Source organism: Crocodylus siamensis, chromosome 4 (genome assembly GCF_052110815.1).
Source record: "Crocodylus siamensis isolate JL-2025a chromosome 4, ASM5211081v1, whole genome shotgun sequence".
In the NCBI taxonomy this organism is placed as follows: domain Eukaryota; kingdom Metazoa; phylum Chordata; order Crocodylia; family Crocodylidae; genus Crocodylus; species Crocodylus siamensis.
The window spans coordinates 15,523,126-15,667,304 of record NC_143398.1 but is presented as its reverse complement, the minus strand read 5'-3'; positions in this window follow the sequence as shown (position 1 = coordinate 15,667,304).

Here is a 144,179-nt window from a genome sequence, read left to right as displayed (position 1 = left end):
GAGCAACATAGATGTTAACCCTACAGTGAAAACCAAAACCAGTCAACCAAAAATATTTACAAAATGGACTCGTTCATTCTACAGTTTCAATATTGCCAGCTCCTACCATTTTCTCTTAATTTTTGCAATATTTGATTCTTTTTTTGGAAGCTCCAACTTCTGGTGTTTAATTGCATAATAGAATCACTCTTCTATTTACAAAAAATGAAGATTCTAGTCCTTGTGTTCTTGTCCTCACGGTTCCAAAGGATTGCTTGAAAACGTAAATCATAAAGGCTTAGAAACCAAAAAGCAAATAGAAAGAATCCAAAACCAGCTTTAAATGTGTAATGGTTTTTCAGGTCTCTCACGGTAGTGTGAGGCCTGACATTCTCTGAATGTCAGAGAGGTTTTTAGGGCCCAGCTCAACAAAGCCCTGGCTGGGATCATCTAGTTGGAGATGGTCCTGCTTTGAGCTGAGGGTTAGGCTAGATGACCTCCTGAGATCCTTGCCAACCCTAATTTTCTACAATTCTATGAATCTGAGGATGGCAACAATAAATTTCACATGTGTGACACAGCAAAATTAATTCTACAATAGTGTGATAAATCTGACTATGTTAAGCAAAGCATATATGAAATAGATGCCATTAATATACGTGTGTAGATGTCCTAAGATGTCCTTGAAAGCTAAAGGGTGAAAACTCAGACTACAAACAACTAGAGACGAAGGTATGTTTGGATGTGTCAGCAAGAGATTGACATGGAAGATGTTTTTACAGACAATTTTTGTGCATAATTGGCTTTGGCACCTAACCTGTGTGTGTCTTTCTGATGGGCTCTTAGTTTCTTATTCAAAAACAACACTCAGCTGTTTATTGTTAACTGTCATTTGTACTGTAGGTGCCAGTTTAGTAACTAACCTAACAAATCTAAGGTGGAAAATACAACCTTAATGCAAAAAAACATGGCAATTGAAAGGAGGGTTATTAAAGAAGGCCAACACCAGCCATAGCTGGATTTTGTTAGCACGGTGGGGAAGAAGTCACAATGGTATCAATTTAGATGAATCAGAACTTTAATATAATCTTCTTTGTATTTCCTTTTTTGTAGCTGAATGTGAAGTACCTAGCTACAAATGGGGCGGGAGGGGGAGGTTCAGCTACACATGAAGGACCTGGGCTTACAGTGAACAATAAGATATGAGCCAGCAGTGTGCCATTGTTGCCAAGAAGGCTAACAGCATACTCGGCTGCATGAGTAGGTGTGTTGCCAGTAGGTCAAGGGAAATGGTTATTCCCCTCCATTGAGCACTGGGGGTGGGGGCACATCTGGAGTACTGTATTCAGTTTTGCCACCACCCCCCCGCTACAGAAAGTATGTGGACAAGCTGGAGAGAGTCCAGTGAAAATGGTTTGGGGCTGGGGGACTGATTTGTGAGGAGAGGCCAAGGGAACTGGGCTTATTTACACTGAAGAAGAACAGACTGAGAGGGGGTTTGATAAAAGCCTTTAACTACCTGAAGTGGGGTTACAAAGGAGATGGAGCTGGACTGTTCTCAGTGGTGGCAGATGACAGGAAAAGGAGCAATGGTCTCAAGTTGCAGCAATGGAGGTTTATGTTGGATATTAGAAAAAAAACTCTCACTGGGAGGGTGGTGAAGCATTGGAACAGGATACCCAGAAAGGTTTTTAAGGCTCAGCTTATCAAAGCTTTGGCTGAGATTATCTAGTTGGAGATGGTCCTGCTTTGAGCAGGGGGTTGGACTAGCTGTGACCTCCTGAGGTCCCTTCCAACCCTAATTTTCAATGAGTCTATGATTTCTAATAGCACATGCACACATGCCCAAAATATTATTTTTGTTAGTGCTACCGACATCTCAAATTTGACAATGATTTAGCACTTAACATTTGAGTAGAACGTGTCTGAAATGAATACTAAAAGCAGTTATGGAATCAGTATCCCTTTTCTAACATACCATTTCTAGATGCAGCCTTAATTTTCTGAATTTTATATAGCACATGGCCAAAGAATTTACTAAATGTTCCCTATTTCCTGCCATTTCACCAGCTTCCTAAGAAAGGAACTTAATGTTTAAAAAATGTTTGAGAACAGAAATAAAGGCTTTACAAAATATGAACTCCATAGAAATATATTTGAATACTTCTTTATTCAAAAGCTTTTTATTTTAATTACAACAGGTCTTTTCATTCAATTTGTACTTAACTTGTATGCTCCAATATCAGCAGGCTATTTTATATTCAAAATAAAACTTAGTTTGTTTAACTACAGAGTCAAATCCTCAGCTAGCAAAAACTGGCAACCTTAGCGGAGCTATGTGGATTTATACTGTTTGAACATATATGATCTGTAGAGTAATGGAGACAAATGCTTTAAAAAAAGATAAAAACCAAGCCTCTGTTACAAATGCATTTGATTGCTAAAAATCTACCTTTCCCCGCTAAATCTAGGCCCTGATCTCGCAGTATATACATGAACTGCCTTATCCATACGAAGAGTCCCATTAAGCCACACAAATTTGAAAGATAAGGGGCCCAAATGTATTTTTCTTTCACTTTGAGCATAAGAAGTAAATCCATCCATTTCACTTTCGGGTGATTTCATTTATTTATTTTACAGTGCTCTAGGATGCAAACACAGTGAGACATGCCCCAAGTTTTTTAATATGTCAGTGCCAGTGCTGCCAAAAGCCGTTAAGTGTGCTGAACACTCACTTCTCTAGGACTTTGCACATGCTTAAAATTAAGCCCAGGCATAAGTCTTTGCAGAATTGCAGAGTAATTTAAGGTAAGGTGCAACAAGTAAACAAAGAAAGGTTTGTGTAGGGAGAAGAGAAGACAAGGGTAATGTACTAGTTTCAGTGTGTGAATTGAAAATACTTCAATAAGTTCGTTTTTCAAAAGCTATGATTTTCAGTCTGACCCAGACTTTCAGCTGCAAATATGTATATGCTTTTGAAAGCAACATTTTTACATAAAATACCTTCCGTGTGTAATGAGAAGCAACGAAAAATGAACTGAAGAGCTCAGCAAGAACTGAGTCTCACTGTACAGCTGGATTGAATGAGGGACAAAACATTAACGCACATTTTTACCAGGAAATAGGCTGTGTTTTATTGTTCTTTGTTTTCCAGAAATCACAGCAGGAAAACAAACATCTCTGCCAGTGACTCTTCCAGCAAATGAAAGCAAATTCCTTAGGATCTCTTCCAAAAGCTACTTGGTCATGGAATTCCCACTCCCTATGCTAGATTTTCAAAGGTGATTAATGATTCTGGGTGCACTGGTTTTGGGTGCACATCTCTAAAGGATCTGCTTCTCAGAAGGCAGGTGCTCAGTGCTGTCACAAAGAGAGGTCCCATTAAAGGTGCCCCAAGTTGGTCATGGATCCCTTGAGAACTGCATGGATGTGAAGAATTTAAGGGCTAGAAACACCAGAAAGAAGGCATGTGCTAACCCTTGATCTCTGGCCCCTTGAGCATGTAGTTAATAAAAAAGCCACCCTGCGTGGCCCTACCTTGCTGCTACTGCTACTTCCTTGATTCTCTATAAAGAATCATAGAATCATAGGCAGGGTGGGAAGGGACCTCAGGAGGCCATCTAGTCCAGCCCCCTGTTCAAAGCAGGACCATCCTCAACTAGATCATGCCAGCCAAAGCTTTGTCAAGTCAGGTTTTGAAACCCCCAACAATGAAGATCCCACTACTTCTCTGTGTAACCTGTTCCAGTGTTTTGCTACTCTCCTAGTGAGAAAATTCTTCCTAATATTTAACCTAAACTTCCCTTGCTGCAACTTGAGACCATTGCTCCTTGTTGTGTCATCTGCCACAACTAAGAACAGTTCCTCTTTTGAACCCCCCTTCAGGTAGTTGAAGACTGCTATTAAGTCCCCTCTCAGTCTCCTCTTCTCTAGACTAAATAAGCCCAGTTCACTCACCCTCTCCTCATAAGTCATGTCCCCCAGCCCCCTCACCATTTTTGTCACTTCACTGGACTCTCTCCAATTTGTCCACATCCTTTCTGTAGTGGGGGGCCCAAAACTGAACACAGTACTCCAGATGTGGCCTCACTAGTGCTGATTACAGGGGAATAATTAATTCCATTAACCTACTGGCAACACACCTACCAATGCAGCCTAGTATGCCGTTAGCCTTCTTGGCAACAAGGACACAGAGCTGGCTCATATTCAGTTTATTGTCCTCTGTAACCTCCAGGTCCTTTTCTGCAGAGCTGCTGCCCAGCCAGTCAGCCCCCGGCCTGTACTGGTGCATGGGATTGTTCCATCCTAATTTAAGGACTTTGCACATGTCCTTGTTGAATGTCGTGAGATTTCTTTTGGCCCAATCCTCTGAATTTTCTAGGTCACTTTGAGTCCTAACCTTACCCTCCAGCATATCTACTAGTCCTCTCAGCTTAGTTTCATCTGTAAACTATAGATGAAGTTAAAGAGGAGTGAAAGGAGAACTTAAAACTGACAAGAAAATGGTGTTTAGAATGATAATGCCCTGAAAATGAACATTTACTTCCTTCATGTTGGTTGGGCTGCATCTTTCCCTTCCATTCTCCCATTTCTCCTATTTCAAGGATTTTCACATTCTCTAGACTTTTATGTGCATGTTGAAGGAGGGTCATTAAAGCTTTACCAAGCTTTAAACTTCTTTTACTGCTGAATCAGTGTGTCAGATCCTCCGCAAATGGAAATCACATTCTTCCAACAACCATGTCTTCATACAACAGCTATTATTTCCATCATCCTTTACTGTCATGCAAATGATGTGATTATTTTATATAAAACAAAGGATATTACCCTCATTAGGATGTCTATAAACTAAGCAATACAATTATGTGTAAGGAAAATGCATGTGTGTGTATGCATACACACACATCCACATACACTGACACACATTGTGTATTGAGGTTTATGTTTTCTACTTGAGTAAGGTTCTAGGGTCATGCATAACCCTACTTTCATAGGACTTAAGGAAGCATCCATTCATGGGTGAAGCTCATACTGTATATGGGTATGGGAAAAAGCACTTCATGTAATCATCATAAATCCTGTAGAAATGCAAGTTCTGTTTTATTCAAGATATTTCAGGCAAGAGCAAAACCCAACCCCATGTGTTAATGGAATATTATTACTTGTCGTACTATTGTTACCTCAAAGGGATCTTATAAAAACACACAAGTATGCTGTTGGCCAGTGCATGAATCGTTTATCTCCAGAGGCCCAAATTAAATTCCTGGCTTGAGGCACACCAGAGTTTAGTGACTCCTCTTAGACCCAGATTGTCCATAACATAAAACCATGACATAATGTGAAACCACTCATGCTTTCTGTTCAAGAAGAGGTCAAGGGCTGTGACAGCAGGGATACTACAGATAAGAACTGAGATGTGCTTGAAGTTTTGTACAAGGAGGAATCCTACAGTGCATCTTCCCACCCTATGCCCTGCTTAAGCAAATGCATCTCCATGGGGTAGTGAGGAGAAAGGCTGGAAGAGCACCAGGAGCTATTTACACAACTGGAACCATTCCATCTTCACTCAAGTGAAGCAAATAATTGTAAAAGTGTTCTCTATTCCAGACTTCCAAGAACAACATGATGAAGTGGACATCTTGAGAGGGAAGTTGCCATGGGCATACAAGCCTCTGACTGAGAGAACACACACATGCACTAACCAAACCAAAGGAAGCTCAACTTCAGTTCTTATTAAGGGAAGCAGTGCTGTCACTCAGTATTAAAAGTATCCTAGGAACTTAGGGAAAAATGCATAGATACTGGGTAAGGTCCTCCTCTGAGAGGAGACTGGAAAGCAGCAAATACAGCATCAACAGCAACAAGAGGTTGGATCCTTTATTTTCTCACATCAGGCTCCACAGACCCTGGTTCCACTTGACTAACTCTCCAAGCCTGTGTATCTAGGCCTTCTATACACATGTGCTCCCCAACTTGCATTTCTCAGGGAAGCAGTGGATAAATTCTGGCAGGGCTCATTAACTCTTTTAGGCAATTCTGCTAGAAACCCCAGTAGCTTTTATGACTGACTTTTTAATTACTTTGATTTTCTACTGAACCTATTCACCCAGTAGAGCTCAGTTTAGAACATGGCCAAGTGGTTCCTTCAACAAGGATATTAACTATTGAACCCACTGACTTTAAATTAGGGCATATAGGCCAAATTTTGTCCTGTGCATTTGGTGGGAATCTTTTGCTTTTATAGAGTTTTAAACCTGGGTTAATTGCAAGAGGGCAGTCTCTTTGCAGATTCATATCCACGACTGTCTTCTTTTTAAAAAAGGGACCAGGGATTTGATTTTTCTTTTTTGGATATTGCATAAATATAAATTCCTATAACAACTAAGCCATTCTGTGCCAATATGGCCTTAGCACAACAAAAGCAGTGATTTTTCACAAGTCATAATTTAGCTCTGTGCTCCCCACAAGCATTCTGTTACATCTGCAAAGCCTTTAGCCTTCTTTTTATTCCATAAAAAAGACATTGGATGAGAGAAGCTTGCAAGCTGCTGTCAAAAACGTTCTTCGGGTTCTTTAGGATATACATGGTCTTCAGAAAAACCACAGTTTACCCATGGGTTTTCATCTTAGTGTCCAATGTTCTAACCTAAACAACCTAGACTACATACCATAATTCCCAAAACATTAGTATGGCCTGACCGTGAAAAACCACAAATATTCTCTATTGGTCTTCTGTTCTGCCTCGTCCAATTAGACATCCCAAGTTAGTACTGCCTGTACTTACATTTAGAGTACCTGATTGCTGCAGGATGTTCTTGTTCAGGGGGTGCTAGTCTTCTCTCCAAGTGAGGGCTGATGCTTGACCAAACAGGATGCTACAGGAAGCAATTTGCTGTGGGAGTTGGTGTCCTTCCACTGAAGGAAGCAGAACCAGTGGTAAGAAGAGTATGCAAGGCATATAAGGATAGGGAAATAACTCACAATTCCTTGCCCAGTCATAAATTCACTGGTCAGGTTATGGGACAAGATTTACAAATCTGGTGCCAGAACAACAACTGAAGCTGCAGTTGCCCTTTAACTCAATAGCCCAACCACTTACCCAAGATATGGGAGATCCAGGTTTCTTTCTTACTGCTGCCTGTAGTGTGATGGCCCCACATCTCTCACTCCCCAGAAGAGTGCTCTGCCCAGTCACCTAAACATCCACTGGAGCAGTGATGGGAATACAGTCAGAAGTCCCATCTCTCAAGGGGTGTCGTAACCACCACATTGCAAGATATTCTGAAGTGGGTCTCGCTCACTTGTCCTGTAGGAGCTGAACTGGTTTGTATGAAATGCTCATGGATTCATATAGAGTGTGAAGGAATGAGTCATAGACTACTCATTAAGGCACTCACATGGGCAACGGGACAGATTTATTTATACGAAGTGGAACATCGTCAACACAACACTGGAAGGTCCCTGATCCAGAAGATACTATATGATGGTGGATAAGTTACTGTCCTGAAAAGTGAGAGATGCAGGTTCAAAAGCCCTCAGATAAAGGCAGGAGTTAATCCTGAATCTCCCATATCAGAGGTGACTATTGTAACCATTGCAGGATAAAAGAGAGAGCTCCTATTTCAGAAAGTTTGTGAATATTTCCTTAATTTCTTTTGCTGTTTGTACTGGTGCCTGCAAAAAAAAAAGAAGTTTTGTTCTGGATCAATTGGAGCATATTTTTAGACATGATTTGATTTTTCTTTTTCTTTTTTTTTCTTTTGGCAGGGGAAAATTGATGTCGATTCAAACCAGTTTTTGATGTTTGGTTTGGCTGACTGAAACCACAAAAAATAAAAAGACATTCATAAAGCCAAGTCACAATATATGCTTTCTGTATGGCTCTTACTAAGCACTGGGGAGGCAGCTCCATTGAGCTGACATAAGGAGAGTTTGAGGAACAGTAGTGTGTGGAGTCTGTGCAATAGGTTATAGTGAAGTCCTTCCACCTATGAGGTGTGGTACAGGAGAAACCTCCAGTGTCAGCAAAATTTGGAGTGATGGGTAGTAAAGACAGACAGAGCCAGGAGAGGAGAGGTGAATGCTGATATTCTGACAGTATATAAGAGATAACAAAGGCAGAGCAAGCAGTCTGCATATAGGCCTACGTAGGGGAGGGTTGTCCAGAGGCATCTAAAGCATGCATAACAGAGGCCAAGACTGTTTCCATGATAAAAGGGTACCATTTCCTTGTCCTTTACAGCTAGAAAACACAGCCTTCAGCAATGTATCTAGAGGATTCAAAAAATGATCTTCAAAAAGAATATACTGGTTTGAAATTCTTTGATACACATACGTGTAACTCAAATCCCTTCTCTTTTTTTTTCAAATCTAAAACTTATTTAAGAGCTTTCCACCTTAAAACCCCCAGAATAATTCACACTGAAAAGCCAAGCAACATTTCTCCATTAAGCAGGAATGATATTTTATCAACCATAATCACAGGAATTATGCAATGAAACCAGCAAAAACATCTATTGAAGATCAATCAAAACATTATCTTACCATTAGGGAATGGCATATCCAAAAGAGCAAGAAACTCTAATTAGTCATTAAAATGTCTAATAACGAGAAGGTGTAAGAAATGAAAATGATTTGTATGATATTTCCATTATGTTCATATGCTATGCGTTTTTGCTGTGTTAATAATCCCAAACTAGGATTTTAAGTGAAAAGGCTACAATGGAAAATCAAATAAATCAGAAGTACAAGAAGGATTTGTAAAATAGCAGTTTTCTCCAAATTTTCAATAGCTCTTGAAGGTATCTGGTTGTAGAAAACTAAGTGAGAATCATAAGCATCCAGAATTTGAATGAGACTTATGGCCAAAAATGTCCATTAATATCAGTAAAATCATAGAGTCATAAAAAGTTAGGGTTGGAAGGGACCCCAGGAGGTCACATCTAGTCCAACCCCCTGCTCAAAGCGAGACCATCTCCAGCTAGATCTTCCCTGCCAAAGCTTTGTCTAGCCAGGTTTTGAAAACCTCCAAGGATGGAGAGATCTCACCACCTCTGGGTAACCTTTCCAGTGTTTTAATTCCCTCCTAGTGAGAAAATTCTTCCTAATATCTAACCTAAACTTCCCTTGTTGCAACTTGAGACCATTGCTCCTTCTTCTGTCATCTGCCACCGCTGAGAACAGTGCAGCTCCATCCTCTTTGGAACCACCCTTCAGGTAGTTGAAGGCTGCCCTCTCAGTCTCCCCTTCTCTAGACTAAATTACCCCAGTTCCTCAGCCTGTCCTCCTAAATCATGTCCCTCAGCCCCCTCACCATTTTTGTCACCCTCCACTGGACTCTCTCCAGTTTGTCCACATCCTTTCTGTAGTGGGGGCCCAAAACTGAACACAGTACTCCAGATGTGCCCCTCCCCCAGTGCTGAATAGAGGGGAATAATCACTTCCCTTGACTTGCTGGCAACACTCCTACGAATGCAACCCAGTAGGCCATTAGCCTTCTCGACAACAAGGGCACAGTGCTGGCTCATAGTCAGCTTATTGTCCGTTGTAACCCCCAGGTCCTTTTCTGCAGAGCTGCTGCCCAGCCATTCAGTCCCCAACCTGTCCTGTGCATAGGACTGTTCTGCCCTAAGTGCAGGACTTTGCACTTGTCCTTGTTGAACCTCATGAGATTCCTTTTGTCCCAATCCTCCAATTTGTCTAGGTCACTCTGATTCCTAGCCCTACCCTCCAGAATATCTACTACTCCCCCTAGCTTGGAGTTATATGCAGACTTGTTGAGGGTGCACTCTATACCATCTTCCAGGTCGTTGATGAAGACATTGGACAAAACCAGCCCCAGGACTGACCCCTGGGGCACTCCACTTGTTACTAGATGCCAAATAGACATTGAGCTCTCTAAGTCTGATGCTCCAGCCGGTTTTCTGTCGACCTTACAGTCTCTTCATCCATCCCATACTTCTTTAGCTTGCCTGCGAGAAGGTTGTGGGAGATTGTATTGAAAGCCTAGCTAAAATCATCTTTCTTATTTCAGAAATTATCCAGTTCCTTAAGCCAAGAGGTAGAGGTTGCTACAGGAATATGCTGTAAAGACTGTGATCATCACAGACATCTAAACCAGCTCAGGGGAACTGTTAAAAGCATTGCTGATTCTTCATGCCCAAGTATGTGATCAGAGCCCAAGTACTTGGGTTACATCGTGAAAACAGCCACTTTTCTTCCAGAACAATGTGATAATTGACTTTGAGGGGGAAAAAAGACATTTACTTCGCATGTTTTAAATCGTTTAAAAACTTGCAATAAATATGTTTAAGTAAAATCAACTGTTAATCATAGTTACAATTGTGGTATGTGCTTAAGGAACACAAAAAATAAAGGACTTTGTGTGACATATAACAAACATCTGTAGTATTTAAAAAGTGTTTACACATTTGCAGCTAAATAATCAGTACTGACACCTTGCATGTGTGAGAGAGGTTGGGGAACAAGCTACATATTATTTCTTCATGACAAACATAACTGAAAAAAGCTAAATATATATATATATATTTGGCATATGATTTTTATTCCTTCTTGGGCAAATATCTCAGGATGCTCCCATGTACAACCTTAGAAACCTTAGGAGAAGAAGAAGCAGCTCAATATTTTCAGTCTTTTGTTGGCTCCTTCATCTATATTCATAGGTGGATCCAGGATTTTCAAAAGGGGGTGCCGGAGCCATGACCAGTGCTACAGGATTCCCTGCTCCTAACCTCCCACCCTACCCACTAAGGTAGGTAGATTGTGCTGTGGGAGCAGCCAGTGACTTTTCTGAGTCCCAAAATCAGGTAAGAAATCCCCCCTGCCTTCTCCTCCATGCTCAGTGGCACATTGCTGCTGTCCCTGGCTGACCCAGGCACAGGGAGGGCCCCGCAGCACTTTGTCCTTACTCACACCCCTGCTCTGTCCTGTTGCCACTACTGTCCCAACCACTCCTGTTCCACCCCAGCCAAGGCTGCAGGGAGGCTGTTTGGTTGCCAACAGCAGCAGCAGCAGCAGGTACGTTTCCCCTCCCTATGCTGCCTCCTGGGCTGACTGGGTGGGGAACACCCAGGGCACTGGGCAGGGAGGAGGAAGCCACCCACTGCTGCTGCCCCTGTCCCCAGCTGGAACGGGGTAAGAGTGGCTCTGAAGCCTCCCTACCTGTGGGTCAAGTGTGGCAGGCAGGGGCTGGGGAATATGGGAGGAGAGGAGACATGCCCTGAACACAGAGGAGAAGGGCAGGGGATTGCAATTGTTACTTTATTTGAGACTTATAAAAACCTCCATCTCTGGCTGCTGCTCCTGTTGTGTCATCCAAAGGGGGAATGTGACTGCACTACTGCCCCGGCTCCTTCCCCGAGATCTGCCCCTTCCTATATTATGGTGAAGTTTGGATTCTGAAGTAAATACTCATTTTAGAGGAACCAGCAAGGGATTTATACACAAACTGGAATGAAGGGAGTGTGTTTCAATTTTTTTGGTTCTTTTGGAGCATGAACAATGAGTATTTCAAGAGGTATAGCCACTGGACCTTTGCTTCTACTCCAAGTGGCAAGTTAATAACAATAAGAACAATAACAAACAATAATAATAATAATAATAATAATAATAATAAGTAACTCAATCCAGATTTTCCAGAAGGGTTTACGAATTTCCTCATGCTTTGCTGTTACATGCCATCTCTCATTTATGCTGTCCTTTGTGATATCACTTATGTGTCTATTTTGATTTCTATAGAAAAGAACTGAGAATCTTGAATTGACTCTTATAAATTCAGTGAGATCAGGCAGAAACTTCCCTAGAGGAAGATTATTCTGTAAGTGTCCATTTTAGGGACTTTACACCTTCCTCTGAAGACTCTTGTATTAGTCCCCGTCAGACCAAATTAATTTCTTTGAAGCTTTTGCCCCTCTCTTTTCATGCCTCTACCGGCTGCTCCATCCCCAACTCATCAACCAGAATCCGCTTGTCTTGATTTTCAAAGTCCCTTATAGCTTTACTTTGTCTTTCATCCAAAGGTATATTTCAGTTTCCACTGGGCACTTGCTAAACTTTCAAACAATCCCCTTCTTGTTTTGTCTAAATTTATTTCTCCTCATTGGGAAGCTCTTCCCACAAACATGCACAAAACTACCTCAGTAGTCAGCAGGAGTTACAGAGATAGTGCTGCTGCCTATCGTCCTAACCAATATCGTTTCATTTTTCCTCCTATTGCATAATTGTATCAATATTCTGCTTTTATATTAGGATTATAACCTTTTTAAGACTGGAGCCAGCTTTCTCTTCTGTTTGTAAGCTGCCTCACACAATATGTCCTAGGACAGGACTGAAGCTTTGAGGGCTTATGGTAGTACTGCTATTAATAATAGCTATTGTATGTTTCTAATTTTTCAAGCAAGCTTGGCTTGATTGATAATTGGGCATCAGAACCGTGCAGAACTCAAGTTTCTACTCAATTTTGTTTTGGCATTTCTTCTAAACTAAAACAAAAGGGAAGGTGGGGGTGGGTTGTGTGTGCAGATGCACAGAAACAGTTTGTGAAGCTCCCTGTATTACAGTGCAAAGCACAGAACCATTATTCTTTCCGAAAGGCATCGAAAGCGTGGCTGTCCACACAGCCTCTGTCAAGGAATAATATGTATGATCTCAGAGAAAGAAAAGCAAATCTGGAAACTGCCTGCAGAGATAAGAGGGAGGAGGATTTAAGAGGATTGCATTTCCATAAATCAAGGCAATCAGTGACAGCTTTAAAACAAGGGTCAAGAACATTGCAAGAGGTGTCACTTGGATAAGAAGTTAATCCAAGTTTCCATCTTTGTCTTCAGTGCTTGTTCAAGTGGAAGTTAGCATCCCATGATGTTGTTTCAGACTCATAAGAGACTGGTATCATGCCCAAATTCCCTCTTTCCATATCATCACAGACCTCTGTAGTGATGATACATGCAGATTTATGTGTCCCTCTGTTTATAACCATCACATTTGTTTGCATACCATTCTTGCAAATTCTTCAACTTTTTTGCGTAGCAGCAGAGAATATTCAATCTGCTGAAGAAACCTGGAGATCTTACAGCACGCTGGAATGTGTTTGCACTTAGAAGGTGACAAAAGGGATAGTTTTCCATAGCAAAGGATTTTGAGAAACCGTACAAGACCCAGAGGCTGTAAAATCTTGACTTCAACAGAATGAAAGGGCAGGTTTAGCACGGGCAGATTTAGCGCTAGTTCACTTTGATGCCGTTCATGTATAATTACTCATCACATCATAATAGAATTAATGTTTTTTTTTTTCTTTTGAAAGAAAAATGGCATTAGTAACATTTGGCTAAGAGCATAAAGGGTTTGTGTTTTAAATAGGGATTTTCGATTTAAAAACAAATGCATGTTACACTTCAGGCCCAAGAGCTGAAAAGTCAACATTATGATTAAGGACACACTCTGCAGCCCTTACATTCAGTAGTGTTTGCTCACAGAAATAGTTCCTTTGAAGTCAGTGGGACTGCTTGCATAGAAAGAAAAAAACATCTTTCTGTAGTTTTGGATAATAGAGTATGTCTGGCATGAACAAATATGAGGCAGATGGGACTAAGTGGCCCTCACACTTAAGCTGATCATCCTCTTTATTTTTTGCCCAGAGTAGCCATGTCAGTTCAGTAGCTCTGATACTGAAGGGAAAAAAAAAATCCTTCTGAAACCTGCAACTAATAAACAATCACCAGGTCTGATATGGCCTAACATTTAAAGCCCTGATTCAGCGGGGTTTAGGTCTCACTGCAATGGCTGGGAATGCTTGAGAGTTTTTCTGGAGTGAAGCCGAAATGTTCTACATAAAGACTTAAGACTAACTGAAGTATGTCCATGATTATTTTTTGAAGGTCTGATGGGTGTTTTTATAAAACAATATTCCTTGCAATACACCTAAACCTAGGTCATAAAGCAAGAATGAGAACCTAAAGGGACATTTAACATCCCGACTAGAAACAAAGTAAACCTGATCAGTCAGTTCTTATTCTCCAAGTGAAGGGGGTCGGCGGGGGGGGGAGGGGAGGGCGGTACTTAAATACAAATACATAATGGGCACATCTATACATAGCTGTATGGTGATGTTGCTACAGTGCCATGCTTTAATACTTCTTTTTGGAAGTACAGAAACATGGTGCAGTAACCACCTGTACTGAGCCATGCACATGGCGCGTGGTTAGATTTTGCCACTATGTTGCCATACCAGCGCACTAAAATGGCTTAGTGTGCTGCGATGTTAACATAGCTGCCGATCACGTGTAGACCCACATGATCTCTATGTCGCCGTAGTGCGCCATACAGCAGCATCACTATGTTGCCATAGGGCAACATGTAGATGCACCCTATGTGTATTAATACTTGTAAACAGCAACTTAGTTCAAGCAGATGTTAATAAAGCTCAAAGGAGAGAGTTACAGTCCGATTTTTTCACACTTGTCTTGCCCCATTTTTGCATAACTCCGATCAGATTTCTGGATAGAGCTTGAGGCATGATTCCCAGAACAATGATGAAGTGGAAAGGAGTTTCTCTAGGAGGCTGAGTTCCTGTTTGAATGATTTTTTTTAATGCTGCAGGGATTTTGTTCTACTATTAGTTACATATTCGTGAATCTAGAGCATTATAGAATAGTATTTTAAATTTAAATAATAAAGAACACAAATGCCTTTATGTTGCTTCTGATTTACACCTGATGGGGTGACAGCGGTACCTCAGGGAACAATATTGCAGGATGTCTTTTGGAAGGATCAAAGTGGTCGTCCATTGTGGATACATAGTCTGCAGAGGTTTCAATGGAAAGCACCCTCTGTTTGAACTCTTTAGCACTCCCTCCAGCTGCAACTATAAGGGTTTTTTGCAATATACTTTCAGTTTTAAACTAAAACATATTTGTTAATATTTTTATTGTAATGGCAGGTATTCCTTTAATAGAATTAGAGGAAAAGAGCAAAGAGAAATTATGTAACACTGACAAGCACTCTGGATCAGAAGCTTGAGTAAGACATTACACAATATCAGGGCCTGATTGCATTTATAATTTATCTAGCCATGTACACTACAGAGCGTGTTAAAGCTTCTCAGACTAGGACTGACTCTAAAATGGCACTCTATCAGCATCCTCCAAGCCTGAATGAATAACAGTGTTTTATCAAATGGAAGACAGCTGATTCAAGAAAGAATGGATATCAGCAAAACAAAGGGGTTTTCTCTTACGATAACTACTACTTGAAATCAAGGCATGAACCTAGATGTTTTTGAACAGTCCTACAAAAATTATGGCTGCTAATTTTGAGTTTTAATTTTTGAAGGGAAAAATGACTGCAGGTAAAGATACTACTTTTCCACTTCACTATATGTTTGGAAAGGATTTGGATTTATAGATTCATAGATGGTAAGGGTGAGAAGAGACCTTGCAAGATCATTGGGTCCAGCCCCCCTGCACTAGGCAAGAAAGACAGCTGGGGTCAGATGATCCCAGCAAGGTGACCGTACAGTCTTCTCTTGAAGATTTCCAGGGTAGGTGATTGCACCACTTCTGGAGGGAGCTTATTCCACCATCTGGACACCCTGAGTGGGAAGAAGTTTTCCCTAATGTTGAGCCTGAATCAATCTTCCAGGAGTTTGTGGCCATTACTCCTGGTTTTCCCCAAGGATGCCCTGGTGAACAGTTGCTTGCTGAGCCCTTGATACAGTAAGCTGCTACCAGGTCCCCTAGTACAGCAGTAAGTTGCTACCAGGTCCCCTCTCAGCCTTCTTTTTTTCAGGCTGAAGAGTCCTAGATCCCTCAGCTTTTCCTCATATGGCTTGCCATGCAAGTCTCTGATCATATGGGTGGATCTTCTTTGGACTCTCTAGCTTTTCCACATCCTTGTTAAAGTGTGGTGCCCAGAACTGGATGCAGTACTTCAGCTGCGGTCTCACCAATGTTGAGTAAAGCAGAAAAATCACTTCCTTGGTTTTACTTCAGATACATCAGTTAATGCATGCCAGAGTATTGTTTGCCCTGCTGGCTACAGCATTGCACTGATGGCTTATGTTCATACTATGGTCTATTATTTTCCCCAGGTCCCTTTCAGCTATGGTGCTAGTCAGTTTGGCGCCACCAAGCCTGTAAGTATGTTGGGGGTCGCTCGTCCTCAGATGAAGTTCAACATTGTGAAGTGTAAAATGCTCCATCTGGTTCTGATCCACCCATCTTGCCAGCCTGTCTAGGTCTGCCTGTATCTGTAGCCTATCTTCAAGTGTGACCACACTCCCCCATAACTTGGTGTCATCCGCAAACTTGGCCAGTGAGCTCTTCACCCCCACATCCAAATTATTGATAAAGGTGTTGAAAAGCACTGGACCAAGCACCGACCCCTGAGGGACACCATTGGCCACTTCTCTCCACAATGACACAGATCCATTCAGTAGAGCTCTCTGGGTCCTACCCTGCAGCCAGCTTCCTACCCACCTGACTGTCTGGCAGTTAAGCCCTCAGTCCTCCACTTTCTCATGAGAACATCATGGGATACCAGATCAAAGGCTTTTTGGAAGTTATGGTATATAGTGTCAACCTCCTCTCTCTTATCCAGGTGGCAAGTTACCCGGTCGTAGAAGGAAGTGAGTTTGGTAAAGCAAGACCTGCCTGCAATGAAGCCATGCTGGCTGTCATTCAAAATCCTACCTTCTGCAAGCCTGTTGAACATAGACTGCTTGATGAATTCTTCCAGGATTTTCCCTGGGATAGAAGGTAGGCTAATTGACCTAATTGGGACACCAGATCAAAGGCCTTTTGGAAGTCTAGATATACAATGTTGACCTCTGGATATACTGGTGATAATGGAAAGTTAGTTGAAATTAAGCCCTAATTCATTTATTATTTATTTTTATGATAGATAAGGAGCAATACAGTTTTCCACATTAACTCACCAGAAAAAACATATATAAAAGAACAGTGGAAAATTATTTAAAGGATAAGTAGAGCGGCCCCATATGTTTGAATTCATTTGAAAAGTGAAGGAAAATACATTTGTGAGCCACTGAAAACTTGCAAATCTCTGCAATTAATAGTACTTAGGGGTTCTGAGCTGGGTAGCTTTAATTGTGCCACATGTATATTATGTACACAATGAAACATTTTTTAATTAGATAAATACTGTGGTAGAACATTAAAATAAATAGTCATGGATAGCACAGCTGTACAGAGTAGGCAGCATGGTTCTACAGGGTAGGTCTAATTTCTGGGATTTGTTTAAACTTTTGTTGTATTAGCCATGTGTCCTAGAGAGCCCAGTGCTATTTCATAGATGAATGCAGTGCTTGACATGTACATACCCCGCTAATTCATAACAAACCTGATATTCTAACTAAAACTATCTAACTAGGCCTGAAAGAATTTAAAAATATCAGTAAGACACACTAGAAAGGAAATACACCCCAGCTTTTTATCTAGCTTTTGGCAAAACGTTTTGGGCAAGTATTTTATCGGCCCCAAATTAATCCCGACATTGAAACTAATGTTGACTGATAAAACGCTGAAAAGCATTTGGAAAATCAAAATATGTCATTTTACTTTTCATTTCATTTGCATTTTCTAAGGAATAAAATCTTTGTTCTTGTTTTATAGATGAGGAAACTGAGCTACAGGGAGGCAGAGGGACTTTGACACCAGCCTGCTGGGGGATCTCATGTGAGCCGGGGCTATGATTACACTGGCTCTGTGCCACTCTCGAGGGTGAACAAGAGCCCCCGATTACTTTCTCCTGATCCACACATTCCTGACTTGGGACTGAGGTGATAAGGACACTCTATCACTGCTAACATAGACTTTGGGGTGAAGCTGGGTTCTAGTCATTCAAATAACTATTAATATTTAACTTTGTTATTTCCAAGTTGCCCTGCGTAATTCAATCTTCACAGGATTGGAGATCTGACATTCTCTCTTTCTTTTCCATCACACACAAACAGAGAGCTCAGTCATGACCCTCAGAAAAAGGAAGAGGAAAGAGCATGTCAACTATTTTGCACTGCTAGATCCTGTCCAGTGCTGGTGGACAGGTAGGAAGGGCCAGAGTTGCAACTATCATTACATATTTAACTTAACTGTGGTTCATTGTAGAGACAAGAAGAAGAGCAGCTACGCAACTTGAAAGGTCTACATGATGAAAGGTCATCAAAACAGCTGTTTTGATCTGAATCAAAACCCAGGGTCATATGAGATATGTTGACAGCCAGTCTTGCACATGCCCTGTCATCATGACTGCCCCATATTCATACTTGAAATAGGGTTACAATCCAGCCCAATGGAAATCATCTGAAATAAATTAGCAGAGAGACATAGTTAGCTTTGTTAATCAGGCAAAAACAAATGACCTTATAGACTGAATCAGAGATGCGTCAACCTTTGTGATTAAGAGCTCACATCATCAGATGCTATCATGTGCTGGCATATGACGAAGTAAATTCTTGCTCACAGAAACTTATGCATCTCTGATTTCATTAGTCTATAAGATGTCTCTCTACAATGCCTCCTGCTTTAAAAGAATGCATCATTCCAAGTTCCTCCAAGTTTTGCAGAAGAGTTTTAATAGTGTGGCTGCAGTGTTATAAAGATGATTTTCTGGGTTACTTTTTGAAAGCCTGAACTGGAAAGCCAAGTGCCACAACAATTGAATCAATTCAGGCAAACTCCTGGTAGAACCCAATGCCTCCCAAAGAACAAGCATCATTCAACTGAAATCCAGAGACTTTCAGTACAGTAGGCCACTAAAATCTGTATTGAATAAGCTTAGCAATGGCTCTGCATGCTTCCAAAAATGGACAGACAGACATGAAATCTAGAGAGAATGAAGAGGCACACATATGCGGAATATATACACAGGTAAGCAACAGGGGCCAGGGTAATGCTGAAAGTAGGGGGCCAGTGCACACATCCTCAGGAGGCCTCACATGCCTCTACACAAACGCTCATAGTATGCGAAACAAGCAAGAGAAACCTACCCTCTTGCTAGCTAACACCAACCCAGACCTAGCAGGCTTCATTGAAATGTGGCGGGACCCAACGCATGACTGGGCAGTGAATATCAAGGGCTATAGGCTGTACAGGAGGGATAGGACAGGGAGGAAAGGTTGGGGCATGGCGCTCTACATTAAGGAGAAATACACATCCTCATCAATTAGCAAAGAATCAGAGGAGGGGCACCCTGAAGTACTCTGGGTTAGAATACAAGGCAGTCAAAGGGAAAGAGATTTAATGGTGGGGGTCTACTACAGACCACCCAACCAAGGGGAAGAACTAGACCAGGAATTCTTAAGTCAGCTCATGGAGGTAGTTAGTTCAAAGGAGGTGGTCATCATAGGGGACCTGAACTTTCCAGACATCTGCTGGGAAGAGCAGGCAGCCAGGTCTGACTGCTCACATAGGTTCCTAGCCAGAATGCAGGACCTCCACCTAACCCAGGAGGTGCACAGGGGAGAAGCCTTGTTGGACCTGGTGAAGGGGATGCGGGTGCTCGACCACCTGGGCAACAGCGATCATCGCCTGCTGGAATTCACCATTCAGCATAACGTGGCAAAGGCCTACAGCAAGGCAGCAGCCCTAGATTTCAGGAGGGCAGACTTCACTGAGCTAAGGAGAATAGTCGGGGAAGCACTGAGGTCCCAGAGGGGAGGGGAGCCAGGTGTCCAAGAAGAGTGGTCACTCCTTAAGGAGATGATCCTCCAAGCACAAACAGAGGTAATCCCAACATGGATCAAAGGGGGCAGGAGAGCGCAAAAGCCCTCATGGCTCTCTAAAAGCATCCTGGAATGTCTCCTAGCTAAAAGGGGCATGCACACTCAATGGAAAGGAGGGGCCATCACCAAGGAGGACTGTACTGCGGTTGCTCAGGGATGCAGGGGGGCAGTCAGGAAGGCCAAGGCTGAGATGGAACCTAGGACTAGCTTCCCAGATCAAGGACAACAAGAAGTACTTTTTAAAATACATAGGGGGAAAAAGAAGGTTCCGGGTAACATGGGACCCCTGCAGGACACGATAGGAAATTTGGTTGTCACATCAGATGACAAAGCTAACACGTTTAATGATTTCTTTGCCTCCATTTTCCTGAACAGGGACCAGAACAGCCACCCCCCTCTCTGCCCCCCCCCTTAAGCCCCAGGGGAGGTGCATCTAGGCCGAGGGTTAGTGAGGAACTAGTTAGGGAACTTCTGGAGGGACTGGATGTATTCAAATCAGAAGGTCTGGACGATCTCCACCCTAGAGTACTGAGGAAATTGTTTGAGGTCATTGTGGGACCTCTGACACGGCTTTATGAGCACTCGTGGTGCTCTGGTGTGGTACCAGAGGACTGGAAGAGGGCCAATGTGGTTCCCATCTTCAAAAATGGGAGGATGGAGGACCCGGGGAACTATAGGCCAGTTAGTCTTACCTCAATCCTGGGCAAGCTTTTTGAGACAATTATTCTGGCACATGTCCATGAGGGGCCAGCAGGGGAGATTATGCTTAGGGGCAACCAACATAGGTTCATTAGAGGTAGGTCCTGTGAGACCAACCTGGTGGCCTTCTACCACCAGATCACCAAATCCTTAGATGCAGGAGTAGCAGTGGACATAGTCTTCCTGGACTTTTGGAAGGCCTTTAACACTGTCTCTCACCCCGTTCTCATTAAGAAACTGGGGGACTGTGGTGTCAACACCCACACAGTCAAATGGGTTGCCACCTGGCTGGAGGACCACACCCAGAGAGTAGTGTGGATGGGTCATTTTCAACCTGGAGGGATATGGGCAGTGGGGTCCCCCAGGGCTCGGTCCTCGGGCCCGCACTGTTCAACATCTTCATCGCTGACTTGGACGAGGGGGTAAATAGCACCCTGTTCAAATGTTATGATAATACTAAGATGTGGGGGGATGTGGGCATGCTAGAAGGGAGGAATAGGCTGCATTCAGACCTAGACAGGTTACAGGGGTGGGCGGATGAGAACAGGATGGGATTCAACACCGACAAGTGCAAGGTGATGCACTTGGGGAGGAACAACCAGCACCATACCTACAGGCTGGGGAACTCCCTTCCCGTCAGTACAGAGGCAGCAAAGATCTTGGAGTCATCATTGATGCCAAGATGAACATGGGCCAGCAGTGTGGGGAGGCAGTCGGGAAGGCCAACCGCACCTTGTCATGCATCCACAGATGCATCTTGAGCAGGTCCAAGGAAGTGATCCTTCCCCTCTATGCGGTACTGGTCAGGCCACAGCTGGAGTACTGCGTCCAGTTCTGGGTGCCACACTTAAAGAGGGATGTGGACAACATGGAGAGGGTCCAGAGGAGGCCACTCACATGATCAGGGGGCAGCAGGGCAGGCCCTATGAGGAGAGGCTATGGGCCCTGAACCTGTTCAGCCTCCAAAAAAGAAGGCTGAGGGGGGATCTTGTGGCCTGTTACAAACTAGTCAGGGGGGACCAGCAGGCACTGGGGGAGTCCCTGTTCCCCCGAGCCGGGAGTGACCAGGAATAATGGTCACAAGCTGGCGGAGGGTAGGTTTAGGTTAGATATCAGGAAGCGCTACTTCACGGTCAGGGCGGCTAGGGTCTGGAACCAACTTCCAAGAGAAGTGGTGCAGGCTCCTACCCTGGGGGTCTTTAAGAGCAGTTTAGATGAACACCTTGCTGGGGTCGTTTGACCCCCATACTCTTTCCTGTCATGGCAGGGGGTCAGACTCAATGATCTGCTCAGGTCCCTTCCGACCCTAGAAACTATGAAACTATATGAAGAAAGCACAGGCTCAGAGATTTATCTCTTTACTTATGAGTCCTGTCCTCCACCCCAATATTTATTCTTTGGTTAAAAATGTATTTAATTAGCAAAAAGTTGCTTTCCAAAGTCCACTTTTCCAGATCACAGATGAATTACTACCTTTCATTGAAGTCACATAACACTCACTCACTGAAGCTTAGGCTGACAGAATCTGAGATGCCGGTGGTGGAAGAGGCTCATTAGCTCTCCTTTTGGTTTTCAGTGCAGGATTTTTTCCGACAGACCATTATCTAATATTTTGGGTGGGGAACAGGAATCACTAACAGCTAAGGGAGGTAACTCCCTTTTCTGAGGTCAGGAGGAAAATTTTTCTCACCCATAATACCACCCTACCCTCAGGTTTTTGTATATGTATCTACTTGGATAATTTGTAACTTCCCCACCACACTCCTTTGAAAAAGAAGTTTAATATTGAAAAAAAGGCATTGCTGCAATAGCATAAGAATGCAAAGCAGTCAGCAAAATATATTACAGCCATAAAGGATATACTGGGCTATTTCTGGTCTTCCTCTACTATGTAATGGGTGAAAACTTCAGTCCCACCTATAAGCAAGTTTGTATAACAATTTTCTCCTCAGCTGGAACTTTGTGTAACTTGTACAGAGTCAAGACTTCCCAGCGTAGAGGGTTTGGGGGCTTGCTAAGTCAATTGTTGACTCCGAAGTATGTTGACTACAAACAGAGAGAGGAGACATGAATGTGTTTCTCCAGACAGAAATGCCAACCCTCACTACGCATCCACACACTGAGAAGCACTGTATTACAAAGATCTCTTCCAAACGTACAATACTTATTTTGGCCAAAACTTTATGCAGTATAAATCAGTGTTGCCCTGTCAAGTTCAACAGAGCTAGACTGCTTTACACCAGCTGAAGATGGAGTCTTTGTCCTTTGTTTCTGCAATTAAACATCTAATTATTCCTTCACACTCTTCTATGAGGCAATTTGGGGCTGGGAGGAGTTTAAATGCTCTAAAGGGGGATATAAAATCTAGTGACACTGTGCATAATGTAACAGTATTTTTTTTAAAGTGCTCACCACTGCTGAATGCAAAGAGAAAGGTGCACTTTCCCAGTCTAGAACAAACAAAGGAACAGGTCACTGCAAAAAAAAAAACTACTGCTAGGCAGAAAGCAAAGATGTCCATGTAGACTACATCAAATCTAGTGTTTAACCAGAGGTCCAACAAACAGGGTATTGAGTACAAACACTTGGCCAAATTCAGTCAGTTTTCCCAAAGCTTCTGGGGCCTTATGTGAAAGCTGAGCTCCTTAGGGAAAGGGGGCGGGGGGAAGATTTTTTTTTCCTAAATAAGCATCCAGTCCAGGTGTAAAATCAGATGCTGATAAACAAATCCTGTTCTGTTACAGTTTTGCAGCTCATTTGGCTTTATCAGGTTGCACTGGTGCAACAGAGCAGAATTTGGCTCTGGCGCAAGTGGTTACCTTCCAACTACAAGCTTTCCTTTCCAATGACTCTGCTAGCTTTGTGCTTATAATGTTACCAGTTTTCCTAAATTGAAATACACGTAAAAGGAAAGAAGTTTCATGCAAATGAAACTGAGAACACATGTTCTGTTAGTTCAAAATTTATTCTGAGCAGCTGGTTGCCAAAGGATCTCTCCACACCTGCTGTTAGCTCCACTGAGACAAGGACTTGGTCTTGCACATCAGGTGGCTTGGAGAGATCTCTTTTTGGAACACAACAATGCTGCCTGATAAGCAGTAAGAATTATTACGCAGCCATGTAAGACTTTTCCTGGGACTAAGCGCACTCAGTATTTGGGGCTGCGGAGCTGGAAGCCAAATATAAGAATTAGCTGGTTTCTTGCTTATTATCATAGATTTCATAGATTTCATAGACATTAGGGCTGGAAGGGACTTCGGGAGATCATCGAGTCCAGCCCCCTGCCCAAAGGGCAGGAAGTCAGCTGGGGTCATAGGATTCAGTGCTATAAATTGCTGGTGCCCACAATTAGATTACGCCTACATGCTACTAATTGCTGACTTCTGTATCTTATTTTCTAGTCTGAATTCTTGCTTCTGTGTATACAAATAGGGTCATTTGGAAAGCGCATCTCTCTAGGTCCATTTATGATCAGCAAGAGATCAGCACATGCAAAAGTAAAGACCTCTTATATCACCTATTTCCTCACTTTAAACTATATGGGACAGTTTTGATAAGATGCCTGCTAGCATTCTGCTGAGTTTAAATGTCTCTAGTGCAACTGATGCCTTATTAATTGCTCAGTTGTTTCATTTTCATGATGATACCTTTGTGGTTTCTTTCATGCCAGCCCCGGTGCATATGACAAGCTCCTCATATGTCTCTTTGGAACTCATTCAAGTTTTCAGGCCATAGGAGAGGCTGCAGAAGCAGCCAACGCAGAGACTGCTGCACTGGGGGTGATGGCAAAAAGGGGCCCAGCCATCTGACCTCATGCCCACCACCCTAATGGACCCAGTACTACCCCAGTCTAGGCACTCTAGGATGACTGTTGTCTTATTTTCCCTTCACGCACTCGTTCTCCATTGCGAAAATCTGCAAAGAGAAATAAATGAGAGAGTCCAGCTTATCGAAGCTGCCAGGAGAGCATCTGAAACTGGGAGCCACAGCTATTCAGAGGAATTACAGCTAGGATTGGATTTTCCCTGCATTGCCTGGTCATTTGCCCCAAGCCTCTCCCTGCCTACCTTCACAGTCCCTTCACCTCATTTTCACTCTATACTAGCTCCTCTTCTTTCCTGAGCTGTCCATATTGCTCTTCCCTCTTCTTTCAGTTCAGCTTATCCCTTCCTAATTAAATATCCTCCACTTGCAAAACCAGCATGGAATATGTTTGCTGTTATCACTGCTCATTGATGCTTGTGTTTTTTGCCCATTTCCTCACTCTATGTCTCCTTATCTGTTTAGACTTTAACTTCTTTGGGGGAGGAACTGTCTCTTGCACTGTATTTGTGCAATGCGGGTCAGGTTGAGTTAATCCTTATAAACTTCTGGAATAAGCATGATTCAATCTTATTGTAGACTTCTCCTCTGCCACGAGGCCTACTAATGCTAGTCCTTGTTTGCCTGGGACAGTCCCAAATTTTGAAGGTTGGTCCTGTCTGGTTGGCAAAAATTAAAACGAACACCCCAGAATCGCAGGGGCAAGGGGCACAGTCCACCAGGGAGACAGAGCAGGATAATGCAGAAGGCAGCTCCACCTCCCCACTAGACTGTGCCTGCGCTCTTGCCCACCAGCCTCTGCCACTGCCCGCAGCAGCACCACTGACTTATGGAGTGGGGCAGGGAGATGGCCCCGTTTTCCTTATGGTTGCCCTGACTAAAACCCCTATCAATATACAGGGTAGTTATGTTACTATGACCACTGACTATCACCATGTCAGTAAGCCTGTGCTAACTTCTATTTGTTGGTAGTCCCTCCTGGATTTTAAAGTCTTACGGGCAGGGGCATCTTTTTATTACACACTTGTACAGCACTTAGCAGAATGGGATGGTAATTTAGGCCTCTAACACCAGTAAGATATAAATAGTAAGTAAGGTTCTGTTACTTCCTTTCAGTACATCGATGTAGCTCTTCCTGTTTGCTTATTAAACAGATCTTCTGCTGCTGAGCTAAGCTTTTCCTTTCTTATTTTTTATCAATTTAATGCTACAACTCTGGGTTAGCAGCGGGAGCTAAACCTTGGATCTCTATATCTAAAAATGTGAGCCTATAGCTAAGGCAGTAGGGCACTCAAGTGTGCAGGCCAACAGTAAATAGTTACAGAGGCCTGAAGCCAGGTACTAGAGGCACACAGACAATTGTACAGATTGACCCTAGGTTACGTTAAAGCCTTACATTAATCAAAAAGCAACCCAGGTGCTGGCTGCTGCTCATTGTGAGAAACGATTTCCTATTATCGTTACTATACTCAACCTCTCCTGACTTGTTGTCCATAAAGTAGATCTTATAGTCCGTTTGTAGGCTGTAAAAGACCTTTAGTCTAGAAGGCCTGCTTTTTGACTTTCCCTGATTATGATACCATGTAAATAATGACATGTTTTCCCCTTAAATTGCATGTTGGAGAGCACTTTATACCTCCAACTTGGTTCATTCCTGCTAATTCAACTTCACTCCACTTACCATAAGAGACCATATTGGAACCACCTTCTATGTGGTTTAACAGCAACTGGTTTTATAGCTGTGTTGTAAAAGTAAACATGAAATTATAGATGGGAGGAAATGAAACAAATCTGCCAAAGGTTCACACAGCTCTTTAACTGAAACTGTGTCTGGCATAGCAACCCAGTTAGTGCCAAGTGTCTTACACGCAGTTCTACCTGCTGCAGCTGGTTTGTTGACTTCCAACTTAAGTACTGGGAGAAGTTATTTTATTGTGTATATTTAAGGCTGAGTTGTATGGGCCTGGACTCACATTATATTATAGAGTATGTGAGAAAGGAAAGTTTGAGCCTAACTGAACTGAGTACAAAATTATCCACATTTTGTCCATTAGCATCAGTTGAAATGTGGTCAACTGGAAAAAGGACATGGGCTGTTTAAGGTAAATGAGATTTAGATATTAAATTGGCCAGCTCCACCAGACTTCAGAAGTCCTAGTGAGACAGTCCTGCTTTGGGGAAACAGGATCTAAGTAGAGAGTTGGCTGGCAGACTTCATATTCAGGAATGAGCTATCCTGGCTGACCCAAGGATATACAAATTATTTCCAGTGTTAATAAGCAGGTTGGGGAGGAATGTAACAAAAGTATACTGACACTAATTTTGCCTGCTCCCTTGAGATACTCAGCATTTCTTGTTCCCACTGACTTCATGAGGGGTTGAAAATGTCCTGCAACCTAGTCCTGTTTACAAAAGTTTTATAGATCATCTCCTGTGCAAAGCTGTTCTGGTCAAAGACTGTGCATTGAAAATATCCATGCAATGGAAACTTTTAGTCTAAATAACAAATAGCAATACAGACATACCATACAGCCAGAGGGTACATCTACATGAGATGCTTTATTGCACAGTAGACTAATTTGCTGTGCAATAAAGCATCACCATCTACACATATGCAGCAATTAGAGTGCAGTAGGCAAATTTGTTGTGCTGCTGGATAGTCCCATCAAATACAAATGGTATCTAGCAGCACCCTAAATTTCTGTGCTTAAAAGCATGTGTAGATAGCGATGTTGGAATTAGTTTACTCTGGCTCAAACTGAGCTGGAGTATATTCAGTCACATTAATTGTGCATGTAGGCATGCCCTCTAGTATGTAGTAGTGTTTGCTTTGGCTTTGAAAAAAAAGAAAGAAGAAACAATGGATGTCAATACTAGTAATAAAACCAACAGACAAGTTATCCTGAGTCTGTTTGGCTGCTGTTCACAATTCAGGCTCTCTCAAATATGGTTTAAAGCTATTCACATCTTAATATGTATGTGTATGTTTGTATAATATATCATGGCAAAATTTGGTTGCCTGGATAAATTCATTGCAAGGGTTTGGCAATTCCATGATGGCATGCTTGCTTGCGGTATGGATGGCAGTGAGTCATCTGAACCATTCCCAGTCAGCAATAGAGTCAAGCAGGTCCCAACCCTCCTCAGTATGATGTTCTCTGCCATGTTACAGATGCCTTTTGTGACTGTGACACTGGGATTGACATCAGACACCAGACCGATAGCAAGCTCTCCAATTTGAAGAGACTACTGGTGAAGATGAAGTTACAAGAAGTGTTCAAGATCTTCTGTTTCCCAATGACTCTTCCCTGAGTGCCAAATCTGAGTCTGACATCCAGAGAAATATGGACCATTTTCCTTCAACTTGTGAGAACTTTGGTTTCACAATTAACAGTAATTTACTGGCCATGCCACCAGGATGTCAGATGAGTGACTGCCAAAGAAGATCTTCTACAGAGAGCTAAAAGAGGGAAAGCTCTCTCAGGGAGGCCAGAAGAAACATTTCAAGGGTTCCCTCAAGTCATCCTTGATATATTTCAACATTGACCTGAAGTCTTGCAAAGATCTCACTCATGATTATTCCATCTGAGAAAGGCTCATCCACTGAGGAGCTACAGTCTATGAGCAGAGGAGAACTGCTGAGGTGCAGCAGAAGCACAAACAGTGTAAAACTGGCAAAAGCAGCACATCTGCTGTTCATCAAGCAACCCAAAGCAGCATCTCATGCTCAGTGTGCCACAGACAGCTCAAAGCACAAATTGGCTTGATCAGCCACTTAACATGCTCACCTCACAGAAACCAAACCAACCAGTGGTGTCATAGTCATCTTCAAACTTGAAGGATGAACAACAACACAATACACATACATACTAAGATTGGTATTGTTTGATCATAATGTAGAACATGAAAGCCTCAATCCTGGTGTGGTTCTCACAGGCAGACTCCCGTGTCCATGGGATTCTGCATGAATGCAGGGATCCGTTCACTGAGACCAGATGAAGAATCATAGAAAGTTTGGGTTGGAAGGGACCTCAGGAAGTCATCTAGTCCAACCCCTACTCAAAGCAGGACCACCTCAGCTAGATCATTCCAGCCAGGGCTTTGTTGAGCTGGGCCTTAAAACCCTTCAAGGATGGAGAGTCCACCACTTCTCTAGGTAACCTGTTTCAGTGCTTCACCACCATCCTACTGAAAAAGTTTTTCCTAATATCCAACCTACACTTCCCTTGTTGCAACTTCAGTCCACTGCTCCTTGTTCTGCCTCCAGTCACCACAGAGAACAGTCCAGCTCCATTCTCTTTGTAACCCCCCTTCAGGTAGTTGAAGGCTGCTTTTAAATTCCCTTTAAGTTTTCTCTTCTGCAGACTAGCATCTGTAAGAATACACTTCTTTGTGTTTAAATGCTTTTGCCCTGTGTTTCAGTGGAGTGTGCTATAGGTGAGCCATTTCTTCTTTACTGTACCAGAGGTTTTTTAAAAAAATGGATTTCAATAGTAATGGGTACCAGACTATTAAAAAGTTTCTTAATGGAAACTCATTATCAGGATGTATGGCAGATATACTACTTCTCACTTACCATTAAAAAAATATTACAACTAACCTATTGTGTACAAGCTCCACTGTATAATGTATTCTAATTTGTAGTAAAGAAAAATCATCCTGTTAATGTTAACTGACTCACACATGAATTTAAATGAATGTGACCCTAAGCAGATCTCCTGCTGTGGTTATTAGTCTGGACTTTCTTCACTAACTTATGCAACATTTCATTCTTGCAAGGGAGTATTCAAACTACTGAGTTAACACTGGCAAAATGTAAAAAGGCATTACCATTTTTATTCCAAACATTTAAGTAACCTCAGCAATGGGTCACTTATTAGCTCACTGCTCAGATATCAGATTTTTCTATGCTCCAGTTATAATGAACATATAAAACTTTCTAAGATTTTATTGGGTCTTTGCTACATGCAAATCTTCAGATGGACACAATGTCAGAGACATTCATTTCTTTAACTGTAAACAAATGCTCTCAAAGTATTTGTAGAAGGGATTTTGCCACTTCTACGATTGTTCAACTGGAGGTGGCTAGGGAAGTGGCTTTCTCTTTTATTCTCTCTGCTTAAAATGATTCAGTTTCTTCAGAATATTGAGTTTTATGTTAAAGTTAGAATTTTGCAATCCTGAAGAAATACCAAATTGACAGCCCTGGAAAGCAAAATACTCTGTTTATCCACAGAACACACAGCAGCCCTTCAAGTTCCTCCACCACCGTGTCTCAGTCAGTGGTATACCTACCCCTCAGTGGTATATCTACACCAAAATCCATGCAGCTTCTGTAAACATACCTGAGGCAACATTAAACAAACTAGCTCTGGTATCAATAAAGGTGTAGTTTCAGTGGTGTGGTCTCAAGACACAATGTATTTAGTTGGATCCTGGGTAGGCTTGTCATGGATAAACTGCTACTAGTACCTGAGCAAATTCATTTAAAGCTAGCTTGGGTATGTCTAAATGAACTGCATAAACATAATCTGAAGCAAAAAAAAAAAGGAAGTTAATTCACCCTTTGGGCTACTTTTCTCATAGTCCCAGTAAAATGATGATGAGGTTGACTTGTGGTTGAGTACCTGAGCACAAGGAGTTGACTCACTTCATATACTATAGTTCCCCAAATATCCATCATTTAGTATTAAATTTCAGCCATACTAACCAAAGCTGGATCCAAACTGGCAATCTAGAAAGAACACTTCCCATCTCCTTGTTACCCCGGCTGTCACAAGAATGATAGATTACCAGATTTGTGCAGTGTTTTATAACACAGGATTAAAAGGGACCTCCTAGGTCTTCAGACCAGTCCACAGCAATTGCAGGCAACCCCAGCAAGCAATGCCATTAATAAACTCTTCAAGCTCCATCTTAGGTCGATAGATTCTTGCTAATAAAACTCCTATTGAAAAGCTGTTCCAAAATCTCACTCCTGATACTTAAACACTTTCTATTTCCTGAGACCAGTACCCAAAACTTTCCACTCCTAGAGGAGGGCAATACAACAGATTGTTCATCCCACTTGCTCTCCCTCTTTCCAATTCCCAGAATATGGCAATTCTTTTTGCTCAGTAGTTCACAACAGTGGCTCCTACTCAGATTAGAGAAACATTGTTGTGAATAGGGCACTCTTGTGGGTGGGACTGTAATGGGGTTGGGCCCCATTACTTCAGGGAGAAGCACGTCTGAGCTGCCTCCCACCCGCGTTGGTTCTGACTTCCAACCTGGGGAGAAGCCAGTAGCCTGGGGGCAAGACTCAGGCTGGCTGCTCAGGAAGGCCAGGGTCCAGGTCAGTGGATCCTAACCCAACATGCCCAGTAGCGCCTCTCCAGAGTCATAGTTGCCTGCCTGACTCACAAGGACAATGTGAGTTTGAATCCTCTCGCACAAAGGACTCAGAACTAGTGAACCCAGGTTTCCCAGTTCCTGGATGAGTGCCTTATGTTATTAGCAGCAGCACCATCACTATGACAATGATCCTTGTGCATGGCTTGATCCTGCTAGTGTGTTAGGCTAGCCTTGTGCACCCCTACTGGATTAGTCCCCTTAGGGAACGTATATGCTGTTGCACCGTAGTGGATTCCTGTGGAGTGCAGGCAGGTACTAAGCTGGGGCAGTTCAGGGTATGTGCAGAATGGCACTGCAGGTATCCATGGACCTTTCAGGATGAATAGAGAGGGGCTTAGTGTGGTTTAATACTTACTTGGTGCATCTACACAATACACTATGTCACCACAGTGATGAGCTACAGCAATATAGCTTGTCACTACAATGGCCTAGCATTGGTGGGCACTAACCATGATGCCACCAGTACCACACATTAGCAACGAGCTACTGTGCAGTAGCTTGTTGCTACTGCACAGTAGAATTGAAAGTGACTTGTGTGCCACTGAGGCTATGCAGCACTGGCAGATACTGTTCAATCATCTAGTGCTTGCTAAAGTAAGTACTAAATGACTGTGCAGTACCAAATGGCTACGCAGTACCAACTGTGCAGTGGGGCGCACATATAGACACCCACTGGATAACAAAGCACCCAACTGGGGATTTTTTTGGATGGCAAATTTGGACTAAAGTGCTTAAAGTCTGCCTAAGTTAGTTTTTGGTTCTGTCTCGAAATCCCAGTCTGGTACCCTGAGTTCTCTTTCCGGCTCTGTCAATGACCTGGAGCAAATCTACACATAGGCTTTCTCATTTGAAAAATAGAGAGAGTTAAACTTTCTCACAAGGTGCAGGAAAGAAATAGCAATGTCTATAAATGGCTGTATATGTGTCAAGTAATATTAGTTGGATTTAATGAACTCTGTTCATTACAGTTAAAGCACCTGCTTATTAACACTAAAAGAGTACTTATTTAGTTTACAAAGCTATACAATTCATACACCTGATGTTCTGCTCAAGGCTCTCAAAGCACTTCACACACATCAAGGTCCCCAACTTCATCCTGCTGAAGTCAATATAAGGTTTGCCCTAATTGATAAGCCTTGCAGTGATGTGGAGAAGTTGGCAAATATCATTATTTGATAGAGAGGGAAGGAGGAAGTCATGTCAGATAACAACCCAGTCTTCCAACTAAATGCAAATGTTACTTCAAGCCAAGTACTGAATTGTAAAATAGCTTTGATGTTAGCAGACAGTTGAAGAAGTGACTTGAATCTTTTTATTGCATCTTTTTTATTTTCTAGTTCTGGCATTTACAGAAGGGAATAAAATGTAAGTATTGTTTTCTACTTTGCAGTTGATGCTGTTCATATCGGAGTAGCACTTGGTAAAGAAGGCTTGGAGATTCACCTAGATCTGCTTCTGATTCCCTACAAGGTACAGTTAGAGTATGTTAAGGGACATATATTTCATCCTAAGAAGTTAAATGGCAAACTCCCCATGACTTCAATGGAAGCAGGATCCATCTACAGTTGTACCAGTAATTCATATGACTGGGATTTGCAAGTTTGTAAGCCATATTCTAGTGTTTATTGGTTTAATTTTTTTAATAAACACCAAATATTATATAAAATTTGCATAAGATGTAATAGTCCAGACTTTGCTCTGCTTTACATTAGTGTGAAGTAGAGGCTAGGCGCAAAAATTACATTTATACCAGTATAAGTGCCCCAAAGCTGGTCTACACCTGTACCTGTACAGTAGTTCAGTGCACATAGACCAGTTAAAGACCAGTGCACACAGACCATTAAAAATGGTGGAACCTAGTCTAAGATAGACCTACATGGATGTAGTATCAGAGTTAAGTGATTTAGATTAGACCAGTCTATCGAACTTCTGTACCAGATTCCCTACATACTCAAGTTAGGTCACAGTCTCCCAGCTTCCCAGGAGCCTGGGCAGGGCAGCAGAGAGTGGGGAGTGGAGCACCCTGGCACAGCCCCCGTTCTGGCTCAAGTCTGGGGGACCAGGGCTGGCCTGCATGACAGGTGCCTCTGCTCCCCCATCCCTGCTCCCACTGCCCACCTCAGCTGACAGGTACAGGCAGGATGCATAGCTGAGAGCTGCAGGGCTTTCAGCCAGGCTGGGCAGTTGGTGGTGGGCAGAGGGGAACAGAGACCCCAGCTGTGTTGGCTCAGGTCCAGGGGAGCCAGGGTTGGGCCTGGGTACACGTGGTGGGGGCCTCCACTTCCCCATCCCCCTACTGCCTGGCCTGGGCCTCCCCCAGCTGTACTGGCTCAGGTCTGAGGGGGCCAGGGCTGAGGGGGGGGCAGAGGCATCTGCTCCCCCTACCAACTCTGCTGACAGCTGGCTACTGACGGGTGGGTGAGGCTGGGGAGAGGGGCAATCCTGGCCAATCAGGGGTAGCTCAGCTGCTCGGATGGGCTCAGCATGCTCCTGCAGCCTGCTGGGAGGTGTATAGGAGCAGTCCCAACCTGCTGGCTGTGGCCAGTGCAGGCAGCCCACGTGCCCCCGTCACTGAAGGTCGAACATCTGTTCTGTTCACTCCTGACCTAATCTAGGAGGCTTAGCATAAAGCACCATATTTAGATTTCTTCCTCTTCAGGCTTTTTGAATGTCTGTACCTTGCCAGAGTGTTTTATTCAAGACAATTTATGGCAAGGTAAAGGACAGGGAGTTTGGGATCTAAGGGTACTGCTGTGGCCAAAGATGCATGAAACTGAGCCTCACTTTTTCATCACACTGAAGACTGTCCCTAGTCAACCCCGCTGTAAATGTATACCTGATCAGTTAGGTTGGGAAGTCAAGGGGAATTGAAAAAGTGCTGCCTGTGCCACTCTCTTGTGCACTGTTGGCTACAAAAGCTGGGGTGTCTTCATCAGTCCATGCTGCCCTTTGACCTAATGAAGACTTGAGTTATCCTTCTTTGCATAACAGTACTGTAGACAGAAATGAGACCTTTGAGTATTTCAAAATGTCTTTTATCACTTCACATATGTCAAAAGGATCTTTTATATTAGTTTTATATAATGCTGTAATAGAGCTCTCAAGATGAAGAGGAGCATGTAACTACAGATCTGGACAAAACGCAATGACAGGCAGGGTCCTGGTGTTGATGTCTTTTGTGGGAAATATTTTAATACCTTGGTATTTATGTATGTTTCCATGAATGTGCGGAATTTTGTTTATCCAGTTGTGGGTACTGAAAAAAAAAGCAGAGAATGATCTAAAACCAGTATTCATCCGGGAGTATGTAGCAGCCACCTCTAGCGTACATCCACAAAGGAAAAATAGAGAAATCAACCAAAGACAAGAGCATTGATTGTGTAAAAGAAGTTGAGGAATGTGGGTTACATCCTCAGCTGGTATAAAATGGGGTAGTTCTATTGACGCTAATGAAATTACACCTATTGAAACCTGCATTTATTGGATCAGTCTGGCTGAATTAGTTCCTATTAAAATGAAGAGTCTGAATTATCTGTTTTAAAAAGTAAATAATGTAGTGAAAACTCTTAGACAACATTAATATGTTATGCATTCAAAGGAGTGCTTGATTATTCATGAGTGAGAAGCGGGAACTGATCCTATAACTGTTCCCAGAGTCAGTAAACTTCTCAGAAAGCCAATCAAAATTCAAACCTTGTGATGCTATTCACAAGCTGTGATATCAAATTAAGCAAAATTCTTTAAATTCATTTAATGCTTTAATTTATATTTTTAGAAAACTGATTTTTCTATTGCACATCTCTTATTTCCTGACATAGGATGAATTGATATAGAAAACTGCCAGGCTCATAGAGCATTATTGACATCCAAGGAACCATTAGTGTCAGAATGCTATACTTAGCATACGGACAGAGGTCTATAGGATACGCAAGTAAATCAAGTCAGTCAGTAATGCTGCCTTTTGCAGCAAACCAGTTTGCTTTCTCGTCATTCTCACACTGGAAGATCTAGTTCCTTCAGCTCCAAGTTTAAGTTTTCTTTGCCTCTAGATTTTCCCAGCTGATTTATTAGGCTGCTTTCGGAAGTAATTTTTAATTCCTTTAAAAAGGACTCCTCACTATTATTTCCCTTTGCCTTAAATCTGCTCTCCTAGTGTCAAAGTTGGTGATTTTTCCCGTCATTCTTTAGCAACCTATATTTTAAGAAGGTCTGCAGTTCTGCTGATTCTTAGCGAGTTAAAATTCACTCCTCAATCATGGTTCCCTAGGATTTTGCTGTTTGTGATGACTCTAGCTTATCGTTTTCTTTAACATTTTACTGCTTATATACAATGGGGTGGGCAACGGTTCTGATCTTTGTAGTAAGCTGGTGTACCTGTGTTGACAAAGTTTCCTGATTTATTCATATTTTAGAAATCTGGTAGACCTCCCTGTATCTATTTGACACATACTGTCTTTCACCAACAAGGTCCTTCCTATTGCATTAGGCAGCAAACCATATTTAGATTTCTTCCTGCACAGCTGCACTCATAGTCTACAGCAATGACACTTGCCCCCACACTGATGATTTCACACAGCAGCTAGACATTTCTCAGTTGACGGCTACCTGCTCCTCCTAGATCCTTCCAAGGACACGTCAGCTTCCACAGCCTCCCCCCTACATCCTACCCTCTTTATTCCTTTATCGAAATTTGAGCGACTCCATCTGCTTGTTCAGTGCTTGTCACTGAGCTCCTTCACCCATTTGTCTCCATCCAGTTATGTCTAGGAACAAGGATTCTACATGCAAGAATTTATTTCCTGAACATCTACAAGTCATACTCATTTCCTGAGTGCTCCTCCTTCATAGGACGTTGTCTCCAGCTGTGGGCCCCTATTCAAGAAGGCTCTTAAGCACTTCATCTACATTCTTAAGTCCCATTGATGCCAGTGGGAATTAAGCAAATGCCTAAGCACTGCCTTTAACAGGAATTCTTTTGTGAATGGGGCACAGAAAAAAGAAGCAAACATTCCCCTCCTCCACCTTATGTGGGGTCAATCGTAATAGTGTATAGCAACATGTTGGGTGTTCTGGTTATTTTCTTAGAAGATAAAAGTTATTAGTGGCACAGAGTAAAATTAACTGAAAAGAATGATGATAAAAACCATTGAAGTAAACAATCCTATTTTTGTTGATAGCTAGGGTTGGTTTGTTTTTTCAGTTGTGCCCAATAGCTTGCTAAGAACTTTTTTCCAATGACTAAGTTGGTCTAATAAAAGATATCACGACCACTCAAAGAATCTTGCCTGCCTATTTTTGTTTGAGATGCTCAATATTTTTAAAAATGTCAAACTCCAGAAAGCACCTGCAAGGTAGATAAAGATACGTAGGGAGGGATTTGTTCAGATGTTGCTGAACCAGAGCTGCCTCTGGGGTGGAACTACCCGTTTTAGTAGCACACAGAAGGACTAACTTTTCTCTGCTTGGGAAGACAAATTGCCAGATGCCCAGGCAAAGCTGCGGATTGAGTCTGAGACAGGAAAATATCTTACTTCAGGATGTGGCCACGACATTAAGGGCAAATACTGCTAACAGTCGAAAAAATGATATGAGCTCTTTACTAACCAGCAAAACTTAAACAGTGCCTCGCTGCACAAATGATAGATAGCACCGCCTGCTCTCCTACCACGATGCTGCAATAAGACTGACTCCTGGGAGACTTGCTGATCACTCCCCAAGAGCAATTTGTGCAGTGCCTGGGCTGTAATTTCCTGGGTTTACTTTTGGAGGTCTCCAGCCCAACTAATAATGCAGTTTAGCTGGTGAGAACTGACAGGATGGCACAAGAAGCTTTTATGATTGCAGAGGTATAACATTTTGCCCTGTCACCATTTATGGCATTTCCCACTTCCTATATTTCCTATATAATATTTCCTATATTTGTACTCAGAAAACCTTTCTAGACCAAAAACAAAGAAAAAAGAAAAGTAATTAGTTCTTCTTCAAGCCAGAAGCCAAAATTAATCTGAGATAAATGTCAGAAAAGGAGGTGGTTCTTATTTTATTTCCAAGCTTAGAAAAAACCTGGGTCTTGTTTCAGGGAGAGTTTGTAATTTCTAATGCACTTGGAAAAAACAGACAGTGTGCTTTTCCAGTCATCTTCATAATATTTTCCAGCACTGGAAATTTTTGACTAGCACAGCCTTTGGCCAAAAGCATTCAAAATGCTAAATTTAGACTACAGTCCTGTAGCAAGTGTGTTCAAATAGAGCAATTACTAGATCGGCACCCATTAGAGCAAAATAAATACATCAACTTTAATCATTTTTCGGAAAGTGTTCCCTCTGGAGAAGAGAATGCAAAGCATTAGCCCAAATACTGACTTTTACCTACATGAGAGACTATAAGGATTGGCAGGTCAAATGGGAAGATATTCAGAAAAACAGGAAAAGAATCCAGTGAATTTTACACACTCTGAAATGCCAGCAGCTCTGAAGTATCAAATCTGCATGTGCTGAACTTTCTATTTAAGCCAATGTCCTCTAGGAGCTGTCTCAGTAGAAAAAAGGGTTCATTAGAGAGAGCACTCTCAACCTCTAATGAAGTCAATGTGAACAGGGATGCTTGCTACTTCAAAGAATTGTGTCCTCGGAGGAAAATAAACCCTGTAGAATAGTTGTGATCATTATCCACCTAGTTGTTGATATTAGGATAAATCCTAGATCTGCTCTACGTGGGTTTGGGGGCAAAAATGTAACCTATGTTTTTTTCAGATTAGTGTAAATTATTATTATAGTGTAGAGCCAGGTTTTGGGAAGAAATACTCCTATTTATGCTCACAAGACAATTAAGTTGGTCATCTATTCTAAGTGCCTAACTGGGCTTACAGTTCAGGTTCACAGGCATTTGAGTGACATTAACTGTGCATAAAAAAATGCATTCAAAATGTACTTGCATCAGTAACCTAGACTCAAAAAGTCGTTTGGAGAGCTGAATTGGCTTTACCTGGAGAGCGAGCAAACATTTGCAAAGTTATAACTTGCAGAAACAAGTCTGGAGATGAAAATCTTAAATAATCTGTGCATCCAAAGTACCACTCTTATTGCTGACCTTAATGCAGAGGCAGGCAAAGTCTAGCCCATGGGGTGGATTTGGCCCACAGGGGATTCCATTTCCCAGCAGCCCCTGCCTGTGTCACTGTGGCTGGTTTTCATGGAGACCCCAGCAGCAGTGGTGCCGTGACAGCACAGGAACAGGGTTTCCATGGAGACTGGCCCCAGCAGCGCTGGCAGGGTGCGTGGCAGGATGGGGAGCTGCTCTGGGACTGGGACCTTGCAGCAGCGATAGCGTGGGCAGGGGCATTCTGGCGGTGGCTCACAGCTTTGCCCTGGCTACCACCCTTGCAAGATCCCAGCTCCAGTGCTGGAGTGGCTCCCTACCCTGCCCTGCACGATGCCAGTACTGCTGGGGCTGGTTTCCATGGAAACTCTGGTCCTGCGCTGTCAGGGTGCTGCTGCCGCTGGGGTCTCCATGGAAACCAACTGCAGCAATGCTAGTAGAGGCCTCTGGGAAATGGAGTCTGGCTGCCAGCTAGATCTACCATTTTGCCCTCCCGTGCGTTAATGCCGAGCACTCCTAATTATGACCCCAGACCTCATTGTTCTAAACCCTGCAAAAAACAGAAACAAAAGCATGGTTTTTGCCTGCAAATAGTTTAGAAGCTAAATTAGAGACAAAAGACAAATGGATACAGATGGGGAAATAGAAGGAAATCACAAGGCCATATTATTCAGCATGAGGCAATAGTCTCTGTACTTCAGCACATTAAAATGCATCAAATTTGCGGGGGTGGGGCAAGGAGACGGATGAGATTTATGAAGGTATATAAGAAGGTAGGTTTGTGGAGAAACCTGCCCAAGCACGAGGGGCACCACAGGAGAAAGCATGAAGGTGTTTATTTTAAAGTTGAACAACTGGATTGTATTTATGTTGGGTTGGCTTGAGAGCAGAGTGTGTTTCCGTATTTGTAGGTTCAGGGTTTTGATTCAGTTCCACTAGGCAGAAGTACAAAATGCACACAGCTTTCTGAACTAGACATGTTTCAATCAGGCCTGTTTCATGAAACTGCTGCTATAACAGAGTGGTGATTATACTGGAATTTCAGAGACAATTTGCATGGCTTCCAAAACGCAGGGAGGAGTCCCTCCTAGGGTTGGAATATTAAATTGGCTGGGATGTTAGTTGGCTTCCCGAAACATTTAGGACCATGTTCTGATCGTGGTGTGATTGCCTTGCAGTTTTATAAGACTTACAGAAAAGTTCTACAGGGATACAGCCCTCTAATCAGAAAATTGATATAAAGCAGCTTGTTTAGTGAGACAGGCTCGACACATGTTTGTGGGTGCCAGATTTGTTGCGTGAGCACATGTCTTTCTGTCAGAAAATTTCATTTTTGGGCAAGCACTTCAGCAGTTAATAGGCGTATGAGTCATGGTTTTCTAATGTTGACAAAGCAGCATACGAAATATTGCATAATTATATGCTTCATCATTAGATGTTTATTATTTTCCATATCTGCTTTTCTAAAAAACAGCTTTAGTGCTTTGGATGTCACAGCATTTTACTGAATGTTATTAAAATATTACAAAGCAAAACCAATTCCTGTAAGTCAGCCTAATAAAGCATACTAATGTGTACTCAATGTATGGGGTATTTCTGACTCAGCTGTTATCAAGATCCCTGACCTAAGGTCTTGGTTCTGAATTTTTAGTCCCTGAACTCAATTGTTTTGGGAAAACAGATTGTTCAGTACTTCATCTGTCAGGTGAGTGCCTCTCTGATCATATAAGATCAGGCAGATTTTATCCTTCAATCACAGACATAGTAGAAAAGTGGAAGGGACGTGCAAAGGCTGTCTAGTTCAATCCCCTGCCAGATCCAAGAAAGTGAACTACAGCATTCTTCACTATCAAATGAGACCGCTACTTCTTGCTAGCTGAGGGGGAACCCAGGCTGCCCCTGTACCAGCAAGTTGGGCTGAGGCCAATGATTAGCCAGTTGTCAGCTTTGGCCCTGGCACTCAAATTGGCTCTGGCCCTAGGACCACACTGGGGACTCAGACCAACCCCAGTGTGATCTGAGGCCAAGGCCAATGATCAGCTGTCAGCCCTGGCCCCAAACCTTGCCAAGGATGGTTTAAGTCCCTAGTATAGAACTGGGGCTGGAGTTCACAATCATCTGATTGTCAACTCCTGGGCCCAGCTCCCTTTGCTTCCCCTTGCCGGGAGCCTTCAATCCCCCATGCCTGGCAGCCTAGCCAGAGCTGCTGGGCATGTGGTTTAAAGTCCCCAGAGGCGAAGCCCTTTGGCTTGCCACAGCCTTGGGCTGGGGCTGACAATCAGATGATTGTCAGCCTGGCCACATGTTAACTTTAAGGTGTCTTACAAAACATGCTGTACGTCATATGTGGAAAATTTGTATGGTTCATTTTCCATCTTGCAGTATCTTAAATTGGGTGCACGTGAAGTACCTTTCCCATTTATGCTGTAACTAACAGGTTAATCACAGCATAAATATAACATGTAGAGAGTGCCTTAGAGCTTAGAAGGGCTGAGGCTCAAAAGCAGTCTATATAATGGGTCTATCCAATAGCCAATAATGACACTGATATCCTTGCCGGTCTCAGCACTGTTCATAGCTACACTGAAGTTGACAAAATACCTATTTCATTGAGTAGCTGCAGGAGTGGGAGGTGTTTCCTCTTGGAAATATCTTGTTTCACTTTTACTGAAACAAAAGTCCCAGGATTTCTGGTTCATGGGGGGAAAAATTAGAAGTTTTGTTTGGTGAGACTGAGAACTAAACCCAATTTTTTTTTTAAATGTTGAATCTCTCATTAACTTTGCCTTCCCTACCATGCCAAATAAGTCTATCAGGACCATTTTAAAGGAATTTCATGCCCAGCTATTATGATTTTTAAAGTCTTTCATGACTTATCCCTGCCAGCACTACCATCAAGATATTGACCCCAACATCTTTGTCACCAATACCCACTTCACTACCCAGCCTCAAACTACTGCCTTGTTTGTTCCTATTCCTCCTTCACAAATGGTAGTAGCTTGCCAAAAAGATCTTTGGAGATACTCTTTTTCTGTCCTTAAAAACTCCTTGTATGGGATGGTTAAATCTTTCCAATGGTTAGATCAGCTGGTGCTCTTCATTTATTATTTATTATATTGACCCCTTTCATTTTCAAAAGTCCCTCCTTTCTGCTAGCCTTGATTGTATCCATATTTTCTCTTATACCTAGATTGTAAGCTTGTTGGAGCAAATAGGCCTTTGACCAGCGCCTAGCACAACTAGTTCAAGTCTATTATTGGTGTTCTAAGTGTTATCATAATAAAAATACATTTTCTGGTATTTAAAAGAGCCTGAAGAGATGACATCCATCTTCTGCCAACTATCTTCAGAAAGAATTCATACTTGTTCAAAGATCTCCATTGTCAGGATCAGATATGTAGCCCTTGCAAACACCTAACTTTTCTAAGGTCCAAATTGTACTCACACCTTACTCTATAAGGATTCCATTTAGTAAATTCAGTCTGCCTCTCAGTCAGTTACCAGAAGTGTAGCAAGCTCCTTCAGTGGCCGAAACAGTGTTGGGGGGTAGTATATGCCAACCACTGCAGTCTGGGATGGGAGGTGAGAGGATGGGGAGGGAAGTCTTACTTGCCTAAGCTCTCTCCAGTGAAGGCAGCTGTTCCAGCTGTGGCAAAGAATTCCAGAGGGGAAGCACTGCACCATTCTGCTTGCCTCAATCTTCCCCCTCCGGCCCCCTCCAACCACACACTGATGGGTGCACGCCAGGCTGTGTGGACTATCCCTTCCATGATGAAGACACCAGGGGGGATTCTGGTGCCCCCTCATAGTCGGTGCCCAGGGCAGTGCCCTGCTAGCTCCACCTCTCCCCCAGATATATGACTGGCTCTTGTAATAAAATAAAACCATAATCCCCAGCTTCATTGTCTGAAGAGATTCTAGGGTAGAGAATTGGGGATGTTCCTGTTTTGTCCCTGCCATGTCAACTGTCCAATCACACTACTCAATTCAATTATAAACACTTGCTGTCAATATGCGTGCCTATTTCAAATCCACTAATTGTAGAGACATAAACACATTGCATACAAACAGAATCACCAGACTCTTAGATAGATAGGACAGAGTTGGACCCTGGAGCCAGGTCTGGGATGCAAAGTTTGGGCTGAGTTGTTAACAAAGGTGCTTGTTTTCCATATGAGTGTTAAGAGTGGACATTGATCCAGCCTTTATTTCAGAGTGTTAAATATATCACCCCAGCAGATACAGAGACAGATTAAACTAGAGTCTCTTCACTTGATTAGAGAGACAAGATTCTTCTGTCCCTAACATCATCTATTCTCAGGGTGCAAACAGAAGTGCAGCTCCCCACTGTAACTGAGAACGCTTTGCAGGAAGCATTCTGAGTTACAGCAATCCCCCGGACCAAACAGAAGTTCACTGTTGGTTCCGGGGGGAAGTGAATCTAGCTGCTGGCTAGGAGTCTGCAACTGGTTTCCCTTAGCACTGACCCCTCCTCCCTGAGGGGGGCTTCAATACACCCAACCCCATGCTTGAGCAGGGCCTGAAACCCCCCCCAAATGAACTCTTTCCACTCCCTTTCCCCACTCCCATTCTGAATACAGAGACAGGCTAGCAGGCAGGGAGACCGAAGTTATAGGAACTGCTGTTTTAAAATGTCTCCATCGGAGACCTCATGCAATGAAGGTTCACAATTTCATCTGATTGGCCATTTTTGCAGCCATGTGCAGCCGTGCACTTGTGTCTGGTCAGGGCTGAAGACAGCTGTCTGAGGCCAGATCAAGAGAAAAAAATGTCACTTCTGTCTGCTCCCTCAATTCACATGTAGAAAGTTGTCCCTGCTTGCAAAACTGGAAGCTTAACGGAACGCCCTTTACCTTCTCCTGCCAGGGAAAAATCCGTTTTCCATAGGGAAAGTGGAATTGTAAGGCCTAGAATGAATGTTTATGTGGACACAATGCTTACGGTTTTTTGGCAGGTCGGGTAAACACAGAAAACTCTTATTTGATTTATTTAATCAAACTAGACGTTGCACAAGATTATATTAAAGGCAGGTTGATGTTTGGTGCCTGTTTACCAGAACTGCTACTGTAATACAAAACTGATGACTGCAGGAGACGAGTGCTTTGTTTGATTTCCCTTCCTCTGGATCACACATATTTTTCTAACTAAAAATTGCACGATGGCCTGTATTACAGAACTGTTTACCTCCAGGGTGTAAAATCTAATGTACTTGGGTAAGTTCAAAAAAGTAATGCATTTCTATAATTTATTTTAAAATAAACCCAAGTGTGTTACATAGCATATCATGCATGTCACAGCTCATTAACCTAAGGTCACAACACTCACAGAGTTAGCGGCTTCCCACTTAACCAATAGTTGTTTGACAAGTGTCTCAATTCATTTGACTTCCAGGATAGCCATGCTCTTTCCACATACATTTGTCTTTTTGATTTAATGAGTGTGTTTAAATGGTCCTTTTCTTTCAGCAGAGCTGTTATCAGTTTTATGTTCTTTAGATTCTGAGGGTCAATTCTGCCAACACTTGCGAACATGATTAAGGGCTCCTCTGCATTAGAAAAATGGTTGTGGTTTCAAAAGATTTTAAATCTGATCTAACTAAGTTGGTACAATACTTCAGTGTAGAGGCACTTAAATCACTCTAATTCTTACTTACATCTGTTTCATTTAAATCAGCAACTCATTAATGCTAGGTAAATAGATTTAAGTGAGGGTCCAATGGTTTAATTAGATACATTTTTAGTTTATTTGGTTAAACCAGATCAACTTTTCTCATATGGACAAGGTTTAACTTTTTGCAGGGAAGTCATCACATTGAAGTCTATGGGACTGCTCACAGCACATAGCAAAATGCAATGTGATACGTGTGTACAGGATTAGCATTGGGGTTTCAGTTACACTCATAATTCAGTTTGGTAAGGAATTCCACTCAAAAGAACAGTCGTGAAAATTGCTTATAAGTTTCTCAAACATTCACCTTTCAAACTAGAGTCTTCACATCTGACATTGCCTGTGGTGACTTTTTGGAAGATTTCACCAAAAATGCCTTAGCACTTTTAGTACGATATATATATTGTACATGTAATATATTTTATGTAACATATATATTCTTTCTCTCTCAGATAGATAGATAGATAGATATACTTACACACACCCTTATTTATTTAAACAAAATAAGTGTCACACCACTTTTTGGAAGAAACCGAAATTCAGCAAGGGAGATTATCCTTAGAGGATACATGTTTCTTGAAATGATGAGGTAAAAATTCCTTTCGGTTTGACCAATCTATGGAGTTAAACAGAATGCAGAATTCACTTCAGTTTTTATTATAATTTAATTCCTGTGGTGCTTAGGGTTAATTACTATTGGGACTGGCCTACCAGAATCTATAAGTTGAGTATTTCTAACTCATTGCACAAGTTCATGGTGAACTGCCCTCCCAGGAGATTGGGTGGAAAAAGTGGTGTGACTCTCAAGCTAATAGGACAGGTGCTCTTCACCACTGAGAATTCAGCCTACTTATTTGCGTGCTGGAATATGATGTAGTGTGTCTAATGTTAAGCATGCAAACTTTATCTTTTGGCCCAGCTAATTCTCCCCAGTTCCTGAACAGGAAAAAACATTCCTGGAACCATACCAAATCTCTAAATGGGGCAAGGAGGGGTCTTTTAGTGAAAACTTGAGTAACTATAGTCCATAACGAACAAGAAAATCCGCCGTGATTATTCATCACAGCAGATTAGTAGGGATCCTGGTTTTCTGTAATTAAAAAAAAAAATCTCCAATTTTCAGCTTTAAAAAGTAACCCAAACCCACATTTTTCTGTGATTAAAGTGAAATGCCACACATGTGTGTGTGTAATTCATTTTAATCACGGAAAATTGATTAGTGTGATAGTGTGATAAAATTTTTCTTCTCTGTTCAAATTGGGTTGTCAGTCCCTCCCCTTACATGAAGATTAGCTGCTCAGCTACTCCATTAGATAAGCTAATGCATATACAAAGATGGCTACATTTCCATTGCATTTTTTTCCTTATAGTTTTCACTGACTTAGAAGAATTTGCCTCACAGTCATACTCAGTGGATGCGTTTTCATGTGGCTGTACAGCACTGCTGTTACTGCACCATCAGTTAGTACTTCCAAAAAGTATTAAATGTACTTGGTACCAAAAAGGTACCAAAGGTACTTCCTAACTGACAGTGCAGTAACAGCCTGTACTACACCATGCCGGCCACACACAGTTATTTCTAGCTGCTATGTCGCTGTAGCAGGGCTGTATAATGAGGAAGCACATTGCTCTGGTGATGTAGCTGTGGCATCATGGGTTTTGCCTGTTGATGATACATCACCATAGCACGTTGCTACAGCAGTGTAGTGTCATGTATAGAAGTACTCAGTTTCCTGTTATATTTTGATTGTTTTCAAATCTGCTACTACTAATTTTAATTTTTTTTTTATTAATTGTTGCAAGAAATAAGTGTCACGCATTAGGTAGTCAGAAGAAGACATCATAAAGCAGAGTATTCATATAACAGAATACCTTTGCTGGCTCTAAAACAGAGGTGGGGTTCTCAGCCACTGTGAGGTTTAAATGTCATTTCCTTGCTCCTAGTCTGGGTCTAGCATAGCAGAGTAAAAATAGACTGTGGCAGGATTTTTCCCCTCCGTGTTTCACACCTTTTATAACATTTCCATCCAACACCAGACATTCCACTTCACCCTGCCAATATGTGTTCGCTTTAAAAATAAAAAGACCAGTTAAGTCATAATTTTCCTCAAATGAAGTGATCTTTTATATATTTTTGGAATGGTTTTCAGTTTCACACAGTCTACTTCTGAAAATCTGGGACATAAAAGCAGCTAGAAGTTAAACAACACCAATTTCTGTTTTTTAGTGGTTGGTTACTTCTTTCAGAGCTGTGGACTCTCTCAACAAGATCTGTAAAGAGTGTTAGAGAAGCTTAACAATCAGAGCTTCATTTAAAGTCATTGCCTATTATCTGTCTGTCCACTGCAAATGTGTACAGTATTAATAGAGACAATGAGGTAGAGGTGGAATTATAGAGTAACTGAATCGGAGAGGAATAAGCCTTTGTGAGCCACAGCTAACTTAATCAGATGCTATTTCCAGTACTTACATAGGTACACTACACTATTTAGATATAAACATATTGAGTCATAAAAATGTGATTACTGTTTGGAAAAAAGCTGACAGATCCGAGCTAAATAATACTGTCACCAACATAAGTTCCTTTCTGAAATCCAGAGCTGATATGAAATTTAAGATATTATCGTACAACACTGATAATTTGGGTGTGAGTGGGCTCTAATGTAAAAATGGATGGCTTAGTCACAAACAATATTTTGACTCGACACCGCTGACAAAACCAAAGAGGACTTCCATGCCAACATGGACTAAGTGCTTTCTGGTGTTCCAGAAGGAGACAGGCTTATTCTGCTTGCTGATTTCAGTGCCAGTCAGAGAGGCTCAAACCACTGGAGTGGAGCCATCAGCAAGGAAGGAATGAGAAAGATTAACTCCAGCAGCATCCTCCTCTTGACCAGATTAATGAAACATGGACTCACCAGCACCCTTTTCTACCAGAAAAACAGGTACAAGACATCCGCTCAATTATGCTACTCAAACTGGCTCCCAAATGACAGCTGCAGCAGAAGCAATGCTTCAAGGTCAACACTGGGACCCAATCAAGCAAGACCTCTTTTACTAGTGCCTCAATGAAAAACTGGCAAATTCCATAATGGGAAACTGTCAGCAGCACTTGGGGTGCCTTCAAGTCTACCATCATCAGTGCCTGCGAAGAGACACTTGGATTTTCTGCTATGAAACATCAAGACTGGTTTCATAAAAATTGACTGGGATCAGCATTCCCTCTAAGCTGCGTGGCATGCACAGCCATGCAGGCATGCCTGGCAGCGCGGCATGAGCATGCCTGCGTGGCTGTGTGCCCCGTGCAGCTTAAAGGGATTGCTGGTCATGATCCTTGCCTTTCTGTAGAAGCTGAGATGTGGACAATGTACAGAAGATACCTCAAGTCACTGGAGAAGTACCATCAACACTGTCTGTGGAAGATCCTATGAATCTAGTGAGAAATCAGATGCACCATTGTTAGTGTCCACTCACAGACAAATGCCACGAGCATTGAGGCAATGATCATCTGACATCAACTTCCCTGGGCTGGCCATGTCATCTGGATGTCTGACACCAGACTGCAGTAATGGGTTTTATTCTCCCAGCTCAGTCAAAAAAGAGGAGGGTAAAGAAAGAGCTTCAAGGTTGTCCTCAAGGCTAACTTGAAACAATGCAACATTGATATCAAGTTGTGGGAGCATGTCACCTAAGACTGCCACAAATGGATGAAGAGTCTGCTGCACGGATCTCAGTACTCTGAAACCTCATGATGGCAACAGGACATGAAAAAGCGGGAGCAGCGGAAGCAGTGTGTCATGGACCGAACCAAGAATCCAACGCCCCCAGTCCCGCACAGAAACACACGCCCGATCTGCAATAGCATCTGTCAATCCTGGGCAGGGCCTATCACGGGGGGGCCAGGAGGGCCATTTGGCCAAGGCCTCTCATTCACGGAGGGCCTCAAATTTAGACTTTTGACATTATCTTCAAATGAGGTTATACATACAGACACAGAGATACACTGACAGGATCAAAAGAAGATATTCATCATACAACTTTAAAGTTGTGCCTCATTACTGGGCCACATCGTCTATAGTGCACTATGAATTAATATTTTTTTAATATATTGTGAGCCTCAAAAAAATGGAAGTGGCCCAGGCCTCTCTCTCGACCTCTGAGAGGGCCTGGTCTTGGGTGGGCCTTGTCAGCCATCTTCAGACCCATGGATAAGGCAATCATGGAAGACAATTATCCTTGACTGTGAGGGATTGCCAATGATGATGATTTAGATTTTTCTTCTTGGCCAGATAAAAGAAGGCTCCTCTATACTGGATTTGATAGTATTCGTCTATAGGTAATCAATCATTTTCAAACATTGTATCTGAGCCTATTAACATTTCAGGGAGTATTCTAAGCATCCACATAATAGAAAACTATTCATTTGGGGTGAAAAAAGATCTGAACATTTTAAGTGGGGAAAGGGGACATATACCTCCCTCTATACTGTTTAGAATTACTATGAATGTCCACCAGGCTTGCAATAGTCCTTAGATCAAAGAACCAGCTCCTGTCAGTCACTGATAACTTTCAGCACACCACTACCATCCCAGACATCCTTCCCTATGACCTAAAGGAGTTTAAAATTGAGACTCTGAATAACTTCTTTTCTTAAAAGAAAACCAGCTGGTACCAGAAGGACATGAGAGCACTGGATTCTGAAACACTGTCTCTACACAACTTTTTTCCATCTTGGGGAATGAAGAAGGAAGGCGCCAGCAACACAAACATTGTTGAGCACCTCCACAGATTAACATAATTTCAGAGCTTGTTCTAGTCATAAAAGGACAGAACCTTATTGATTTGCATAAAGGGTGGAAAAGCGGAGAAGCCCAGCACAGAGGAAGGGGAAAATGAATCTGGGACTGGAGCCTGTCTCTTACATATCATAGGAGGTAGCTGTACTTGCTCTATGGTGCGATTGCATAACTAGGAATGTAACAGACCCACAAGATCCTGAACAAGATGGTTTTTAGTTGTAAGCAGCAAGAGTGTCAATAAATGCTGAAATGGTCACAGTGATACCAGGAACCCAAAATGGGGAAGAAGGGCTGTTTATATCAAGGTCTAGGTTTTACCAGCCAGCCTCCAAAATGAATCAAGAAGAATCAGTTCATAGGCCATGAGGGGCAGTAGCAAAGGATGATTCTGCTAGGAAAGGGGACATGAATTTGGCAGGATAAAGTAACCTGTGAAAAGCTGTAAACTTCCATTTCTAGACCACTTCCAGAACCTGAGTGAGCTCATTTAAAGCTACCTCAAATAGGTCTACATTAGAGAGCTATCTTCAGCGTAAGCACAATGTAAGTGGGTTGGCTTTGATTCTGGTAGGGTTTCCCAGTCCAGGGCCAAAGCCCAGGGCTGTAATAGCTATTGCAACTGCTTTGTACCAGCAGTATGGACACAAAGGGCATTTATATACTCACTCTGGGAGTGTGGGGGTGGAGGCGGAAATTGCTTTAACGAGAGAGGCTCTGAGAGTCGCTGTAATTAAAGGCCCCAGAGCATCGAGCTTTAGTTAGTCCCCCCATATCCATTTCTGAGCACAGGGATGCTAAAACACGAGACGCGGGAGTCTGCCAGACCATTGTAATTACCATGCTCCAGCAGACTTGATTAACTGAGTCTGCTCTGACACACTGTAATTACAGTGCATTGGAGCAGCCTCACTGCACGTGTATAGACACCCCAGAACTGCATCAACTCCCTGCACTTATCTCCTCCCAGTCTCAAACACTGTCTTCCTTATCAGGCTATGGTGGGAGACTTCAGGAACGATTTACACAATATGTAAGTGTATCACCTAGGCCAAGGCATTCCTGCGCAGCAACTCAGTGAACAGGACACAAACAAATAGATCACATATAGTCCTGGAATTGGGCCCCGAGTCACTACGCTCACTGGAATTAATGTAATCCCTAACGAGGAGCATTAGCCACTCTTCTATATGTCTGGTTCGTGGATTTTAAACAAATACTTTTCATGAGGCCACACGTGTCCATTCTTTTATTCAAGCCCCCTGCTCCTTAACCTGGGTGTAAGTGATAAGCAAAGTTTTGCAAAAGCCCTCTGCACTTAGTGAATGTTATTCAAAGTGTACAACAAGGCTAAGACTGTGAGAAAAATAAAGGGTAGTATCAGAAGAGAAACAATCCTCTCAGTCAGAGTAGACCAAACGAAGCCTCCATGCCCTGAAGAATTCCTGTGCCGCGCCTTGGTCATTAAAGGATGATGGTTTTTGTGAAGGAACCAGAAAGCTTGTATTAATGAACTAGGCTTTGAAGCTGGGGCTTTATCGAATGTATCCAAAACCACATAATATCCCTTTCTGCTTCTAACAGAGAAATATGAATGTACTTTTTGTACTTTGCCATGCGTTATGCCAATATCCGAGGCTACACAATGGTTGAGTGTATCCATCATCACACTCTTTAAACTCTTATTCAGGGAGTCAACCACATTTTAGAGCACAGTTCTGTGCTCCTGGGCAGGAGGGCGTCGTATGCCTTGGATGAAGAAAAAAGTGGATAAAGGTCTGCTGTGAAATGGTGTCAGTACAATGAGCTTAACGGACTTTTACTTCATTCCTGGAAAAGGCGAGGCAGGAACAATGCTGGCTTTGAAGCCACTTGTTCACTTTTCATGTTCTGGTCCCTACCAAGCTTTGTTAAGTCTTCAGTGTATATTTGAAGAAGCAGAGGGCATGAGCACAGATAGCCAAGATGTGGGCTACAAAGCTTAAAAGTTTTCAGGCAAAATTTGTTCCACGGTTCAAGAATCACAGAAGCAAAGGTCTGGAAGGGATCCCAGGAGATCATTTAATCAGTCCCAATACAGTTGTCAGACTCCAAATTATTTTTGTAAGAGATTTTGATTCAAAGTATATGGTCCCAATTCAACTTTTTGACTGGAAATGTCCTAATATATCCCCATGAAAAACATAACATTGTTTATTCTCCCACATTTTTCATGAAACTCGTCCAAAAAAATCAAAACTATTTACATCTCATTCATCAGGTGCAATTGTTTCTTGATTTAAAAAAAATCCTAAACAGGAATATGTAAACTGTTAAGATATGCACAATCCGTTTTAATGGAGAGGGTGAAGGAACAGTGCTATATCACTGAAGGATAAGCTTAACTCACATTTTCAAAGTCTAAATCTGAGCTCCTGGGTATGATTTTCAAATCATCTCAGTAACTGTAGGGTTGTACTGAAGATAGCAGCACAGGACAAAGCACTGTCAGAGTTGAGCTGTTACCACCTCTGACAGTTGTCACATTTGTGATAGTTGGCTGTGATGGCTCTGGAAATGGCACATCAATAGGCAGAAGATAGATGAAGGAATAGAGTTGCAGAAGGGAATTTAAACTTGTATTAAATCTCTATCATCTACGGCAAAGATACTCCTTCTTGCTCCCCAAATATAGTATTATATAAAAGAAAAGCCTCTAGAAAAGCCTTGCACAGCTTGACAACTTCTAAATGAACTGTTTGACAGCTTTGGTAGCATGGGCGACTGATGCCTCTTGAGTTGCCCCCCCCCCCCCGACACCAGTCAGCAACCAGGTGGCCAGTTGCGCTGACTGGTGGCGGGTGGTCCCCTGGTGGCTCACTGACTGGGGGGGAGGAAGGGGCTGGGACCCCCGGCGGCCAATTGCACTGATGGGGAGGGGGGCGTTCCCCAGTGGCCGATCTCACTCACCAAAAAACAGCCACGCTGCTACCAGAAGTCCCGCAGCCACTTCCAGAAGCAGTGTGGCCACTTTTGCCAGCAGCCCCACTCCCCGACTGGCACTCGCGGGGGGGCACCAGTGCTGCTACTTGCCCCCCTGCCCATCACCAAAACAGGGAGCACGGCATGATGGGGTGTGCCAACGCTCTCAGGGGGTGCACATGCACCCCTGTGCACTCCCTATGCATCGCCACTACTTGGTAGGATGATCCGTGGACTTTTTCTCCGTGACTGGATACAGAATGCCATAAGGAAGGCTGTCCAGCAAAGATTCAAAAACTAGAAACAGAGCTCAAGTAAACAAAGGCTTTCACACTAGCACTTCTCACCTCATTAAGGAAGCAGTAAACTTTTACTTCACTGTCTAAGGAAAGACAATGTGAAAGCAACACAGAATCAAGTGGAAAAAATCCATCTATCAGCAAGATGAGCAAGATAATACAAACTAGTGATGGAAATTATTCCACTATATTTGGAAATTATTATCTGCTCACACCCCTTCCATGAAGCTCAAATCTTTTGATCTACAGCACTAAATCCACTAAACTGTCCTCCATGTCTCAGACCTCACCTGAGAATAGACTAACTCCCTTCTTTCACGAGTTTTCCTCCAACAGAGCAGGTTGTGAAAACCACAGCATGAAATCATAGAGATAAAGTTTTAGCCAAAGAATCCAGGGTGATAAGTATGAGCCTTGTCAACAAAGGCAATTGCCAAGTATTTGTAACCATATTTCATATAGATACAGCATCCAGTATCCTAAAAGGCTAACCCTATGTCAGTTTTATGCAGAGAAAGATTGAGAATGAGAATTCAGAAGTGCTGGACGTACTGCTAGCTCCACAGGGAAAGGAAGAGTTCCAGTTTATATTACTGTAACCCTAGTGCTGGGCACCGGTTGGCAGCAACACGGGTCCAGTTCAATTTTGGGGCCTAAATATATTTTACCTTGGCTCGAGCCCCGACCCAGACCTCCTGGGAAACACTAAATAAATTACTAAGGTGTCCCACATAAACATAACCCCTCCTCACAAGCAGTGTAGACAGAGGCTAAATTTATTACAGAAACAAAGGTAAAGAAAACACTAAATATAATTTGCAACTACCAATTACAAGGCATAGTTCATAGATTGCACCTTCTTGGGAAGGTTTCACCTGTGCCCAGGCAGGCTGGGATTTGGGGCTCACCCAAAAGGCAGTTCCAGGGGCTTGCACCCTTGTACCTGCCCTTCAGCAATGGGGTGGAGAGGGGGTCTTCACTGGAGAGTCCTTTGACCTGCTCCTTGGGTTCACTGGTCTGCAGGAAGCTGCTAGGGATCATGGTTTTTTCTGTGTTGCAAGGGGCCCCTCGTTGCTCCTTGCAATGCTGCAGGGAGATCCCCACTTCCACGTGGTGGCCTTGAGGGGTGAACCATGGCTCCAGACAGCAGGCCGCACCCCTAAATTGTTCATCCCAGTCCCAGCTCTGCTGGGCAGTAACTGCAAAAAGAAAACTTTGAAAGAGAGGTCAGGCCTACCTCACTGGACCTGAACTGGGCAGCAAAAGTTTGCCAGCCCTATAGTGCACTGAGGCCTGAACATATAGCTGGGGTTCAGCCAGGCAGCTAGGCTGAAACACCATAGCTGTAGAAACAGCCATGATACACTTACAAATCAGAGGCTGCCAGGCCCATATCAAAACACACACACACACACACACACACACACAGAAAAACCCACAGTACACAATCCAGCGTGTGCGTTACACTATGAAATATGTGCATTTAGATTTTTACCTCTAATGTCCCACTGATGTTTTAAAAATAGAATTTGATACTAAGAGCTTGTGGTTCCTCATTAATGGTTCCTGATTATCAGGGATCTTGGTTTTCTCCGACAAAAAAATCCCCAATTTTCAGACTTACAAATTAACCCAAAATCCACATTTTCCCATGATTAGAATGAAACACCACTGTACCTATCTATCTATCTATCTATCTGTAGTGGTGTTTCATCTTAATCATGGAAAAATACGAATTTGGGGTCACTTTTTTAAATCCAGTGGCTTACTCACTGAGTACACATCTCCAGGTAAGTATATTTTGTACCTTGGAGAAAGAACCTAATGCAAGCAACCATGGCGGACAAAATTAAAAAATCGGGGATTTTTTTTGATCAGAGAAAACCAGGATCTCTGCTGATTAGTTCCATGTGTAGCACTAATATTATTTCTGTAAATCTTGCTGATTGAGTTGAACTGCCACAAAACAAGTCATCCATTCTACATGCAAGGAGTTGTTATATTCAGTTCAAAAGAGGAAAACAAGCACTAAGAAATAAAGAAACTAAAATATCGGCTCATCACTATGTTTACTCTACTCTTGATTTGTGACCAGAGCTCCTATTATAGGTCACAGATTATACTTTGCTTGCATTTGGAAGGGAGTTAGACAATCAGACTAGCTTTCTTATAAACCTGAAGTTGATAAACCGACTTAAACCTAAGAAGCCACTTTTTCAAGTGGCCACTAATTCTGAGTGCTGAATTTGATACAGAAAAGGCTTACAGAGGCATGGGATATTTAGTCAGTGGAAGATGCAGCTGCTTAGAATAATTAGGCCTGAAGCCTCTCAGATTGGTAACTCAAGAACCGAATCACCCCAAAAGTTTTAGCAATTTTTAAAGGGTCCTTGGAAGAGACTAAGACAAGATTTTCAGGATTCTGGGATTTGGAATGAAACACAGTGTTTTCCATCACTAGCTTCCCAGCAACAAGTATAGGGTGAAGACAAGTTTAGACAGAATCCTAAATTTTTGGTAATGTCTTGCCACAGAAGCAAAGCAACGTCAGGTCAGGCAGATGTGTCCTCCTAGAGGCTTGGACTTATTGTATGTTGTTCCTGAAACCTCCTGGCAGAGGACCGGAGCAACCACAGGTCAAACGATAGCTTCTGCCTTCCAGGCAGAGGGCTGCATTTTATGGGCTGCTCCGTCAAAACAATCTACTACAGAAAGAATAGAATAGCCTTAAGCCAAACAGATGTCCCCCTCTAAGCATAAGAGGCCAGCGTTTTATGGGATGCCCAAGAAACAAATTCATTTATAGAATATAAGGGTAATACATTATTTATGCCCTCAAAAGAAGTCTTTTACTAGCCCTCTGCACAGGGCTAAATTTCATGCTGAGGGTCACTACACACAATAGACTATAGTTCTACAGGTCCACGCACAGTCATGTCACAGGAAGCTGACACATGGCGTGTGTGGATTACAGTGAGGATCATACATGATGTGTCTGATGTTTTGCAAAAGATCCTTTACACACGCATGCATCTTTGACCTACCTGATCGTGTTGCATCTGCAGGTTTTGTTTTTTTTCCTCAAGACATTTCTGCAATGAAGCCTATGAGAAAAGTCCCAAAATGCTGGTGTCCATTGGGTGCTCAACACTTTTACCTGCTTATGCATCTCAAAATTAAAAAAAAAATTGTTCACAAATATCTGTTTGTGTACATAGCTGATCCGTGATCCAGGTGTTCATTTGTAGCATTTAGAGACTATTAACAACAAATTAAGAAATTTATCCCACAGCGATGCAGTAGGAAGCTGCAGTTAACCCAATTTCATAAAAGGAAAACGAAGGCAAAATTCAAGTAAGTTGGCCAGGATTGCACAGGGAGCCTATTGCAAAACACTGAATGCAACCCCCATCTCCTTACTATCAGGGCACTGAGATGCATCTCAAATGTCCTTCATGCCATGGTTAGGTACAACCCTTAAATTACATTACAGCTTAATTTAGATGCAAGCTTTATGGAGATCTTGTACTATACACAGCACCTCATAAACTGTGGCTCGAGTTATTCTTTCTCGGATAGCACTGTTGTTGTAATACATGATTGCAATAAAAGTTATTTCTGGGCAGCAAATGAGGAATAAATCTTGCCAGTGGAACTGGCAGAAATTAATACCTGAAATCCAATTCTGACTGGGCTCGCTCTGCCTTGTATGTGAACTCAAGTGATTTGGTTTTTACTGCTTAGTTCAGGAAATCTTTGTCCCAAATTCATCACTGTATCAAAAATGAAGGAAGAAGACAGACAGAATTACAATAGAGGTCAAAACTGGGACAGACACGGAAGTGGGAGGGAGAATTTGGAGTGGGAGGTGGAGAAAAGTTCAAGCACTGAAGACCTACATGGAAAAAATTTGCATCTTCCAAGTTAAAAAAATCTAGTCCACAGTCTCAACTGACAAAGCTCTGTCGAAGACAGTGGCCTGACTCAGAATCCTTTTGTGAAGTCAGAATGACTAGCATTTCTTCCAGAAAACCAGGCTGTGAACTGGTGAATGTCTGTGGATAGATCAGCCACAGTGGATTTCCATATGGCATGCAGCCCCTCCAGTTTATGCGGTATGGAAAGTTTAGTTAGGGGACGGGGTTCATGTATCGGGCAGCCTCTCAACTGTGTCTTTGTCTTTGTTTTTTTGAAGGATTCATATCACTTGGTATCTCAGCACTTTCCTTCCTAGAAATAAATGGCTGTGGGTGTCTACAGCCACTCTGGCGTTCCTCCAGTGGTCCCTTACTCCATTCTGCTGGTATCCAGACCCTTCCCCACCAACGTTGCAGACCTTCTTCCCCTTTACAAATTCCCTACCCCTCTTTGTCCAGAAGCTATGCTAACCCCTTCCATTAGGTGAAACCTAATTCATTTACCAGATAGGCATCTCCCCTTAAGTTTGTGCCTAGTGGCAGATGACAGTGCCAATGGTATTAGAAAATGTTTCTGTTTGAAAGAAAACATGCTCTTTCTTGTTATTTCTCTGAGGAAAGCAGATAGTATCGGCAATAACTGATGGTTTAACAACTGATAAGCCTTGTTTACTCTGAGTCATACAGTAAAAAAACAGGTATTGCATTTTTATTTTGAAGCATCAAGGGCACCTGGAGGTTTTATTGGTAATGACTAAGTTGCTGAATATTCAAGTCAGAACACAAGACCAGGACCCCATTTCAGCCAAAGGCTTCAGTGGAGAGGCACATATTCAGTATTGCTGGCCATGTATAGATGCTTTGTTTCTACTGGAAAAATTGCCTCTCTCCCAGTAGATACCACAAGAATATTTCCAGGGTTTTTTTTTCTCTGAAATCAAATACGATGGTTCTGGGAGAAAAATAACCCGATTCCAACTAGGTAGAAACAACTCCCAGGAGAATTTCTCCTGGGAAAATGAATGTCTCTACCCTTGGTATTTTAGGTTGGAGCCTCAGGGATAGACCCCCATGCTTTCCAAAAATAAGGGTCACCCCAGTGTCAAGAAGATGAAGGAGCAGCTGCTCCCATCCCTCCTATAGACGAGAAGGAGAGGGAAGAAGCAATCGTTAGCTGTTCTCCTTCAAGTCCTTAGACACTAGACTCCTCAGTGTGAAAAGTGGTCGAGGGGCTTTCCTGCTCTGGGACCTGCGTGGAGCTGAGTGGAGGAAGTGGTGCTACACGCCACCTGTCTGCAGCTTTGCTCCATTGCTTCAGTCCCCGCTTGGAAAAGGAGCAACTTACTCTTTCCTGAAGATCACCTCCTAAAGCAGGTAAAAATCCTCCCTCCTTCCCCTTCCTGCTCAGAGGCATGGCTTCCCCCCTCCTCTTCTCTTTCCACTCCTCTGCCTATTGCTTGGGAGCAAGAAAAACCCAGAGCCAGCCAGGCTGAGCAGGGGCTCAGCTGAGGAGGGGACAGGGGCAACAGGGTGGCTGGAAAATAGCTTCCCCCTCACCTAGCCTGGTCATGGAGGGCAGGGGAGGGGAACCTCACATCCATCCCCGCTGCTGTTGTCCCATCTGCAGGTGAGTGGGCAGGAACAGCTCTGATGCTTCCTCGCCCCCCAGGACAGAGGGGAGAAAGGAAGGGGGCATGCTTTTGAGCAGAAAGGGGAAAGGAGAGAGGATTTTCACCTGCTTTAGAGACTTCAAAAAGTCTCTGGAGGCTCCCATGGTGTGGTCAAATCCAAAAGATGGGTGCAGCTGAGCTACTACACCTGCTGTGGATCTGCCCCTGAGTGGTGGAAATGTTCCACCTCTACAAATGAATGTTTGTACATGGCTTAAGTCTCCATGTTTACCTCCAGGTCTGCAGGGAGCAATCTTAAAGGTGTTCTGTGCAATCATTCAGGAAACCTGCTTAATTGGTATATTTTCTGGTAGCAAAGATAAAAATTATACCAGTTGTGATGCTATATTATTAACTTTCCTTCAGGGATACCAGCTGGATTTGCTTTAACACAGCTACAGCTGCCTAAAATGCCAAAATATGTGCTTCAAATGGTGGGCTTTGACTGTGTCCTCAAAGCTAAAAAGTTTCTTGGAGTCTCAGACCAGCAGAGGCTCCCTTTGTCTGAAGAAGGGTGACTGCACCCGAAAGCTTGCTAAGAACTTTGTTCCAACTACTCGGTTGGTCTAATAAAAGATATCACATCTACTCAAAGAACCATGCCTGCCAGTGAATAATCAAGCACTTTTAGGGAGAATCAGGGAATTTTGGTCATATATATGTACAGTAAGACAATGCACAAGAAATACAATCAATGCAAGGCTGTTTTGAAAAGGCTGGGTGTGCCTTCCCACTTATCTAGCGCTTTCATTCAAGCTTCTCAAAATATTTCAGAAGCAACAACCTTCATGATATGCTATGATGTATTGGCTAGACATTTAAAATCATGTTACTCTCTGGCACTCTTAAATGTTCGGGGATGTTGGGATTTGGGGTTCTCATTAACACTGTGCTTGAAAAAATTAAAAAGAGAAAACTAGTTAGCCATGTTAGCCTGAAGTTGGGCAGAAGTCCCAGTGGCACGTTAGGCTAAGTGTAGGCATACAAGAAGCCTGCTGCAAATGCGCTGTAGCTCTTGACCCCTTGATGCCTGTGTTTGTGTGTGTGTGCGCGCGTGTGTGTGGTGTGTGTCCAGGATGCCTGGATTCCACGTGTGTATGTCCTGAACACTTAGGTTCTATGTGGGTATATGTATGTGTGCACCCTAGATGCCTAGGTTCTGTATGTGTGTCCTGGATGGCTAGGTTGTTTGTGTGTGTGTGTGTGTGTGTGTGTGTGTGTGTGTGTCTTGGATGCCTGGGTTCTGTGGGTGGGTGGGTGTCCAGGACACCTGGATTCTGCATATGTGTGTGTGTGTGCACGTATGTCCAGGACAGCTGGATTCTTTGTGCATGCGTTCATGCATGCACATATGTATGTATCTCCCAGATACCTGAGTTCTGTGTGCGTGTGTGTGTGCGTGTGTATGTGTGTGTCTATGTGTCTGTGTGTGCGCACATGCCCCAGAAGGCTGGGTTCTCTGTATGTGTGTATGTGCACACACGCACCTGTACTTTCTGACTGCTTGTCTAGCTGAGAGACAGACTGATGCTGGTGGCCCTAGACCAGCAGAGAGGCAAACTGTCCGGATCTGCAAAGCCCTGGCTAAGTAGCTCCTCGCTTGCATGGACTGGGAGCCCTCCCCAGATGAGTAGGGCTAGAGGGCTTTGATTGCCGCTGCCCTTACATGGAGTTTCCTGCCCTGGGCTTCTCTGGCCCTGTGTCACGGCCAGCACTGCCCACAACCCAGGCTGCCAAGGCACTATTCCCCTTCCCCTCTCCCTCCTTAACCTGCACTCCCCTGCCCAGGGCTACAAACGTGGGCTGAGGAGGAATGAATCCAGAGGAAGAGACTTGCCTCATTTCAATCAAATGTTGAAGCTGTCAAACTGTTAGTATGTTTATTAAACAAAGGCTGTCGACTGTTCCTGCTCCAGAGCTTGGACCCAAGCCCAGGGCACTGCCTATCCCCGCAGAGTCTGTGCTGCTCCCCCATAATGGGACCCATGCCTGGAGTGGCCTGGTCTAGTGGGCTGGTGGGCCACCCCCCTCCCCTCTATTCTAGGTGCTCCCATGCCTTTCCAGGACTGGTCCACAACATCTTTGGAGCCCTCTGTCTATGCTAGCAACCACCAGTGGCTAGGGGTAGCAAGTTGGCCCTCGTAGTTGGGCTGAGTCAATGTCAGCCCTAGCAGTGGGTCTTGGATGAGCTGGACCTCACTCCCTTCCCAGAGTGGTCCCCATGGGATGCTGACCCTAGTGGGATGCAGGGCTTGGAGCAAAATGGCCTGTGTGTGGCCTCCTTAACATTTTTATATCATTAAAAAGAAGTTCATATAATTAAAAAAACCTCACTAATCATGATCAGTATTGTGCCGCCTACATTCAACAATCTACCAGGAGGGCAGAGGCAGGGCTGTGGCTCCCAACTCCCAGCTCGGCGCTCACTGGATATTGAGCCGGGGCCATGGCCAGGGCCAGGAGAGCTGGGTGGCATAAGCTGCAGAGTGGGATGGAGGCACTGGCCCTGGGGGCACTTCTGCTCACATAGCCCATCCCAGGTGGCCACCTGTAGTGTGGGGCAGCTGAGGTGGGGGCCACAACAGGCAGGCCATGCTGCATGGGTGCAGCCCCAACAGGTGGCTCTGGCTCCAGCTTTCTGACTTTCTCTAAGCCTTTCCTTGCTGTGATGTCGAGGCACAGGGCCCAGGGCAGTCACCCCGATTTGCCGTACCCTACGGATGTCCCTGCCTGGCTCTTTGGATCGTAGGTCAGGAGCTACCACATGCCAGATCTCCTGTTCCAGGGCTCCCCTGCATCCCAGCATCTCTCAGTCAATGCGCAATGTGAAGTGTTACCTCATTGCTACCATCTACAGCCCTCTCCTGTGGGACTCTCAGACATGTTAATCCAGGGAGGAGTAGTAGGTGGCAATTTGCCTTACCACTCCTGACCAGAAGGGGACTGGTCACTCTGTGGGAGGTGGTGCTGATGTCACTCAGGGGTGTTGTAGCTGCATCCCAAGTGGTCTTTGACCCTGCATGTAAATCCTTATCCTGTTGCTGTGACTTTCTCAGCTCTGTAGCAGCATGGGTGGCCTGCCTCAGACAGTGGGTGGCCACTTGTAGGCCTCATTCTTGGAACTTCACAGTATGTTCCTGTGACTGGATGGCTTGTTCAAGTGCAACAGCAGCATGAATGCAAGCCGTCGCCAACCTGCCCATTCCAACACCCTACATCGAGGGTCCCATTTGGTCCTCATTTTCCCGGCACCATCTACATACATCTCTGCCTGCCCATCCCAGATTCAGCATTTCAGGCTCCATGGCTGGGCATCCTGAGTACAAATGCAGATAAGGAGACTGAAGGACTTGTGGTGAGTCCGCTTTCTGGATCTTTTCCCCCACACAGGGCCAGGAGCCATGCAGTTGCTCACAGCCCGGCACTGACCATACCACGTAATACTTGAAGTCTGCCTCTCAGCTGGGAAAACCTGGAAGCCAGGGTTGCATCTCTCTGTTGTGGGAGCTGGGAGCACTGGGAACTGAAGCATCTGGGCCTGGAGGAATGAACGTTCTCCAGGAAGAGATAGAGAGAAGGACAGGGTTTTCCTAGGGGGAATTTTTCCCATTCCCACTGCTCCTTACCTGCTCATATGTAGGTGCCCAGAGACATGCCAGTGAAAACTTGCACTTTTGCTTGTTGGGTACACCTTGGTTGTGGGGCTCAAGAAAAGCTTTCAGTGTCTTTTAGGATCTGTTTGGGTATCAGTTTGTATAAAGTGGTTCCATGCCAACATGTTGGCCTTTCTCAGGAAAGCGATCTGACCTTGAGAGATAGGGTAGCCAGTTGTCAATTAATCAGGCTTGCGGTCTTACTCAATGTAACACACACTGATAAGCCCTTGGCAACAGTATGGGGTACTGACCCCAGTGCCTCTGCTTCATCCCAGGCCAGTGGTGCAGGGTTGGGGGCGGTGTTTGAAAGGCATGAGGTTAGTGGGGAGCATCAATAAATCCATATCATCACTCTTTCACATGGACAATCATGAAGCCAAGAACATGCTGAATATCAGATTAGGCAACTATATCCTTCCCAGCTTACCAAGGAGTTACAATCCCTCACCTCTACATATCACATTCAGAAGGTCAGCAGTAAAGTCTTTGCATGGGTAGCTGCCTTAAGATGTTTAGCCAGCATGACATGGGGTACCAACTTCAAAGAGCCACTGCATTTGAAATGGTATAGCCCCCAGCAAATTAGTGTGCTCCTGTAGGGGCTAGAAGTTGTCTCACAAAAGAGCTCAACACCCCTACTTAAGAGTGCACAGAGATTCATAACAGGATGCACAACTCATGTACACACAGATGTATGCCCTGCAGTCTCAGGCATTAGACCAAAAGACATAAGAAGACAGACCCTAACCACTCCCCTGATGCCAAGTTTCTTGGCCTGTGGAGAGCCTGGCAGGCTGGGCACTGTGGCTTGGTGTGTTGCACTATATTTAGGTAAGGGTAGGGTGAATAGAAATGGAATAATCATTCAGAGTAATCTGGTCTCAAACCTATTCCTACAGCATCTTATGCCAACACCAATTGAGTCACCTATTAGGACAACCTTGACGGAGAAGCATGGCTCAAGCTGAACAAACTGAGATTTGGATATGGATGCTTCAAAACAACTCTGTACAAGACGAACATCTTGGACGGCCCTCTGTGCGGATGTGGTGTCCAGCAAACAGCACACCACTTAATCCAAAACTGCAATCTTTACAAATGCGCAGATGTGGTAGATGGAACCTGCATACTGAGTGATAGTACCAGGAGGTGGTTTATAGCTGACTGAAGGGAAGAGAGGTGGTGAGGGGTGCTCTCCACACTGATTCTTGCCAGTGACAGCCCAGGGATGGGGCCAACCTAGCACTTGGGTGGACCACACGAGCTTTGCCTGAGGCTAGAGCACCACCTTGGGGGACGGGCACGGGCAGGGTGTCACACAGCACCATGGGTTGCCGGTGGAATGCAATCAAACATGAGTCATGACGGGATCTGGTACAGATGTCTGTAACAGCGCTTTAACCTACAGCATTGAAGACTGATACTATATCCATCCAGGGTTATCTTAAAGCGGGATCTGCTATCTGCCACTCTATGTGCCCCGACCATCTGTTTGGTTATGACTGTAGAGCGCCTTCTGGGTACCTACCATGCAATAAGCGTATCTTCTGTACCTGGCCTAGAGACTAACTTACTCAGGAAGGCATAAGCTTTTGTAGGTCTACTTCTTCCCTCAGTGGAATAAGGTCTTGCATTTACAATATGAAGAGCATTTCACTCAAAGGACTTCACATTAGGCTCATTTCATCCACCACTGAAATGCGGCCACCTGTGCACAGCAATATTTCACAGAAGTTTAGGAAGTGGAGAAAACCATACGCCGTTTAAAAGGCATGAGGGAATATTAGGAAGAGCCGAGGAATCTTGGCCAGATTCCAATTCATCTAGTTTCATCTTGCCTACCTAAAATGCAGCCTAAAGTTTTACTTGGATCACAACAAGCCCAACATCCCATTCCTTTGTGGTGTGTTTAATGACTACTGGGATCCCATCCTTCAGCATGAAATGAATGACAGCATCTTCAGCAAAACAGGGCCCTTTACCACCCGTCTGCGCTTTTCATGTGGTACCAATTCACAGGGAGGGAAAGGGGTTTAGCAAAGAAAAATGTTAGTTGAGATTAGATCTTATCCGGCCTAGGCTTCTGTTTATGTGCCCAATCCACATGCAGGGACCTTTGGGGCAGGGGCCGTGTGTTCTTAAGTGTTTTTACAGGACTGAGCACATTGTCAGTGCTCAAATAGGAACACACCAAGCAGATCCTAGTCTAGCTGTTTTATAACTTGCAAGTATGGAAGGGGTCAGGACTGACAATGACCTCTCAGCTGGTTCTTTTTACTATAAAATTGGCTCTTGTAGTCAATTAAAAAAATAGGGGAAAAGAAATGATCCTATGATCAGGCAAATGCAGAGAGTTTAATAATCAGAACTCTTGAGGTGGTAATAATTTTAGTCGGACCAATTAGATAGTTGCAAAAAAAAATTGGTATTTGCCAGCTTTTGGGCATACACACACTTCCTTGGGCATAGGAGAATGCAAATATTGTAAAATTTCTCCCAGGTGGAAATGAAAATTTATTTCACAGGAGAGCTAAAAGGAGGTATAAGGTCTCCTGGTTGGAAAAAGTTTATTTTATGCAAGATAGACCCAGGTAAAAGTTGGAGCACTCTATTTCCATCCGAGGTGTCTGGTGGCAAGCAGGATGTTGAATTATGTTTCTTTCTGGTGATGATGTTTCATATTTCACAGGAGGACTGGTGACAGAAGGCTCTCCTGGGCAAGGAATTTCTCTTGTATTGTGGCTGCTCTGTGAGCATGCACATTTGGATTAAAACAAAAGGCTGGAGCAAGAGTGTCAGGTCTCAAGATGTTGAATTTTACAAAAAGGAAGCAAAATGATAACGTTTTCATTTCAAAATGGTTAATTTTGATATCTTTCATGTTTCAGGGATACAGATTGTAGCCATGTTGGTCTGCAGGCAAAAGTAATCAGAACTCTTGGGGAGGTGCTGTCCTTTATTTGACCAACTAGATAGTTGCAGAATACAGCAAGTGTGCCAATGTGGTTCTGTTCTTTGTGCATAATGGTCAGGAAGGACTATATAGGGAGCCCTTCTCCAGTTTTTGCCCCAGGCCCTGTAAAACCTTATGCCACCCTGAACAGTTTAGCATTTCCCGCATAAACTAGGAATTGTGTGGTCATATCTGTCTAGCTTGTGGCATCTGAAAGGGCAATAGTACAAAGAAGTCTGAAAACAGACAGAACAGCATTTTGATCTAAAGGACTCTTACAATAGACAAATGTTTGGATAAAAGACAGCAGAAGATAGACAAGAGCAATCTGAAAATAATTTTAATCCTCTTGACCCACTGGAAAGGAATATCAGATGATGTTTACTGCAAATCATGATCAATGACAACAAAAACACTGGATTATATTCTCCCCTGTCTTTTTTAAACTTACAGTTGCTGCAAGATGAAAACAGGAAACCAGAAAATGAGAGAAAGCTAATACTTAAATCTTGGGTAATTATTTCAATATAGTAACACCATTTCCTTTAATTAAAACCCATCAAAATATGATATAGAACTTGTTCCAAGGTTTAGATAGATTTTTTGTTTTGTATGACTACTGTAGCCACCATCACTATTCTGCACCAACTATTTTCTAATTAGGGCTGGCCAGAAAACAAGAATTTTAATCTATGACAAATTTAGTTCTTAATCCAATGCAGAATGAAACTAACAGCTTTAAACATTTTTTGTTCTTGAAAAGACAAGGGACCAGCCCACCCAAAATAGACTTATTGTTAGGGCATGCACCAGGTATCTGAGAGATCAGTCCTTGCTCTGCATATTACATAATGAACTAAATGCATGGTTATTTTGGGTTGGCAATCCCTATTTTACAATCAGATGCAAGCCCTGAGGCAAAAGTATTATTGTTTAGGGGTAATGGGCGGATCAGTGTTATTTGCTGCACAACTGCTGCTTCTTCTGTAATCTTTCTCCATGCCGTAGCAACAAAGTTTGGCATCCAGGTCAAAGTCTGCAGTGGCAGCCCACCCTCGCCCCACACACAGATCCAGGGGGCACACACTCCCCCATGTTTGCCTGGGAGTGCACGCAGTGATGAGAGCCACCCTTCCCCCAACCCCATAACACACCCCGCCCCCCCAAATGAGCCCCTTGTGACTCTGTCCTGCGCCACGCGCTGGCTGGGCAGCACGTGTTGGCCTGCCTTTGCTTCGGCACCTGGGGAAGCCCACTTCCCCCTCTTTCCCCGCTTTGTTACAGCACTGATCTTTGTTCCAAAACTTACTCAGGTTTAAATATTAATCTTGAACCCTGCTCCCTGTGGTAGATAGTCAATACTCTTGGGGTGTCTATATACGAGCTCCAGGTGCGGGGGTGGGGTGCTTTAATTAGAGCATCTCTGAGAACTGCTCTAATTAAAGCGCCCACAGCATCATCTGTATTCCGCATCCTGCACTTGTTCTATGAGCTTTAATTAAAGTGCCCCCACCATCATTTTGACACATGGGGACACTAAATACATGTGACACGGAGGCTGCTGGAGCACACTAATTAGAATGTTCCAGCAGACTTGCAGTAGACTCGATCGATTGAATCTGCTCCCACATGTGCTAATTAGCATGCATTGGAGCAGAGGTCTAGCACATGTATAGGTGTCCATTGTGTCTACTTTTGTCATTAAAGCTATACACTTAACTAAGGACTGATCATATTCACTTCTAAAGGATTATAGTTGGGAAGGAGGCTCTTCTCAGCCAGACTGGCTGACCTGCTCCACCAGGCTTTAAACTAAGCTGACCGGGAGATGGGGGGATTTCTGCCACTACTGGCCTGCTGAGCAACCCTTGCAAAGCCAGCAGGCCAAGGCACTTAAGGGAACACACTCCTGCCCCAGTCCTGGAACCAACTGTGGGCAAGGCTAGGGCAGACACTTGCCTGCCTTTACACAAATGCCAGGAGCCTGGGGAATAAACAGGAGAAACTTGTCCTCCTGCTTAATGCAAAAAACTATGATGTCATAGGGATAATGGAGACCTGGTGGGACTCCATCAATGACTGGACAACAGGAATAGACAGCTATACCCTTTACAGGAGGGATTGAATGGAAAAAACTCTCAATGTCAAGGGAAAGCTATGCATCCCTGCAAGCTGACATTGGCACCCATGGTGGAAGGCTTGAGACCCTCTGGTTTAAAATCTGTGGGGAACATGGCACAGGGGATACTATGGTGGGACTCTACTACAAACCCCCTACCCAAGGTCAAGACCTTGACCAGGAGTTTGCCAAGGAATTGCCTGAGGCTGCGCACTCCCGATGTATGGTTGTCATGGGAGACTTTAATTACCCAGACATCTCGTGGGAGGAGTGCTCAGCCAAATCCGAGTGGTCGCAAAACTATCTTTTATGCATGGATGACCTCTATCTGATGCAGGAAGTCTATGGGCCAATGAGAGGTAAAGCGCTGCTCAACCTGGTACTGGTAATCAGGGACAACCTAATCAGCGACCTAATGATTGAAGGGAAGGTGGGTGACAGCAACTACAAGCTGATCACCTTCACAATCTTCTGTAAAGCTGGCAAGTCAGTCAGCAATACAGAAGTCCTCGATTTCAGGAAAGCCAACTTTGACAAGCTCAGGAGGCTTGTCAGTGAGACCCTAAAAGTCCACAACCCAAAGGAAAGGGGAGTTCAGGATGAGTGATTGCTCCTCAAGGGAGCAATCCTGGATGCGCAAGCAAAGTCCGTCCCATCTCGGAGAAAAGGCAGCAAAAGAGCACAGCAGCCCCCTTGGCTCTCCAGGGAACTATCAGACCTCCTGCATCTTAAAAGGAAGACCTACAAAGGATGGAGGACTGGATCCACCTCCAAGGAGGAATAATCTGCTCTGGTCCAGACCTGCAGAGAGCAAACCAGGAAAGCCAAGGCTGCAGTGGAACTCCAGCTAGCTACAAATATCAAGGACAATAAAAAAGTCCTTTTTCATATATGTGGGGAGCCAGAGGAAAAGCAAAGGTAACACTGGACCCCTGCTAAACCAGATGGGACAACTGACAACCGATGCCCATGAAAAAGTAAACTTGCTAAATGGGTACTTTGCATGAGTTTTTCACCAGTCCCAAGGGACACTCCTGCCCACTGTGGGTCAGGGATACCTGGGTGAGGGAGACTCCTTACACTCCATCGAAGCTGACCTCATGAAGGACCACCTTGACAGGCTGGATACTTTCAAGTCAGCCAGCCCGGATGGTTTATACCCAAGAGTACTCAAGGAGCTGGTTAGCATCATAACTCAGCCCCTGGCACAGATCTTCAAGAACTCCTGGTGCTCTGGTGAAGTGCCCGAAGATTGGAAGAAGGCCAATGTTGTGCCTATCTTCAAGAAGGGGAGGAAAGTGGATCCATCAAACTACAGGCCCATCAGCCTGACCTCTATCCCGGGGAAGGTCTTGGAAAAGATTATCAAAGAGGCCATACTTTATAGACAAGCTGACGGCAATATCCTAAGGTATACCCAGAGTGGGTTTGTTGCAGGTAGGTCTTGCTTGACCAATCTCATTTCCTTTTATGACCAGGTGACCTATCACCTGGACAAGGGGGAATAAATTGATACCGTATATCTTGATTTTTAAAAGCCTTCAAGGTATCCCATGATCACCTCTTGGCAAAACTGGCTAACTGCAGCCTCGACCTCACCACGATCCGCTGGCTGGGGAATTGGGTCCATGGTAGGACCCAGAGAGTGGTGGTTGACAGAAGTAAATTGTCATGGTGTGCAGTGACCAGTAGGGTTGACACCAAACCCTGGGGTGAAGCATCCATACCTGAGGATAGGAGGATGATCCAGGCAGATCTGAACAGACTCATGAAACGGGCAGACCTGCACCATGCTTATAGGCTCAGTAGTGCTACACTGGCTAGCACTACAGATGAAAGGGACTTGGGAGTCATGGTTGACCACAAGATGAACATGAGCCTTCAATGTGATGTTGCAGCTAGTAAAGTGAGCAAAATGCTGGCTTGCATCCATAGATGCTTCTCAAGCAAATCCCGGGATGTCATCCTCCCATTGTACTCAGCCTTGGTGAGGCCGCAGCTGGAGCACTGCATCCAATTTTGGGCTCCACAATTCATAAAGGATGTGGAGAAGCTTGAGACAGGGCAAAGAAGAACCATTCACATTATCAGAGGTCAGGAAAACAGACCTTATGATGACAGACTGAGAGCCATGGGACTCTTCCTCAGGGGCGATCTGGTAGCTACCTATAAGTTTACCAGGGGTGTTCACCAGGATCTAGGGGAACATCTGTTCACCAGAGTGCTCCAAAGAATGACAAGATCAAATGGTCACAAACTTCTCTGCGAGCATTTCAGGCTGGACATAAGGAAGAACTACTTCACTATCTGAGCCCCCAAGGTTTGGAATAGACTGCTGCCAGTGGTGGTTCAAGCACCCACTTTGAACACCTTCAAGACACATTTGGATGTCTGTCTTTCTGGGATCCTATGATCCCTGCTGACTTCCTGCCCCTGGGGCAGGGGGCTGGACTCGATGATCCTCCTTGGTCCCTTCCAGCCTGAATGTCTATGAAATCTATGAATAGTTGTCAGCCATGACTATACTCGTAAGCATTTTCAAATGTACTTTGTGCAAGTTCACTAGATTTTGGAATCTGATATTTAGACACCCAGATGAGCTGAATGGACTAAGTTCACACACCCTAGCAAGTTTCTTGAAGACAACTCGAGGAAGGAAGCAAAACTGCAAAGCAACCTCCTTCCTTCCTTCCAATAGGTTTTCACATATCAAAAAGGAGACATGGCTCCACTGAAGAAAGCAGACGTCCTCAGTCCGCATAAAATAAAGCAACAAGGCCCACCTCTTCGACCACGCAGCCCATAGAGGGCCTGCACTGCAGGCAACAGCGCAGCGACCAGATACCCACATAGCTTTAAACAAGCTGGCACATGTCAAAAAAATCAAGCTGCAGTAGCATACCACCCCATATTGCTAGGGTGCTTCTAGTCATTCAACTGGCTTACTTAAGCTAACTTGAGGAGCCAGCACTAAAGATGGATGCTCAGGCAGCTAGGAAATGACAGCGAAAGGGTTTCTGGAATAGCTAGCTTATGTCCTGTTAACCTGATCCCATGCTAATGTTTCCACAGGCTTCCTGCTTTGTTCAGCTCGCCTTCTGGACAGAGAAAGTTCTGCTAGGATGTGGTCAGGGGCCCAGAGCTGCATTTCCCATAAAAGTGGCTGCTAGGTTTTTCCCTTCCTCACTGATGGTAGAAACTATATGGCATATAATGAATTAGGCCAGGATGCATTGAAAGAGTAGCTCAGGCTATAATAATTAAAGCACAGGGTACTTGCATTCTTTTCCTACTTTTGCTACAGACACCCTGAGGATATTGGTCAAATCACTTAATTTTTCTCTCTAAAATACAGATAATACTTCCCTTCTTCAAAGGGGGATTGAGGGCCAGTTCATCATTGTTTGAGGTAGTCATATACCATTGCAGCGAGCAGCAGAGAAAGCCAATAAAGAAGATTCCTTAGTGCAGAATTCAGCTGGTGGGCAGTCAATGAGGCATGAGGTCATGCTGACGGCTAACAATAGAAATATATTTAACCGCCTTCATCACTAAGTACAGTTCATCTTGTGCACAGAAGGACACAAGGGATAATGGAAAATAGACATTCACGTAATAAAATATTGCAGAGGCTCAAGGGAGAACATAATGAGTTAGCTTTTTATGTAGGAGCAGCTGATTTATTTTAATTTTGTTCACCATAGTTGTTTGCATTAGCTTCTTTCTCCAAGGTACAAAATATACTTACCTGGAGATGCGTGCTCAGTGGGTTGCGGTTTTACACTTAAATTAAACAATGATCGTAACCTAAAGCTTCTTTCCTAATGTGCAAATGCGAAAAAAAGAAATGAGGTCCATGTCCATCACATGAAAACTAACCACTTAGGTACCATATTTCCTTGAATACAAGACAAGGTCCCGCCTCTCCCCCTCCCATTAGCATGGGAGAAAAAAGCCCCTCATCTTATAACCGCATATGAGGAAACCACATTAAATACGTTGTCTATCATTAAACTGCTGCCAAAAGCAGCATGTGCTCAGTAATGAAAACCAGCTATGATTAAATGCAGCCAACACTGAGCATGACTATAAAACACATGGCTCATATTGGAGAAACATGCTGATAGAAGCCTGTTTTTTGGTTGTTTTCTTTTTTGTGTGTGTGTGTGTTGTGGCCCTTAAAAAAAGCAGACAGTTGTTCACCCAGGAAAGATTGAGCACTGGGCCTTGAGGTACTGCAGTACCAGATCAGCTCTTGGAGAAGTTTGAGCAAGTTCTTACACCCTCCCCTGGTGCCAAAAATGATGACAGAAACCTGTTTTTGGGTGGTCCTTAAAAAAACCAAAGCAAGAGCAGGTGTTCCCCGCCAGGGATCTGGCACTGGGCCTGGAGGTCCTGCAATACCAACCTGGCGTCAGGAGGACCAGAGCCAGCTCTGATATTCACCTCTTGGTGAGTATCAGCTTGCTACATTTGATCTTAGCCAAAAGGCTGATATGCTGATGGAAAACTTAAAAAAAAAAAAAATTATAAAAAACCCTAAGCACCCTGTACTTGCAAAGCTAGACTTGTTGAGCATTCTTGTTTTACCAAGACTTCATAGTGCAGAAAAAACTACATTTCAAAAACATACAACTGCATATATTAAACCCTTAAACAGCATACATCAACTGCCCATAAAAAACAAACCCTTCCAGAAATCTCTCTTGATGCAGAAGGCCTTGAAAATGTGTAACCTCAGTCACCACCTGAAACTCCACCCCTCCCATTAGTCCTCTCTATCGGTTTAGTGAAAGAAGTATCCCAGTCCGTTTTCCTCCACTTCTCCATCTCTTCCTCTCTGATCTCTTCCTTGTCCCAGTTGATGGAGTATTTCAGTTCATGCAGCCCCAGCCTTGGGCACCCTCCTTCACTGAAAGCCAACCCCTTAATCACTCAGAGGTATATGTCCCATAAACAAATCCCACATCCCATCCATGTTGCACTTCTCTCACCCGTGAGATATTTCTTACAAACATCTGCGCTAGGTCAGCATATTTGCCTTTTAGTTTTTTACCTGCCACCACTCCCGACAACTTCTTCACTTGTTCTTCTGTGAAGTTTCCCACTGGCACCATCCTCTCTCTCTCCCTTACTGCTTTCATTTATTTCTTATGCTCCCTCAAGACCTCCAGCTATACCTTTGCTATTTTATACCTCTGCATGAATCCTCCCACCTGGATGTAATGAATTGGTGGTTGCTGCGTCCATGGACTCTTCAAGGAGGTCTAATATACTCCCTATTTCCTCAAACGTGCAGCTGCTTGAAATCAGGTGATACGAGCTGCTTTCCCCTCTCCCTCCATTACTGCTTTGCTTACTGCACCTACACACTGGCGACATGTAGGGGGTGCATACAGGTGCACACGCACCCCCTGAGATCACCCATCCACCCCTTGGAAGCGCCACCTGCAAAACTGGAAGTGCTGCCAGAAGTGCACTTCCAATTTTGCTGCTAGCTCAGCAATCAGCTGCTGGGGGACGACCCCCGCAAGTGTTCTGGTGCCCTCCTAGACTTGGGAGGCACCAGTCACCCATGTGCCTACATATTTCCCATAGACAAACAGTCCCGAGGCCAGCAGCCCCCTTACCCCATCTCTCTTGCTTTGTACAGTTCAGCTCTAGCCAACCTTTCTCTTCTGGCATTCCAGAAGAGCACACATCTTTCCCCCTGTGCTTTTGCTATCTGCCACCACATCGGTGGGAATACAGTTCCTGTATATAGAATAATCAGCAGTAGCACAGCCTTAATGGCTGCCATTTTTCCAACAGAGGGCAATGTCCTGCCAGACCATAACCAAAGTATTTGCTGTAGTCTTGCTGTCACCTTTTCCTAAGCTGTATTACTTTTCCCTTCAGCACCCACTGTGGTTCCGACCACTCTGATTTCCCTCTCTCTTACTTGAAGGCCCAACTTCTCCGAGCCCCTCTAGTTCCCTACTCCCATTATGGTGCTTTTCAGTCTATTTAGCTTAGCCCTCATCACTCCTTCATACACTGATGCATGCTTCGGCACCCTTTCCAATTGAAAATCTGTCTCTAACTACTACACTTATATCATCCAGGTATAGTAGTGTAGGTTGTAGCCGTACTGGTCTAAGGACACAGACAGACAAGGTTCTTTGGGTGAATGTTATATCTTTTATTAGACCAACTTAAGTAGTTGGAAAACATTTTTTTTCAACTATTTAACTATTTAAAGAAAAAAAATTCGAACTATTTTAGTTGGTCTAATAAAAGATATCACATTCACCCAAAGAACCTTGCTTATCCATGTATAGTACGCATTTTACTCCTCCTCCTCGTGGTATCCTTACTCTGTTTATGACCTTGTCTTTTCTTATTCTTTGTGCTAATGGTTTCTTGCCACACACAAGTAGTAGTGGTGACAGGGGTCATTCTTGTCTCACCCTGTATGGATCTTAAAGGCTCCACTTAGATGCCCATTAATTTGGACTTGACTATCCACTTTTCTATGCAATAACCTTATTAAACATATACATTTATCTGGGAACCGCATTTTTCCTAGCACCTTGACTATGTAATCATTATCCACTCTGTCATATGTTTTTTCTAAGCCTAGGTTTGCTATAACTATGTTTGTTTTCTTCTCTTGGATGTGGAACAGTGTATCTCTGATCGCTCTGATAACTTCAGAGATCCTTCTACCTGGTATCCTGGTATCTTTCCTCATCCCCAAAGCCAGTGTCTTGGCCATTAACTTACAGTTCATATTAAGTGGTGTAACTGGTGTCTAGTTTTTCAGGAGTTCCTTCTCCCCTTTCTTGATGAGTAAGATAACAACACCTCTCGTAAAATATCTTCCTGCCACTCCTGTTTCTGCTGCTTCCTCAGACACTTCCACTACATCCCTCCCTACTCCTGCCCGAAACGTCTTGAAGAATTCCATAGGCAGTCTGTCGGCTCCTGGTGATTTCAGTCTTTTAAAGGTTTTGAAACACTTCTCCACTTCCTTCAAACTTATGGTTTTTTTCCATGTTCTTTGCTTCCTCCTTTCTCTTCAATCTGTTCCAAGAAATCCTTTATCTTCTTCCTGTCTGGTTTTTTCTTCTGGTATAGCTCTTTGTAAAATCTCATCACAACTAACACCTCCCCCTGCTTTTCCACCTGGGCACAACCTTCATCCCACACTACCTTCCGTTCTCCTTTTTCTGCCTTCACTCTGCCCAAAATGTATTGGGACCACTCTTTATTTTCTCCCACCCAGGGTGCTTGCGCTAAGAACATTTTCTTTCTTGTCTTTCTTTTAAACCGGGTCTCTAACTCTTGTCTTGTTTCTTCTCGCTCTTCTCATAGTTGTCCTCCTTCTGCAGCTTGCTTTAGCAGCTCCTGCATTTTTGGCATGTGTAGACAAAACGGGGGCCCTAAATTGAAGCGATGGGTTTTTAAAAGCACTACTTTAATTTAGGGCCCTTTAAACCACTGCGCCATGCACGCACCCGAATTTACCTGCCTCTCTGCTGGGGAGGGGACGGTGAGCTGCTAGTGGGCAGAGCAGTCCCTGGCTCTTGCTGTCCCGAGGGTGCACTGCAGCAGTGGAAGGAAGCACTGGGCCCCTGTGCAGCTCAGGCAGGCAGGCAAACTCTGGGGAAAAAAAAAAATCAGGCTCGCTGCTTTTCTTGGGTGGAGCTTGTTTTCCCAGGCTGCTGCCAGGCTGCCTGCACGGGCTTCCTGCAGAGCCCTTGAGCTGCATGGAGCCTGGTGCTTTGCTCTGAGGCTGTAGGGCAGCAAACTCCTTGCAGGAGTTTTAGTTTACAGTGCCCCAAGTCATTTAAGGTGCATTATGTGCCAAATTTGCTACAGTGACTGGAATTACTACACAATATACTGCCAACACATGCAAACACCAACATAATTAAAGTGGTGCAAAACCATTTAACCTGTTTTAAAGTGACATGCACACATGCCCCTCATTTCATCTACACATGGTCTTTCTATGAAGCTCTCTTAGCTCTTTCATTCTTTTCCTTGCCCATTCTCATCCTTCCTTCCTGAAGAATTTTTGTGTCCTCTTCTTCACCATCATCCACCATTCTCTGGTACTCCCAAAATATTTCTTCAGTATTCACCACCCCTAATACTGTCTTGAGCACGCTTGACATTTCCATTCATCTTGTAACAGCCTCACATTTAACTTCCACAGTCCCTTCCCTCTCATGCAGCTCTTATCAAGATTCATTTCCACCTTCAGCATCTGGTGATCAATAAAAGCCAAATGTACAGTTTCTTTTTTTCTTATCCCTATTTCCTTTCATATAAACACAAAGTCAATTCTTGATTGTTTTTTCCACTGGGGTCAGTTCCAGTGAAAACTTTCTCCCTTGCCCACACACACATCTCTTAGCAACTCTTCTTTATTATATGTGTTAATAGTCTGGATGAGCTGTCTAAAGCTCAATTTCCTTCTCTCTCTGTTCTGTCCCACTTCAATTATACAACTGAAATCTCCCGCTATTATGCGCAGTCTCCCTCTGACCACATAAACCGCTAGCTTTCTAAGCAGCGCATTCCTTCCCTCCCTCTTCAATGGTGCATATACATTACACATATCTAATTCTTTTCCCCTTACTGATAGTATAATTTGTTGCAATCTACCATTGATGACTCCTTCTATGGCTTTGCTCCAGCTCTGGGGTCTTGAATAATGTTACTGCCCCTGCCGCTTTTTTTCTCATTTGTCGCTGACCACCAAGATGGTCCCCTTCTCCACCTTTCCTCAAAGTGTTTATAATACCTCTCCCCTGGTATACCACATTCTTGTAGGTAGGTTATGTCTGCCCTTACTTAGTTCAACATTGGTTCAATCTGCTCCCATTTTTTCCTTGTTAAGATACTCCTGCTGTTAAGCAAAACTATTGTCAGTGCCATTTATGCTTGTATGAAAATGAATGTGGCTGTCCCTTTACGGTTAGTCTGTGCCACTGCTCAGAGTGGTTGACTCCTCCCCTTCCTTCACTTGCATTCCTGTAGTCTTTGCAAGCTGCTGGATCACTTCCACATTTAGGAAGGCTTGCATATTCCCACCTCCCTGCTGCTTCCCATCCTCTGGTCTCTACTACAGGCTGGAGCCCAGAGGTGTTAGCAGCAGGAAACTGCTTTCCGGCTCTTCCTCTGACTCACCTCCCTAATTATCAGGTTTTTTTCTTCCTGGTCTTCAACCCCCACATTTTCTTTCTTTTCCCAGCCTGTGTATCCAGTGGTTTTTCTTGCTCCATCTCCACTTCTGCTGTCTGTAGGGTGTCTTCTTTCTTCCCCACCCCCCACCTCCGTATCTGAGATGTTTGTTGTTCCTGCCTTCCCTTCCCTTCCCTCTCCTATCTCCTCCTGCACTGCCTCAGTTACAGAAATTTCACCCCACCTCCTCTGTTTCACCCTGTTATGGAGTTTCTTCCACCATTTCTACTGTAGTCTCCAACCCCTCCTCTTTTTTGCCCTCCTCCTCTGGGTTTTGGTGTTCTTCAGGTGGTGTGACTATACTTGCAACGGCTTTGGGGCACCTACACGATGAGTGTCTCTCTCCTTTACAAATAGTGCATCTTAGGTACTCCTGGCACTCTGCTGCGCTATGTCATATCTCTTCACATCTGTAGCATGCCATGAGGGGACAGTGTGTGGACAGGTGCCCCAACAGGTACCCCAGTGTGCCCTGATTGGGATCACTGGCAGAGGTGCAGAACCCCACCTGGGCTTCATTCATCTACTTGTAACATCACTCGTGCCCTCCAAGACCCCATCCAGATACCATAGCTGTCCCTTTCTTTCTCTACCAGCATTACCCTTTGGATGTCCTTTTCCATCCATCTTTCTATGTCTTCTGCCCCTGGTAAATTAATGTACATTCAAATTATAATAAGTCTTTATTTCAACTTTTCCCCTGCTATGAACTTTAGCCCTCTTAATTCCTCCTATGTTCATCTACATATTTCTTCCAAAAGTTCTCATTCCCTTCTCCATCCCAGTAAGTCAATCCCTAAGTCTTTCAGTTTGAGAAAGCAATTAGGCTGGTGAGATACTTTGCTCGAGATGTACCTTTTCCAGGAAATCATGTTTGTTCTTTGTTGATCCTGTCTGCCTCCTGTCACTGGTTAAAGTTGCCCTTATCCTTGCTAGCTTCTCTCAGTGCCTTTTCCATCGTTTCCTGCCATGCTACTCCTGGTGGGCCATCATACTCCAACTGTCCTCTGCTTCTTGCTCAACATACCTTCTCCTGCTGCTCCCACTCCATTTCCCAATCTCCTCTTCTCCTGTCTTCCTTCTGGCATTGTCACTGTCTTCAGTATTGCCTCTGCCATTGCTCCCCATCACCATCTGTCTTCCTCCCTTCTCCCGCTTCATCCACCCTCCATCTGGCTCCAGGCATTAATTTACATTCTTCAACTCTTTTGCCACCTCATACTTACTTGCCACCACTGCAGTGTTTGAAATTCGGGTCTCCCTCCTCCAGTCCATACACCCCAATGCTCTGTCAAACCCTTTCTCTGCCTTTAAGGCACTGATCAGACTTTCAGTGCTGATGGGAACCTACCACAAGGATATATTTGTGCAGCCCATCTGAATAAGATATATTTTAGTGCCCACTGTACTTAGTTCTCCTCAAGCCCAACTCTTTTGCAAGTCAAGATAAGCCACTACATTGGATATATTTTAACTTCCTCTTCAGTCCTGCAGCTGAGCTGTGTCTTTTTCAATTATTCCTGTTTTGTCACCAGCCTAAAATGGCAAACGTCACCAAATGGGTGAGCAAACAGTTTACCCCTGTCACTCCCCTGTCCCCCCACCTTAGACTGTCACATATGATTAGTGTGGCCCCATCTTCCATGAGGTAGGTCTGGACCACGTTTCCCTGCACCTCATCTACATATACATTTTTGAGGATCCCAGGATTCATGACAAGAACAGCCAGTTCCAGTCATGAGTGGGGGGCTAATTAGCAATGCATCCTTTGTGGACTACACACACATATTGAGCAGTGCTGAGCTGTGGGGTAACCATGGCCTAAAAGGCTGTTGTGTCTGCTGGGGCCCTCTCTCATGACCCTTGCATGTAGGATGCCTCCCCAGATTTGGGAAGCATCCAAAGCCCCAGACGGATGCATCTGGGAGCAACAATACATGCCAAGTGGTAGACCACAGAGATTTGATGATTGAGCTCTGCTGAGTTGAATTTGGAACCTGATTATTGGGCTTTGCCCAACTGAATTTAGAACTTGGCCTTAAAAAAAGGTTTAAAAAAAAGTTTGTACAATGTGTAAGTAGGTACAAAAGTACTGCTTAAAATTGTGTTTATGGAGTCCCTCTGCTAAAACTTGAAGCAGTTTCAAAAACGGTAAAATGCCTCAATTCTGGATGACCTAAGTTACCATATGCATGAGTATTTCAAATTTAGTATTTTCAGATTTTCCCCTCACTTCCAGATGCTCAAGGACAGCAGGGTCTGACAGTACTGGGGAGGAAGGAAGGGAGAGCCAGAGAAGGAAGTTGTGGGGGAGAGGGCCAGCAGGCACCTGCCCACCCCAGCTTCATTTTTGCTGTGGCAGTGGGAGGAGTACAAATTCAAGGAAAAATTCCAATAATTAGATTTTATACATGGAAAATTATAACAAATGTATACATTTTTCATATATAGAATCTAATTATTGGGGGTTGTCTTATATTCAAGGTTATCTTACATTTGAGTAAATACGGTAGATAGAAGGACAGGCAAGGCATATGCAAGCATTTCCTAAACTATTAGATTGACATCTGCATGCCGCACACCACAAATAAACGGTGTGATAGTTTCATAGTTTCATAGTTTCTAGGGTCGGAAGGGACCTGAACAGATCATCTAGTCCAACCCCCTGCCATGGCAGGAAAGAGTACTGGGGTCAAACGACCCCAGCAAGGTGTTCATCTAACCTCCTCTTAAAAACCCCCAGGGTAGGAGCCAGCACCACTTCTCTTGGAAGTTGGTTCCAGGCCCTAGCTACCCTGACTGTGAAGTAGCGCCTCCTGATGTCTAACCTAAACCTACCCTCTGCCAGCTTGTCACTCCTGGCAGTGCTTGGGGGAACAGTGACTCCTCCAATGCCTGCTGATCCCCCCTGACTAGTTTATAACAGGCCACAAGATCCCCCCTCAGCCTTCTCTTTTGGAGGCTGAACAGGTTCAGGTCCCGTAGCCTCTCTTCGTAGGGCCTGCCCTGCTGTCCCCTGATCATGCAAGTGGCCTCCTCTGGACCCTCTCCATGCTGTCCACATCCCTCCTGAAGTACGGCGCCCAGAACTGGATGCAGTACTCCAACTGCGGCCTGACCAGTGCCGCATAGAGGGGGAGGATCACCTCTTTTGACCTGCTTGAAATGCATCTGTGGATGTATGACAAGGTGCGATTGGCCTTCCTAACTGCATCCCCACACTGCCGGCCCATGTTCATCTTGGAGTCAATGATGACTCCAAGACCTTTTTCCACCTCCATGCTGACAAGAGGGGAGTTCCCTAACCTGTAGGTATGGTGCCGGTTGTTCCTCCCCAGGTGCATCACTTTGTACTTGTTGGTGTTGAATCCCATCCTAGTCTCATCTGCCCACCCTTGTAACCTGTCTAGGTCTGATTGTAGCCTGTTGCTTCCTTCTAGTTTGATCACATCCCCCCACATCTTAGTGTCATCAGCAGATTCAAACAGGGTGTTTTTTACCCCCTTGTCCAAATCACTGATGAAGATGTTGAACAGTGCAAGCCCTGCGGAACCCCACTGCCCACGTCCTTCCAGGTTGAGAAGGACCCATCCACTACCACCCTCTGGGTGCGGCCCTCCAGCCAGTTGGCGACCCATTTGACTGTGTGGGTGTCTAAGCCACAGCCCCCCAGTTTCTTAATGAGAACGGGGTGAGAGACAGTGTCAAAAGCCTTCCGGAAGTCCAGGAAGACTATGTCCACTGCTACCCCTGCATCTAATGATCTGGTGATCTGATTGTAACAGGCCACCAGGTTGGTCTGACAGGACCTGCCACTGATGAACCCGCACTGGTTGCCCCTAAGCATGCAGTCCCCTGCTGGCCCCTCCTGGATGTGTGCCAGAATAATTTTCTCGGACAGCTTGCCTAGGATCGAGGTAAGACTAACTGGCCTATAGTTTCCCGGGTTCTCCTTCCTCCCTTTTTTGAAGATGGGAACCACGTTGGCCCTCTTCCACTCCTCCGGTACCTCTCCAGAGCACCACAAGTGCTCATAAAGCTGTGCCAGGGGACTTGCAATGACCTCAGCCAGTTCCTTTAGAACTCTACGGTGGAGATCATCCAGACAGGCTGACTTGAAAACTTCCAGCCCCTCCAGAAGCTCCCTAACTAAATCCTTGCTAACCTTTGGCCCAGGTGTGCCTCCCCCGGGGCCCAAGGGGGGCCCAGCAGGGAGGTGGCTGTCCTGGTCCCTACTTAGGAAGACGGAGGCAAAGAAATCATTAAACATGTTAGCTTTGTCATCTGGTGTGACGACCAAGTTTCCCAACGCGTCCTGCAGGGGCCCCACATTACCCGGGACCTTCTTTTTACCTCCTATGTATTTAAAAAAGGACTTCTTATTGTCCTTAATCTGGGAAGCTAGTCCCAGTTCCATCTCTGCCTTGGCCTTCCTAACTGCCCTCCTACATCCCCAAGCAACTACAGAACAGCCCTCCCTGGTGATGACCCCTTCTTTCCATTGGGTGTAAGCCTCCTTTTTAGCAAGGAGACATTCCCGGATGCTTTTGGTGAGCCATGGAGGCTTGTGTGCTCTCCTGCTCCTTTTGATCCTCGTCGGGATTACCATCCTTTGGGCTTGGAGGATCATCTCCTTAAGGAGTGACCACTCACCTTGGACACCTGGCTCCCCTCCCCTCTGGGATCTCAGCGCTTCTCCAACTATCCTTCTCAGCTCATTGAAGTTTTCCCTCTTAAAATCTAGGGCGACTGCCTTACTGCTTGCCTTTGCTACCTTGCGCTGGATGGTGAATTCCAGCAGGCGATGATCACTGTCGCCCAGGTGGTCAAGCACCAGCAGCCCCCTTACCAGGTCATCACCCGTGGCCAGCACTAGGTCCAACAAGGTGTCCCCCCTGGTGGGGCAGTGCACCTCCTGGGTTAGATGGAGGTCCTGCACTCTGGCCAAGAACCTATGTGAACGATGTGACCTGGCTGACTGCTCTTCCCAGCAGATATCCGGGAAGTTCAGGTCCCCCATGACTACCACATCCGTAGCCTTCACTACCTCTGTGAGCTGACCCAAGAAATCCTGGTCAAGCTCCTCTCCCTGGTTGGGAGGTCTGTAGTAGACTCCCACCGTTAAGTCTCTTTCCCCTCAACTGCCTTGTACCCTAACCCAAAGCACTTCAGAGTGCCCCTCCCCTTACTCCTTACTAATTGACGAGGATGTGTATTCCTCCTTAATATAGAGTGCCATGCCCCCACCTCTCTTTCCTATCCTGTCCCTCCTGTATAGCCCACCACATTTCTGTAATCCCCACTATGTCTGGGCTGGTGTCAGCCAGCAGGAGGGTGAGTTCCTCCTGCTTGTTACCCATACTATGAGCATTTGTGTAGAGGCATTTGAGGCCTCCTGTAGATGTGTGTACTGACCCCCTAGTCCCAGTGTTACCCTGGCCCCTATCTCTTACCTGTTTATTTGCTTCGCTTGGTGGTCTGGGCTGGGCTGTAGTTGTGGGTGCTGTTTGGTCTGGCAGTCTGATGTTTCCTCCACCCTCGTCTACCCCTTCCCCAGACGAGCCTAGTTTAAAGCCCGCCGGAGTAGGTCCGCCAACCTAGAAGAGAACACATGCTTACCTTTAGGGGGAAGGTGGAGCCCATCCCATCCCAGCATGTCTCTCGATGTGATGTGCTGGTCATGGCTGAGGAAGCCAAAGCCCAGATATTCAACTGTATTAAGAGGGATGGCTTTCCAAGCTGCATATTCCCTAATAATTATTGTTCCAAATTAGTTGTTTTCTTTAGAAAGGTTGAAAAGAAGCCGTTAAATATCATTGCACTATTTTATATCAATTGTTCACTGTCAATGAACATACAGATCTGGGCCAAACCATAACAAATATAAACTAATGCTGGAAAAATAAAACACTATTTTTTTTGGCTTCTGCTTGCATTTCTCCAAGACTGCATATCACATGGGTTTACTTACCATCATTAAATGCATGAGAGCTGAACAGAGTTAAATGATCAGTACAGAGAGAGAATTTCATCAGATCAAATATTTACTGTGTGTAGGTTTATCTATCATTAACTAAGACATATGCAAAATGTGGGCATCTCATGTTTAGTCTCAATTTAATTTGGGGGGGTTTCTTTACATGATATATAGAAACTAAAGATAATTTCACAACTGACAACTGTTACATGTTTCTCATAATCTAATTTTACTGGTCTCACAAATTTAACTGTCTTTGATATGGCAGCCTGAAAGGAGATCTACTATGATTTCAATCGTTTTTAAGTGAACAAGCAAACCAAAAGCCAAGCTTTGCATTTTATGTGCAATTATACTAAAATGTGGGTATTAAAATCATAAATGGACATGTTTATTCTTGATACAGCTTGAAATTTGGCATCAGACTTTCACAGAACTAGCTGATAATCTGGACAAAGAAACCACATTGATTCTGAAAGGTAAGAATTAGAAGTTACATTTCCACCTCCTTGGAATAACCAATGAGGAGAAAAGTATCTGTGAAAAACATGTATTTCTAGATTTGCTAAGTAAACTGCCCATTTACTTGTATGTAATCTGCTTGTCAATACTGAATGGTCTTTACAAGTCTGAAGGAATCACATTACTGGCATGTTACCTTTGAATTCATATTCAAACAATTAACTATTAACTCACCAAGACAGGTGAGAACCGGGCTCTTTTTTCAGCTAAAGTTCTTGTTGGAATGTGTTGTTCAAAGACATGTTGATCAAAAGTAGCTGCATTTTACATCAGGGCTAACTTGCAAGCCCCTGGGAGCCACGTGCCCCAAGGGCCGCACCAGTGGGAGCCATACCAGCAGAGGCTGTATGCCACAGGAATGCACCCTCCTGTCCCTGCATGTTCCCCACAACCTAGGCTGACCATATAGAAATCCTGGATATAATCTGGGAAATCCAAGACACTGCCCCCCACCCCTCACTGTGCTCTCACAAGTCAGCTAGCATGGGGCTGCATGCTTGCAAGGTGCCCCATGCCACACTGACTCCCAGCCAGACTGTGCCTCATGTCCTTGCATTTCTGGAACACCCATTAAAATTCCCAACTGCCAGCCAGGACCAGCTGCTGAAATCAAGGCCTGTCCTGGCTAGAAAAGGACATATGGACACCCTAGTCATACTCCCCCTCCCCACCCCCTTTGCACCTGCGTGACTAGGGAATTGTGATTTTCCCCTGTTGCAGCCAAGTGAGAAACATGGAGAACCCGGGGGCCACACATTGACCCCTCATAGATGGGCTGCAAGTTGGATAGTCCTGTTCTACATGAAAGTTTTCATGGTAAGTTTTTGTTTTGATCAATGATCTTGGTTGGGTTTTTTTCCCATTAAAAAAAAAAAAAAGTTATCTTTTCCATATTGGACCTGGAAAAATAGGAGAAAGTACCAGAACATATTTTATTTCAGTTTAAAAAATTTAATACAAATAAATATTGTCACAGTACATTGTGGAAACAGTTGTGGAAGCAGGTGGTACCCCCGAAAGGGCAACCTGAGAGTGGGGGCCCCTAGAAACCCCCTTTCTGGTACCTGGGTGGAGCATCGTAGCCTGCTTAGGGCTGGAGAGTTCTCCTGCGTCCGTACAGGGGCAGTGGCAATGGCTGAATGCCAGGACAGCAGGGGCCCCAAATATAAGTTCCTGCTCCCTCCATAGTGGAGGTTGTCCAGGAGCTGGCTGTATAACTTTGGACACCCAGCACAGGCAGGAGAGGAGAGAATGAAGGGAGGAGGGTGCACAGAGCTGAGCAATCATGAGTGTGATACAGATACCACTGGAATTGATGTGGGGAGAATCTCCATGATTCAGGAGTTCAGAGGAACAGCTGGCAGCAGGTACCCAAGCCCTTGGAGAAGCAGTAGGGACAGAAAGCCCCACAAAGCCCCACTGAGCTGGGCCAAGAGATGGAAGACCTCTTGTTCATAACTGGGGATGACTAAATGAGCAAGTGTTTTAACATAAAGAAGAGCAGGCAAGGTGGAGGAGACTTGCTGCTCAGGACTCTGATTCACTGGGTCAGATGAACTGTAAAAGACTGATTGCATACGTAGAATGAATTGAGTCATGTGATCCATACCTTTGGGAAAGCTGGAACTCTATTATGTGAGCAGACCTAGTGTTTAATGAATTGAGAGCAATTTATTGTCTAATGCAACTAATTGGATGGACTGATTTTGCTTAGTGATCAATGAACGATGGGAGATTTTGATTTAATCAATTATGGTAATTTGAGTGCCTAATGAAATTAATTGGATGGATTGATTTGCTTCATGATTAATGAGTTTCAGACTTTAAAAAATATATATTATCATATACTTTATAATTGACTTGTTAGATGGAAACCTAAATAAGCTGAACATGGATCTGAATCAGCTGCATTTCTTTTGGCGATCAAACTAGTAACATCCAGTGAGCTAACATTGTGGTTACCCCACTTTGTGGGGAGGGAATTAGACAACATCATAATACCTGGTTGGCATGAGGAAGGAGTGTGAGGGGAGGTGGAGCCCCACATAGCACCCTTGTATGTGACCAGTGCAGTCTCCAATTGACAACCAGGAACCCTCCTAACAGTATCTACGAACTGGGTGAAAGGAGGGCCTTTCGCAGTGAGTGGGACATGCTGAGGGTCAAGCAGTCTAATCCTAAGAGCTGGTATTTTAGGAACCAGTGCTCTCATCCCTTCAGGCACAGGTCATATTTGTGGCACTGCTTACAATAGTTTTCAAAATTCTCCTTAGAAATAAAAAATAAAATTCTAACTTCCTTATTTTCATCTTTTTATCTTGCTGTAGAAAGGGTAGGTTATATTCTTTTTTAAATACAGGTCAAGATATTGCCCATAAAACCAAAATAATACCAGAATATCAAAACTTCAGAATGTTTAATGATTAGGGAAGAGTGATAGTTTTGTATATATTATGATGTCTCATTAAATATTATGGAACCTCATTGTCTTATGTGTATCTCTGTGTAAAGCTACTTATTTCTGACATGCCCAGAAAACTATCTTGACTGGTTTAAGAGGTGAAATACAATGTGTATATTTTTCTTTCCAAATGGTATCTCTTGCTCATTAACAGTGGTGGGAGTTACAGGCACATGTGGAAGGAACCTAGTGATCCAGTGCAGGTGGTGCCATATGGTCTTATAGATTTATATCTAGTACTCCATACCATCACCCAACCTTTCAAAGGCAAACTGTGCAAATGAATATAGGGATTTGCCTGTTAGCAATAAGAGCAATAGCATGAAAACAAGACCTCAATTCCCTAGGAATAACATTTAACCTAGTTAAAATGTATTTATATAGGAATATGAGGCAGATTAATCTACAAATAAATACAGGTTCGGCTGAAAGACCTCCTTATAAAGGCAGTGGATTATACAAGAGGAATGCATTAATGTTCTGGGGATATGCCCTGTATATGCCTAACCAATTTAGTCAGTGCTGAGTGAATAGTCATGCTGCACAAACTTGTGCAATAGAGTTCAGTTATGTCTCCGTTAAGTGAGGCTCTTTATTAAAGGAGCACTCAGTAACTGTGGTCACAATGTTTACCTGCTATTTCACTCACAAGACCACCAATTAAAGTAGAAGGAACGCATGGAAAACCACAAAGGGAATCTGTAAATGCATTCCATCTTCAAATCAAAACTATGCAAAAGCATTGAAAATGCATTTCCTCTTGTCAAGAAAGATAAAAAATGCTGGAAATCAGTTTGTAGCCTCATATATCCTTTGAAGCAATGACTATTCCAGTGGGAGCTAACCTTTTTGGTAGGTGTGCCACAAATTAACCCCACATCCTCCACAAGTTGCTGCAAGTTGGCCACCCCTGGACTATACAGCTTGTTGATGAATACTACACTGAACAGAAAGAATATATTGGAAAAGAAGAAACAAAACCATAGAGCTTGGCAGCAGAGATGATTCCAGGGGTTGGTGATGGGATGCATAAACAATCACTTCTTGGTCAAATCCAGCCCTGGTCAGCAGAGACCAAACCTCATAATGAACGACCCTTGGTTTCACTTTTGCTCTTTATGGACAACAATTGAATGCTAACAATAAAGTTTCAGCTGGGTATAAGGAAAAACTTCTTTTCTGTATGGGTAACTAGAATCTGAAACACACTTCCAACATCTGGTGGTCTTTAAGAGGAGGCTGGAAAAAAAAACTTTGTTGAGGTCATTTGAGCCCTGTTACCTCCTGCCTATGCATGGATGACTGTTGTCTCTTGAGTCAGGAGAGGCAAGCGGCCCCCCAGTCAGTGACTGGGAGGGATACTCCGGTGGCTGATCCCACTGACTGGGGGGGAGAGGGGGAGGTCCCCTGGCAGTCGATCTCACTCACCAAGAAGCGGCTGTGCTGCTTTCTGAAGTCTTGCTTTTGATGGCGGCCCCACTCCCCAGCGGGCGCTTGCAGTGGGGGCACTGGTGCTCCTGCTTGCCCCCCACCTGCTGGCTAAACAGGAAGTGTGGCCCGACAGAGGGTGCACCAGCACTCTCAGGGAGTGCGTTGCCACTGTGTCCATGCCAGGGGATTGGACTTGATGATCTTATAGGTCCCTTCCTGTCCTTCCTTCTATGATTCTATTATAATAATAGAGAGATAAATAGGAAGCAGCAGAAAGGAAAATAACACCACTGTAATTAGAATTCTTGTTAGGCTTGACAGAGGTCAGGCTGAATAGGTTTAAAGGAATAGGTGGTGAATGTCACTTAATGATGATGACAACTATTGAGCCAGAGTAGGGTAAAGCTGATACTCCTATTCCATAGCTTGCTTCTGTGGCTATATGGCTGAGGGTAAGCGAAACTCAGGGGCATCCAAATCCCAAGCACCTGGGCTTGGGCCTGCACATAGGATGTCTGCCTATGATTTTGAAACATCTGAAGCCCCAGTGGAGGATGTTTGCCAGTAGTAGGGTCACATATGGTTCTTGAATGACTCACGGATTTGGAATTGATTTTGCTTGGAACATGACCCCCCCCCCCGGCCCCCACCAAACTACGGGGAAATGAGGACCTCAGTCTCCAGGACCATCTACCGCCTCCTCATGTTCCTTGAGCAGTACATCAGCTGAGACTAATGTTTTCAGAATTGAGATCTGAAAGTATTTATTTCTGAGTCACAACCACAGCAAGACCAGTAAACAAACACAAGAAACAAGTATTGGAGCTGGCAGTGACTGAGATTGCTATAGTATGGAATGAAAATTGTTCAGCCCCAGCTACTAGGATTTTGCAACAGGAAATGGTAACACAATAGAAAAGTTATAATGAGCCACTAAAGACCCCAAACAAAGCAGAAACAAGCAAACAAACTCGGGCAGAATCTTCTCTCCCCATGAGGACAGGTGCTCTCAGCTTCCTTTTGGGGTTTCTCCTCCAAGGAGGAGATTTCATTCCTATGTGTGACATAGCTTCTATAACCAGCCAAAACCCCCAAATCCAGATGCACAGAGAGTCAAAGGGCCATTGCTGGTGGGGCCCAGAGCACCCAGATGGGCTACCCTCTCTCAGCTGCCTCAGGAACTGGCCTGATGCACCTGGGGAGACCTTTTTAAAGGGTATTCTTCAGTGCAAAATGGGACAAACAAGTAGGTAAGTACTGACTTTCAAAAGCATTTCTCCTTCCCTGCCCCCTCACAGGTGGATTAATGCATGGGCCAGGCCCAGGGGTCTGCCAATCAGGGTCCCCCCATATGCCTGGGTTCCCTTGGGTGGGAAACAGAGGGTTTCCCCTTGCAGGTGAGCAGTATTCCAGCCTGCAAGAGGTCCTGCTTGGGGCTGCCAGGAGATGCAGAAGTAGAGCCAGCTTCTTCACACTGGGGAAGCTGGGCTGGGACTGGGCTTGGCTGGACCAGCAGTGCCACACTCTGTGGGCAGCAATGGGGCAGGTGGTCATCAGCAATGGCACAGGGAGGGGTGGCTACAGAGCGAATAAGGTGAATTTGGGGTTCAGTCCCCCCCGCAAGCCCTCCCAGTATCACTCCTGTGCATGGGCACGGCCTCACATGGCCAGGAGCACAGGCAGTTAGCCAGCTTTCTGCAGGTAAGCCTAATGGGATGGGGGGAGGGAGAGGGGCATGGATAGGGCAGATCAAGACCTGCACGGAGAGGGGGAAGTAGGGCAGGGGCTAGAGCTGGGGGCACTGCCCAACCAGAGCAGTGCATGGGCCCTGAGGCCAGGGCAGAGAGCGGGACGGAGCTACAGGCAGCTCATCCAGGAGGGGCGGAGGGGAGGAAGACTCCTGACCCCACAGCAGGCAGCCTGCATCTGTTCTCACCCCTGGGTGGGAAGCAGGCCTGGAGAGGCGGACATGTGCCACCCCACTCTCAGGCTGGCTAGGTCCACCCAGTCTCCCCCACGGGGCTCGGAGACCTACCCTGCCCTTGGCAGCAGCAGCACCAGGAGGGGAGGGGGCCGCTCCCACACTACAGTTCAGCTCCCACAGTGGGGGAGGGGGCCTACAATTTTGTGTTTGCCCAGGGCCCCAGTAAATCCTAATCCACCTCTGCCCCCTCATCTGGGCAGTATTCCCCACTCTCAGATCCACAACAGCTTCATGTTTGTTCTACCCACAGCCGAGACAAAAGGGCCCCTTTCAAACAACATGGCAGTAAATTTCATTGCCCTTCTTCAAGGTCTTAACATTTTGAAAATTGATCTACATATGAGATCAGAATGGGTTACACCTCACTACCAACATGCAAAGAAAGGCCTTGGAGTCAGGCAGGACTTGATAGGATCAGTGCCCTATGGCACAGAATAATCTGCCTTCCAGGGAAATTTTATTTCTAGCAATATCTGCAGGTATTCAGATCAAGCGAGGAAAGTGTTCAGTTCTCAGTTCTGCTTTGTGTAGTGAACTAGTCATTTCCTAAAAGCACTGATCGATTGCCAGAGCCACCCAAATCACCTAGGTCCTGATAACATTTACCTGAGGAGACAAACTCCAAGATCATTCAGAGACTCCTCTCAGTTTGTGTGTCCCCATGATTTCAATAGTGATAGTTGTTTAAATTCAAATTCATACCTCTGAGACTGACAGGACATTACAGAAGCAAGAGAATTAAAAACCTGTTAAGGATAAGCAGAGGATATTTTTAAAAACACATCTTGTGCACTGTATATGGCCCATTTCAAACCTATATGTTTAGTATCTGGGCATTTAAAAGTGATGGTTGCTGCTTTTATACTTTGATCATGAGAAAATGTGTCTGAAGCTGAGTGTTTCTCAGATATTTCTAAACGACTAAGCAGCACTAATAGGCTTAGCTCTATTTAGATAAAGAACTGCTGCTCTGGGTCTTGCACTTTATTAGAAAAGCACTCTCATCTCCTGTTCTCTTTATTGGTAATGGCAGTATAAACCATGGACATCATGAACGGTTATGTGCTGTGTAGAGATTACTATAAGCATAAGTGGAATATTAATAATGAAGCACTTTCCCTACATGCTTTACTGTTTATAGGCACTCTTCATGTGCACCAAAGAGATGAGACATTCCCTACCCTGTATCTGATCTTGCATCATTTAGACCAAATTCTCTTCTCTACTTGCTGTCCCACAAGTTGCTTCAAAGGAGCAATTATAGAGGTGTAAAATTGCTCCAAGAGGAAAAATGAATCTCATCTATGCCTCAAAACCCTAGAGATATTCATGGGAGTGCACTGAAAAACAAAGAGGTGGATTATACAAGTTTCAAGGTATTTGGCAAAGTCTCTGCTATGCCAGCCACGTGTAGGCTATCCTGAGATCTGTGCTAAATGATGGAGAGGAAAACCTCAAAGAAAGCTGTTTGTAAAGAATGTATTATCTGGATGCAGATGTTTAAGAGCCAGTTCCACTATATCTAAATATTATTTACACTGTTTTCTTACCTCAGCCAAAATTTTTGAAGTGTGTTCCCTTCAGTCTGATTCCTTCATGCAACAAAATGCTGCTTTTACATTTCCTGGTTAATCCTGCCTTTAATGTCCATCAATGCTTCTTTTCAGAAATGAGAAACAAGAAAGAAACAAAATCTGGAAAACCACATTTATCTGTCATATCTGACCATGAAACCTTTTTTTTTTCCAAAAAAGTGAGGAGCGAGGACCCCGGCAGCTATAGGTCTGTTAGCCTTACTTCGATCCTGGGGAAGCTTTTTGAGAAGATTATCCAGGCGTACGTCTGGGAAGGACCAGCAGGGGAGAAGATGCTCAGGGACAGCCAGCATGGGTTCATTAGGAGCAGGTCCTGTCAGACCAACCTGGTGGTCTTCTACAATCAGGTCACAAAATCACTGGACACAGGTGTCACGGTAGTCTTTCTGGACTTTAGGAAGGCCTTTGACACTGTCTCCCACCCCATTCTCATTAAAAAGCTAGGTGACTTTGTCATTAATGCCTACAGTCAGAAGAGTTGCAAATTGGCTGAGGGGCCACACCCAGACTGGTGGTGGATGGGTCATATTCGACCTGGAAGGATGTCGGCAGTTGGGTCCCGCAGGGCTTGGTTCTCCGGCCCGCACTCTTCAATCTCTTTATTAGCATCTTGCATGAGGGGGTGACAAGCACCCCATTCAAATTCGCTGACAACACCAAGATTTGGGGTGAGGTGGACATGCTAGAGGGGAGGGACAGGATACAGATGGACCCGGACAGGTTACAGGGGTAGGTGAATAAGAACAGGATGGGATTCAATACTGACAAGTGCAAGGTGCTGCACTTGGACAGAAAGAACCAGCAGCATACCTACAGGCTAGGGAACTCCCTTCTCGAAAGCATGGTGACAGAAGGAGATCTTGGAGTCATTTTCGATTCCAAGATGAACATGGGCCACCAATGTGAGGACACATTCAGTAAGGCCAATCACACCTTGTCATGAATCCACAGATGGATCACCAGCAGGGCCAAGGAGGTGATCCTCCCCCTCTATGCTACACTGGTCAGGCCAGAGCTGGAGTACTGTGTCCAGTTCTGGGTGCCGCACTTCAAGAGGGATGTGGACAACATGGAGAGGGGCCAGAGGAGGGCCACTTGCATGATCAGGGGGCAGCAGGGCAGGTCCTATGAGGAGAGGCTACAGGACCTGAACCTGTTCAGCCTTTACAAGAGAAGGCTGAGAGGGGATCTGGTGACTGTCTATAAACTTACCAGGGGGGACCAGCAGGGAATGGGAGAGACCGTGTTCACCTGAGCACCTCCTGGAGTAACAAGGAATAACAGCCATAATTTGTTTGAGAGTAGGCTCAGGCTGGACATTAGAAGACACTATTTCACTGTCAGGGCAGCTAGGATCTGGAACCAACTTCCAAGGGAAGTGGTGCTGTCTCCTACCTTGGGGGGTCTTTACGAGAAAGCTTGACAGTTACCTAGCTGGGGTCATATGATCCCTGTATCCTCTCCAGCCTAGGGCAGGGGGTTGGACTTGAAGATCTACTTAGGTCCCTTCTGACCCTACATCTATGAATCTATGAACCTCTGGGAAAGAGATGGATTGAAAGGCTAGGAGTGACTTGTATGAATGATATGATGTGTGGAGCAGACAAATGAGGGATGCACCTTCTCTTGCTGGAGTTGAGCTTGTGATAAGTAACTGGAGAAATGTGCATATCTCCTTGTAAATCCTGACCTGTACTTGCTGGAAACGCATCAAAGGGAAAAGGCATTCATTTAACCATATTGTGTCTACCATGGCATAAGCTTCATTGTGACTAAGGTAGGGTGGCTAGAAAGGCCTCTATTCCTGATGGCAGTAACAGCATACTAGACATTCCCTTCTGAACCTTTGTGTTGTATTTTCTGACTTTTGCCCAAGTCCACTGATGTCTGCTTTCTACAGAGGAAGGACAAGAAGTGAGGTTGAGACCAGGTTATGAGTGTTGCTACCTGGATATCTACAAATATTTTGACTGGGTATTTGGCTCAGATGGGGAGAACTAGGATATTCATATAACAGACAGGCAGGAAGTAGCAGAACATCCCTAAAGTTAGAAATTGAAACAAAAGATTACAAAATGCCAATCATAACACTAACTAGAAAAGTCAGGTAATTCTTGGACATTTTAAAATATTTATATTAGAAAATACCAATTTGTCAAAACTAAAATGTTTTCTAAGAATATTTCTCAAGTTCAGTCAAAACAAAAGATAATGAAAGAAATGCATCCAAGATTAACCTGCTGGTTAAATCACTAGACTGGGAAATAAGAGATTGAGGTTCAAAATCATTCTCTGCTTGCTTCAAGACTTTAACATGGGTCTTTCCTATCCTAAGTGACTGCCCCAAAAGATCTAAGCCAGGCATGGTTGTCTTGGGTCCTTGTTCCTAGTCAAGAAGGACAGATTCTGAAGTTTCAAAGCTCTCCATGAAAACAAATGGTGAAATAATGATTTAGAGTCCCTGCTAGCTATAAGTGTTAGTGCATCACTCTACAGCAGACCAGAAGCTAGACATGTTCCTTTGCTCTTCATTAGCCTTTTGGCATTCTCATTTCCTTAGGACACACCCAGATCTTCTCCCAGAAGTGGGCCTTTCTGCCAAAGAGCAGGTCATTCATTAAGGGAAATAACATTGGCTATATGCTTGGGGTAGTTTCCATGTTGAGTTTCTTAGTCTAATTTACAAATGGAGAATCCTCTGGGTAGAGCAAGGAATAATCTTGAAGAGAAGGACGAATGTCGCTATAGTATAGATGAATAATGGGTAGTTGATAGTTTAGAAATAAGTGTCTCTTCTAAAAGGAAGTGAAAAAATCTAACATTGCCAGGAGATACATAGGGAATGCTACTAAGTTAGTTAAGTCTTGTATTTATAAACCTAATCTCTACATTTTGTTTTGATGTATTGCTCATCTTCTCTTGAAGTGTGAGCACCTCAGGGCAGGGATGGTTTATTTTTGGCATGTATGACACTTGGCTTATTGAAGAACTGTACTAGGCTGTTGTCATGAAAGACTGCATGTTGCACAGCAAAAGGATGATCTGCTTGTATAGTGCTTTCTCCTACCCCTTCATAGGCTAGAAGAGAGTTTCTGATGAGCTTCTACAGTCTCCTCTCCCCCCTCCCCCTTTTCAGGGGGCCAACACAGTTTAGGGACCAACTCATTGAAACAGACTCCAAATTATCTTTGATTTCTCTGCTTCTTCAGTTCTCATATTTAAGCTCTTACAAAATCTTGTCCCTTAGGCAGTAAATAATTCTAAAATTAACTCCATTTTCCTGCCACTCCCATGGCCCCAAAAATCCCATGGTTCTCTGTTACATATCCTATTTTAATGTCCCAGAATTTCCCTAGAATGATAGAATCATAAGATTGGAAGGGACCTCAAGGATCATGTAGTCCAACCTCAACACGTTGCGTCTAAAATAATCGTCCTTCTCTAATACTGGAGCTATTTCACTTGAATCAAAAAGCTTTCCTTAGCTTGATTTTTCCATAATGTAATTCAATGTCTTGACCTCCCAGTCACTATTTGATTACAAAATAGGTCTTGTTCCTACCTACTTTTCATGGGATGACTTACACTGTTCTCTCCTCTTGATATTTTGGCTCTTCCATTTCATATTTCTTGAACTACTCTTGATGACCATGGATATCTGTGCAGAAGTGGAAATCCGTGGTTCAGATTGTATACCCAGGCAGTCCTATGTACATTGGGGGAATCTGCCTGGAACTTGGAGGGAGAGGGACGTTAGAGGAAAGAGTTTAGAGCCATGGTTTTAAACCTGTGGTCCACAGGGGGTCTGCAGACTGTGTCTAATGGGTCTGCAAAAAATGACTCTGATCAACCAAAAGTATATGAATACCCACACTTAGAATTCAAAGGGGTCCTCACCTGCATTCAAAAATTTTTAGGGTTTTACAGATTTAAAACTTTGAAAACCATTGGTTTAAAGAATTCCCTTAGGAAGTCAATCTGTGTGCAAAACGGCTAAAATACTGGCTTCACTGGGGAAGGGGTTAGGAAGGGCTGGCTTAACATTACAGCTGCATACATTCCTTTTTAGGCTCAGGACCATTATAATGCCAAAGGGGTATATCCCACAATGGGATAGCAAGTGTTTATTATGCCATGGATTTCCTTCTTGTGATGGAGAGTGTAATTTAAGTGAGTCAGGTACCACAAAAGGGATGATTTAAGGAATGCAGCCACAATGCAGTCTGGCCAGAGTGGAGTAATCAAGAGATAAGACAACTTGCAGTATCTGTGATGAGACTGGTCATTATCTTTCCTGCCAAACTTAACGTATTAAAGAAATAGGGCAGCTTGTTATGAGGAGTGGAAAGAAGATACCATTTTTCCTTGCCAAGTTATTCACTCCTCATTCTTGCCATTGGAACAGCAGCAACCATCTGTATACATTAACTGAAAAAAAAATAAAGGTCTTTGTACTAAGATCTAGTATGGGTGGTTTTCTTGGCAGACCCATTGGATAGGGGTATTATTAGTCTAACCAAGCAGACAACAGTAGGTACTGGGCAAATGATAGCTGAATACAATTTTCTATATGCACTGTCTGCGGATGAAAGAAAGAAGCAGGCCAAGCTTCTGAGGAGCATTGCTTTCCTCAGCAGCTGAGTCTACATTGGCTGACCATTTAAGTAAACACAAGGCTAACTGGTGGAAAACAGTGACTGCAAAGTAAGTGGAAAGGCCTCAGGGAGGAAATATTATATGATGATTTCATATCCCCATATAGGGAGAAATCCATGAAATCTTATTCCACTTACTATGAACTAAATACAAGCATTTAAAAAACAAAAGCAGAAGCTGGGTTTAAGTTTCTTTCATGGGACCATTAATATATATTAATTGTTGGCCTAAAAATAATATTCTCTCGCCAGCTGAGTTCCTGTGCTATTTTCTATTCCACAGTAAAATTAAAGTACTCAGAATGAGTATTTTGCAATGAACCTCCAAGCTAAAATGAATGAAGTCTGCTGTAGGTTCTGATTCAGGTTAGCAGCCAGATTGTAAAACACCTGAAAAACAGGTTTGCAGTGAAAGCCTTCCAGATACACAGATGATAACAGGCGCCACTGTTGGAGATACTGCTGATGCAGATAATAGATTGGTTAAGATTTTCTAATCTGGTCCCATGAAAGGAACTTAAACCCAGCTTCTGCTTTTGTTTATAAACTGTTGGCCTAAAAATAATCTTCTCTATATATTCTCTATTCTATATATATTAAAGAAGCTTCAAAGACTGTTAGTGTCTGGATCCAAGAATCATACGGCACTTCTGAACCAGGTGATCAGAAGGATCAGACTCCCAGGCTTAGCTTGTCAAGTACTTGAAAACTTCTGAAAAGCTGGGTGGTTGGTGCAATGTACTTGAAAATCTAGATCTCTGTGTTTCTAGATTGAAATCTCAACTCTCTAGCTGTGGGGTTTTTAGTTGCTTTTAAGGGCTTACTTCCCATGTCCTGATATTCATCATCCCAGCAGGCAGGTGAGATCAGACATGCATGCCTAATGTGTTATGGGTCAGACAGACATCCCCTGTACAAAGGCAGAGTAATTGGCTTTTGCGCTCATCTGAAAGCAGAGGTTAGAACAAAAGAACTGCTATTTAAGCCCCGTAGGTGCATTTTGCCTGATATCTTGTGTCACACAGCGGCGGAGAGTGGATGCTGAAAGAGAAAATGAGCAGGCTCCCACTTACAGCCTTTAGCATTTAAGGTCTAGGAAGTTGTAGCTCAGAGGCTGTATCTCCAACTCACATGCTCAATAGCTACAAATGTTCCTTCCCCTCGAGAATTTGTCCAGTCCCATTTTGAATCTGGTTAAACTGTCGTTTTCCACATCCTGTGGCACTAAGTTCTACACTTTAATTACATGCTTTGTGGAAAAGAAATTAATGTTTTAGTTTTAAACATATTACCTATTACTTTCATTTTAAGACCCCTAGGTCTTGTACTGTAATGAAGTAACCAATACATCTCTATTGGCTTTCTCTTCATTTAGTGTTTTGTAAACCCTTATCAGGTCCCCCTCAAGCATCTCTTCTCCAAATGGAATAGGCTTAGCTTCTTTATTCTTTTGTTCAAAGAGAAACACAAAGAAATTATTCCTCAGGATGAAACAGAAACATTTCTTGACTTCAGTTAACAAGTAGCAGCCAGTGCTTTTTGGCATTTTTTAGGCTCTGGAAACTGGATCTTTAGCTACTTGTCTTTCATTCCCTAGTCCACCTCCCAAACCTGTCTCACAGCCCATCTTGACTGCCAACACTGGGCTCTTTTCATCACTCCCCTCCAATTACCAGTCCCCATGAAGCTCCCCTCTCATGACTGGTTTAAGTGGTCTTTTAGAGCAATCTACTTGTAGTGGAATTGCATCTAGTGTGTGCCAAGAATTATCCCAGGATGAGTTAACTACAAAGCACAAATTACCTTTCTACAGGAATAGGCAAATAACCAAATATGCTGGTATAAGAATGAAAAGTACTGTTTCATGCACCATCACCTAGGAGCCTATGGTGATTTGAACCATCTGTCAGCTAATTCAGAAGTTAACCTAGCATGGAGAGGCACCACAGGGATTTAGGGCAGTATTAGAGACAATTAATTCATAAACCCAGTTCTTCATGGAAAAAAAAATAGTAAGGACTATAATCAGGACTATAATCTGTGAAAAGTCATTAGTATGGCCTGGGACTTAAAGTACACCATATATGGCATGTCCTTTTCATGCATATGTTCATATTACATGTTGGAACTTGAAGTTTTATATGAAGATTGTTAATTTTTCATGTAATATCAGTGTTACTTACTGCTGCCGTGAATAAATTTGTCCTTTCCCTCTCTGCCAGCTAAAGCCAGTCACTAGGTCCCCTTTATTTCGATATCTGACAGAAAGCAGGATAGATGCACTCCTTGTAGGCTAACTAAATCAGAGATACATAAGCATTTCTAAGCAGCAGCCTGATTCATCAGATACTAATAATCTCCATATCTGAATACTTTGTGTTAACTGGTACCATACCAGGTATTTTCAGACAACTGGATTCAGACATAATAGCAGTTAATTTCTGAACAGAAAACAGAAATTTACTTCACATACAAAATACTATTCTGTTTTGCATTCAGAGACAGAAAGTAGCATTTACCAGATTTGAGTATGCCTGCATCTGTAATACAATTATGCAAATAACCCAACAACATCCTTTTTATTAACATATGCATATGAACAACTATCCGTTGATTTTAAGATTAATTTATTTACATTCTAGTTCTTATGCCCTAAGCAATAAAAACTTCTCGGTGACACAGATGTCATAATTATGAGTGGCATTATTTTCTTTAGCTGATTGTTTAACTATATGCACCATGTAAAATGGGACTCAATCCACTCTCCTTTGTGTGTGCGCGCACGTGTATGTATGTAAAGTTTATTTATTTTAGTCAACAAACTGAAGTTGTTCCAGAGGATTCATGCCTTTAACTTCAATGGTTTGTGTTCAGGGAAGAAGGAGCCAAAGATGAGAAGAGAGGTTTTTGAAGAGACAGGTTTGTAGAACTCATTGACATTTTTCAAGTTAAAAATTGCCAGTCTCTACTTATTATTTTTCCAGCAAAAAGGTCTCGTTTTTGGCAGCTTTCACTATGTCATGGGCAGTATTCCCACGGACACCTCATCTACATAACCAGACCATTCTCCACTTAAGCTTGCCTGGAAGGGTGATGTCCCTCCCTGGACTTTGGGGTATATCTGCATGGTAGGGGCAGAGAGAGCTCATCCTACTTAGGCAATAAACTATGCTCCTGCTCCCTGCAAAGCCACCCTGGAAATGAGGTAGTGAGAATACTTTGGGGAACCACCAGCACTATATGGTCAAAGCTTAGGTTTTGGTTTATTGTTCACTCTGTAGCATGAGTGAATTCTGTGCTGTTGCAGTGTAGACATACCCCTAACTTTCTGACTATGATGGTGGTGTCGGGCACTGGAAAAGGCTACCTAGAGAAGTTGTGGAATCTCCATCCATCTTTGGAAACTTTAAAAAGCAGGTTAGATAGAAACTTGGCTGGGATGGTTTAGTCAGGGATGCTTCTGCCTTGAGCAGGTGGCTGGACTAGAGGACCTTAGGAGGTTCCTTCCAGCCCTATTTCCTATGATCCTGAGGTCCCCACCACAGCCCTAGCTTGGGTGGATCAGGAATCATGATTTTTAGATTCTCTAATCTATGGTTGGAGATCTCCCTGGGGCCCCAATGTCAGGGGACCGTCTAAGCAGCATAGACTAACCCTGCCCGCAATCAAAACATCTTGCTCCATCGTTTATCTTATGGAAGAGCTGAACCAAAACGTTACATCTTTTTCTAATTTTTATTTCATTTTGAAACAAATTACTGAGGTTCCCCCAGGATATAAATCCTAAGCTTTGACCACGCCTGGATTTCTCTCATCTTCTCTGTAGCTGATTTATTTGCATAACCACGCAGGGCATACTATCAGAGGCATAGTTAATATTCATTAACATTTTTTCCTTCTTGCAAAGACAGTCCCTTGGAGGGTTGCTGCAGTTTTAAAGGTAAAATTACAGAACATTAACACTCCAACTAAAAGTTTTGTAAAATGAAAGTGGGGAAAGGAAAGTATATTTTGCCTTGTAAGATTTGAATCTGTTCCAACTCCCATTGGAGTTAATTAGAGGGTTAATCTTTCCACTGTCTTTACTGGAATTTGGATCAGAACTTTGAAATTTGTCATCGCTGTATTTGAAATGGGATTTTGGTTTGCCATTGCTGAAGTAATCAGAGCAGAAGACAGCCCAGTGCCAATTGCATGTTTTCAGTGGCCTGTACTATTATTGATTACCCTGAAGGAACTGCAACTGTGTCACTATAATTAACCAGGTCAGCCCTAATCTGAAGCTCACCAGTAATTTGTCAATGTCCAAAGTAAACAATAGCTTTACTTTGGCTGTTATGATGTTGTTCCATTATTCCATGTTGACTTATTCAAAAGCAATCAGTCAAAATTTGAGAATTACTTCTAGCATCCAGCTATACATGGAATTTTTAAAGACATGGAATAAGAGAATTTGGAGTTGTATTTCCTGTCCTACTGATGCATTTGATTGTAAGACTTATACTCAATACTGTATCACAGGAAGGTTTCTACAGTCAAAAGGGATGCATGTAGTTGGCTAAGCAAACTACAGAGGTGATAAAAGTAACACCAAGAGGAGGAAATGCAACATGTTTTAAGAACAAGTTTACATTGACTCTGTATATTTACTCCTAGCTGCACCCATTAATGCAAGAATCCTCTTAAAGGTAGTGAAGTTCTTGAGCAGAATGTTTAATTTACCAGTCAGTTCTAGTACTAAACTGATCATATATCATATATTAAGGATTAAAGAAATGATATCTGGGAAAAAAAAAAAAAGTCATGTTGGAAGGCAAATAAATAGGAGACTAAAATTAATTTATGATATCTAGGATACAAACAGACATCACATACAGTGACAAGAAAGACTTCAAGAGTCTTAACATAAATTAAACTTAGTTTAGTCTTTTCCATAAGGGATATGTAGGAGAGTTAGATTCTAGATCCCCTTGCATGTAAATAAGTAAGGTGCTGCGACCCCTCTGCCCCAGTCATTATATACCGTGTGCGGCCAGAATCCATGTTCTCAATTTTCAAATGCAGCTACTACATAGACCAGCACCTTGTAGGATGGGAGGTGAGAATGCACAGAGGCACGTAGCTTCTGTCTGGCGTGCTAGAGAAGCTGCTTCTCAGCACACTTTTCCTATTCTCACAGAGAATGGCTATTATGGTGCCAGGTAGCAGTAAACTGAGGCACATTCTGTTAATAAAGCTGATTGGTACACATGCACAACTACAGGAAACTGGCATACCTGGGAATTACCAGTAATACGTGGGGAGTACCACTGTATACTTTAGTATGGCACTGCCTGGTAGTATAATAGAGCCAAATAGATATGTTCTTACATGTATTTGGTAGCCGTGTTGGTCTGAGACAAAAGGAAATTCAAAAATCTAGAACTCTTGGTTCAGAAATTATACCTTTTATTAGACCAACTAGGAAATCACACAATTGACTTCCTGCCCCTGGGGCAGGGGGCTGGACTCAATGATCTTCCAGCTCAAACGTTTATGAAATCTATGAAAAAAATATATCTTTTTAGCATTCTGCCTCCTTCACTCTTCTGTGCGAGCAATATCTCTACAACAATAAGCTTCCCTCTCCAGATCCCAAACATGTCAATGGCTTTAAATGCCCAAACGCAGCTCTATCCCTGAGTCAGGTATCCAGGTTGTAGCCATTTTGGTCTAGAGGGAAAGGCAATCAGGAATTTTATTTTATTTTTTTTTTCCAAAAATCTTGTTGGTCTAATAAAAGATATCATCTCTACTACGAGTCCTGATTGCTCTATCCCTGAGCCACCACAGAAATAAAACATCTGTTGGAGGTTGAGAGAGAGTTAAAAATCAGCATAGATTTTTCCTCTCTCCCCACAAAATAAGTCTCATGTTATCCTTAATCATGCCTTACAAAGAAAAGCAGCATAAATGTGTCAGACATCTTCATTCTCTCGGGTTGTGTCATAGGTAGGCTGACAAGCAGTTACTGATGGCATTGACTTGTTGCTGAAATGACTCATCCTCAGAAGCCAACAGTTATGGAATGTGGAGCTGAAAGTTGAGAAAGTCCAGATTGGTTAAATGACAATTTCCTGCTGTGCTTTTGACACCATTTGATTCTGAATCAACAAAAGGTTCCTTCTATGCGGTGCATGTCTACATTTTTGCTTGACAATACTAATTGAACACTTCCCCCTCAGAAGTTGAACCGTTGACATAGAAGACGTAATTGTGCATTGGCTTCCAATGGCCAAAGGTTAATTAGCATGCAACAGCTCTGCATTAGGGTCTAGTTACATGTGCACATGGGCTGAAACAACCTTTTTTGGCGATCCCATTTAACATTAATTTCAGACAATAACAGGAGGCTTCTCACTAGACCAGAGGGTTATTATCAGTGAGGTCAGGTTTGTTTGCTAGGAGAGCAAGCTTAAATTTTAGTCATCTGGCTATGCCAGTGTCAGCTGTGTTTATTAGTAAACTGTGTAAACATCTAAGCAGGCAAATGTACAGACACTCTGGCTACACAGTTTCCACAATGCTGGCTGAAAATAAGCGGTCCATTCATCAGTCTGCATTTATAAAAAGATCACAGAGAATGAAAGGAAGCATAATGCATGTATCAAGAGGAACAACATGAAAAAGAATAAATCACAGCATGAAGGTGAATTAACAGTAGAAAATCCATGCATAGTAAAATATTGTCCAATGACCTTTAAACTTGACATATATTGTAGTGCTTAAACATAACTTTGGTATTTTTATATATCTATCTATATCTGTACCTATCTATACATCTTCTCTGCCTCAGCTCAGACCTGTTGCAGCCCACTGTAGCCTTAGCTTTTTCTAACTGGGGATGTATACTGTGCCAAGCCATGCAGTGGTCTTATGATGTGAACAAAGGAGGACTGATGAGACCAACAGCTCATTTAGGTTTATGACCTAAGACAGCTTGAAAACTACTCTCCAGAAATAAATGGCTAATGCTCTAACCCACTGCACTATCTATCAAGAGCCTTAAGGCCCTTTAATGAAAAGCTGCATTACGACATTTAGTGGAAAATATTTGCTCATCAAGTAGAAAGCAGAACAGAAGGATATCATGGGAAGGATAGCACTTTCCCTAACGCTCATCAAAAATAACACGTTAAATGAAAGTTTAAGGAAAGCAGAATTCCACTTCAGAGACTCAGAAGTTATTAGTGTGGGAGAAGCCCAAGATATGCAAAAGGTAAAGTCTAAAAATCCTGAAAGTAAGTTATAAAGTCAGCATAAAGAAACAATTTTTGTATGCAGTAGAACAGATTCAACAGGAGAGACTGGAGGAGACCCAGCCCAGAATGTCATTGAGATGGGCAGCTTCAGGCATGTGCACATTTCTTCCATGCTGGAAGGCAAATTCAAATTCAGGTTTGATTCCACTGGCAAGCTTCTCTGTGTTTATGAAACCACAAATTAGGATTTTGTTCTGCTGATGGGATAAACATTACTTCAACGGGGGGGCAGGGGGAGAATATTAGCAACTGGGTGAAACCCAGTTTCTCCCTTGTATATCTTTAGATATAGGTGATATAGTGTGCATAGTAAACAGATCTGCATATTGCTAGTGAAAGGCTTCTTAGTAAGCAGGTCTGTAGAACCAGTTTCAAATTTCTTGAAATTATTTCTTTTAAAAAAATGCAGTATTGTTTAACTCCCAGCTACTGTCAATTTAAGAAACAGTTTTTGATGAATAATAATTAGTGGTGCACCGATAGCCAATATTTAAGGAGGCATATCAGCCAATACCGATCTGATATCCAATACAGCTGCCTCCAGGTGGTAAGTCTGGTGTGGTGGAAGGGGAGGGAGGAGGGAAGAGGTGTGGGGGGCAGATCAATGCCCTCTGCCATGTGGGAGGGGGCAGGGGCAGGCACTGCTCAGTAGGACGGAGGGGTATGGGGTGGAGCCATGGCTTGTGGGCTGGGGGCAGTTCCCTCCATTGCTTGCACCTTAAAAGGGCAAGGGTAGGGAGCATGTTCCCCTGGATCTGCATGATCTAGGGCAGGCTGCAGTTATGGAGTGGAGCTGGAGCCAGTGCTGCATGGCTCTTGTTCTGGCTGGGCCCAGAACAGGCTCCAGCGGTGCTGGGGGGAGGCTGAAACCACCCCAAATTTCACTCTGCTCCCAGCCCCTCACTGCTGCCCGGCATAGCTGTAACTTTTCTCGGTGCTTGGGTGGGGGCAGGGTGTTCAGCCAGGGCTGTACTGGGTGGCAGCACCGGGCTGGGAGCAGAGCGGCAGTGAAATCTGGGGCCACCCAGCACCACCAGAGCCTGCTCTGAACCCAGCCCCCGGCAAAAAGAGCCCTGCACAGTGCCAGGTCTGGCTCTACCCCACAGCTGCACCTACCTCGTGCCATGCAGACCTGGGGGCATATGCCCTCCCTCACCCTCCCAGGGTCACCCCCATGCTACGAGCCATATCTCCATCCCATGGTACCCTGCCCTCCCCTCCCTCACCACAGGAGGTGAGGATCTTCCCCCCCATGCCCTTTCCCTCCCCCCTCCCCTTCCAACTTACCAGATGGGGGCAGCTCTCCACACTGCTGGCTTTACTCCATGCTGCACTGCATAGGCATTTATCAGCCAAATTATCACCCATGGGGCCAATATCCAATATAGACAATTTTCTTCATATCAGTACCAATCTGATATCAGACCAATAAATTGATGCACCCCTAATAATAATTTTTAAAAAAACCCTCAGAAATATACGTTGCACATTATGACACTTCTAACATAAGTTGTTTCGATGTGTGGAGGTAGATACACAAAATGGAGGCAGTATTACCCATTTTTCTTATAGCCCAGTGATGACGGCAGTCATCTGGAACGTGGGAGAGCCAAGGTGAAATCCCCTCCACAGCTGATTCAAAAGGTATTTGAACAGATGAATAGTGACGAGACAGAGAAAATGACTTTGTGGTCTGGTATTAAAGGCACCTGGGAGGTGGGACATGCAGGTTCTAGACTTTTATCTGCTGAATATTTGGGTGTTTTACTCAGAATAGAACAGATTCAGCAGCAGAGACTGAAAGAGACTCAGCCCACAAGGCCTGTGACAGTTTTCCATGTTTCAGACTACTGGTCGAAAACTGTGGTTTAAGCTCCTGTTGTGATACAAGCAGAGGGGGGATTTGAATCATTCCAAAAAAGTATATTAACCACTAGGCCACAAGGTAAAGGTTTGGGTGGGTTAATTCTTTTCTCCCATCTTGATTTCAGAAACCCAGCCTTTTGTAAGAAAAAATAAAAGCCAAGTCCAAAAGAAATTTTGAATTGTTTCAAATTTGCCAATTTGCCAAAAGGGTCAGTTTTGGGTTCAATTGCAAAATAAGTTCATTAATGTAACACAGTCATCATTCTGAAGTTTTTCTTTTACCCAGGAAAGGAAATACCAGCAGAAGGTATTTTGGCTCCACAGGAGAGAGTCTTTAAAAAAAAAAAATGTTATTGGCAAGATGAATAGCTACAATAGTAACACTACCTGGAAAAGCGAAGTTCATATTCATCAAGGTGAGAGATAACCAAGTCAGGATGATGATTAAACAGCAGGATTGAGAGGAAAGGGTGAAATGTGATAATATTGAAAAGTAAGAAAATAGCATTCATCAGAAGACTGAAAATGTAGAAGAGAAGGAGAGATACATGTCAGATTACCTGAAGCATACTAGCCAAGGAGAAGAAGAGGAAATAAAGGTTTTTTTTGATGGATAAAACAACAGGCCTTGTTCTGGCTAGACAGGACTGTAACTGCTGCTCTTTTTACATCTAAAACACATTTTCTGGGAACCCATGCGATGTAATCAGCTATAGGTTGGCTTTACTTACAATGCTCAGTGCAGTGCAAAACCAGAAGCTTTTTAAAGCCACAGTCATAAACTCTGTTTAGATGTGTGTGCTCCTTCTACTACTGTTTTAGCTTAAAGTGTTAGGGGCTTTTCATCCAATAAACCTGCAACATATTTAACCGTGAAAGGTAGGTAACAGCTATCTCTTATGGTCAGCTCTATTGGTGTTAAGGTGGGGGAGGCAAAGAGGAGGAAAGAAACAAAGCAAATCTGCTCTTGGAAGATTTTGAAATTACGAAACCTGCTTGTTTCCTTCCCGTATGCTACAAACACTCTTCAGCAGCCACTGAAATGCAGTATTCTGCATGAAACTGTATTTCCAATGAAACCAACAGAAAAGCTTCCATCATCTGAAATTGAGAGAGGACTTTACCTGTATATCTGTTCGCACAGCCATATCAAGCACACTGTCACTGAAATCCCACTTCAATCCCCAAAGCTCAGCTGAGGTCCCCGGTGGTTTTGCTCAGTGAAAACTGACAGCACAGTCCTCAGCACTCCTCTCATTTGCTTAGGAACAAATGATCTTCAAACACCAGCAAAGGACCTCAAAATCTGGCCTAGTGGCAGTATTTAATGCCCAGGCAACACCTTGTAAGCCTGGATGGTCAGGGCATTTTTCTAAAGCTTTTCAATTACAGGAATTTGCAGGTATCCTCAATTATCAATTGATCATCCATTACCAATTATGACCCCCTAGGCTCATCATTATCTGGCAAATCAATTAATTCTTCCTTCAAACTTGTCCTTAGAACTTTTCTTTTTTGCCATAATGCTTATAAAAACTTTGGCAACGGCTTGGCAGTTGACATGGCACTGCTTATATTGATTGTAAGTTCTCTGGAGCAATGTATAATCAGGTGTTTATACATGTGAACAGTACCCGCCGCACAAGAGCCCAGCTCTTAAACTCCCCCATACCATCAACTGGTATTTTTTTATTTGTACATTTTATTTCACGACTTCTTTAAAAGCTCTAGGGGTGTTTTTCGTGCTTGGTAAATAACACGCAGGTATCTAAGAAGCCTCCTACTGTGCAGTAAAGCAAAGGTCTGAAATATTGCTTTGGCTTCAGCTCTTTATGATAAAAATATGAGACGTTAAGGAAGGCTCGCTACAACAGAGCTGAGGCATGTGACTTGTTTTTAAATATTTAAAGGGATATTTTAACTATCAGCTCACCTTAAAAATAGTTGGCCTTCATCTGTATTGGTAAAGCTCCTTTTCTGATGCAAAGTGGGAGTATGCCACATGCCTCAAAAGCCCTGGAGGTGATAATGATTTAAAAGTATCTGCCATAAACAATCACTTAGCCACAGCCAGGGGCTAAGGAGAAAGAAACACTTGCAAAGTGGGAAGTGTCAGATTCCATCCTGGCAGGGGGTGGGAAAGAGATAACATCCTCTATGCCTCAGTGTCTCCCCTGTAAACACTCCCTTCCCTCACTCAAGCAAACACCAGAGCTGTCCTGTCCACTTTTGGCCAATCTTTGATAAATCAGAAGTTCAGAACTACAGAGAGTGACTTGGCCCCTTTTCAAGGCTAGTGAGTATCAGAGCTGGGTGAGAAAGTAATTTGCCCTCCTTTGACAATTTGAAATTTAAAAACCAAAATCCTAGCACAAATCAGGGTAAAGTATCAAAATCTTAGCTTTTTTTCTCCCCTTCAGTAACAACAGGTAAAAAAAAAAAAATGGGCTTGTCAAAAGTTTTATTTGATTTCAATATTAACCTTTTCATTTTTTCCAATGTTGCTATAAATTCAAAGTCAAAACTAAAAGTTATTCTCGTCCTGACAACCAAAACTTCATTCCAGATGTTTCTATGATTTTCCAAACCAGCAAATTCATCAAATCCAACACTTTCCTGTCATCTATTTTGGGAGTAAGGAGTTGGCAGATATATATATTTTTCTATGACAAAAAAACAACATTTCAATCAAAAAATTCCATAGCAGCTCCAAAGGAGAACAAGGGCTAGCTTCAATTCAAAAAGAGCAAAGTCTTTTTCACCTTTAGGATGAGCTTCTAAATTAATATACTCAAATCTGTTAAAAGACATTAACCCATCTGCATGCATATGAGCTCACTGGGTCTTAGCTGTGCCCTGGCATGAGTGTTAACCAATCCCTGCCCTTGTTTGGCATGCAGCAGCCCTGCTGGGTCCAGCTCTGCTCTGGTGTGAGTGCTAACCCAGCACCCCACCAGCCCAATTCCAAGTCAGTGAAACACATGCAAGACTTTGGTCCTTTTTTAATTATGTTTTTTTACCATCTCTTTCCCTTCAATTTTCCTTCCTGCTTGTTCACTTCAAACAGTTTTGCAAGACTTTCCTCTCTTACCCACAGTTCTGGGGTGAGAGAAGCCAACTGGCGACACATAGGGGCTGCACGTGCACCCCCTGAGACTGCCTGTGCACCCCCTGGAAGCGCCACTCACAAAACTGGAAGTGCACTTCCAGTTTTGCCACTGGCTCGGTGGTCGCCTGCTGCAGGACCCCCTCCCCACCATCCCCACTGGTGATCTGGTGACCCCCCCAACTTGGGAGGCACCATCCACCCATGAAGAAGCCACAGCCCCAGTGGTTGTCTTTCCACCTCTTGAGTTACATGCCACCCTTCCCCATCCTCTCCCACCTCAGATAAGTTCAGATCCTGACCACACCCTGCTCACCAGGCCCTTTAGTGGTAAGTCACAATTGTGCGCATAGATGTTGACTTTCATTTTTGCCTGGGGGGCCTAAAATGATGGTCATGTGGAAAGTGTTAGGCATCAGGTGACAACCGTCTTCCCAAGGGGAATTAGGACCCTCAAGCCCCCACATACTCATACCCACAGTGGAAAGCCACCGAGAGCAAATCAATAGGAAATGCTAAGCCTAAGGATGCATCTAAACTCCTGCCCTTCTCCAGACCTTGGACTTGTCAATAGGCACTTCCATTCACTTGGGACACAGTGGACAGGCACTTCCATTCACTTGGGACACAGAAGTCAGAGTCCTCCTCTGAAGGAAGGCCCAAATACAGTGTCTTCAAAGAACTGAACAAAAGTTGATGTTTCCTTTACAGTATCACTCATGGATCTTAGTCCTTTCAGTCTCTTACTGTATTTCCAAATGCAGTCCTTTAAAAGGCAATTACTTTAGACTGGCAACTCAGCATAGCAACCCAGCATGGGTGTTTTGTGAAGCAACACTTACTTAGGATTAGGCATTTACAGCGCACCACTTAGTTAACATTTTCTAAGCCAATAAGCTTTATCTCCCCCAGTACCAAGATAAGTGTAAAAATGGAAAGCTTGCAAGAAGGGCATTTTTCAAACCCATTACGAAGCTGCTGTTCTAACTTACCAGAAAAAAGGATGTTCAAGAGTAGCTTAGTGAATTTGGCAGCAAACTTTATTTCATACCAACATTATCTTATGCGTCCTGCCTTCTGTTAAGTAAAAAGAAAAATCAATGACCTACATTTTGCAGCCAGCCATTTGTGACTGGCAGTTATTGTCATTTCATAGGCCTGCTGAGCATTAGAAAGCATGCAGTAACAGCCCCGTTGCCTCTTTTCTAGCAATAATATGTATAGGAACAGTGCTTTCTAATCCTATCTAAGTGTTTTGACACTGACTTAGTGTGACCTGGTGCAAGTCATGCAAATCTCTCATGTGTCTCAGATTTCTCCACCTCTAACCCAGGGGTAATTACTTATCTCACAAGTACATTATTTATTCAATTTGGAAAATTCTGGTCTGAATGAGTAACAAAGTGCATTTGGCGAAATGTTAGTGGGTTGTGTACAGGTACCGAGCATTTACACCTCTGATGGTTTCAGTGAGAGTTTGGGATATCTGGACTCTTATATATTTGCTTCTAATAGATATATATTTCTTTCTGTGCTTACAACAGGGTTTGAGCAACCTGGTTTTAGTCATCCAGACTGAAAAGCTTGGCTCCACAGTGATAATGCACTTTGACATCCCCCTATTAAAAGGTAATATGCTGCTAGTTCTCATGCTCTTTGATAAGATGAGCATGGTTTTCACATATTCCATTATTCAGGAACCTGTCTTTCAAATATGTATGGCACTCACCACCTCTCCCACTCTGGGACAGTCCCAAACAAGCCTTCTTCCTGTGCTTGAAGGGAATTTGATCTTTTATTGCAGTTATACTGCCTTGAGGGCCTGGAGAGCAAAGAAAGACTTCAGCAAGATTCATGCTCCCTTCCATCAACACCTGGCCTATTCTTCCAGGCATGCCTGATAAGCAAGGCAAAATTATAAAATCTATCATTTCTTTTAAGATCATGGACCAGATTTAAAATTGATGTAGCTCCATTGTATCCTTATACACATATCCCCCTCCTTCTCCAAAACCTGTAGTTTTATTGCTTTACTACGCTTAATTTTGATGTTAGGATTTAAATCAATTTTTGGAAATCCCTTCTAATATCCTTTCCATATTGTTTTTTGCTAAACAAAGCACAAGTGTTGCTTTTGATTAGGCCTTGCATCTATCAACGTACGAAACTTCATAGTTTCATAGTTAGTAGAGTTGGATGGGACCTGAGCAGATTGTCGAGTCCGACCCCCTCCCAAGGCAGGAAAAAGTACTGGGGTCAAATGACCCCAGCAAGATGTTCATCCAACCTCCTCTTAAAGACCCCCAGGGTAGGAGCCAGCACCACTTCTCTTGGAAATTGGTTCCAGATTCTAGCCGCCCTGACCATGAAGTAGCGCCTCCTGATGTCTAGCCTAATACAGATATGGAACTGAAAACTATTTCACATATTGGATAATATGGACACATATTTAGCTGGCCCAACTTTTGGCATCCAGCTTTGGAGATTTTATTTTAAAGGCTACTAAAGTAAGCATAGCGACTTTGACTAGATAAGATATGGTTCTTGTCCCTTCACTCCTGGAAGCTGCTTGTGATGTTGTTTTGTCAAGCTATGTCTTGATTACAAAGGTGTGACTGCAGCTCAGCTGTACCTAATCTAGCTTTTACCAACCTAACACTGACCTTAGTTCAGTCTATTCAGGCCTAACCTGAAGTCTATATGCACCTCTGCTGTTGTCATTCATCATGTTAGACACAGCTGTACCTACTCATGTTGAAATCACACCTTCAGTCATAGGGGAAACATGCAATGGTGTAACTAAGGGCAAGTCACACGGTTGCATTCCACAAGAAATAAATCTCACACGTTTCTAGAAGAAATGCATGTTACCTTACAAAGTCTGCACAAAGAAAGGGGAAGGAGCAGAGAATGAACTCCTCTCTTACATTTCACAATACCAATGACCTTCCAGGAAAAGATTGAGGGCCACTGATAAGTGGGAAATTTTTACTTCGTACTGTTTGGTTTCCATTGTGGTCTCAGTCTTTCAGTCTTGAACATTTTAATTCACTAAATAAAAAAAAGTAATTTTTAAGTTACACTAATACAATTGGCATGTCCAAAACTGCTTAAAGGAAGCTTAAGTTTGCACCAAGATGGTAGCTACCATCAGATGCATTGATACAACCAAGTGGAAAAGGTTTTATAGAACCATATATTAAGGTGGTGTACTCCATACTCTTTGAATAGTAAGTCATTTTATGCCTACATCATGCATACATCTAGCACTGCAAAATCCAGCACCTGTTGCTGGTGGAGATCTGTACTCTGCAGGCAAGGGACTTCCTCTCCAATACAAAGTGTAACCTTCTGACCTCGTGTCACATCCCTGCTTAGCAGCTGCTCCACACATTAGTCCCTTACTTCCATGAGCAATGCATGCAGACAAAAAAGGTATAATTATGCCATTCACTTTTGCTCCCTGCTACAGTTTGGTCTGTCTCCAAAGCAACTTCCCAGATGTTTGAGGCAGAAGAAAATTATGTATGTCCAAAAGGAAGTAAAGAAAGCATAGAAGGAGAGAGAGGTAACCCAGACGCATTACATAGATTATCACCTATAAAATGATGTACATATGAAGTAGCGCCTGTTGACGTCCTCTTATGCTGCTCACAATATTACTGAGTTGTGAAGGATTCCTGCATCCTCTCTCACATTCATTTTATTTATATTACAGTTTCATGCTGCACATACATGTAAGCAAGAGACATTTCTACCCTTGAAAAGCTGGCTGGCGAAAATCGAAGGAGAAAAACAGTCACAGAGCAGCGGGGTGATTTGTTACAGAAAGCGGGTCTATGAGATAGCCAAGAACAGAACCCAGGGCTGTTCAGTCCCAAGTGGGGACCCAGTCCATAAAAGGATGCTGCTTCTCTGGTCTATATCAAGATAGAAGCACCATAAAGCAATAGAGCCAGCTGTTAATTTTTACAGCTTCAGTTGGTGGGAGCTGAGTCAAGTTGATTGATTTACATCCTCAAATTCCTCTCCAAGGATCCCTTGTGTGACTAAGTGTGAATTGTATGATGTGCCAGCTTCAGAGACCTGAGGCAAATGGTTTCTAGGGTCCTCCCAACCCGGATCAGACCGTTCCACATGAATCCAAGCAGCATCCGTATAAGCGTCCTGGGTAGAGGCTGTCACTTTGTGGCAGTGCTGTATGGGGACAGGAGTTCACAGAGAACAAAGAGCCATTAGAATGACCAGGATACTTTAAAAAAATCTGGAATTTTAGGATCCTGATGCATTGTTCTCCCAGCTTCCTTTATGGACCCCAGCTCCACACTGTCAGTAAAGAGTAACTATGGTTTCTTGCTGAATTAACAGCAGTGGAGATGACCAGCAACAGCACAAGTTGCTTGCCGATACAATACAGTATTGCAGCTTCAAAAGAGAGTCTGTTGCAGAAGGAGCAAATGCCACTATCCCTCAATAGTCCCATAAAGAAACTATTAGCCTTGTGCAGAGGAAATCACTGTCTTACCATCATAGACCTGCCCATGATCAGCAAGAAAGAACAGTGAGCGTTAGTCACAGCTACACTACAGAAGAGAAGTGGCCAGGAGGAAATGCTGTGCTGCAATATGTACTGTAGTCTTGCTATTAGAACAAGCCGTCATCCATCACTGTTCCATTTCTGTAGGGGCTGGCGCTGTTTTTCATTGTTAAATTAGCTGATATGTTACTCCTGACTCACATTTGATGCAGAAGTAGATTAGTCAAGAAGACAGGAGTACAGAAGTATAGAGACTCATGCATCAGACTGTGCTAAATGAGATGAGATACACATACACACAGAGGAACATACATTTTTTTAGCGATGTTCATGATCCACTTAAAACCTATGTACCAGAACTGTAAAACAGAGTAGGTATTGTTTCCATTGCAACTGAATATCTGCTCCTGCTCCACTGATGACCAAGATTGGTATCTTAATTTTCCAGTTTTAGTACTTTCAGCTCAACCATAAACATAAAAGTTACAGACAGACAGATTTTCCCTCCCAAACCCTCTCCTCAATAAATATTAGGGGGTTTACATGATTAGACAGTCCCAGGCACATCTACACAAGATGCTTACTGCACATTAGCTTAATAACACAGCAGCGTGTCACAGCAAAAAACCATGCTAATAGCCTACTGTAGGATGTTATTAGGCTAATGCACAGTAAGCTTCGCTAATCAACCGTGTGCCGGCACTATTGCACAGTAACTCTTATTACTGCACATTCAGTTAGTGTTTTATTAAAGATATACTAAACTAAATGCACAGTAATTAGGGTATATTAATGAACGTGTAGATGTGCCCCCCCTTGTTGCTACAGGCTTGTGCACAACCAAGTACTTTATCTACTTTTAAATCTATTTAAGCTTCCAGATTTAAAATAAATAGAAATAAACTAAGCAAACAAGATCTCAGATAAGGTAAATGAGGGCACAAGCATGTGTGGCCTAAAATACAGAGGCAAAGGAAGTGCCTTTAAGACAGTCTCCAATTTTTTAGGATTTTTCCATTCTTCCCCACAACATTACTCAGCATCCCATCATGTTGCTGTGGTAATACTGTGGGCGAGTTCATTGAGAAAATGGCAAATGTTTGCTCCGCAACTGTCATACTCTATAAAAAAAGGCAACTCTACCATGCCAACAACAACGCAAAAAGTCAAAACACAATTTCACTCAAAATGATCCACCCAAACGCCCTAAAAGATAAACATTGTAGAACATACACAATGCAGTATATGAACATCAGAGATGGGTTTGCTAAATATGTGGAAAGGATAGGCTCAGCTCAGTCTTTTTTAGGAACTTTGTCACTGTTTTCACTTGTATTGAAACAAACACTTATAAAGGGAAGGCATTCCATTCCCAAAATGGCCTCGCTTATGACTAAAACCCAGCCAAAATGCTGACCAGGACATTCAGGACTAAAATTGTACTGAGGACCAGCCGGAGTCTCCACACTCTAGTGGCTATCACCCTAAACACAGAGGTTCGATAGAAACATCATTATACATGGCTTGCTGGACATGCATTAGGAGACACGCATACTCTTCTTGGCCTTGTGCCAGGCTCCCTGCCTGCCTTTCAGCCCTTCAGGTCGTTTGTTAGTGACTCGGTTTCCCATCTGTAAATGGTGAGTGTATAATCCTCCTTGACAAATGTGTTATGAGGCTAAGACCTTTGAAGTTGGTAAAGCTCCAGAATGCTATCAGGGAAGGTGCTGCATACAGTAAATCCAAAGTAATTCTGTTTCTCAATAAACCTAATGTCATTAATTCAGAGCTCTCTATGACCCAGCCTTACAGAAGCCCTAAAAAAAGCTTTGAGGGACCAAAAAAAAATTATTATTTTTATTTGATATCTTTATTATTATTATAATTATACTATTGTTATATATATATATGATTGCATCATACATTAGTATATTATTCTTTTATGTATTGCATTTTAATTTGGAGTGGACTTTATCCCTATGCAGAGAGGTAATGAGGGCCTATGTCACATTTGCTAATTTTATTATGGAGCTGCTTAGAAGACTGTACCACCAATGTCACAGCTCTATCTATTTGGCATTGTACAAGCACACAGTGAGACCAAGTGCTTGAAAATTTTATAAATCTAAGTGAGAGAGACAAAAAGGATGGAAAGGAAAACAGAAGCAGAGAGAAAGCAGAGACTTTCCCCAGCTCACCAGCAGCAGAGCAGAAATTTGGACCCAAGTTTACTCATGCCCATACCCATGCCATAATGATTAGTTCACAATTAGTCCTAAAAAGCACTAGTGAGAGTAAGGGTACAAGGATTTTCTTGGTATTTAAAATAATATATTCCCTGTTTCCCTAAACATTTAACCAGAAATTTAAGGTTTTGTAGGATATTCAAGGTAAGAGAAATTGATGCAGTCAGGTATTTTTTTTGACACAGGCTTTGTTGCCTGGAAAAAAACCCAAAGCTTTTCTTTTTTCTTTGACACAAAAAACCCAAACAACTAGAGATTGGGCACATCTACACAAGGCTCTATTCTGTTCAGTAGGGCAAATTACTGTGCAGTAAGTGTCTGTGTGTACACGTGCAGGTGCTTATTGTGCAGTAAATTGCTCTAATCATGAGTAAGTTTCCTACCTGCAAAAGCAAGGAGCAAATTTACTTGCAGTTAGTTACTGTGCAGTAGCACAGGTGTGGGTACTGACCAGGAGCAAATTTGCTCCCAGTCAGCCCCATCACTAAGGGGCCATCCTCAGGGCCTCAGGGCTGGGAGCCTCTCCTGTCCCAGGGCTGGACTGGCTCTATTCCTGACCCAGCCACAGGCCCTCAGGAGCCTGAAGGGATTCTGGGGTCCTGGGGCACTTCCTGGCAGTCTGTGGCCACTGCTAGTCACTGCATCCCTGAGGACAGGCCCCAGGACAGCCATGGCAGCCTCCCCACACCCTGGTGCCACTCCCTGGCACCTCATTGCCATGTGGCTGCCAGGACCCTACTGTCCAGCTGTACCGGGTGCTGCAGGCCCCTGCCAGGCCTGGCAGCACCCGGGGCCAGCTTCTGGCCACTGGGTCCCATTCCAGCTTGCCCCAGGCTACTTGCAGATGCCTGCATGGACCCTAAATCTGGTGCGTAGCACTACAGCCATGCATACTTGTCTGGCCTGCTCCATGTCCTTGCACTGGGCACTGTAGGCAGCTGCCCAGGCCCACCAACACTGAGACTGCTGCACAGAGACCCAGTGAGCTATTGAGGGAGCCATGTGTCATCCTCTTCAATGCCACATGCCACCTCCTGGGGTTCCAGCTGCTCCCAGGAGGAGACTGCAGACCTCATGGCACTATGGGGTGAGATTCAGAGTCTCATCCAGTTTGTGTGGGGTGGGCACTCCAATGCCCACATTGACGAGGGGCTGTCAGGACACATGTGGGACCATGGGCACAACTGATTGGGGTATCAGTGCTGCATAAATGTTAAGGCCTTGTGGGCACAGTAGGCCACCATCACCAACCACAGCCACCACTCAGGGGCTGCTCACAAGTCCATGCCCTTTATATGGCAACTGGATAATATCCTTGCACCCTACGACTTTGGCCACAGCTGTGCCATCTATTTGAGCATGGGCAGCCTGCCTGAACCTCTACTGCGGCCTGGCACCGAGTGGCATGTCACTTGGGGAGGGCCCCTCAACCCACCAGGAGCTTGTCCCACTATTTTCCCCACCCCCAGCACCCCCACCCCCAATACCTCTGGGAGCTCGGGCCAGTGCCTGCCCTGCCAACTCCATTGACTCAGTGCTGCCCATGAGGCCAGGTTGGCCATACCACTGACAGCCACCAGTTGTTCCATCTCCTCCCTGTAGGGGGCTGCTGCCCAGGCAGCCAGACACCATGCCTCTGTGCCCCAGGACACCACCAGGAGCTGCACATCCTTGCCACCAGTGGGGATTAACCTGGGCCACTGAGAACACCAGCCCCACTCACATGGTAAGCCCTACACTGGTGTGGAGCACCATCCCTGCCCCAGCCCCAACCCCAGCCCCAGCCCTGGCTCCTGCCCACCCTCCCACCCCACCCAGCTTCACTCCCCAGACCCTCTGGTTCCCCCCACCCCCACCCACCAGCAAGCAGAGAAGTGGGATTCAGTGAAAAACTTTATTGAGCACTTTTGCCCCTGCAACTAAGTGGGCATAGGCCTCTCACATGCCAAGGAATATGGTGATGTTGCCGGCGATATCCTCCTCAGCTGTGAGGGGCAGGTACATGTAGTGCAGCCACACAGGTAACCCTCCAGGTAGCAGTGGAAGTTGTAGGGCAGAGTGGGCTTGCTCAGGGTCCTGTGCTTGTGCACAGGTGCACCTGGAGCACCATGTTTACCAGCAACAGCAGGACATAGTATGTTGGGCACCCTATTGATCTGTGCAAACAGCTCCTTATGCCTCATCTAGGACACTCTCAGCAAGGGCGCACTTGGGGACCAGAGCCAGTGTGGGGGGAGGGAGGGGATTGGCCCTAAATCCCATTTCCTCTGAAGCACTGTGAACTTGGCATATTGGGACACCAGACCATTTCTAATTAAAATGCTGCCACTACAACGTTGCCACGACAGGACAGTCATCACACACTTTTAACATTTGAGCACTCTTGTAAATCCTGTACAAACACACAATTGTGGTTTTCCATAGGCTACGTGCAATGTGCACTGATTCTTGAAACTAGATATAAAGAAACATGCATCTTAAATTTACATTGTACCATACAAAGTGGTACTCTATATATGTTTTACCAGTCAGTGGTGTTTTAGTTAACATGTCATTAGATGGTCAACAGCCACATAAATATAGACTGTAAGATTTTGATTATATTTCTGTTTTGTCAAATAAAGTCTTGTCGAGACTTTAACGTAATTTGAACCTTTTTTCTGGTTTCCATATTTATGACAGCAAGCACAGCAACTTGCAGACTGTCACTCATTTCAGTGTGGATATTATGTCTTGCCTTTCAAATCACCTTATTATTAAGAATTAAGGTTAATGCCATTCTTCTCCATCAGTTAGCTTAAAACACAGTAAAAATTGTAACGTCGTACAGGGAACAGGTCTTATCAGTACAATGGTGGGGATTTTTATATAGCTACATTTCCAGATATAAACCACACTTCAGTAAAAAGTTAGCCTTGTGCCCACATTTTAATGGTGTACTGCCAGTACTAAGAAACAAAAACATTTAAAAGCCAGGAGATAGCAAAATAAAATCAACCTGTCTTTTTAGAACAACAGATCAAGGCTTTTGCAAGGCTTTTATATAAGAATACCACAAAGACTGAGCATGTATTGACCTACTTTTATTTCAACTCAAAAATTTGCACAGCTGAATCATTAATTTGAAAAATGAAATTTAACTGGAAGTGCCATCATAACTTTAACTATGGGAGCATGAATAGTGCCTGTATAGCACAGAGGTAATTTTATAAGGTAAATAAAATTCAGGATGTAGATGCATATTAGGGTGCTGTACAAAAAGGATGCAATTACTCTGGAAATTGCTATTTGGCTTCATCCATTTTAAATGACAATATAATTTACTGTAAAGAAACAAAAGTATATGCTTATTCTCTCTGTATGTCCCTTTTAATATTCTTCATCTTTTTTACTCAACATGGCTGCAATAAGCTGCCTTGTCCATCTCACAGCTGTATGATAGCTGGCTTCCATTCTGGGCTCAGCCAGTTGTTCATTTGTAGTCCTAAAAGTTGTAGGAGAGAATGGATATTTTTCCATCCCATTAGTGTAGTGGCCTTCACATTAAAATACCAAATGGCCTGAAATAAAAAGAGTCACTCAGCACACTGCTGTGTTTTGGCTATGCTTCTATATTGGGATGTTAAGATGACCAAATCATTATGTTGATTCTTAAAATAAAATACTTTTAAAAATCAAAATAGAAGCTGGGTTGGTTTTATCTGCAGTGGTACAAAGCAAATATAGATTAATCATTTCTGAGCATCCTTCTGTATGTGGAAAATGTATGGTATGGGTGATACTAATAACATAATGGCTTTAAGGGTTTGGTTTCTATGAAATAAGCTCCCAAGGGATATCAATAAAAAGCATAACAACTGAATATACTTTTTAAATGCCTTATAATCTGAACAGTAGACAATCCCTAATGTCAGCTCCCAGCTTGCTCATAAATATACTGAGATCTTTTATAATACTTGCTGTGTTAAACCAATACATGGCGTAGCTACTGTTAAATATAGATATTGTTTGAGACCTAAACATGGACAACAATAGGATCTGTAGTGAAGGCCAAATTGAAGCACGTATAAACTTAAACTAACACAATTCAATTTATTCTGAAGTTTCACAGCATTGGGCTTGCCAAAGTTTACTCACTGGCTGGATGTGCATGGACATTTGGTTCCCCAGGGAGCTAGCAACAGTGCAGGTTGTGCCACTGCTAGTTGTTCCCAGGAAACGCCTGTGCCACGTGTGCTCTGGCATGCATCAAATTAGCCCAGGTTGGGTAGGGGAGGGTGGGACCAGCACTGAGCTGGCTCCAGCAGCCTTACCTGGGATCCTGGGGGCCTTTCAGGGCTGCAGCAGCAGTGATCCTGCCTCGTGGAGCCTGGCTAGAAGCCATAGGACAGCTCTGGGTAGCCAGGCTCCCCTTTTGAGATCCCATATGCACTGCTCTGATTTTTTCCCCCATGCATAGGCAGGGGTCACAAAAACCCTCTGCTCTGCTGCCTTGTAGCACAGAGAATAACTGAACATGTGATATGTGGTGCTGCAAATATGTCTGGATGCTGTGCCCATTTGAATGTGGCCACTTTCCAACTGATGCTTTGGAAAAGTGTTGAGCTATATCCAAGAAGCACGTGGACATAAACGAGGTCAGGGCCACCACGTTTAACAGGTAGGCATCTGGCATCTGGCTCTCAGTGTGGAATCCAGAATCCTGTGCTGGCTTCCCAGTGACGACACTTCAACAAAGATGAAGGTCAGGAGGGAAAGACTTGTCCCAGCCTGACTCTTCCAGAGCTCAGGTGGTTCAGGCACACTGCTGGCATTTGAACCTTCTCCATCTAGGGAGGGAATTGAATTTCGGTTTCTAACAGGACAGCTACATGAGACACCCTACTGCACAGTAGCCTAGTTTACTGCGCAGTAAGGGCAAGCATCTACATGTGCACACCATTACTGCGCAGTAAAAATGGCTAATTGCAATTCAATTTGGTACCTGCGAATGCAGGTAAAAAAATTAATCATGATTAGTAACTCTGCAGTAACAAATGTGTAGACACAACCCAGAAGGAAACTTGCTACCGAGTCTGTCAAGCCACAAGGGGGCAGCCTAAGGCCAGCACCAGGGCTGCAGTCTAGGAGCCTCTCCTGCCTCAGGGCTGGGTTGCATCTGTGGCAGTCCCTGGTTGCCAGCTATAAAAGCTTGCAGCAATTTTTTGCCCTGGGACATACATCACAGGAAGCCTGAGGGAAGTGCAGGTCCTGTGTGATCCTCTGGGCAGGCCACAGCTTTACTGTTCCTGCAGACTTGGAGCCCTTGGTTGTAGCTTGGTCCTGCTCAGCCTTGCAGCTGTCAGGACACGGCTGTCTAGCCGGCAGGGTGCTGAGCAGTGTGCCAGCACTGCCATCTCTCAAGGCCTGCCTGCAGGATGCTTTTAGCAGCAGGGCCAGCAGTACCTGACTGTTGCAGACCCCCAGCAGGCTGCTCTGCACCTGCAGCTGCTGTGGAGGTCACCAGTCCCGTGCCGTGAGGGATCTAGATTCCTGGGTGCTCAGCCTCCTCTACAGACAAACAGAATTGCAAGCATCCAGTGAAATTTCTGATCACAGAATCATAGAAAATTAGAGTTGGAAGGGACCTCAGGAGGTCATCTAGTTCACCCCCTGCTCAAAGCAGGACCACCCTTGCAGCCCTTCAGGTAGTTGAAGGCTGCTATTAAATCCCCCCAGTCTCCTCTTCTCTAGATTAAATAAGCCCAGTTTTCCCAGTCTTTCCTTATAAGTCATGTCCCCCAGCCCCCCTCACCATTTTGTCACCCTCCACTGGACTCTCTCTAATTTGATCACATCCTTTTCACAGTGGGGGGCCCAAAACTGAACAGAGTAGTCCAGTGCTGAACACAGGGAAATTATCACTTCCTTGATCCAATGGCAATGCTCATACCAATGCATTCCAGTACGCCATTAGTCTTCTTGGCAACAAGGGCACACTGTTGGCTCGTATTCAGCTTATTGTCCACTGTAACCCCCAGGTCCTTTTCTGCATAATTGATGCCCAGACAGTCAGCCCCCAGCCTGTACTGGTGGATGGGATTGTTGTGTCCTAAGTGCCTGCCTTTGTCTTTGTTGAGCCTCATGAAATTCCTTTTGTCCCAATCCTCCAATTTGTCTCGGTCACTCTAAATCCTAGCCTTACCCTCCAGCATATCTACTACTCCCCCCAGCTTAGTGTCATCTGCAGACTTGCTGAGGGTGCTCTCTATGCCATCTTCCAGGTCGTGGTGAAGTCATTGAGTAAAACTGGCCCCAGGACCGACCACTGAGGCACTCCACTTGATACCAGCTGCCAAATAGACATCAAGTCATTGATTATTACTTTCTGAGCTCAATGCTCCAGGCCATTCTCTGTCCACCTTACAGTCCATTCATCCAACCCATACTTCCCTAGCTTGTCTGCAAGAATGTTGTGGGAGACCCTATCAAAAACCTTGCTAAAATCAAGGTACGCTACATCTACTGGTCTTCCCGCATCCATAGAGCCAGTCACCTCATCACAGAAGGCAATCATGTTGGTCAGGCATAACTTGCCCTTTGATGAATCCATGCTGACTGTTCCTAATCATCCCTTACTCCTCCAAGTGCTTAGAAATGGATTTCTTGAGGACCTACTCAATGATTTTTCCAGGGTCTGAGGTGAGCCTGACTGGTCTGCAGTTCCCTGGATCATCCTTTTTCCCCCTTTCTTAAATAGGGCACTTTGTTTGCCCTTTTCCAATCATCTGGATCTTCTTCTGATCAACATGAGCTTTCAAAGATGATGGCCAATGGCTCTGCAATCACATCAGCTGATTCCCTCAGCACCCTCGGGTACATAGTATCCAGCCCCGTTGAGTTGTACAAGTCGAGCTTTCCTAACTAGTCCTTAACCTGTTCTTTCACCACTGTTGGCTGCTTACCTCCTTCCTTAACTGTGCTGTCAGGCACCGTACTCTGGGAGCTGACCTTGTCTGTGAAAACTGAGGCAAGAAAGGCACTGAGCACTTCTGCCTTTTCTGCATCCTTTGTCACTAGGTTGCCCCCCACCCCCCTGCATTCAGTAAGAGATTAACACTTTCCCTGATCCTCCTCTTGCTACCGACATACACAAAGTGTTCTGTAAGTTTAGAAGGCAGCCGGGTGGGAGGTTTTTGGATAACAATCTGGGGCTCAGGAAGACTTCAGATGCCAAAATTCTGCTTGAGATGCCCAAGTTCTGATTTGGATTCAAGCCCATTTCATTTCTAGATTGGAGTTAGTGCCCAGTGAAGTTCAGGGAAACTATATCATGATGCCACTTCTTTTTAAAAGGTTCAGAAAAACAAGACATTTTGGATCAGTTTCTACTCTGTTAGTGCCCACATTTCAAGAAGCAAATCTAGCTCTTCCACTTGACAAGTTGGCAATGAACTGATGAATTTACCTGAAATATGCTGTACCTCTGTGCATGAATATTCTTTAAGTAAGTAATACAACTTCCAACAGATATGAAAAACCTCATAAAAGGAGCACATTAACAAATTGGCTTATACTGGAAGGCTGAATGGCACCCATTTGCCTGTTGGCTGTAATGGAAGCATACCATATACAATTGTTTTGAGAGCTCCCCAACTCATTGTACTGCTCAAATACCTCATTCTTCTCACTTTATCCTTAGATTGCAACTCTAAAGTTTGTGGGGCAATGGTCCTTTTCTGTGTGTTTCGGCAGCATACAGGACTGAAAGGAAGAGATCCATTTTTATCACTGTTATGCTGCTACAGGCTAGGAGAATATTCAACTAGGTCCATAAGTTCCACAGCCAGGAAAAATGGGGAGAAGCTGTGGCTCAGGATTTATATCTGCCACACAATAATTGTATTCAAGAGCCAAAACATACCCAAAATGTATGCATTCTAGTGCAAACTTGATCTGTCTGACCTGACAGCCCTTAAGAGGGTGACATATGGCTTTTTATCAGTCAAGTAGGCTGCTTCAATCTAACTTTGTGAAAGGATTCTGCTAACCACATGCAGACACCTGATTCACAGTCCACAGCTTTATGGTCTGGATCTTGCAGTCACAAACAGCCACGAGATGTTTCATTCACTGAGTTTATTCACATGAGTGATGTTTGCAAGATTAAGAGCTTAGATGTTTTTACTCTTCAAGGCATAGAAAGCGTACCAGTCTGCGGCTTCAAATCCTTCAGTGGAATCCGTACAGGTGGGCCCCTGCTCTGACTGTGCCCAATTAACATCCCTGAAATCCTATATGGATTATAGGATCCACGCACACTGTTCTGATTGAACCTAAGTTTACCACACGGTGCAACTTAAAATCACTATAAAGTCGTTCTACTTCTACCATGAATTTTAACCAACACTAGGTAGAATTTTGGCTGGTGCATCAAAAAAAATGACTCTGTTACAAAGAAATGTTTGTGCTACTTTCCAAAATAACCCTGGTTTTGCATGAACTCCATGAGCCCCAAGTGTAGATTAGCCTTTATAAAGGCAGGAATAAGCTTCAGGTACAATGGAACTTCATTTTTGGATTAGGTCCATGAATGTATATGCCTCACTGTGCAACTCCCTGACTTGTATTGTCTTTTCAAAATGCAACCAGTGAAGTGATGGGCAGACACTGTCAGTGAAACCCTCTTGAACATGCTCAGTGGGGAAATGGTGATGTGGACATGGCCAGAAACTGATCTGTTTGTTCTTTGCTTATAGGGTGAGCAGTACGACCTGAGACCAGAACAGAGGTGTCTAGGGACAGTATTTTCCCTGTTTCCCTTTCATGAATTCAATTTACTAGGAGTTCTCAAGGACTATGCATCACTGTGCATCCTCCACAGAGGAACACTATACCATAGAGCTTATGATTTTCACTGGGTATATATTTAAATATCTAACACATCTCCACCACTCCCACAATTACTACACCCCACAACAGAGCCATCAGCATTCCTGGACCTTACAGCTGCACCTCCAGAAATGCAATGCACCAAATGCCCTGATGGAAAATACAAACAACAGCTGCGCACCAGAATGAATGCACACCGGAAGTCTACCAAAGACAAGAAGACCTAATTACCTGTGGGGCACATTTCAAACAAGAAAACCACTCATCCTCCAATCTCTCAGTTCAAATCCTCAAAGGAAACTATATAGACATTGGATTTATGCCACATTATAACCTGCCTGACATCTGACTCCCCAGGTATCTCTCCACTATTCATCCCTCTTCTCTCCCCCGCCACCCAGCCTGTCTCTCACCCGTTGACTCCTCAATCTACATCTTCACTGACTGCCTGTTTTGCATGCAGCCCAGCCCAGCCTCTGGCTTCTTTACTATTCACTCCATCCAGGAAGAGCACCAACGGCTGAAACTTCCTCAGCCTGACAAAGGGTTTTTGAACCTGAAAGCTTGCTTAATATTTTTTCCCTAACTATTTAAGTTAATCTAAACAGGGTGGGCAAAATGCAGCCTGCAGGCCAGATGCAGCCTGCCAGCCCATTCTATCCAGCCTGTGGGGCCCCTAAAAATTTTAGAAAATTAATATTTATCTGCCCCTGGCTGCCTGTCATGCAGCCCTCGATGGTTTGTCAAAACTCAGTATGCAGCCCTCTGCCTGAAATAATTGCCCACCCCAGTCTAATAAAAGTTATAAGATTCACCCAAAGAACCTTGTCTGCCTGTGATAATTTCAGACACTTTTCTTGTTTCATTATTAATTACTGAGGCAGCTTTGTGACAAGTGCCCATAATAGATGCCCCAAAGGGAGTGTTCATTTGACTCTGTAAAATCCTATGACAAGCAGTTTGGGACTGGGATCATTTTTGCATGAAAGATTTGTACAGTATTTGGTGCAATGGCACCTTGGCCCATGGCTGGGGCTCCTAACTACAACCAGTCAAGCCAATACATGTCTGTGCGCATGTGTGTGGGATTATATTGGAAAGCATGCACTGTGCCCCTATTGACTTATTGTCTTGTGGCAAAAGCAGAGGTCCACTCCAACCAGAATTTGCCCACTGCCTTCTTGTGGTTTGCAGAGTGCTCTAGACTCTGTATTTACAAATCCATCCAAGGTAATCAGCATGAAGAGAGTAGTAAACATCTAGCTTAGGAAAGCACTGCCCATTATAGACTTAGCAATTTATAACAGCTACAGTTTGTTTAAGTTTGTGGATTAATGTTACAAAGCAACTAGTAAACTTCATATATTTGTGTTTACTACTCCCTAAGCGCGCCTTTTCTTCCACGATAAGTGCCTGGCCTAAACTAAAGCAAATCCATTCACACTGTAATGTATGCATTCCTGATACTCATTTAATGATCTGTCATACACAGAATTTACGTTTGCCAGGCAAGCCTCCTTCCATGGCTTGTGCCAAGTCTCCGCTCGCCGGTTTTCATAAATGTGCTGATAAATTAAGGTGAATGTCTGCGGTAATAAGATGAGCCAGGGTGGCGACTGATTTCCGCATGCTTCTCTCGACTCGGCGACATACCTGGGTACGCTTATCTTTGTGGTCAACCATCCTGCCTGGATGACTCATGGAGTGATAAAAACGCTCTGAGTAAACTGCTGTGTTTACAACTTGCTGAATCCCACCAGTGGCACTAAGTGAACTGCCGAGAGGAGAAGTTTTGTTAGATTCTTTGTAAGGTTTTGTGGTTTTTTTAGGTCAGGCTCAAACTAGCCTAAATATTTAGTTTTCAGTACCCTGTGGAATTCCCAGTACTGTTTCCTTATTATGGTCAAATCACAGCTGGCTGATCATGTGTTTTCCACATCTATAGGTTTTTTTCTTCTTGTAGTGGTCTGCATCAAATATTGCCCAACAAATCAGATGTGCAGCCTAATACTCCATGGCTCTAATCTTGAAACTTCTAGACAACGTTATAAAAGAGTTATTTACTTGCAAGTTTGGTTCATTACTTTCTTAAAACTGGTTTTTCATCTTTTGAATCTTTGGTGTTGATATTTGAGTGGAAACAGAAAATCTAATAATGAGCTTCTAATAATAGAAGCTCCATTATGCCAAGCATTGTAGCAATGCAAAAAAGACAGCCGTTGCCCCAGAAGGTTCAGAATTTAAATGTGACAAGAACTAATAGATGGAAGGGGGAAAAAAGACAAGGAAACAAGGTCAGTGTGAAATGGTAGGAATAGGTACAGCAAAGCAGAAGTTATACCATGCTTCTTTCCTAGATTTACCAGAATGTTTAGTTCTTGCAGCGTATTTGTCTTTTCTGGAACGAGGTTGTGGAGTATTCCTGGGAAAACATTTATTTAGTCACTAAATATGCCATTTTGAGGCAGCTGAAACTATTTGGAAAATTTGGCCAAGCTGAAAAATAATATGAAACGATCTTGGAGAAGCTGCAGGAGAATGCCTTGATCTTTCAGGCTAGACTCACTAGGGGAGAGAGGCTCCATTCATAAAAAGGAAAAGTAGGAGATCGTGCCCACTGTGTTTGTAACCCTATAAACCCAGTCGTCAGGACTCTATCTGGGAAGCAGGGTTTCTCCCTGTCTGATCTGGAGCAAGGAAGAGAACTCAGGTGTCCTCTTTTCCAGGTGAGTACCCACCCCACCAACTTACCAAATTATTCCAACTCTCTCTGCTCAGTGAATGTGTGCATATTCATAGGAAAAAAAACAAATGAGAGAAATGACGACCTTAGAATGCCCCACAAATCCAGTGATTATGGCACTTTCTGAGAGAGGAGACACCCCAGGTCAAGTCCCACATCCAAGGGTTGTGAGATGTTCAGAAAGTAGATGAATGGGAGACATACAAGAACTTAAGATAGCTGCACACAACTATGACTGACAGGTTGCCTTGGGCTCCCAGCAGGCCTTGAGGATTTAAATTAGTTGCAGGTGGTGACAGGCAGATTCATTCTAACCATGGCCTGGATCCATCAAGCTTTTTGGCTCTCTCCTCCAAGGATTTGGCACCTAGTCAGGAACTTTCTGTCAACCACCCACTATCCTCTGAACTCCACCCTATCGGGTACCTCTCTGGTCAAACACAAACATGCAGTGCTGATGTTTGCACTTCATCAGAAAGATGCTTTTGATCCTAGCAGCCCCAGATGCTGTCAGAGACATGGCTTGAAGCACCAGGAAGTTTCTAAGGGGTACAACTAGCCACCAGGCCTCCTCTAAAAGATCAGCACTGAGCTCCATCACTTACAGACCCACTATTAATATGCCTCATGAACGACATTATTTTCTGTTCTCGGATTCAAGGTGCAACCTTGTTTTTCCCTCCCATAAATCACGCCTCCGTCTTCCTTTGAAGGCTTGACAATGTCATTGTCTGGTCTTGTGGTTTATGTCAAGTCCCCTTCCTTCCATTTCTTAGACTCTACAGTGCACATAGGCACATGTCTGGGTTGTTTGCCTAGCTATGCCAGCATCTCTCTTTATGTCTTTTTATTTAGTGAGCCATGTGTGGGCAGCCATCCCTAGGCGGTTGTTGGTCAGCCACACTACGCCAATGGCCCACTCAGTGACAACCACTGTTCTGCTGAATACAGTATCTGTGGCTTCTGGATGTGTTTGAATAGTTCTGCAATTTAAAAGTTAAATGAACTTTACTAAAGACAGACTTGTTCATAGTGCTCAATTTTGTTCAGACAAACAAGTTAGAGTTCCCACAAACCTCCTCAAGTATTTACAATGCTGGCAATTTAAAATGTCACGTCCCACAGTCACAAAGCAGGGTTTGGACTCATGCACTGTGTTTACAATCTCTGGTATTGATTGCTGCAATACACAGATACTAGCTTTCCTTTTAGACAACCTATAGTTACTTCAAGAATAGGAGTACAGGCTAGTGATTTCACTGGTGGTTGAAGAACCTGTTTGGGTGAGCCCCTAGGGATAGCTCGTCTTGATATCCACTACTATAACGTGCCTTGGGGCCAGACAATGCTGACAACAGATATTTAACACAGCAGAGCAATATAAGATCTAAGGCTTGGAAGCTAAAGCTAGACAGATTCAGACTAAAATGAAGGCACAATGTTTTAATAATTAGTTTAATTAACTGTTGCAAGACCTTATCTCAGGACATAGTCATTTTCTGTCACTTGAGAAGTTTAAATAAAAAAATTATGTTTGGGAGAGATGGCATAGCTGAATCAGAAAGCATGGGCTTACTGCCAAAATTATCAGGTGAGGTTCTTTGGCCAATGTCATGTTGCAGATCAGACTAGAAATTGCCCTTTCTAACCTTAAACAAAAAACCTATGAAGCTTTGTACACCTGAGGTCACTAGGAGTTGAAGATGCTCAGACCCTGAGGGGTTCAACCTTTGTATCGTAAGCCTTTTGAGGCGAGGAGCTCTTCTCTACTTCTGTCACCCAGGCCCTTTATGTTACTGTATTCCTTATAAACACCACTTCCCCACCCCCTAAATAATTTGGCAACATTTTTTTGAGCATACAAAGAAATAAAGATTTTTCTTCAACTCCACCTTCCACCACCACTCCATGTTAGTGCATGCACATTATATCTAAAAGCAGTTTATTTGTGTCTAAACCTTAGGATGACAGCAACCATATCTCCACTAAAATGGACACAATCCTGTGCAGTTATAAAAGACAACTGAGCATCCAAGGCCAGTTCTTTAAATCCAAACCAACCTTCCCAACGCATGATAGGATCTGTCCAGGCACTCCCTGCTGATCACTCACAGCATTGCTGGCAGGTGTCCCAGCCACTGGAGTATGCATCAATCCTACATACCGCTGTGTGGTACCTGGACGTGCCTGTGTAGCATACCCAGCTATGACATAGAGCTCACAGTCTTAATATCTATCCATGCCTAACACCTCAGTCTACCCATTTAGCTTCCGCACTCCCTTTTGCAGTCTTACTGAAGGTGTTTACAGGATCCATATGGTGAAGGTAAGCTAACAGAGCCATAAAGATACAGATACACACTGCACAGAGTTTCTGAACACACCATTAATTTTGACTTATAAAACTGCACAGATTAAAAGTCAAACCAAGCTTGATACTTAAAAATGCTCACTTCTTTAATGCGATTTCTGTCAGCCCATGAGGGGTCCCTTTGTAAGCCAGGACACCCCATCTTCCCTCCTCCCCGCCCCCATTCATCTTTTTCCCCTCTGCTGCCTAATACTCTTTGTGCATCTTTTAGTCTTCCCCAATGAATCCTTTTTAAAACCTTTATCAGCTGTATGTCTTGTTGGTACTTTTCCACTTTCTATCCATGCCTGCCTGAGAGGTAGGACAAATTGGTTCTTTCAGGCGCAGTTACTTCTTTGGCATACATCCACTGCTGGTCAAAGCACCATTATACAAGTTAAATGCTGTCTATTATCCCTGTTCTGTTGGCAGGATTGTACATCAAGATGAATATGCTTTGACAGAGGCATTCTTTTATTTCATGTCTATCATGCCAACAGGATGTTGGGGATGCTAGTGTTAGAACAATTATAGGTCACAAGTAGTCGGGTGAACCCCTTACTGAGAATGCTTCCTTTGGGGGGTCCCACAGTGGCAGAGTAAGTGCCTTGTTCAAAGTCATAGGAGATGTCAGTCATACGGCAAGGTATCTCAAAATCCAAACTAGTAGCTTTCTCAGGGGGGCATCCTTCCTCCCATGAGGCACGTATAGGAAGACATTTCTTTAGGTACCACTAGAGCTGGACACTGGAGTTTTTTGATTAACAGAAATTATTTCTCCCTTTTTCTGATTTGGTTTTGGTCTGAGCCAGACACACATGCACACATCTGTGCATACACCAGCAACTTCCAACTGCAAATTTTCCATTCCCAGGCTCCTCAGCTGCTAAAGTGACACTGAAAAAATCCATTTCTCTGTGATCACTGGTCAGCCACAGCCAGGTTCTCAGGGCTTCCAGACTCCCTGAAAAGATACGTCTTAGAGCCAGAGCTCCAAGAGCGCGATGGTCCTGGCGCCCATGGATGCTGGAATGGCAGGGTCCCTGGCCCTGGGGCAGGTTTGTTTGCACCATGGACTTAGCAATTCCACCAGATAGTCTGTCCCAGAACCAGAGACCTGACACTTCCAGGGTCTCTCGCTCAAGGGCTGTCTTCCAGGAACCTAGCCAATGCTTAACCATCACATTTGGTGGGAGTTCATCCAGCCCCAGCTGTTTTGAATGAAAGATTTTGGACTTAATGAATCAGCATTGTTTCATCAAAAAGATTCTTACTAGCTAGTTACAATTACATAATAGCTACCAGAGTTCATAAGTTGGGCAGACATATCCTCTAGATTGTCACACTCCACCCATTTGAAAGCTCTTTAAGGCAGGCCCTGCCAAATCGTATTTGCAAGGCCGTGCTACAGGCTGAGGTCTTATTGCAATGCTGAAGCAACCCCACCAAGTTAGTGAGCGCTCTGTTTTGGCTTTTACCCTTAGTCCAAATTGAGCACGATGTGGAGCTGCGCTGTTACACTTCCTGGGCTAGAAAGACTTGTGAGTGTTTTCCCACCTGAGCCCTTCAGAGAGCACTGTCTTCTCTGTGCTGCAAGGTCAGCCAGCTCTCTGCTGGCCCAAGACAAAACCACAGACATACACGCATTAGTATTCTGGGTTCTGTGAGCAGCGTAGGTGTTATTTCTGCCCAGATTAATGTAGGATCAGGTGGGGGAAACCCATAAATGTGAAGATCCCTTAACTACAAAGATCCCTTAACTACAATGATCCTCAGCAGCTGCTGCTAGATAGAACAGCTGTACTCCCCGTTTCTCTGGAAAGGAAATCCTGGTAGACTGTCTCCTCCATAGTGTCTGTGCTGTGTGCACTGGCTGGTGGGTACTGATTCACAGCAACCTGCTTCTCTGTTCATTGATCCCAGCTGTCCTGAACTTGATCTCAATTGTACAACAAGCTGTCTTTATGAAATAGCCTAGTTTAACAGTCATTCCCTTGAGGAGAGGGGTTGGGGGGAGAATCAAGCTAAATACTAACCAGGAGAAATATTTTTCCTGGTGGCACCACTTAGAGTGAACAATAAAGCCTAGGCCTTCAGTGAGTTATAATGGCAAGAAGACTTTATACTGTTCCCACCTGAGTTTTAAACTAAGGGGAAGTCTCGGGCTATAAAAATGTAATCACCAGAGCAATGAGATTTAACCAGAGGGGAAAGCTAGGAGAGGTATCTGTTTAAAAAACAGGTATCATGCCATTTATGATCATTGTCTAAAGCTTTTATAACCATGACTGTATGCTTAGTCATGGACTAAGCCTACTAGATACATGAAACTGCTATTTAAGACCTTACCATATAGAAGAACTTTAAGAACTTACCATACCAGACACTTATCATACAGATGCTCCACAATTACAGCATTATTTTGCAGCCAGCAAAAAGTAGGACCAATGCCTAGTGATTTTCATTTCTTTGGTTTTTATTTTTTTTTATTGTTCTTCTTTTATTTCATGAGTATTATTTTAAGAATGAAGTTATCAGGCTGCATTGTTATGACATCATTTTTCTTTGTGATGTTTGAGAAAGAAAAATAGCATATTTACTCGAATCGAAGAGGTCCCTGAATTTAAGATTACCCTCCCCCAAATTTTACATTCTGTCCATGCAAAATTTATAAATGTATGATAATTTCCCATGGATAGAGTCTAATGATGGGATGGTTGTCTTTAATTCATCCCTCATACCACTGCAGGGGGGTAGGCACTGGGGAGACAGGTGTCATGGGGAGGTCAAGCAGCTTACCCACGGCTTGTGCCTGCCCCCTTGCTGCCTCTATGCCCTGCCTGCCCCCCCAGAGCCTCAGGCCTCACTTTCCCTCTCCACCTCTGCTCCTCCCCTTTTCTTTTCTCCTCCAGCCTCTGCACCTCACCTTCCCCCCAGGCTCTTCTCCCCTATCCCTGAGCCTCTACGTCCCCCTTCACCATAGCCTCTGTTCCCCCCTTCCCCTTGCTCCACCTTCATTCTTGCCTGGGGCAGTGAGCATGGCTACATCTCAGCCCCCACAGTACAAGCACACAATCTGCAGAGCAGCTATGGGGCTGGGCTGGGAGTGTGCTTAGTGCCCCAGACTTCAGTGTGGACAGAGCCTGCTGGCATGCAGCAAGGGTCAAGTGGAGAAGGGAGAGGGGCAGGTGATGGAGTAGAGGCTGCATGGGGAGGCTTAGATGTAGGGAGGAGGCAACCGGGTGCAGGCGCAGTGAGACACCACACAGGCAGGCAGCAGCTGCAGCTACGCCCTAACCCCAGGTAAGGGCTGAAGCAGGAGCCACAGCACAGTCTGCTTCCCCCCTCCCCGCAACCCTCATACTTGAGTTTAAGACAAGCAGCTTTCCCCACCATGTTAAATGGGGAATGAAACCTCATCTTAGAATTGAGTAAATACAGTAAAAGGTGAAAGATTTATACAGTCTGAAGAGAAATCAGAGTATACTAAACAAAAAGTGACGACAACACAAATATATTCAAAGCAGAGGGAGTAAAAGCAATTAATATAAAATTAGTTAAAGCTACCAGAAGATGGTTGATCTATTATTGAGTAGTGAGGTTTTGAGCAGAGACTGCTTGGAAAAGTTCTGGCTTTAAAAAGTATTCTTTTTAACAAGCTCCTGAGTAACATTTGATTAAGAGAAACTAAAACTAAGTCTTCACAAAAGACACAGTTGAAAATACCATGCAACATCACACTGAGAAAGCTTGGAAGGACATAAAACCCTTCTGCATTAGGGAACAGCTATGCTAATGGAGGGGAAAATGCCCCTTCTCTATTGAATATTTTCAATTTTCTTTTTTTACATTACTGCCTAAAGATCTGGTAACTACCAGTGTCAGAGGACCAGATGTATCACTGGCATGATGCCACATAGAAATCCTTGTATTCGTATAAGTATATTTTACTGGAGTTAGACTATTTAGTTACTCCTCTCTATTTGCATCAGTACTGTGAATTTCACCTGAATAATCGCAGGAGTTAACTTTTCTTTTTACTGTTGAACAGGATTAGATACTGGAAAATCAAATGTAAATACTACATTTTCTTGCAAACCACATCTACCCAAATAAGATAAGAACCTTTCTTTTTGGGAAGGAAGAATGAAAATATGAGATTGTTTTCCAGTGTTATGGCTGCAAAGAACAAGGACAGTGCCTAATCCTCATCAACTCCACCCTTCCTTTCCAGAAGTTCAAACCACTGTTGCTGCTGGAGACTGCCCTCCATGAGTGGATCTATGAATTTAAAAGAACTAAACACAGCCTACAGGGCTGTAAAATATGAGGAGAGAGACGAGGGGCAGGTAGTAGTTAGAAAACTTGTCAGAAGAAAGATAATCTTGAATAGTGGAAAATTGAGACAATTAAAAAGAAGAGAGGCATTGGTTGAGAGAACAGCAATGCCTGGCTCTGTAGATGTGGGGGACACTGGTGGATGTGGTGCACCTTGATTTTAGCAAGGCTTTTGATACAGTTTCCCACAACGTTCTTGCAGACAAGCTAAGGAAATGTGAGCTGGATGAATGGACTGCAAGGTGGATAGACAACTGGCATCAAAAACGGCAATCAGGTTGGTCAGACATTACTTGGCCTTGCTGAATCCATGATGACTGTTCCTAATCCCCTTCTTCTCCTCCAAGTGCTTAGAAGTTGATTCCTTGAGAACTTGCTTCATGATTTTTCCAGGGACTGAGGCCAAGCAGTCTGTAGATTCCTAGATCCTTCTTCTTCCCATTCTTCAAGAACAGTGTATAGGCAGCCATAGTGCCTTGCTTGGAGTTGCAGGGTAAGGATGCATTTTAATTAGAGAGGTTCCCAGACAGCTGCTCTAATTAAAACACCTTGATTAATTGAGTTTCCTTTGATGTACTCTAATTAGAACATGAACTGGCACTTCTACAGGCAGCCTACGTTTGTCCTTTTCCAATTATCTGGGATCTCTCGCAATCATCACAAGTTTTCAAAGATAATGGCCAGGTGCACTGCAATTACATCATCCAACTCCTTCTGTACCCTTGTGTGCATTGCACCTGGCCCTATGGAACTGTGCACCTCCAGGTTTCTTAAATAGTCCCTACATTGCTCTTTCACCAATGAGGGCTGCTCATCTCCTCCCCAAACTGTGCTGCCAGGTTCGGTAGTCTGGGAACTGATCTTGCCTGTGAAGACTGAAAAAGGCATTGCGTACTTCAGCCTCTTCAGCCTTGTCACTAGGTTGCCTCCCATATTCAGTGAAGGACCCACACGTTCCCTGATCTTACTCTTGGTGCTAACATACTTGTAGAAATCTCTTATTACCCTTCACATCCCTTGCTACCTGCAACTCCAATTACACTTCGGCCTTCCTGATTTCATCTTTGCATGCCCAAGCAATACTCTTAAACTCCTCCCTAGTCATTTCTCCAAATTTCCACTTCAAGTAAGTTTCCTTGTTGTGTTTTAGCTCATTGAAGAGTTCCCTGCTAAGCCCAGGTCTTCTGCCATACTTGCTAGTCTTTCAGGGCACCAGGATGATTTGTTCCTGCACTGTTTCTTTAAAATACAACCAGCTTTCCTGGACTCCTTTCCCCACAACAGACTGGCCTCCCAGAGGATCCTGCCCATCAGTTCCCTGAGTGAACTGAAGTCTGCTTTTCTGAAACCCAGAGTCCTTAGTTTACTGCTCTCCTTCCTTCCTTTCCTCAGGATCATGAACTCAATCATCTCATGGCCATTGGTGCTCAAGTTGGCATCCACTACAACACTCCCCACCAATTCTTCCCTGTCTGTGGGCAGCAGGTCAAGAAGAGCTTGGCCCCACATTGGCTGCTGCAGCACTTGCAGCAGGAAGTTGTCCCCAACACTCTCCAAAAACTTCCCACATTGCCTGTGCACTGCTTTATTGCTCTCCCAGCAGATATCAGGGTACTTGAAGTCCCCCATGAGAACCATGACAGCCTATGATCTGGAAACTTCCTCTAGCTGTTTGAAGAAAGCCTCATCCACCTCATCCTCATGGTCCCATAGGGCAGACACCCAGCACGGCATCACCTTTGTTGCTCTCCTCTCTGACCCTAACCTAGAGTCTTTCAACAGGCCTATCTCCAGCTTCATACTGCATCTTTGAGCACTCATATATCTCTTTTACATAAAGGACAAACTCCTCCTCTTCACCCCTGCCTGTCATTCCTGAACAGTTTACACCTATCTCTGACAGTGCTTCAGTCATGCAGACTATCCCACCCAGTCACTTATTCTAATCTCATCATAGTTTTGTGACTCTGTGAGGACTTCCACTTCTTCCTTCTTATTTCCCAGGCTCCATGCATTCATATACAGATACCTGAGGTAATGAACCAATTGCCCTACTTTCTCAGGAAGAATGAGGAAGCCTCCCCTGTTGCCCCCTTCTGCTTGTGCTTCCTCCAGGTCACCCACTTTCCCACTTACTTCAGGGGTTGGGTCTCCATCCCCCAGCAAACCTAATTTAAACCCTTCCCTACTAGGGTACTGAGACTACCTACAAAGATGCTCTTCCCTCTTCCTGTCTCTGTCATAGAGTTCATAGATTTTTAGGATCATAAGGGACCTTAGTAGATCATGGAGTCTGGTGGATCCCTTCTCTTTCTAGCAATTGTTCTTCTTGGAACAACATCCCATAGCTGAAGAAGCCAAAGCTCTGCTAGCAACACCATCTGGGCAGTCACACATTGATCTGTAGGATACATTTGTAATAGTAATCAGTGATCAATATTTCCCTTCACTGCTTAAAAACTAATTCTAATTTCTCTTGGTAATCTGCAATTTTACTTCAAGTCTTCTGACATATTAATTACCCTTCCTACGTTTGTGTCATGCAAAATAGTCCTGATCACCATTTGGTTAACACCGACTGTGTCTACACAAGATGCTTTACTGTGTACTAGACTAATCTACCACTCAGTAATACGTCACCGTCTACATGTGCTCACATATACTGTGCAGTAAATCAATCTACTGTGCAGTTAGCTACTACCTATAAATACCGATAGTAAACACATGTATGCTGATTTGCTCTCAGTCAGCCTAGCCAGCAGGGGATCACAGGGGACAGGGAGCTCTCTATCACCAGTCCTGCCACTGCTCAGCTCTCCAGCTCCGTCCAGGATCTGGGAGCTGATCAGGGCCAGGGTTGGGGAGCTCTCTGTGTAAAGAATGAAGTACTCCTAGCCCTTCCTACCTGTGACAGGATAAGCTTCCAGGGCTAGTGCTAGCACTGGCCTGCCTCCTGTCTGTGGGCACACCACCCACCTTGCTTGCTTGTCACACCTTGTTGGTAAATAATAAAGATGGTACTTAGATAGGAGGCTACCCATTTTGAATCTCTGATGTCTAGGGGTGTTATCGACAGCTCTGAGTCTTCCCTACATTGCAGCCCATACCTGACAGGTAGCATCCCTGATTATTAATGCTCTGGCTGAAAGCTGGGCCAAACTCCTTATCACTCCCTTGCATACTATTAGTTATAGAAACGAATGTGCCTTAACCAAGTTAGACTTATGGGTCACTACACTTAGGAAAATTTTGACCCACAGCTGCAGCAATGGATCCTGGTAAAGATATGGCTGAGCGTTCCCCAATTACTTGGGTTTGTGGGTATTCTCCAGACCCAGAAGTTCACTGGTGAGGCTGCTCTTGGCTTGTCCTCAGTGATTGTTTTCAGGCCTGCTACTGAGGGATCAAGAACAAGCACTGCAAATAGGCCCACAACAACCTCACTGGGAGAGTATAGACAACCCCTAAGAGTGCCAGTCAGAGAACAGCCAAAGGACTTAAAGTCCAAATACCAGACTAGAAACTATAAGAGAACAAAGGAACAACAAGCTAGTACTGGTCCGCATGATTAGCAATGGATTATCGTACTGTCTGCCTCATCAGTGTCAGTTTTCTGCGTATGTCAAAAAACGTTTGTAGAGGTGACTGAAAAACAATGAGGTGGTTTATATTAAAGACTTTGATTTCATTAAAGCTGACATCAGGGGTATATTCTTGAAATAAAAACAAGCAGCAAGTAACAAAAAAATGCTTGGCTTAACTCTGCTTACTACTAGTACTTACATTAACAATAACACATGCATAACTACACCCTTTTATCTGAAAAGCAGTTTGAAGTCTTTCACCCACAACATGTACCTGTGAGGGATGCCTTATTAAACCCTTCTACAATCATATGATTTTATTATCAGATCATAGACAATGCGGGCTTATGTGGCTCACCCTTTCCTGTCACCGGCTCTCCCTGGGTCACAGTTAACAAGCTGTATGCGCATCAAGACACATTTTAGGACATATTTGTCTGTGAATTGAATGCTTGTACATAATGAATGGTAGTAAATTTAATCTTTACCCTGGCAGCGCAAGATTTCTTATGTGTCCGTTGTAAATAACAAAACCTATCCAAGATGACTGTGATTTGGCCCCTCTACATAAAGGCTAATAAAGCCAAAGTCAACATATACCTGACCACAATTCCCTTATAAAGTTTCCTTAGGGAGCAGGATTTATACAGACTTCCATTGAGGCAGATGGAAGAGAAATCTATATCCCCTAATTCTAAGAAAATAAACGGGCTTTCAAGCCCGCAGCTCCTGTGCATCTCAGCAGTAGACACTTTAAAATAAAGCCATCACCACACTTGCCTATGGCAGCAAAGAAAGTCTTGGTAAAAGGCAGGTAAGAAAATTCATGTGTGTTTTGAATTCTTACAGAGCTCTGAAATTCAGCCCCTTTGGATTGTCCGTGCTCCAGCTGCCTTGCCCATTAATAAAAAGCAGCTATAAATGCAATGCATGAAGTCACCAGCAGACTTCTCAGTCTCTCTGCAGCAAGCACTAGAGGTGGGCAGAAGTGCCAGACAGAGATACTGTTTGCCAAAAAAGGAGCTTTGGAGCAAACAAAACTCCTTACTAGTTTGGCAAATAATTTCAGTGAAGAAAAAAGGGAGGGGGAATTAGAGAAAGTTGGAGCATTTCATAATGACAGTTATGAGAAAAAGTGTTGCTCTTTTCATTTTAAAAGTGTATTTTTTTAAAAAAAAGAACATTAGTTTGAATTAGTTTAAGAGAAGGTAAAAATACATTTGAAACTAGACTCAGCGTTTCATTTTGGTTCAAAGTTTTGTTTTGTTTAATCTGAGACTTTGTTTTTTGGCTCATCACAAGAAGAGATTTTAGCTCAGATAAAACTGAAATGAATGCTCTGTTTGGTTGGGTTTTGTGTCGGCCAAAATCAGTTACCCAAACAGGTTTAGCGGGGCCAGGCAAGGTCTCCCCACTCCTTACTGAATATGAATCACATAGATCCTTCCCTAAACAGGAAAATCATTGACTGTGATAGAGCTGCTCCAAGCACCAGTACTGCTGCATTTTCTCTTCATCCAAACTACATGTAAAAATTCACTTCTTCTGCACGGTTCACAAACACACATCAACCGAATGCCCTCTTCACCTTAAATATTTAAAAGTGGAAGACTAAAATAAACAAGAAGTGTTAAGCAAATACTCTGGATCAGCCAGTGTACCCACATCTGTTTTCCTCTGGCAGTTCTTCAGGGTAGGAATACTTTATCACTCTCAGAATACCAAGCACATCGTTGATATAATTCAGAATACCAGAACCTCAGCTGGTAAAATTCAAAGTAGCTCCAATGGAGTTATACCCATTTGCACCACCTGAGAATACAGGCCATTCATATCAAGATTAATCAATGGCTAAAATTCTTTAGAAAACATTGATTCTTTGAGATCACTTTCCTCCGCTATTCACCATCTTTTTGTTTCTGCTTGCCTCTTGATGTATTTGATATTATGCTCCAACTCTATTGGACTTATAAGTCCAACTCTATTGGACTTATCTCTGAATGAGAACCCTGGATCTCAGTTCCCCTTTTGGTTCCCCTCCCTCTCTAGGCATAGTTTCATAGTTTCAAAGTAGCTAGAGTCGGAAGGGACCTAGGTAGATCATCTAGTCCGACCCCCTGCCTTGGCAGGAAAGAGCACCGGGGTCAGATGACCCCGGCAAGGTGCTCACCTAACTTCCTTTTAAAAATCCCCAGGCTAGGAGCCTGCACCACTTCCCCTGGAAGCCGGTTCCAGGCCCTAGCCGCCCTGACTGTGAAGTAGCGCCTCCTAATATCTAATCTAAACCTACCCTCCGCCAGCTTGTGACCGTTATTCCTGGTCACTCCTGGCAGCGCACGGGGGAACAGGGACTCCCCCAATACCTGCTGATCCCCCCTGACCAGTTTGTAGCAGGCCACAAGGTCCCCCCTTAACCTTCTCTTGTGGAGGCTAAACAGGTTCAGGTCCCGTAGCCTCTCCTCATAAGGCCTGCCCTGCTGACCCCTGATCATACGAGTGGCCCTCCTCTGAACTCTTTCCATATCGTCCACGTCCCTCTTGAAGTGTGGCGCCCAGAACTGGACGCAGTACTCCAGCTGCGGCCTGACCAGTGCCGCATAGAGGGGGAGGATCACCTCCCTGGACCTGCTCGAGATGCATCTGTGGATGCATGACAGGGTACGGTTGGCCTTCTTGACTGCCTCCCCACACTGCCGGCCCATGTTCATCTTGGAGTCAATGACGACTCCAAGATCCTTTTCCGTCTCCGTGCTGGCAAGAGGGGAGTTCCCCAACCTGTAAGTGTGGTGCCGGTTCTTCCTCCCCATGTGCAACACCTTGCACTTATCAGTGTTAAACCCCATCCTATTCTCATCCGCCCACCATTGCAACCTGTCAAGGTCAGCTTGTAGCCTATTGCACCCTTCTAGTGCACCCACATCCCCCCACATCTTAGTGTCATCAGCAAACTTGAACAGGGTGCTTTCTACCCCGTCATCCAAGTCACTGATGAAGATGTTGAACAGTGCGGGCCTGAGGACCGAGCCCTGCGGAACCCCACTGCCCACATCCTTCCAGGTTGAGAAGGACCCATCCACTACCACCCTCTGGGTGCGGCCCTCCAACCAGTTGGCGACCCATTTGACCGTGTGGGCATCGACACCACAGTCTCCCAGCTTTTTGATGAGGACAGGGTGAGACACAGTGTCGAAAGCCTTCCGGAAGTCCAGAAAGACTACATCCACAGCAACCCCTGCGTCTAATGATTTGATGACCTGATTGTAAAAGGCCACCAGGTTGGTCTGACAAGACCTGCCACTGATGAACCCATGTTGGTTGCCCCTGAGCATGCATTCCCCCGCAAGGCCCTCCTGGATGTGTGCCAGGATAATTTTTTCAAAGAGCTTACCCGGGATTGAGGCAGCTGGCCTTTGTTATGGGGGAAGCCTACCTAAGAATTCTGGGAACCTTTGGATTCATGTCAAGATTTTCAATTCTGTAGCCTTGCCTACCGCTAATTAAAATATTTGATACATATGTTCCAAAGAATTTCAATCAAACATATTTTAAGGAACATGTAATTATATTGATAGTCCTAAGTGACCAAATACTTTGGAAACTATATGCTGGCTTCATGAAAGAATGCCATTATGCAAACAAGCATTAAAACACAGCAAGCAAACAAAAAAAAAAAACTTAAAGAAAATACAAACAAGAGCCTATTGTCAAGGAACAAATCCATATAAACATTTGGAAGACTACAATGTCCAAACCCAGGAGACCTGACTACTACTAAGTCTGCCAGTTGCTTTAACGAGCTTCCTCAGGATGGTTCCATGTGGAATACTGATGTAACAACCCATACCTTAATATATGCCAGGATAATCCCTGCTGATCTAAAATGGCAACTTCTTCTATGAAATAAGCAAATGGATGTTTTAAGTGGACATTGTATACTCAGTGGTACAAGAACCTGTGTAGAATATAAATGTTAGAAATCACAGTAACCCAAAGAAGTTAAAGCTCTGCAAATCCCAACATGAGATATTGCGCTAGGTCGCCAAAGTTAAAAAGACAAAGAATTCAGTCAGTCTCCGAACAGCCAAATTGTAATCATAATCATAGTTTCCTCTCTCTTGCTTCTCTACTTCCAAAGGCTGTCTAGTGAGAATTAGCAGATCTCTCAAAAATTTCATCCGGTCCCCATCAATGAAAGGCAGAAAGAGAAGCTTAGAAAAGACATCCTTTATTGTCAAAAGAGGAAGTATTAATGACCTTCTTTCATTTTCCTTCCACTTCATTCATTGTCTCTTCAGCTTTTCTTTTTATAGGAGGTTAAGTCCTTTTTCCCAACCCCATCTTTTCACATTTTTTGGAAAAGTTGTATCTCAGTTCAAATGACTGTACAAGGAGTACCCTAACTATTCCCTTTTTGGGAGGGGGTTGGATCAATGTGTGCTTTTGAATCATTTGACTTATTATCCCATTAATTTAGACTTGTAGGGTCTAATCTCCTGTGACTTACCTTTTACCCTTCATCTATATCTCTTGGTTTTTAGATCTGAGTCTTCATCACATACAGAAAACAATTTGCCCTTTGCAATATTTTGATTGCTTACACACAGATTGTAGGGTGAGAAAATGAAATAGCCATTCATACCTTCCAATAAAAGAAAAGGCAGTTAAAAGGCATATAACAATTTTCCTCCCACTCAGCCTATGAATTTTTAAATTGTTTTGGGGGGTTTTCCTAAAATGTGTGTGTTATGATTTGGATTTCCAGTATGTAAAAATGTACCATGATAACAGCAAAAGATGATAAAAGGATAACAGAAATGTAAAGTCATTTACCACAATGGAAAAAGAGACATGTTATAAGTAGCAGCCCCTGCACAACAGGTGTTGAGATACAGCTTATTTAAAAGGCCAGTCCCGCAAAGAAAGGTTTGCAGGAGGCATTTCCTCACTGCACTCTGACCAGGCTCCAGACACTGTGCTGGATCCATTGACAGCAAATTAACTAACAGGGAGCTCCTAGTGCCTAGATGCTCTTACAGAAGCACACAAGGTAACAGAAGTAGATATGCCAAGACAGGATGGGTGCTGCAAAACAACAAGGAAGTCTCATCCACATGGAAAATGAGGTTTAAATTAATGGACCAGTGTGTGTAGGGGTAGAATGGCAACAAATTCCTTACAGCATCCTCAGATTATGCATAAACTTCTTACTGTGTTTACCATGATACTCTGTTTTTCTTAGGAACAGACACTATGCAGGTCTGACCTCTTGGTGAATGACAGTATGTTCTGGGGTCTCTGATGAACTCTTTTTTTAGCTCTTTTATTAAATTAATGTTTCTTTATGCATTAGCATTGTCAAACTTCGGTCACAATCCTCCCCTCTGTAATGCAATGCTCATCAGGCCAGGCTTCTCTTGCTCTGCTATCTGGTCCCATGCAGGGCCGGTCCAACCATTAGGTGAACTACGCAGTCTTCTAGGGCACCAAAATTTGGGGGGGTGCCAAAATTATATGCAGAACAAAATAATAAGGAAAAACATTCTAAATAACAGCCCTGGCCAGCTGTTATAATTGTGTTATGGTTAATGAAAAGTATAAAACAATCAATAAAAAAATGGTTTTTTTGTTATATTGTTCATTTTGAATATCAAATAAGTACATGTAGAAGTTCATTCTAGACTTTTTATTTTACTTTATGTTGGAAGTGGTGGGGGCACCGAGATACACAGTTCACTTAGGGTGCTAATTACCCTTGGACTGGCCCTGGTGCCATGTAAACCAGTACAGTCTGTTTCATGGTCAGGTTGTCTGCAACTACTCTGCCACCCCAAACTGGGCTAGCCTGGGTGAGGGGGATAAGTGGACACCCAGCAAGACTGAAAACAAGACTGTTCAAAGGGTGGATGAGCTTCCTGTGAGCAAATGGCCATCCATACCTGGAGATGGGTGCCATCAGGTCATTTTGCCTGAAGAATCACCAAAACTGCACATCATCTACAGTGCCCCGATGGTTGTAATGGCCTTGGGACTGACTTGGCTTGACTGCAATGCAATGGTGGAGGCAGACTGTCCAGTAAAGACTGCAATGGTTACAACAAAAATAGGACCCTAGGGTTACTCTGGACTATGCCCCTGTCTGCATAGGGTGCATCTAGATTGGGGTCCAGTAGATGCAGCTAGCTTTAAATTAGTTGATTGGAAAACTATTAGCATTCTAGCCATGAAATCTGCATTCTAGCCATGGGCTGACAAAGCTATTCAGGACCCTAAATAGTGTAAGTATCTATCATCTGAAGCATTTGCAACTATAGTTAACAGATACCAGAAACCAAACCATCCATCCCTGCATTCATGTAAACAGTCACACCTTTACATTTCCATGAGCCAGCTCTCCTTGATATAACTGCAATTGCAATGACTTCCAACAGGAATACATGTGGCCAATACTTTAGGCTAAAACTCCAGGAATTTAACCATGTGATTAAATTATATCGGTTGCCATAGGAGCACTCTCGTGCGTAGTTAAGCATGTTCGGCACTGTTTTCAACACTGGAATCCAGGACCTACATTCAATAAATCACCTTGGTGCCTAAAAGTTAGGTGCTGCAGTGTGTGGACCCAAGAGCAGAATCTGGTCCCCCTGTGTTAGGCATGTAGGCTCCTTTGTAAAGTGCATGGGAAAAGACAGGTGGAGTAGGGTGCAAACTTCCACACACTGAGCAAGAAAAAACTTTTAGCTAGCCTCTAGGGAAATGTTGCACACTTGGGTGTGCCTAGGATTGCACCATTCTCAAAGCTGACTCAGATCACAGGCAGGTGCCCCCATCTACTTGGGACCTGGAACTTGGACTCCTTTGTTGGCAGTTGAGAAAGAAAGGCAAAAGTTTCAGGGTAAACTTGGGGTGATGACAGATATGTGAACTGGAGATAGAAAATAGGGTCATTAAGCAATATAGAGTCAAGACATCCGCTGGCAGTCAGGAGATAAAATAATGTCAGGAACACAAAAGCAAAACCAGATGGTGCTGAGCAAGCATAAGTAAATGTGGGCAAGTTTGCTAATCTTGTCATGATAAATTCTCTAAAGGATTAATAATAATTTTAGCAAATAAAGGTAATTTTGTAACTCAGGACAGTGATTCCCTGCTGGCCTTTGCTGATCACATAGATCTAGTGTTATTGAAGCCATCAATAACATTTCCTCTTCTGTTAAAATCTCAGTATGTCTGGTTCCTTTGGTCCAACATGATTTAGTCAGGAGGAGAATAGAAATTACTTTATTCCATGGAAACAGGGTTCATTTGGAGGGAGATGAGAAAGCTACAACATCCTTCCCAGAAAGTAGGTGCCAACAATTATTCTTTTAAAGAACTGGGCAAGACTTCCTGTTTTTAAACACAGCCAGAGAAAGAGCACATATTTTGTATAATAATTTACTGGTTTGAGCACTCATCAAGTGAGTCAGGGACCCAGGTTCCATCCCTCCAGAGCAAAGTAGTGAACAAACCCACATTTCCCACCACCCAGAAGAAATTTAACCACTACTTCTTGTCCTTGCGCTTGCACGATGTTGACAGTGCCCTCGTTCCCCTACTTAACCTGTTGAAACTTAGGGTGTTTTCAGTGCTGTGTGTATTCTGCCTGGTAGTTGTACATGCTGCTCTAAAAGGCTGCTGCCCCCTGGGTTAGAGGATAATTTGTCTGGGGTGGTTTAGATGCAGATCCTTGGTCAGGATGACATCCTGAGGTCCCTTCCAGCTCTACTTCTATATGATTCTAGGAAAGTGCCTAATCAGTCCTCAGACTGTTGGCTCTTATGGGCTGGGCATGCTCTGTCCCTCTAATATAATCTGTACCACCATGCCAGAAGAAAATCATGTTTAATTTGGCAAGTGGGGGAATATGGGAATCTGTAGCCTACCGGTTACTGTTCCTGTATGTAATCACTGGGAAATATAGAAGCTATGCTTGGAGCACAGATGACAGCTGCATTCTTTCAGGGGAATAGCCCTGCCAAGGTGTGACAGGCATACTGTGTAAATGCCTAGCAGATTGGGTCTTTCAAGGGACAGAGGCAGGGGTACAGCAGTTGGCCTTAAGTGGCAGATGATGTGTACATGGGAAGAACTTTATGCACCGTAAGAACTTTAATGTCAGAGGCATCTATGAAATGTAGACACTTTCAGGTTAGGCAACAAGGAGGTGATGGGTTTGGAGATTGCAGTCTTGATTTAAGCACTTTAACTTCGCTCTAGGCTTTTAAGTTCTTTACTGGATATAACTTTAAATGCACAAAGTAGCAAAATTTCAAGAGTCCGTTCAAGATGTGAGTACAATTTATACTCTTGTAAGGCCCATAGTACCTTAGGTGGGTTTGTTTTACATGCCAAGTGTTCATCTGCATGTCTACATGTTGGGCCGAAGTATACAATTTAGGCAAAATGTACACTGAACAATGGAATTCCAGTAATAAAAGGCCACTTAAAAAGCTCACTTAAACACTTATGTGATGTATATTACTTTAATTTAGGCATGTAAAATCATTAAGATTCACCTACTAATCTATTCACATTTCCTCTAATATCTTCTGTGCTTAAAAAATAACTTAAGGTAAAGATATTATACAAATGGTGGATTTTTTAAAAAAAAAGAATGAATTAATACTAAATGTCATCCACTGATTTCTGTCTCTTCTCGCTGAGTTGCAGGACAAACAGTAATTTTGCCATAACTGTTAGTCATATATGCAATTATTGTCTAAAGTTTACTATCTAACCTATTGCTGACAACTGAGCTTCCATCTTTAACCGAATCAAATTCCATTGCTTTCACAATGCTTTCTTTTTAAAAGGCTCCAAAACTGATAAAATGACATATGAGAATTTTAAACTGTTCACCAGCTACCATGCAAGAGGACTGGCTAATCGGACGCTTGTTTTTTTAACTTCTATCAAGTATATTGACATTGAGTAAAAGGGCTTTCAGGGATCCCCAGAGTTTGAATAGCAATGATTCTTGAGAAAGAAAACATAATTAGAAATGAATCTATTTGGCTTCCATTAAAACAGATGCAGATGCTAAAATATGTTTTCTGTTAGGTTTTGCACTTCAATTTAGTCTTGTCATTAGGGAAAAAATTATGCCAAATGCATTTATGTAGCCCAACTGAAAAAAATGTATATACCAATGTATCCCCCAAGGAAGGTTGGAAATCTTGCACTGGATAGCAAATTCCATCTGGTCTGGCTGTGCTTTGTATCATTAGGTTGCTTTGAAATATCAGTGGGAAAGGCTGTCCTTCATTCAAATAATTCTCAAACCTGAAAAGTAAAGTATACCTTTCTCTAGAAACAAATGCCAGCCTTATAGCTTGTCCATGCTTTCTCTCTAGCACCCTTTGCCATAAAAAAAATATTATTTTCTGAACATTATTAAGGATTCTGCATCTGGATCCCTAATCTGTGTTTTGGATTATCCAAGAAGACTGTTTCCAAAGCATCGTTCCCACTGTTTACCCTGAGCCCTTCTGCTTCTGGTGGCAGAAGACTTTTGAGCTGTCCAGGAAATATGGGTG